At 34.2% G+C, this 144179-nt stretch overlaps 1 long non-coding RNA gene across 1 annotated transcript; it reads right to left on the bottom strand.

Moving 5' to 3' along the window:
* Positions 1–99719: 99719 nt before the first annotated feature.
* On the bottom strand, positions 99720–101723 carry LOC138337157 (uncharacterized). Its single transcript, XR_011210641.1, has 2 exons — positions 101625–101723; positions 99720–99964 (listed from the first exon to the last, which is right to left on the bottom strand). It is a non-coding gene; the product is annotated as an uncharacterized lncRNA (long non-coding RNA).
* Positions 101724–144179: the final 42456 nt, after the last annotated feature.

Below are 144179 nucleotides of genomic sequence, written 5' to 3'. Positions count from 1 at the left end.
GTAGTGATTGTTGAAAGATTATGATATAAGTGTTCTCTATCACCCTGACAAGGCCAATGTGGTTGTGGATTCTTTAAGTCGGATGACCAAGGGTAATATATCTCACATTGAGGAAGCCAAGAAAGACCTACAGAGAGATGTTCAAATGTTGGCTAGATAAGGTGTGAGGTTGGAAGATATTCCAAATGGTGGTTTTATGGTCCATCATAACTCCTGGTCATCCTTGGTGGTTGAGGTTAATTCCAAACAACACCTTGATCAAAATTTGATGATGTTGAAGAAATCGGTTCTTTGTAAACTCAATGAGTAATTATCCTGAGGGAGGATGGTGTCTTAAGGTACCAAGGGAGGTTATGTTTTCCCAATATAGATGGTTTGATGAGTCAGATTCTTGAGAAAGCTCATGGGTCCCATTACTCCATTCAGTCGGGTTCAACAAAGATGTACCATGACCTTAGGGATGTATTTTGGTGGGAAGGTTTGGAGAAGGATATAGTGGAATTTGTCGCTAATTATCCAAATTTCCAACAAGTTAAAGACAAGCATCAAAAAATCTGGCGATTGCTACAAGAAATCAAAGTTCCTACTTGGAAGTGGAAAGACATAAATATGTATTTCGCATTAAGTTTGCCTCGGATTCAAAGGCAATATGACTCTATATGGGTGATTGTGGATAGGTTGACTGATTCCACACATATTATTCCAGTCATGTCTATTTATTCTGTGGAAGATTATGCAAGGATTTTCATAGATGATATAAAGTGTCACCATGGTTTTCCTTATACATCATATCAGATCGGGGTGCACCATTCATATCTAGATTTTGGAGGTCATTCCAAAAAGGGTTGGGTACTAAGGTAAAGTTAAGTACCATTTTTCATCCCCAAATGGATGGTCAAGCGGAGCATACTAATCAAACCCTTGAAGATATGCTTAGGGATTGTATTATTAATTTCAAGGGAAATTGGAACAAGCATTTGCCTTTGGTGTAGTTCGCTTACAATAATAGTTTCCATTTATCCATATCCATGGCTCCTTATGAAGCCTTATATGGTAGGAGGGGTAGGTATCCTATTGGATGGTTTGAATTGGGTGAAACTTCGCTTCTTTGTCCTGATTTGATTTATAAGAGTTTTGAGAAACTCCATTTTATAAGGAATCTTTTGCAAACGGCCTATAGTCGGCAAAAGTCTTATGCCGATCATAAGAGAAGGGATTTAGAGTTTGAAGAAGGTTATTAGGTGTATTTGAAAATTTTGCCTATGAAAGGGGTGGTTAGATTTTGCAAAAAAGGTAAGTTGAGTCCTCATTATGTGGGTCCCTATGAAATGTTACAAAGAGTTGGTAAAGTTGCCTATAAATTGTAGCTTCCTAGTAAATTGGCTTCGGTTCATCCGATTTTCGATATTTCTATTTTTAAGAAGTGTATTGGTGATCCCGATTCTATTCTTACTATTGAGGGTCTTGGTGTGAGGGATAACCTCGCATATGAGGAAGTTCAAGTTCAAATCCTTAATAGAGAAGTAAATAAATTGAGGAATAAAGAAGTGACTTCCGTGAAAGTGTTATGGAATAATCACCGAGTTGAGGGTGTAACATGGGACGCCGAGGCTAACATGAAGTCTCATAACCCTATTCTATTTGATAACTAAGGATAGTAGTTCTTACTATTAACAAAAATAATAACTTAAAATTAAAGTTTCTTGATTATTTCTGAAGTGTGCCAAATGTGCATTTTTGTTATTGTTACAGTAAAGTTATAATGAAACATGCCTAATTAATTTGGAAATTGTCAATTTCGCAATTTTTCTTGTTTTAAATCATGTCGTGCATTTTCATACGGTGAGTCTTTATGAAATGATATGTAGCTTGTTGATATGTTGAACTTGTGCATAATTGACTCATAAATGCAATGTTGAGCTCTTGTTGATTTAAGAAGGATGTTACTCATTATGTAATGTTGATCCTTATATGTGGTAATTGAGGTTTTTAATTGCCTTGAGTAAAGTGATATGATTTATGTTATGACTGATGTTGTTATGTATTCATTGATCGTTGGATTGCTTGTCTTGAGTCTATTCCTTGCTTCAAAATAATTTTTGTGTCATTCGGAGAAGAAAGTTCCTAAGGTTTAAACATTTTATTAAGGTACATTTTAATGAATATAAGTTATTTAGGAGGTCTAAAACCAAAATGTCAAAGAACGTCCAAGACGTCTGGAAACAAGTTCAAGGAGGTAGTGACGTGCCTTATCCCCTTTAACCAGCTTTTATGAGTTGGATATTCATGAAATTGGTGGAAGCGTGTCTAAAACGTATTGTTGTTGATTCATAGTCGAAACGTCCGGGTACGAGTACCAAAGGACCTACCGAAGGACCTTGAGGAGGACTCTTTCATGTTTGAGTCAAACAATGCATATGTATTGTGCACCCACCGAAGGGAATTGACGAAACGTGTGAGGATCGATGGGGCGTCGATGCCAACCATTGACCAAAATATAGGAAAATACTTTAAAGGGATATTTTGCACACTCTCTGAACTAATCTACGATTTTGAAGCACAGAAGGGAGGGTTTGTCCATCGATTGACACACGAGGGGTCAACGGGGTCTCCTAGGTGAGTGATCTGTTTCTACTTCTCATTTGTAGTTGTGTTAATTAATTAAATAGGGGGTTAATAAATTATTTAGGGGATTAGGGATGCAAAATTAGGTTAATTAAAACCCCATATAAAGACCCTAATGCCATTAGACTAATCACAACTCACAAACCCAAACTCTCTTCCATCACTCTAGTTTCTCATTCTAGTAAAGACTCCATTCAATGCCAAGATAGGGGAGGGTTTTAGGGAATCAAATATAAAGGTTTATCCATTAATGTTTACAAATTAACAAGGTATGGGATCTAATTTACCTTTAAGACCTCTTTCCTAAAAGGGTTCCATCAAAATGATTTCTTAAAATTGGATTTTCAAGTGGATTTTCATCAAATAAGAAAATGATGTATGAATTGATTATTTTATTATTTATCTTAGATATTATGAATATATTAACATACATTCTAATCTAATTATGATATATATTTATGGTTTGGTCTAGTTTGTAGAAGATGACCCTTAACCCTTAACCCTAGGTTTTGATCTTGATATCAATTAGATTGTATAGGTTCAGTTGACTTGGTTATTGGTTGAACTACAAGTAGATGATGTTTTTACACTAATTATGAATTAATGAGGGTTAATTGTAGTCTTTCATTCTAGTTCTTTACAAGATGAACAAGGTTATGAAGTATGTTGTGAATCGACCCTAAGTATTTTGTCTTACGCTATGATTTAGTATTAAATTGTAATTTACTAATTCTTCTAGCCTTGTTATCATGTTGATTATTGACTTATGATGAGGTATACCCAAATTGGGTTGAATTGATGGTTTGTGGTAAGACTTTGATGATGAACTATGAAAGAGACTTGGTATGTCTTATAATCCTTATCCTTTACATCAAATTGTAGTTAACTGTGATTAAGTCATGTTGTTGTATTAGAGTATGCGTTGTATTAGGATTGATAGGGTGGTATGATGTTGAATTGAAATTTCTTTATTATTATTGTGAGGTGTTGCTTATGATGTAAATGTTATAAGGATTGTGAATTATTTTCCAATATGCCTTAGCATGATATAAAGCTCTTAATGTGCTAACCTCACCTATATGAACAATAACAAAAGTACAATACTCATACAATTCTCATTGAGCTATGATGATGATAATGTTATACAAGTGTTAGAACCTATGACCTACAATAATTTATGGTAATTAATAAAGACATTCTGGACATTTCAAAAACGCACTTTAGCTTAGCACCGAGTGAACATGACAATGAGAGGTGAAAACTTTCCATAAAGGAAGATCCACCCTATAATTCCACATGCATTGTTGACTGCCCAATGAGGGATACTCATCCAATGGATTCCCATAAGCTGAGGCCCCAATTGCCAAGTTGTATATAGATGGATTATACATATCTCTTAGTTCTAGATTTATGCTACACTCATAGGAAGACTAGCTAGTGGATCCACCTAAAAAGCTACGTTTATGTTTTGTTTTACTTTGGCTTGTAGACCACCTTCCTTCAATGTAAAGTTTACAACATCGTATTCCACACATAGCCCTTGTATTTTATGTCGGTTAAGGTAAGTGTTCCATAAAATAAACTGTAGTAATAAAGTATAAAGTTATTAAGGTGACTTGAGAGGTTGACTTTTCCTAGGTACGGCTATGGGACTCTACCTATACCTGCACTAGTTTTCCTTGAAGGGAACTGCAAAAGGTTGTAACTATGTATGAATATGCTTATAGTAATAAATGATATGTATATGATGAACTAACACATTGTTCACACTAAATGTTTATTTGTTGTCACTTATGAATATGTATTGGTCTATATTGTTAATGTATAATATTATCTACCTTTAATTGTTATGATAACTGAAATAGGAAGTTAGTCATCTTTCTTGTTGGGTTAATTTATTTAGTAAGGTTATAAGGCTTTGATTGTTCATTTCACTTGTTAACATGATAGGGGTGATGGGTAATTGTCTTGATTTTGTTATGTTATAATGAACACTTATTCATGCTTGTTGTGGTTATGACTTTATGGTAGAGTTGCGTTATTTATATTTCTAATTACATGATATGCATGTTGATTTGACTAGTTTTTATGTTGTTAGTATTGTGATGTACATGCCTATGACTTAATTATATGCCTAAGTAATTTGATATAGCCTTATTGAATATGCAATAAAAATTCGAAGTAAATTCATACCTTTATGAAAAGTCCCTTTCCTTAGCATGTTTTCAAAGTATGTGTGGATATGGTCTCATACTTAGCACAAGTGGTGTACCAACCCTATTTCTTCATTTTCCCCAACATTTTAGGTTCTTTCTTTGAAGTGCTTACAAAACGACTTAAAGAAGGCTTGCGTCTCTTATTAATCCATGTAGGGTAGGTCCTCAATTTTCGAGGGTGATGCCCCTATCTAGCTAATGTATTTTTTTTGAGTTTAAGACTTTTATGCGCTTTCCTTTTAATTTAGTATGAAACATTATATAACCCATATGAGGCATTGTTACTTTGATGTATGAGTTATTCACAAGTTCTTACACTTTTATTAGAACGTTATGATATAAAATGACTACTATGACTATGTTATATTTTGAAAAATTTTGTGCAATAAAAGCAGAAGACTACGTAATATTCCTCTACGAAAGGTATAAGTATACTCAATATATATACATATATGTATATATATATATACATATATGTATATATATATACATATATATATATACACACATATATATATATAATATTTGTATGTAGAGGCCTATGTAAACAACAAAATAGATGTAATGAAAAGTTTTAAAGTTTTGTTAAATTTTACCTATGAATGTAATGTTGTAAGCTAAGAGGCTAGTCATACTCCTTTAAGAGGACGACGATGCCGGATACGTCTTGGGGATTTTCTCGGATGTGATATTATTGAACTAATGATCGGGAAGCGATCTATGTGTGATCTGAATGTTGAGGACTAGAACCTACATCATGAGAAGATGTGACACACAATATGTGTTAGTAATTAAAAGGTACCGAGCATGAAGGAAACATAATAATGAACAATAACATTACAGATTCAAAGCATCTAAGCAATAACATGATTTGAACGTACAATAGGATACAAAAAGTATTGTACATGACTAAACTTAATTCAATGACAAAGGTGATAACATGGAGAACCTGAATACTGAACTATACTGATAATATGGTAAATGCAATAGAATATGACTGGACTGTAAGGGAGCTATTGATAACAGACTTAAAGCCAAATGAGCTAAATGTGAAGTCCGATTTATACAGCCCATTGGGAAGACCCTATATACCCTGCCAGAGATATATAGGCATAATGACTTGATGGATAAAATGATGCGCACAAAGGGGACTTATATCCTATAGGGCACGTGGTTCTATTAATTGGGGGTGACATACCCCAGTCCAATTAGAATTAAGCTTCACACATGATTAAGAAATTATCATGTTATGACTGAAATGTTTTAACACTAGATAGCTCAAACTGGACCTCTAAATTGAAAATGAAACATTAATATGCTGAGAATAATGTATTCGAACATGTTCTTATGTAAATCAACTTACTGACCTAACATGTATAATTAAGGAACTAGAAGAACTACATAAAGAGGGTTTTGATTTTGTGCATGAAACTGGGAAAAACAGATAGTGAATTCATGATAATACGATTTGGATCTTTCCTATAGGTAAACCCCATCATTTCTAATGTTTAATAAACCCTAGGTATTGATAATTGTACGATAGTCAATATTTCAAATGAAATTTTGTGCCTAAAAGGAATCCACTAGTGAATCCCACATACCTACTGAAAAATTTTACGATGAAATCTTTTTATTTCGTGGCTGATACTAATGAAACCTTGTCGCTTTCTTCGGAAAGGTTTGGTCACCTTTTTCTCCTCTTTACTTTCGAAGTTTCTATGTTAGGTTGAATGATCTATCTTGGATAAGTTCTAATTATGTTTTTAGGCTAAAACTAAAAAAAACCACATAGTTTAGGGTTGAACGATGTAGTTTAGAGTTCCAACATAAACAGAAGACTAAAACACCCCTTACATAACTCTTTTCGAGGTCCCGAAGCACTGTTGATCGACTGATGGTTCGTGCTTGTCAGTGGTTAGCCATGACTAGAGGCTGGTTCCTACGGATTTGATCCATTGATTCGGATCATACTATATGGTAAAACATAAAGTATATGGGTCCGAACATTTGTCGATCATAGACAAAATTCTAGGACTGAGTTCATGGGTGTTACAAATGTTGATCAAGAACCACCAGAACAGGCCATGGGAAACCCTACATTTTGTGGGTGGAAACTGTGGGTCTTACCTACAACTTCTGAAAAATCTCCATTAAGGTCTGTTTTAGAGTACGGGGTGTTACAAATGGAGAGGGTTTAATCGTTAGTAGTATATCAATCTATAAATAGTTGTTAGACATGCAACTCTAACTTAGATTTTTGGGTTGCTTCAGAATGAGGTTTTCTAACCATGAATTTACATCAATTATTGTAGTTTTTTGTGTAAAGTTGGTTCAGCTCGATAAAGTGAATTCTAAACTCAATTTTACCTATCTAGATTGAGAGAATAGATAAATAAAGGTTCAACGGTGTTCATATTTTTAAGATTGTCGAATTTCGCAAGAACTTTCTTGACTTGTAATAGTTTTTTATGGAAAGCAATTACATCTACACTCTAAATTACCTACTTTCATGTCCTGAGCCTCTACCATGGACGTGGCTGACATTCATTGACCAATGTTGGCCTTGTGCGGACCCTTATCGTGGCTAACTTAACTCAGCAAAAGACGGAACTAAATATAAGAAAATATTCACATAAAATAACTTGAAATAAATAACTTTGCCAAAATGGCATGTAAGTCTAGCAAAACATCTGCGATAAAATATGAGACTCAAAACCAAACTGTCTGACTTTCTTGAACCCACTACAATATTGAGATGAACGTTGGAACAGACACCACAATTCCTATAAATGAATGATTGAAAAATCAAGTAAATGTGTCCTCCAAAATGCAAGAAGAGTCCTCACTTACTCTGAGTTCTCAGCTGGATCAACTAGGCGCTGGATGATGTTGATCCTAGTTACCTACGTCCACATCATGATACGATGCAGGCCAACTTGAATTATTACATTAAAAGTAAGAGTATGCGAGTTGGAATGGTAATCAGAACTTAAGCGTGAATAGAGTAAGAAGTAACACTTACCTTGGTACTACTCAACTCATGAATGACATAATTTATTATAAAAATTTAAGCACATGCAGTACATAAACTTTGAAATCAATGAAAACATTTAGTTTGTTAAAGAAAAAGCAATAACAAACTCAACTTTACTTATATGGAAGTAATATAATTTTTGTGGAAGATTCTCTAATCGACAACCACCACTATGAGCCTTAGTGGTGATAAAACTTTTGCCCATTCTGTCAGGATTGTCCTATATTTTACCATCGTATAGAACTACTTAATTTAGTGGATCTACCGGTTTACATACGTGATCATTTAAAAAATATGACCCGTTAATGCCCATAATGGAGACATGGTTTCTACACACACTTGAGTTAATATGAATTCAAATCCACAAACCAATTCCTCCCATCTAACATTTGTTGTCAACCCATTCAATTCACTTTGATATTTTTGAAAATATTTACCCATACCACCGACTATATTACATTTATAAATTCATAGATGAATTCAAATTTGTACCGTTCCTTCTAGGTTCAACAACAAATCTTCGATGGTTTTATACTAAACTAGTGTTCATCACTCCTCCATTTGTAAGAGATCTTAATTGCTTCCTTTTCTCTTCTTTTCCTCTTCTTTAACTCTCTTGTAAAACCCAAAGATTAATTAAGGATTTGTAAAACTTACCCATGTCAGATATGACCACAAAATATTACTAAATACCTTTTAATCGTATTATGTAAGGAAATGTTTAAAATACCCGTCACTTGTTTTGATAAATTTCTTAACTGCTCATAATAACTTTAAAGGAGCAGATGTTCCTTATTCGAACTTAAAACTTACACAACTCAGTGGCATTGAAAATAGGATTCAAAGCTATTTTATTCGGTATACTATGTGCCAATTAACTCTTCATGTACTGAAAGTTATGATTGTTTGAAGTTGACCAAAAAAGTCACAACTTAAGAATAACTTGATAAATTCTCAATTTAGCGATTTCCAATTTAGAGATTTCTCAATTTAACTATTTCTATGGAAGGATGTTACAATTTCATAATGTATCATATCATATTCCAATATCTAGTTCTTAGATAAACAAGACACAAATTTCATTGTGTGGTTTTAAAAGTTATAATGAAATATAAAATGTAGGAGAATGTTAAAAAACGACTTATATATTTTCAATTACTTTATGATTTAGGCTTTCTTACATTTACAATATTATTTTATTCTTTATGAGTTACGAGTATATTTTACAAGTGTACAAATTCTCTAGAACATGCACAAATAACTAACTTTTTAATTTAAATGCTTAAATTATTTTGTACATGAATATGAGTAAGATTATAAATATTTTTGTATTGTCAATGCTAAAAATGGAAGGTTTGTTACTAGGCATGACTATATTAGGAATTATACATGTTTGAACAAGAGCAAATTTAGAAAATCTATAAATACAATAACAAAAATTTACATAATAAAATTTAATCAATTAAAATTTCAATTTACGAAAATATATGTCACAAAAGAATGAGATAATAAAAACTTCTTACATTATTCAATAACATCAGTCTAATTAGGAAAATATGTAATTTGTAATTACTAATGTTATAGATTGACAATCATACAAATAAACTTAAAAAGAAATTTAACAAATATAATGATCTTGGTCAAAATCCTACCTTATAAGAAAATCATCATAAATATTTTTACATTTTTGTTGTTTGAGTTCATCTTTATCAAAATTATGATGATCTTCTCGCTATAAATAGTTGGTTAGAACAGAAACTCAACATCATATTTCCTATATTTTCAATTTAGAATGTTAGCCATAAAAATAGGTATTGGTCGCAAAAGAATTGTAATTGCAAGGATGCAAAATTCAAAAAATAGACAAGTAACATTCTCAAAAAAACGTATTGGCCTATTTAAAAAGGCAAGTGAATGATGTACTTTATGTGGTGCTTATGTTGTAGTTGTGATATATTGAGCTAGCAACAAAGTATATTCATGTGGACATCCTTACGCCGAGTTAATGTTGGATATATTTCTTGGAGAAAATCGTCAACCCGACTTTGATGCTCTTAACCCCACTATTTTAGGTCATCAAAATGTCAATGTTGATGAGATAAACATTGAACTAAACATGGTGGAGAATTCACTAGAACAACAAAACAACCGTGGAAAATCTCTCCAAGGATTAAGGAAAGAACTTCCATATGAACAACTCATTTTTTCTGACCTTAATAAGATAAGTGATCTCTTGGAAGCTGCAGATGAAGAAGTTGAAAGAGTAGCGAACCAACTTATGGAGTATGATACAAAATTTTCGTATCAAACTAATGGAATGTCCCTTTCTCCTTTAAGAGTTCATGAAAACAATTTGTCCGATTTCAATGAAGCGCCATCTAGATCCAATGAGTAGATATTTTTACCTTTATTTAAAATTCAATGACTTAATTGTGTACATATCGAGTTTTGATTTACATATCTAATATTATGGTTGTTATATTTATGATTTAAATTTTTACCTTTGAATATGTTTATTATTGAATGGGATGGACTTTTATTTAGTACTTCCTTTATTTTAATTTCTTTGTCTTACCTTTTTTAGGTTAGTTTAAAATATATAGTGTATATTCTTTATTTTTGGCCGCTCTTAGTTGATACTTTTCATATGTCATTAAAAAAATAACAATAATAAAGAGCATTTTGTTACATTTCACATATCATTCATTTATCAATTCAAGATTTAAGAGTTAGTTTATTTTCTCAATATTCACGCCAATTCAAACTTATATATTCAAATCAAAATGAAAAGGGTATGGAATAATTGTCATTTTAAATTGATGTATAAGTTTTAAAAGAAAAATGAGTAAGTGAATATTGAATAAGAAAATAAAACTTATGTCAGATATCTTGAACATCAACATATCTTATTTAAAAGAATTAAAATTATTATAGAGTATAACATGTATCTGCTTCTACCTATAAAATTAACATTACTTTATTATCATTGATAAAGCCTTAACAATTCACTTCTACTTATACATATTTATTGTTTATACTTTTTAATGTTATTTAATTGACTATAAAAATAATTTCTGATTTTAGATATTGATAAAATATTAAAAAAATTATTGCTATAATATTTTTTTCACGTGCCATTGTCACGACCCAAAACGAGTCGTGAGTGACACCCACACTTAACCTACAAGGTGAGCGAACCAACAATTATAAACCCCAACATTTAACAATAGTTCAACTATGAATAACAAAAATAATGCGGAAGATCTAAAACTTATTAACGTAACCAATTAAATAAGCTTCTAAAGTTTAACACTTATTACCCACAAAATCTGGAAATCATCACATCAAGAACATCTATCCTCAAATTACAAAGTCTAACAATATTTAAGAAACCAAAATAAGCAAAAAGATGGTCCATGTCCGAATTTCAAAGTCATCAAGACGTGAATGAGAGAATCCAGCACGAGCTAGAAATAATAGCTCACCCTGAACCCTGATGTGCTGGAGACTGACTAGAGCTGAGGGTTACTTGAAGTCGATGGTACACTTGTTGCACTACACAATTGTTGCACTACACAAAGAACAAAGAAGAAAATACAAGTAGTGATCTGTACAAGGAACACGTACTGAGTAGGTATCATCGGTCAACTCAAAATAGAAATCAATATATATTGAATAATAATATAAAATCAACTAGAATACTTAAGAGATGACAAACAATAAACACATGAACCGTTGACAACAACACCATAATAGGCACACCAGCAATAACAACATCAAGCACACCCATGAGGACTCATGCCTCCACACCATACTCATTTGGAAAGCAGATTCATTGAGATTAAGTATATTTTGTTACTTCAAGATTCCTTTCCTTTAATGTTATTGTGTCAGAACGTGAAACTTCGATCCCATATATCGAGTTGGAACGTGACACTTCGATCCCATAATATCGTGTCGGAATGTGAGACTCCGATCCAATTATCTTATTATTTGTTTTATCAAGCCTTCTTTATTCAAGGCGTTATTTTAGTAGAGAGGGTTCAAGATTAGAAATTCAACAGTCTCATAATTTTAGTCCAACCACAAACCACACAATCAAGTACATAGGAGACATTACAATATCACTCAATACATATCAATCGCTATTTAGAGTTTATCTATCACATAGAAATAAATCATAACCTACCTCCACCGAAGAACCGAAATCAAGAAAGCTACCTCTCCAATGCCTTTTATTTCCTCAATGCCTATGAACCTTTTCAATCTATCAAATATATATATATATACATAAGGTATAAGTTCTTTGGCTTCCGTCGATTGGTCCTTGGCCATTATTTGGGTTGAGAACTGCCCAAGATAATTATAAATCTATGAGACCTCACATACGGGCTGTTTGTAAACCAACTGGCCGTCGTTTGGTCAGTCGATTGACAGTGCTAAGGCATTGTCTCGACCAGCCTTGGGTCCTTCTTGTGGGGCCTTTTTTGGGGCCTTTTAGATGTCATACCCGGACGTTTCCAACGTAAATACAATACTTAAAAAGTTTTAGAACTCCCACATAATTTTCACCCAAAAAAAATACACGTAACTCATCCAAACAGGATAGGCCCCATCAAGAGTCACATTAAGCGTCTTAAGGGCTATCTTTCGAACGCCTTGGACGTTCTTGTTTGTTTTGAACTCCAAACTTCTCAAAACTCCATATAACATATTTAAACATTATTATAAACTCATATTAATACTTCATAAGATCATAACATGAAATAAATGTATAAACACTTGTAGATACATAGGTAGTCATCGAACGTTTTGGTCGTCCCTTGACGTCGACATCCAAATCACCTCAAACTTCGCATACTGCCTCTAAAACATATTATAAGTAATTTTAGGACTTTAGAAACTTAAGACGAAATGTTAGGCTCTAGAAACCCTAACTCATTTTGGGGTCATACAATATCCCCGTCCTCAAATGACACTTAGGGCTTTTTAATTACAACATGGATTTCAATGCATCATAGAGAAGTTCATAACAATTTTAACATAACCAAATCATTTAATCACTCAATGCACAAAAGAAAGCAAAACATCCATTCACTCACTCTTTGATGCATCATACACAAAGGATCTTATGATGTTCATAGGAGGAACATCCTTCTCCTAATCATAACATGGTCATTACACTTCAATTCATTAAGAGCTTATCTTGCAACTATTCTTTAAATAAGACTTATACAGATTTTCAACAACAATCAAGAAGAATTTAGGCACTCATACTTTAATGCACATAGACTTGAGTTAATTGAATCAACAAAGATCTTCATTAGTTAGACCTAGTGCCATGAAGGTCATACTCAACCATAGCATGCTTAGTGGTGTTCATGGAGGAATGTTCTTCTCTTCAACACACTTACAGGTATCATGATTCACAACTAAGCAAAGTACAAGGTCAATTTCCTCTAAAAATGAGAAATTCACAACTTTTAAACCAAAGCATGCTCATGTTTCCTTCCTAGTGAAGCCCAAATGGTATATCACACCAAGTACATCACTACAATTAGGAAGTAATTTCAAAAAAATTCGATTTCTAACATAGTACTCACCTTCACAGTAAGCATCATTTGAGAAGAATAACACAAATCATAGACACACACATTAACCCGTAGCTAAACATGCTTTTACTTTTCAAAAGTGTAGCTATTATCATGCTTTCCAAACAATATAAGTCACATAATTTTCAAGAAACTCAACATATTTCATTTTTAAAGAGACTCATTTTTTCATGATAAGGCTAAATATTTCACCTCAGAAGTGACTATTACCATGTTTTTCATCATGTCTCATGAAGTCAAATGCACAACTAGCATATTAAGATGCAAGTTAACATGAGAAAACATGGCTTTCAATAAAAATTTCTTTCATAAACTTAAGAATCTTTACGATATCTCTAAGGTAATGTCAATCAATGCATAACAAACATATAAGGTCATGCATTTCATACTCTATGCAAAACTCTTATTCATGAACAAGCTTAATAAAAATTCAATAGATTCAAGTTCAAGTAAGAATAGAAGGACAAGGTAGACAATTTCTATAACCTTACTACTCAATCACCATCCGCCACTTAGGGTAAACCATATTTAAAGAGTAACTTAACCCAAACTTAAGAGGATTTTAACTAAACAACGTTCAATTTAATCACTAAAAAGTGATTATAACTTTAGATGGATTTACATCAAGTTAACATAGGAACACCAAAATATTATAAACATTATCACCTAGGACACTTATCCCCAACTATCAGGTTAGGTCATTTCATTCAATCACATAAGGTTTGTGTACAATACCATAAACACCAAGGTCATACATCATTAAGGGAAACTATATAGGAGACTTAGACTTAAGGACTCTTTCTTTTCTTTCAACATTAATGTAACATAACTTCTAGGGCAATTAAACCCAAATCAACACCCCTACAAAGATAAAAATGATACCCTCAATTCTAGGGGAAACATCAGTTCCACAACATCAAGGGACTCACAACACAATAAGAAGATAAAACAATTGTACAACTCATCATGCCATAAGACTCTCATTCGTTACTACAAATAGCAAATATCCTTTTTTTACATTCATTATCATGTTCATATGCATCAATTCTATACACATTTCCGCAACTTCCAATCAAAGGATAATTTAGACGACTTCACAAAAATATTACACTAAGTTGACTAGCATTACAGTGAACATGCTTCAACATTCCAAAAACAAAACATTTAGGCAATTGATGGGAAAAACATGACAATATGAGATACAAAACTTTACCAAGACAATCATCCTATCATAACACCTAGGATCAAGTTTGTACAGTGAACTACAATTCATACTAGGCAACTTATCAAGGACCACATATATATTAAGGGAAACATTGAACACTTTTAAGTACATATTCTTAACGTAGCATGCTTCCATAGGTAGTCACTACACATTTCAAGATCAAATCATAATATTAAACTACCAACATATAGAACCATATAATAACACACATTCCAAAAGAACTCATTTCAACCATAATAACTTCTCTTCTAGCATGCTTTATCCCAATAATTACATACATTTTTAAGCATAACATGCTATTTCACATAAATTTCATATATATCAATAATTGGCATCAAATCATCTAAATATGTCAAAATTCACCTTCACACATACTCAATCAACCATAAAACAAAGATAAGAATCTAAACTCACCTTTTTCTCCCTCAAGCATAGAGAACAATATCATCCAACCATTCACATCTAAAGACCACTGGAAAAGAAAACATAATAGAGAGATCTGATATAGTTAAGTTCTATGGCACGATATGAAAATGATAAAGAAGGGAAATTCTATCGTCATATAACCTCTTGTACCATTTGATGTGTCGCGACTAACCACCAATGATACAAGACTCTACTAGACGTGGCAATATGAGATTTCTTGGACACTAAATCACTTTTAAAAATCTCATGCTATGATACCATGTTTGTCACATCCAAGGATTACCCCCTAGAAGTAACATGGCGTACTTGACCTCTCAGAAGTCTTATAAAACCCAATAGTTATCATTCGTTGCATTGAAAGAGTAAATTTAGCAGAAATTTAAAACTTATCATAGCACATCATATGCTAGAAACATAACTTCATATATATATATAAAATCTACGTCATAATACATATTTAGACCCTAAGTTTCTTTGTCATATTAGACTCAACACATTTGGAGTACATTAGGGACACGACACTTTAAACATAACACATAACTATGCAACTTTTCATAAACTTTACATTAAGACATGAGTAGGGAATCCTTGGAACTTAAGCACCCCTTTCCTTGAGCTTGGGAATAACATATCAAGCTACTCCATAATAGACATCCTCTAAGCATCCATAACCTACTCTCTCTGTAAAAAGTAGAGAAGAATGGTATAAGTACAAGATTGCACTAAGTGTGGAAACCATACAAAAACATGCATTTAAAAGGGACATTTTCTTGAAATCATACTTCCTGCCTTTTTGAGTAAATCTTTATAAAACCTTTATATCTTAGCATTTATATCATTCACATACTTCATATACACACATCAAAGGCCAAACATCAGATCAAATCACATATAGAATTTATTGCATTTTTAAGGCACATTACAGTAAGCTCTATTTCCCTTAACAGTGAATTGTCTTCTCTTTTGTTGATTAACTTCCCAAGTAACCCTTTAGAGATTATTGGTGCAATGCATCACCTTAATGCCACATGTAAACATACATATAACCTACATAACCTAACACATATCATCATATAAGTACAATCTATCAAAGACACATTTACGTCAAGGCCTTATGAAAATTACAGTAAGCTACATCAAGTAACACATATATTTACTTCTTTGCATATTCATTATTATTAGACCATGTTCATGACCCCAATCTTTGTCTACTAGTGCAATAAACATATAGAGACCCATAACCTCATACATTCTTAATAAACCCTTCATGAGACCACAAACCTTAACATTCAATTCATACATCAACAAGTAACTGAAGGAAAATTTATTCATGTTAATACAAGGCGTTTATCATATAGTCATTTAGACCAACATAGTTCATATAAGGATAAGACCATATCACATACACTCATACCATGAAAATCTTAATCATAACAAGTAGACCAATACTACAAAGTCATTCATATAGACATAAACATAATCAATCATATTAGGTCACCTTCCTAGGACTTCCTAAGAAGCTACTTGTCCAATGTCTAGATGGTTTCATTACTTCCACCTATACTAAGTAACTTACCTTAAGTCCTCCTAGTTAAAATCCTATTCATTTACTTCCGTTGTCCATTTTACTTTATTGAAACTATAGCCTTAATCGACACTAAGACCATGGGTGCTAAACATGGAATTTGGTGTTGTGGAGCCTTACACCAATGGAATGTGTTCCAACCTAGCCAAGGTAGAATATTAACACATGCTAGCATACTAAGTGATATCACATCATTAGATCCTATGTGGAAAGCATAGTTATGGAACTTGGAGGTACATATGAAAACCCTCTTTATGCTAAGATGGGGCATCTTAGTTATTCACTTATGGAAACCCTATTTATGTCTATTAAAGCATTGTTGTTATCCACCTTATGAGATTTATGGTAGACCTTCCTTTCCACATTGGAAAGCGACGCACACTCATATCAATATCACTCGATTCTAAGCTACGTTTCCTTTATTGAAAAGCCTTAATTAATGTTAATTCATAATATATAGGCTTAGGAGATTCACTCCCTCATATGCTTATTTCATAGGTCAAAGATGAAAGTTTATCAACCTAAATCATGTGAGAAGATCCCTTCACATAGACATAACATATGTATTAGCAGTATCTAGTTTAGGATACACTTGACCACACCATTTAAGGATCCTCTTTTTACAAGATCATCACTTATGTGTGTGTGGGTATGCATATATGTGCGCAAACCTTTCACATAACACCTTAAGTCACCCATATTCATATATTTATATTCATACATATAAAAACCAAAATTAGAATAATCATATCAAGGTATACATGTGCAATGCATAGGCAAAGTCCCATACCCTTGCACATACTAGCAAACCTATAAAGTCATCGTACTTAAAGAAGCACATAAAACATCTTAACATGCATAGTTGTAGATGCTAGTGAATATGAGAACTACCTGTCATTTTGACATCATGACCTATACTACTTGTAACATGCATGTAAGTGAGTATGTGTGTACATTGTTCAACCTGATCACATAATCTCTATCAAAAAAACATTGAGGCATCCCCCTCTTAGACCATAATACTCTTTCAAGCAAAGACCACAAAAAAGAAAATAGCATACGAGACAAGCCAACTTCATTTTGCACTTAAGAATCCTATCTTGTGCTATTCATGCATTCACATAGATGTACATAGATAAGGTATTATTAACCATTTTTAACTCATTAATGGAAGCACCTTTACTTTACCCTATAATGGAAAACACATGCTTATGCAATAGTCATACAACCTAGATCACAACTAAAATAGGAAAGTAGGCATGAGCTTCACATAAACCATCATAAGCACATCTTCATATGTTCGTAAACACATATATAATGACAATAAAGTAAACACATCCACCATAAGTGGACCATACCAATCAATTCCATACAAGGCTTCATTAACTACATTAATATAGAAAAGTAGAGGATATAAGCAGCCTTACCAACTTCTCAACCTTTGGTCATCATTGATCAATACACCTTGTTTATCAACAATTCATATATAGGGAAGTAGATAAATTTACTTTAATCATAGAAGACTCCATTTACAAATCGCTACAAGATCATACTATAACATAATTCAAGGCATCTCATATTTATTGGAGAATAGAGAGTCTTACATCACTCAATAACATGCTTTACTTTCATTACCATGGCTAATATCCATAAAATAGCAATAATACCAATCTAGAGAGGTTTTTTAAAGTCATATAAATCACGATTAAGTCATGCATCATCAAACGTAGAACTTAGATTTCATCATGTACATAACAGTGTCAATCCATACACTAGAACAAATTAGATCAATTAATCTAAGTCTTTATTTAATTTGATAATCAATGATTTATACCCATAATTCATCCATAATATCAACTTAAGCTAGTAGCTACTATCATCAACATCCATTTGAATTCAACATTAAATCATAAACACACAAATGTTATAGTAAATCATGGAAATCTAGATTAATCATGTTCAAATCTTCATACATTGATCCACATGGATTCCTAATCATCAGTCCAACATGAATTAACATATATAAAAAATCTATAACCACTTCAACGTAATAGAATCACAATTAAATTGATAACATGTCAAGATTACAAAGCCCATTCAAGGACTAAATCGGTTTAGGAAAGGAACATGTGTTCATCATGAAATTGAATTAAAATAACATTTAAACCAATACATTAACATCAATTAATAATGATGTAACCACAAAAAATGTTCTTAGAAAAAACCCGATGGAAAAAGAAGAGACTTTATCATGAAACTTTCTTTGAAGACATTGAGATTAACTCTCTAAGTGAAAGGTTACTTAGAGATGAAGGATCAACATACCATTATCTACATGAAAAACTTTAACACTTGATGATTTATCCATGTAAATCCAATATCCAATCTGTTCTTGAGCTTCACCAACAATGGTGGTTTCTAGGAAGAATATTTTGGAGGGAAGGTTTACTTCGTGAAAAGGGATTGGTGATGGGATGTTCATGTTTTTGATCACTTATATACACCCAAAAGTATCTAAATAACCTATTAGAGTCCGGAGGACATTGGGTTAATTTCCCATTAACCACCTAAATAAAACAGATGCAAAGCAAAAGTTATAGCCTACCATCGATGGACCCAATAGACTTGTCGTCCTTTGGAATCCGTCTATTGGTCCTTGGACAATTTTTGGGTTAACACTTACCCAATCTAATTATAAATCGATGAGACCTCACATACGGGCTGTCTGTAAACCAATTGGTCGTCGTTTGGTCAGTCGATTGATAGTGCCAAGGCATTGTCTCGACAGCCTTGGGTCCTTCTTATGGGGCCTTTTTTCAATCCTTTAAAAGTCGTACCCATATGTTTCAAACGTAAATACAAACCTTAACAAGTTTTAGATCTCCCACATGAGTTTCACCCAAAACAAATGCACGTAACTCATCAAAAAAGGCTAGGCACCATCAAAACACACATTGAGCGTCTTAAGGGCTATCTTTCGAACCCTTGGATATTCTTGGTCGTTTGACCTCCAAACTTCTAGAAACTCCATATACAATATTTGAACATCATTAAAAATCATTTTAATACTCATAAGCTCATAAAATGTATATATATATATATGTGTGTGTGTGTGTGTGTGTGTGTGTGTGTATATATATACACATGAGATACATAGGTGACTAGTCGTCGAACGTTTTGATCGTTCATTGACATTCAACTTCCAAATCACCTCAAATATTACATATTCCCCCTAAAACATATTCTAAGTCATTTTCGGACCTTATAGCCTTAAGAAAAACATGTTAGAATCTGGAAACCCTATCTCATTCTAGGGTCTTACAACTAGAACCTACAACACGAGAAGATGTATCACTAAATATGTGTTAGTAATTAAATGGTACCGAGCATTAAGGATATATTAATACTAAACAATAAAATTATGGAATCAAAGAATCTAAGCAATAACATGGTTTGAACATAAAATAGGATACTAAAAGTATTATACATGACTAAACTTAATGCAATGACCAAGTTGATAACATAGGCCAAATGAATACTGAACTATACTAATCACATAGTAAATATATTAGAATATGATTGAACTATAAGGGAGCTACTAATAACTGACTTAAAACAAAAAGATCTATACATGAAGTCCCATGTGCACAGCCCATCGAGAAAACTCAATATACCCTGCCAGAGATATAGGCATAATGACATGATGCCTCAAATTACACACAAAGGGGACTTATGTTCTCTGGGGCTCGTGCTTTCTATTAATCGGGGCTGACTTACCCTAGTCCACTCAATATTAATCTTCACATACGATTAATTAACTAACATATTATAACATAAATATAGTAACACTAGAAAGCTCAAACTTGACATGTAAAATGATAGTGCAACATTAATATGTTGATAATAATACATTCGAAAACTGAGGGATGTTCTTATGTAACTTAATTTACTGGCCTAACATGGATAATTCATGAACTAGAAGAACTACATAAAGAGGGTTTTGATTTTATGCAAGAAACAAGAAAACTAATACTTAATTCATTATAATACGATTTGGATCATTTTAATAGGTAAACCCCAACATTTTCAATGGTCATTAAACTCTAGAATATGATAATCATTAAGGAAATCAAGATTTTGTATTAAATATAGCGACCTAATGGGTAAAATGAACCTACTAGTATAATCCCACATGCCTAGTGAAAAAATTTACAGTGAAAACTTTTTATTTTGAGGCTGGAACTAATGAAACCTTGTTGCATTCATGAGAAGGGTTTGGTATCCTCTTTCTCCTCTTCATTCCTAATTTTCTATCTTTTTGTGAATGATCTTACTTGGGTATGTTCTAAATATGTTTTAATGATAAAACTAACAAAAACAACATCGATTAGGAGCTTAACGACGTATTTAGGGTTCTTACACTTAAATAAAAGCCTAAAAAAAACCTTACATAACTTCTTTCGAGATCACCAAAGGATTGTCGATCAACTGATGATATATTATTGTCAATGCTTAGTTGTGACTCGAGGCTAGTTTCTATGGTTCTAATCCATGGATGCGGATCACAGTACATAGTATAACCTAAAGGGTGTGGATTCGGCCGTTGGTCGACCCTTAGGAATAATACTAGGATTGAGTTTTGGGGGATTGAATATGTGGATCACAAACCACAAGAAAATGTCATGGTAAGCCTTACGGTTTGTGAGTGGACACCATCGGTCTTACCTGCAACTTTTGAAAAATTTTCATTTCGGTTTGTTTTCAAGTACGGGGTTTTACAATTGAAGTGGGTTTAATCGATAGTTGTATATCAATCTATAAATGGTTATCACAAATGCAAGACTAACTTAGGGTTATAGGCTTGCTTCAGGAAGAGGTTTTCTAACCAAGGATTTATATCAATTATTCTAGTATTTGGATTGATGTTGGTTCAGCTCGATAAAGTGAATCCTAAATTCCATTTTACCTATCTATCCTGAGAGAGTAAATAAATAAAGATTCAGTGGTGTTTATGTTGTTAAGATTGTCGATTTTTGCGAGAAATTGCTTCTGTTGTAATAGTTTTTGATGGAAAGATATTGCATCAACACTCTAAATTCCCTACTATCACGCCCAGAGCCTATACCATGGATGTGGCCGACACTCATTGACTATTTTAGGCCTTGTGCGGACCCTTGTCCTTGCTTACTTTACTCCGTGAAAGACTTAACTAAATAAAAGAAAACATTCCAATAAAATAACTTGACATAATTAACTTGGCCAAAATGGCACGTATGTCTCATAGAATGTAACACCCCGTATCCAATAAAGACAAAAAATCATCTTTTATGAAATCTGCGGGTGCAATCGATGTTCACTATCAACAGACCATAGTCTGATCTATGTACCATACTACACATATATTGTTTGTGACTGAAACTCTCCCATGATACAGCCTAGAAAAATTGAATAAGTGTCGATCCACGGACAAATCTACAGTTTGTAAGTCATACTAAGCTCAATAGTCTATGTCCGTCGATCGATAACCCATTTACCCAGTCTTTGACATGAACCACGATTGACCTGTATGGTCCATAGATGGATCTATGAACCATAGATGGACCTACGGACCGAAGGTAGAAATTAGCAGACATTTAGGAGGGAAAGTGTTTTTGGGTCAACTTCAATTGATCATAACTGTTAGCAAAATATAAATTAGGTGCCCCATGACCTATCATGATAGATACTTGAATAAGTTTTCCATAGCCACCGATTTTTCTAAAATAAGACCTCCGAGTAAAAAGTTATACTTGTTTTAGTAAAGGCGTGCGAAACAGACGCAACCTACAGACCCAAAAAATAGATCGTTGATTGAACGACGGCCCGCCAATCCAGGTCGTCATTTGGTCCGACAACAATTAACTCAGGGGTCTTTTGGTCTTGTCCAACATTATTTAAACCCTAATATACGTCGTTTTGACCCTAACTCATCATAATTTAGTCATTTTAAGCGTAGAAACATAACTAAAACTTACCTAAGTCAAATCAATAAATCGAAACATAGCAACTTAGAAGTAAGAAAGTAGAAAAAGCTCAAGAAACCTAGTTCAAGAACGCAAGAACGTACCCTCAAATACAGCCCCAAAATCTAAATATTTCTCAGTAAATTAATTACCAAGTATGAGGGATTTCACTAATACGTTCCTTTAACCCATTAAATCCCTAGTTTTCAGTCAGTTCTTTATTCTCTTATCATGACTAAACCTAGGGTTTCTAGAATTAGTGCAGATCATCATAGATTAGATGAATATATGTTTCAAATAAGATTGTAAGGCTATTATTAAGTTTATCACATAATTTTTAGAACCCTAGCTATGTATTTCTTTAGTTCTTGAATTACGCAATCTAGGTAAGATATCTCAATAACTTCAGGTATACATGCCTCAGTTATTAATGCATCATTATAAGATTTATCGTTGCATTCTTAGTTTGTATGTTCAATTTGGAGCTATTCAGTATTTACAGAAATTCTGTCATAATATTTTAATCACTTAACTCATTGGGAGTCGCATAATATCGAGTTGGATTATGGTTGACCGTACCCAATAGTCCTAGAATTACTAGCCAAGTAGGTTGTAGGTACCCTCTGTGGGCATGAGTTTAGCTATCAAGCCTACATGCCTTTATACCTCTGGCAGGGTATATTGGGTCCTCTTGATTGGGCGTACACATCGGAGCTCATGTGGTTTTCTTATCGGATATTAGTAGCTCCTATAGTTCAGGTAGACTCTCTTTCATAGACAATATTTACATATTAGTTAGCATTCAGTCTAAGAATGTTATAAATTTGGTCATTGCATGAAGTTATCTCAAAATTTAATGTATATCATGCTCTTATTTTTATAATTGCTTTTCTGCTTGTTCAGTTATTTCTTATTTTAGCTTTAATATATCCTACATGCTCAGTACCTTCAAGTACTGACACATACGTGCGCTATGTCTTCTTGTGTTGTAGGTTCAGGTTTTCAGCATCTAGATCGTTCTTTGATCGATTTTTGATTTCCAGTTTATCATATTCAATGGTGAGTCCTCATTCTCCGAGGATAATAGTCATGAGTTTCTTTTCAGTATCTACTCCTTTAGTTTAATTTTTTGCTAGATTTTGTTGGGGCCTATCCTAGCATTTTTAGTTAGTTTAGAGTCTATTTTAAAGCTTAGCATTGAGTTAATAACTTCCTTGTATTAAAATTGTTAGTATTTCAAATATTTCAGTTAGAGAATATGGGTATTCCCCATCCTTTCATTTTTAATGAGGATTTAGTTTCTTTTTTTCTCTAGTATGCTCATTATCGTGCCACCCGGGTTACCTTGGGATCACTTGTAGTCCTAGGCCCGATGTTCGTGCCTCGGTGGTAGCTCGGGGCATGATATAGCAAAGCATCTGCAGTAAAAATAAGAGATTGAAAACTAAATTGTGTTACAAACTTGAAGCCTCTACTATATTAAGATGTATGTTAAGACAGACCCCACAACATCCTATAAAACAAAGACTGAAAAAGAAAGTAAATGTGTCCTCTAGAATGCAAGGAGACTCACCACTTACTCCGGGTGCTCAGTTGGATAAATAAGGGGCTCGATGATGTTCATCCTGGTTAATTGCATCTTCATCATGATAGGATGTAGTCCAACTTCCATCATTACTCTAAAAGTATGAGTATGTGAGTTTGAATGCTAACCAACTAAAGCTTGAATAGAGTAAGAAGTAACACTTACCTTGGCCCTACCAATTCCACGCCCCGAGCCTACACGTTGGGCGGGTTGGCAGTCGGAGACCATTACTGGTTCCCAGGGAACCGTCGACCTAACTTAACAACTTTGCGGAAAAAAAATATTTCATATAATATCATGACAAAAGGGCACTCAAGTCTCAACAAATAATAATAAACTTCAAACTGCAATACTAATTTATGAAGCCTCTAGACTGACTGAAGAGGGATGTTGGGACAAACCCAAACAAAACTAGTAAAGTAATTAAAATATATGTCCTCCGGAATGCAAGGAGGATCACCACTGCCTCTGGACAAAAATTTGGATCAACGAAGTGCCACAGGTTGATGCTGATTACCTGCATTTGCATTAAAAAATGATGTAGGCCAAATGGCATCAATACGTTGAATGTACGAGTATGTGAGTTGAAATTCTAATTACAACTATAAAACTTGAAATTGAGTAAGGATTAACTTACATTGGATCTGCTCAACCCATAAGACAACAACTCAATATAAAACAAAAAATGACATACGCAATACATATCTAAAAACTGATAAAACGGTGTAACTCTTAGTTCATCAGATATATAACAATAATAAACTTAACTTTATTTATATATGAAAGTAATATAGCTTCTGTGGCAGTTTCTGTAGCTAAAAACCACAACTATGAGCCTAAGTGGGAATACAGGGTCTTGCCCACGCTACAAGAATTGTCCTATACTTTTCCGTCGCAAAAAACATCCTCTACCTAGTGAATCCATTGGCTAACCTTATGTGATCATCTAAAGAGTATAACACTAATACCCATGGTGGCTACATGGTTTATATGGGTACTCGAGTAATTTGAACTCTCATCCCCTCATCGTTGCTCAATACAACTCCCAAAACATTAGTTAGCTCATAATTTTAATGAAAATATTGCTTCCTTTGGGTTGAGATAATTTGTTGAATATTTTAGCTTAAAAAGCTTCTTTTTGGAACAAATTTTCCCCTCTTTAGTTCAAAACACTTTTGAAAGTCCTTAGTTTCCTTTAAACATAAATGTAAAACATTTATCAACCATTAGGGAATAATTAGTCCCCTTTTATAACATTAGAGAAAATGAAATCAACTCTTGCTTTTTACTTAACTTGAAACTTTAACTCTTAGGGAATACTTAGTTCCCTTATACCTTTATGATATGTGAATTAAACCTTTACTCTTTTCTTTAACTTGAACTTGATCCTTACATGAAGTTAAAATGTTTATGTAAGACTCTAAAAACATGAAAACTTTACTTTTACTCACTACACAGTTTTGGAGTTGACCTCTTACTTTTTAGACGTTGATCCTAATTTCCCTTGAATTTGGATTATGTATTCAAGGATCGTCATCTAATGTTTATGGATGATTTGATGATGTTTAGATGTACTCTAGAGTGTTGGAATCAACAAGGAACGAAGGGTACATCACTTAGGAACTAAGATGAGAAGATAGGGAAGAACGGAGCCTACAGGGGGTCGGGGTGCTCAAAGAGGCGCGAAGTGCAAGACACAGTCATCACACGCTCTGGCAGGAGGCTCGCTAGATCGTGAAGGAAAGACTCTCCCCTGAGGGTCTTTAGAGGTGCAGCGCCCTGTGCTTATCGTACGGTTTTTTTTGACATTCTTCTTCGTTTTTCATCTCTAAACCTTTCAAAATTCCCATGGATTCAACCCCAAAAGCTTAGGATCCCTAATTAACTCATTAGCCAACAGCTTAGACCCGAAAACAGTCAAAAAACAAGAACCCAAACTACTAGAGATCAACTAAAATTCAACCAACAAGATTTCAAAATGTTTCATCAAAAACTCCATGTTCTTCATTCATTAATCAAAACTTTACTGAACTGAAACACATTTGGTGTGGTTGAAAGAATCCAACACCGAATGATCTCACGAACCTCATTTGGGATTACCCCCGACCAGATCCACGAATGGATTCTTGGCGTTCTTGTGTGTTCTTCTCCCTTCTCCCCTTTTCTCCTTTCTCTCAAAGCCCTAGATTATTTTTTAAATGTGAAAGCTGATTGGAATCAGCTTAGACCCGAACTGATGACCCCTAAAACGAAAATAATAATTAATTTAGGAAAAGACCAAAACACCCTTAACAAATCCAGATTTGGACTTTCCCTGCTCAACAGCCCAATTTTTGAAAGTCATATCTCCCTCATACGACCTGGGAAATTCGCAAACTTGGCATCATTGGAAAAATATTACGACTGGCATTTTATCCATATAAAGAATCATTCAAACACTTCTTGATCTAGGACTTATGATCGTTTGAAATTGATCAAAACTCACTTTTCAAGTCTTCAAATTTTCCAGATTTTCCTTTCTTATTTCCAAATTTGTTCCTTCTTGTTTTTCGTAGCTTAATCTTGAATGAGAATTTCTTCTTTAATATAAGGAAAGTAATATCATTACAGCACTCAACAACAAAGCAAGTAATAACATGATTATGCATAATCTTATAAAGTGTTATGAAGAGAGTTTAGTACCTTGATATGCATTCTCTCCTGATTCAAAAAGATGTTGATATATCTTCTTCACATCCTCCTCTGCTTCCCAAGTCTCTTCTTTAACAAATAACTTCCTCCAAAGGACCTTGAAAGAAGCAATTTCTTTTGTCCTCAACTTACGAATTTGCCGATCCAAAATCTAGAACATAACTTCTTCATAGGATAACATATCCTTAATCCCCACATTCTCTGTTGGTACTACCAATGAAGGATCACCCAAGCAATTCTTTAATATAGATATATTGAATACCAGATGAACCGATTCTAACTCTTAGGGTAGCTCCAACTCATAAGCCACATTGCCCACACTCCTTGAGATTTTATAAGGTCCTCCAATATATCGGGGACTAAGTTTACCCTTCTTACAAAACCTCTTAACTCCTTTCATAGGTGAAGCATTAAGATACACCCAATCACCAACCTCAAACTCTAATGGCCTTCTTCTAACATATGTCTAGGACTTTTGGCAACTGTTTGTTGTACTTAACCTATCTTGAATAACTTTAACCTTCTCCATATCTTGGTGAACTAAATATTGCCCTATCAACCTTGCTTTTCAAACTTTTAACCACCCAATAGGATATCTTCACCTTCTCCCATAAATATCTTCACATGGAGACATTTAGATGCTCAAATGATAACTATTATTGTACGGAAAGTCAATTAGAGGTATATGATCATCCAAATTTACCTTAAAGTCAATCACACAAGCTCTCAACATATCTTCCAAGGTTTGGATAGTACTCTTTGCTTGTCCATTTGTGTGAGTATGAAAAGAAATGCTCAAATTCACCTTGGAACCCAAACCTTTCTAGAAAGATTTCCATAATTATGCAGTAAATTGTGCACCTCTATATAAAATAATGGATATAGGAACTCCATGAAGTCTTACCACTTCTTGAAGGTACAACTTAGAATAATCCTCAGCCAAATAGGTAGTCTTGACTTGGAAGAAATGGTCTAACTTTGTCATTCTGTCGATTATCACCCCAATGGAATCATGTTGCCTTCGCGATCTTCGCACGCTTGTGATGCAGTCCATATTATTTATCTCCCACTTCCATTCTGGAAGCTCTATATTCTGAGCAAAACCTCCAGGACATTGGTGTTCCACTTTCACTTGCTGACTATTGGAACACTTGGAAACAAACTCTCAGCAATATCATTCTTCATGCCTTCCCACCAACATACCTCTGTCAAATCAAGGTACATTCTAGTGCAACCCGGATGAATGTAAAATCTAGAGATATGAGTCTCCTCCAAGATCCTCTCTTGGAGTCCATCCACCTTAGGTACATATAATATTGTTTGATACTTTATCACACAATCTCCCCCTTTTTCAAAGGCCAATACTCTTTAACTATGAACAATGGCATTCAAATCAAGAAAAGTAAGATCATTGTATTTCTTTGCTTTGTCCTGACACTAATGATGATTCATTTCCATTTTGTCACCACTATTCCTCCTCTATGGAATCCATAAGTCCTACTCCCAAATGTGCAAGTCCGTGAAAATCTATTGCTAACTCTCTATTTTCTTCTATGACATGGGAAATACTTCCCATGGACAACCTGCTTAAGGCATTAGCAACCATAATAGCCTTACCTAGGTGTCATAATGCTTGAGTAATTCCAACCACCTTCTCTTTATAAGCTTGAGTTCTTTCTAAGTGAACACATATTGGGTTCTCTTTTGATAGTGTATATATCCACAAGAACACCATAAAAATAATGACTCCATATCTTCAACACGAACACTACTAAAGCCAATTCAAATTTATTTGTTGGACAATTTTCTCATGATCTTTCATCTAACTGAAGCATAATCTATAACCTTACCATTCTTCATTGATACACATCCCTAGCCAACTCTTAATGCATTGCAATACACCACCTAGGCTTTAGGACCCTTTTCTAAAAGGTGTCTTTGGAATATCAAATTCCCTTACGGTCAAGTGATGATAGCCTGATATGAGGTTAATCATGAAAAAAAGCACCCTGAAGTTGATCAAAAAGGTCATCCATCCTTGGAAGAAGATATTTATTATTGATGGTCACGTTATTCAGATGACGGTAATCTATACACATCCAAAGGAACCCATTCTTTTTCATAACAGACAAGATCGGAGCGCCCCAAGGTGAGACACTCGGTCGAATAAATCCTTTATCTAACAGATCATTCAATTGCTCTTTTATCTCTTTTAACTCTGTTGGTGCAATTATGTATGGAGAAATAGAGATAAGATGAATATCTGGATTGACATCTATGTCAAAGTATATCTCTATTTCGGGAGTGACTCTGAGTAGATCATCGCGAAAGAATACTGGAAACTCACTAACAATAGGAACTAGCAGAAGGGAAGGTACCTCAACACTTGAGTAATTAACTCTGACAAAGTGATTGATACATCCCTTAGAAACTAACTCTCACTTCTTAAGTTAAAAAATGAAGCGACCCTTAGGCACTGAACTACTAGCCCACTTAATGACTGGATCATTAGGAATCTAAAACTTGACAACTTAATTTCTGCAATTTATTGATGCATAACAGGCATAGATCCATTGTATACCTAGAATGACATCATAATATACCATGTCAAATTCTACAAGATCATCCATGGTATCCTTGTGATTGATGGAAACATGACAATCAAGATAGACTCTTTCCTATAGAATAGACTCTCCAACAAGTGTAGAAACGCAGAAAAGCTCACAAAGATTTTTAGGGAGAATCTCAAACTGATTTGCAACATAAGGCGTCACAAAGGATAAACTTGCTCCTGGGTCTAACAACACATAAAATAAAAATTAAAAACTTTGATCATACACGTGACAACATTTGGAGAATTCTCTTGCTCTTGGCGACAAATGATTGCATAGAGGCGATTTTCCCCTCCGCCTGTACCAGAAGTGGCTCCTCTAGGTGCAACCTATTTTGTGGAGCAAGTGATTCAGATTGAGCTCTATTGCCCAGATTTTCACCACATTGCTTATCCTTGGGGAACTCTCTCATGAAGTGACCCTCTTAATCATAGTTGTAACAACCTGTCTGTCCGTCACGACAATTTCCTAGGTAGTGTGTACCACATTTAGTACATACATGATCCCTACTTCCTCTTTATGCAACACTACCTTGATACTGAGCCACTATAGCCTTGAAGTGCAGTGAATTCTTGTCACTATACTCACCTCGAATTCAGGGTACAGGTTCACTAGTAGATGATGTTGCAGGCGCCTTGGGTTACTAGAATTTTGGTCGACTTGAACCATCTTTTAATTGGCAAGACTCATTCCTAGTTTTTTCTTTTTTTGTGTAGCTACTCCTGTCTGTCCTTTAGCTTCTCCTATTGAACTTGTTACACATATATGATCAGCCTTGATATGTCCATGTCACGTTTCAACATGGCATCCCTATCTTTCTTACTTGAAAAGTGTACCGATCCTGCAACAAAAAGACTCATTCTGCTCTTGCTGCCTTTCACAATCTGTAGAACATAGCGGCATAGTTGGGTGCACTTCATCCCGTACTCATGTACACTCATGAAGTCCTGTTTCAGAATAAGGAACTCCTTCACCTCATTTACAAGGAAATAACCTCCCCTAGAAGCCTTTTTTGAAGCAGTCCCACTTGGATGTGGTGCATCGTAATCTCTACCATCCTTCCATTGATCAAACCTAGTTCTATCCACAACCTTTTGTTTATCTGAAGCCAATTCTACCCTCTTAACATCCACCATAAACATTACCGCAAAATGCCTTATTTAGTTCCTCCATAATGTTCTTTGGATCCTCAATAGGGTTTGATCTAGTGAAACTAGGAGGATTCGTTCTAAGAAACTCACGAACACTCGAGGTATCAACTACTTCTTCTTGAGCTGCTCTATGTTTCCCAACCTGGTTGGTCATAACATGACTTAACATCTAGATAGCTTCCCAGAATTCGGCATTAGTAACCTCTCCTTGGGGTTGCACCTTTGGTGAATTTGGAACCACTTGGTCCTCAACATTCCATCGTGGTCGATCTCTGAATTCTCTTCTTGGAGGCATGATGATCATAAAAAAATACGTGTAAGAAAAAATAATAGAGAGACTCTAGATATAATGTTTTGGCACAAAAGAAACATGAAGTAAGGAAAACATTCCTAAATGTTGTAGCCTCCTAATCATAGATGTGGATCTCTTCACACCGATGACTAACACACTACAGACACAAATTCATAGACTTCATAGGACTCTTGAAGTCTGGGCTTTGAAACCAAGTTTATCACGCCCCAAGCCTACATCGTGGGTGGAACTATCACTCGGAGACCATTACTGGTTCACAGCGAACCCTTGGTATGGCTTACTAACTAAGTGGAAGACTAAACTCAACTTACTTAACAAAAACAGCATGTTCAAAACTAATATTTTATACAATATCTAGCCAAAATGGCATTCAAGTCTCAACAAGTAACAATAAACTTTAAACTCAAATACGAATTCTCTACGAATCCTATACACTAACTTATGAGGGATGTTGAGTCAAACCCCACAAAATCCTAAAACAAAACTACTAAATTAAATGAAATGGATGTTCTTCGGAATGCAAGGAGGCTCACCACTGACTGTGGAGACTAATCAGGATCAACGAAGCGCCGCGTGCTAATCCTTATTACATGCGTCTACATCATTAAATGATGCAAGCCAACTAGCATCAGTACATTGTATGTATGAGTATGCAAGTTACAATGCTACGTGCAACTATGAATTTTGAAACGGAGTAAGGATGAGCTTACTTTGGCTCTTCTCAACACATAAGACAAAAACTCAATATAAAACCAAAAATTACATAAGCAATATATATGTGAAAAACTGATAAAACAGTGTAACTCTTAGTTCATTAAAGATATAATGATAATAAACTCAACATTACTATATGTGAATGTTATATAGCTTCAATGGGAGTTTCTCTAGCTGACAACAACCACTATGAGTCTAATTAGTGATACAGTATCTTGTTGACACTGCCAGAATTGTCCAATACTTTGTTGTCGCATAGAACATCCCCTACGTTGTGGATCCACTTGCTTACCTTACATTATCATATAAAAAGTAAGACACTTTCATAGCCATGATGGCTACATAGTTTATATGGGGACTTGAGTTATCTGAACTCTCATACCCACATTCATGCTCAATACTACTCCTAAAACTTGCTTTAGCTCACAGTTTTTACTGAAATTTCCTTCCTTTGGGTTGAGATAATTTACTGAAACTTTATCTTAAAAAGCTCCTTTTTGGAATCAATGTTCCTCTCTTTAGTTAAAAACTCTTTTGAAACTCTTTAGTTTCCTTGAAACTTAAATGTAAAACATTTATCAACCTTTAGGGAGTACTTAGTCCCCTTTTATTAAATTAGAGGAATGAACACAATTCTTGCTCTTTACTTAACTTGAAACTTTAATTTCATTCTTAGGGAATACTTAGTTCCCTTATATCTTTTTGATAAATGAACTCAACCTTTACACTCTTTTAAAACTCTTTATTTTCCTTTAAACTTAAATGAAAAACATTTTATCAACCTTTAGGGAATAGTTAGTCCCCTTTTATAAAAAATGAACTCAACTCTTACTCTTTACTTAACTTGAAACTTTAATTCTTAGGAATACTTAGTTCCCTTGTACCTTTTTGAGAAATGTACTCAATCTTTAATCTTTTCTTTAACTCTAACTTTATCCTTAAAGAAAGTTGAAATGTTTAAGTAAGACTCTAAAAACTTGAAAACTTTACTTTTACTCACTTCATAGTTTTAGACTAGACTTCTTACTTTCTTGGCATTGATCCTAACCTCCCTTGAATTTTGATTATGGATTCAAGGATCATGATGTGATGTTTATGGATGATATCATGATTATAAATGTACTCTAGAGTGTTGGAATCCACCAGTGACGAAGGGTACATCACTTAAGAACAACTACAAAAAGATAGGGAAAGAATGGAGTCTCCTGGGGGTCTGGGCGCTCTGAGAGGGGCAGAGCACCAGATCCTGATGGAGAGAGGTTTTCCTCAGACATGGCGCACCAGAGCACGACAAACTGACTCTGTCCTGAGCGGTTTTGGAGGCGCGGTGCTCCATTGCTTATTAAACAAGTTTTCAGACTTTCTTTTTTGTTTTTGTCTCTAATCCTTCCCAAACACTCATGGATTCCAACCCAAACACTAAGGATCCCCGATTAACGCATTACCCAATAGTTTAGACCCGAAAACATTAATCCAAACTACTAGAGATCAGCTAAAATTCAACCAACAAGATTTCACAAAGTTTCTTCAAGAATTTCATGTTCTTAATTCAATATTTCAAAGTTTAAAGAATTAAAACTATTTGGGTGTGGTCGAAAGAACACAAAACCAAATTATCTCATATACCTTGTTAGGGATCACCCTCGACAAAATCAATGAATGAATTCTTGGCTTTCTTGCTTCTTCTTCTCCCTTCTCCTCTTTTCTTCTTTCTCTCAAATCCCTATATTATTTTCTAAATGTGGAAACTAATTTGGATCATCTTACACCCCAATTTATAACTCCTAAAAAAATATAATAATTAATTTAGGAAAATATCAAAACACCCTTAAAAATCCGGATTTCGAACATTCCCGGCTCAACAACCTAACTTCCCAAAGTCATATCTCCCTCATACAGACTCGAAAATTCGCAAACTTGGCGTCAAAACTTCTCCTGAGCTGGGAATTATGGTCGTTTGAAAATGAGCAAAACTCACTTTTAAAAATTTGAAATTTTCCAGATTTTCCTTACTTATTTCAAAATTTGAATCTTCTTGTTTTTCTTAGATTAACCTTAGTGTATCTAGAATATGAGATATTAGACTAAACTCATGAATAACTTGATTTTATATAAAGCAGTTAAAACATGCAGTACATAAACTTTTTAAACAATGAAAACACTTAGTTTGTTAATGTCACGACCGAGGTCAATGACCCTAGCCGAAACTGACATCGTTGACCTCTCAGAGGTCGCAGACAAGCCTACTTACATCGTCATTACATTCGTTAGGTTAATTTTAGAAGTAAATTTGAAACTTTTTGTTTTGTTTGAAGTGTACATAGACATCATAGTTATAACATAAATATATATATATAAATAAGTTCATTGTTCATGCATATAAACCATCTAATAAAGAGTCATTAAATCTTGAAATAAATAGTCTTATAGCATTAGTAACAATTGCCAAAATGGCAGCGTTAGATAAGTCTAAAAAAAATAGGAAAGAAACACTAGTGGAACATGATCCACTAGCCTAAACAATTACTAAGCTAAAAATAGTGGCAGGCATCCTCGAATGCATGGGGACCTACCAAGTCTGGATGAAAATCTCTGATGTCCGAACAGCTGCAATGAATGTCTTCAACACCCTCCTAAACCTGTACCTAAAATACTATAATGTATGGGATTAGTACACACATGTACTAAGTATGGATGTATGCAAGTACACACCAAGGAAATGTATGATTAAGAAGAACTCTCTCCTAACTATATGAATTATGGAAAGCCAAGTCATTTGGTCGTGCCAAATCTGATTAGGAAAGTCATGCTATGCGAGTAGCATCCATCATCAATCTTTTAATCTTTCACCCAACACATCACATATTTCATATAGAACATACATATATCACATACCATTCGTTTTTATACCATCAGACATTGGAATCACAAACTTAACATTAGGACTTCCCAAATGAGAGCTCATCATATGGGACCTCTACTTAGGAGCCTTTTTTATCTAACACAGAGTCTACTTCTTTCATTTATACGTATGTCACATTATTCATTTCATTCATTCGTAGGCCGATATAAATACCATATATACCTAGAATGAATATTAAGACCCTCAACGGGATAATAATATGCAATGACCAAGAATAACCTAATGTCATTACCCGAATTTGATTTCACCTCCTTATTGTCTTGCACATACATCTTCAGTATCATTCATTTCATTATATTTCATACTTTCAGGAATTTTAACTTTAACTAACATAGATTATGTGAGCATCATGAAATCCGGTGTCTTCCCCCACACCGAAAAGAAGTGGAGTTACTGGACAAGGTGAACCAAAAACATCCCTAGATATCTTAGGTGGAAAACCACTGGCTAGTTCCCTATGTTGGAAGCATAGTTGAAAGACTAAGATATTTATGGAGAACCATGGCTACCTTGGTGGACAGTGTAATCTCATGAGAATTACGTGTATCTCCACTGTTCCCGAAAAAAGGCATCACCAATTATACCTAGCGTATTGGTGCTCCATTTGAAGTTCGTATTTACATTCAACTCATATATCATCGAAGCTTGCTTCTAGGATGAGGTAGTCATAGCTTATTATATTATTTATCATCTGTTCTATACGTGTTAAGTTTGAATTTTCCTTACACTTACATATACATTTTGATTGAGAATTGTCTCTTAATATTCAAAACTCTCTTAGGTGAGTACTTTTGGTGACATTATATTGGCGTAGGTACATTTTGTCTCACTTGAACTAGCCTCATATTGTGGTGCCACCCTATTCTTTCTTAACATCTTTTAATTTCTTCTTTACTCGCCTTTCATTATTTGTTCACGGATAACATATACATGCTATTTTGAAATTTACATGGAGGGACATTGATTTTAGGCGTAGATACATCATGTCTCACTTGTACTAGCCCATCCTCATGTAGCAACTCTTTATTTTCTTATTCATCGTCTATCATAAATACACTCACTTAGAAATTTCATTTTAGTGATTTTGATTTTTAGGCGTAGATGAAGCTTGTCTCACTTGCTCTAGCCTACAGTAATGTAGTCACTCTTATTTGCTTATTAACTATGAAATCATTCTTAACACATTTTTTTGGAGTACGCTTGAGATTTGATTCTACATCATTCTATACTCCCATAGGTGAGTACATTTGGTAACATTTTCCTAGGCTTGGTTAAGACTTGCCTCACCATTCATCTTAGCCTCTTATCATGTTATCACTATTTTCATTAGCTTTAGCATATTAGCTCTTCATAATTACTCACCTCATTACGTGAATGTTCATTTTTTTCATATGTCAATGCACTTGTCCTTTTAAGTGTGTATCACACTCTTACTTAACCCCCCCGGAGTCACATCAATTCATCACATATATATTAGGTTCACTTACTTTTAAACATATGTTGGACTTATGAATCCATATGTACAAGCCATGAGGCTTCATTTATAATTCGTCTAAGTGACTCATACTTACCAAGATTATGTGGTACAAGACTTATGCATCTTGTAAGTATGCCAAGGTCTCAAGTTCGATTCCTATGGGAAGCATTCGTTAAAATATTTATTCACGTAAGACTTATGTATCAACACGGATCTTGGCAAGGGAACCCTGTTTCAAATCTTTTTACTTTCATATTAAGTTTTTGATTTGTATTTTCAGCTTGGACACTTGAGGTCGAATCCCAGCACCTACAATTCTTTTTCCTTTTTTTTATTTCCTCTCTTTTTCGATGGAGACCAAGGGGATGTGGTATCGATCCCCCACAACCTCATTTTATTTTTATTTAATTTTTCTCCTAACTTCCTCACCTATCCAAGAGGTTGTGGGTTTGATTCTCACATCCCTCATTTTATTTTTCTTCTATTTTTCTCCTATATCCCTCACCTATCCAAGTGGTTGTGGGTTCTATCCCCACACACCTCATTTTTTATATTTTTTCCTCATTCATTCCTTCACTTGAGACTTATCCCATTCTGAATCCCCCTTACCTCATTTTTATTATTGGATTTTAAATAGCTAGCATATGGTGAGGTCGTGGGTTCAATCCCTAATCACCTCACATATTTAAAAAAAAAATTAGCATCTAACTTGTTGCTTTTCTGGAAATTTTGTCACATTTTTAGTCCATTTTTTATCATCATTTATACGTTAGATTCATAGGTAATTTTCTAGATATTTCGTAGATTATTATGTGCACCTTTTCCATGTATTCATACAAAAAACACAAGGCTTTAACATGCTATATTCATGCTCCAAAACATGCCCAAGAACACGGCTAAACACACATTGCACAAATTTTCATCATCACATAAATCCGAACATACATACATGAACATAATCATAACGAAAACATCATATCCCTAATTTGTACCAGAAAACATACCCAACCTACAACAATCGACGGAAGATAGTGACAGGGACATGCAAAGGGGAACATTTCTAGTTTTCGGATTAGAATTTGACTAAATTTTAGGGGTATCTTGGGAAAGGGACCAAGAGGAAGAAAACCCATACCTTTTTATCTTCGTCTAACACATTTTAAATCTGATCTCATATGCTGCCAACTCCCACGAAAAACAAATGCTTCTCCGACAAAACTCACGTGCAAACCGTTTGAAAAATGCTTTCGCCTTTCCTTTTAAGTTTAGTTTTTCTTTTAAGTTTTTATGTTCAAGTTCTTCAAGTGATGAACTTTGATTTTCTTGTTATTTTTTGCTGATGACGTGAGAATGAGAGTGAGAGACGTGATAATTAGAGGGGAGCGAGTTAAGAGTAAGTTTATGAGTAGGAGTTTTAGTTGAAGACTTAGTCAAACTAGGACTCTTTGTTATTTATTTATTTTATTATTAATTGTTTCTTAAAAATCTGATTTTCCCTTACTTAAATCAGAAATTTAAATACCAATTAATTCAACTCAATCATTAAATACCAATTAATTCAATGTATTCATTGCTTCCACCAAGGATCGAATTCGGGTGAAGCCTAACTTGCGAAAATGGGTCAATTCGGGTAAATCCTACCTGAATTGTCAACTATTTTCAATAATTAATTACTTGATTAAATATTTAGGATAATTACAATACTACCCTTATCCTTGAAAAGACCATTTTACCCTTAGACCCTCAAAACTTAAGATTACCCCTTTCAAGTCTGATTAAGACTCATTTGAGTGAATCTTATTATTCGGGTGCCCTACATGGATGGACCCAACCTTGTCTAGATAAAAAAAACTCACTAAATTTGTTGGATTGGCTGATGCATAGGTTCAGAGGTATAATTCCACGCGCATTAATCCGTGTGAACCCGGTCTAGTCTAGGCATTCTAATTACGTTAAGCATTACTTAGCATAGTCAATATCGAGTTGTTGCAGTTAAAGATTATGCAATAACAAACTCAACTTGACTTATATGTAAGTAATATAATTTCTGTGGGAGATTTTTTAACCGACAATCACCATTATGAGCCTTACTGGTGACACAACATTAACCCACACTGCCAAAACTGTCCGATACTTTAACGTCGCATAGATTTACTTAACTTAAAGGATTCTACAGCTTATGTTACGTGAGCATCTAAAAAGTATAACCCGTTAATACCCATTATGGATACATGGTTTCCATTGACACTTAAGTTAATATGAATTCTCATCCACAAACCTATTCCTCCTATCTAACATTCGTAGTCAACCCCTTCAATTCACTTAAATATTTATGACATTTTTAAGTCCTACGACCGACTAGATTACATCTATAATTTCATAGATGAATATAAACTTGTAACATTCCTTATGGGCTCGACCACTTATCTTTGATGGGTTTTATACTAGATAACGACCGCTACGTCTAGTATTGAATGAGGTGTAATTTAGCGTTCATTACTCCTCAATTTTTAAGATATCTTAATTGTTCTTCTTTTTCTCTAATTTTCTTCTTCTTGAACTCACTCATAAAACGCAAGGCTTTATTAAGGATTTGTAAGACTTACCCACGTCAAATATGTCCAAAAAATATTACTTAATTCGTTTTAATTTAATTGGGTAAGGAAAAGTCTAAAATACCCCTCACTAGCTTAGGTAACTTTCTAAAATGGTCATAATAAGTATTAACTGAGCATATGCCCCTCGTTCAAACTCAAAACATACCCAACTCAGTGGCGTTGGAAAGAGGTTTCCAAGGCCTTCTATTAGGTATACTATGTGCCACTTAACTCTTCATGTTCTGAAAGTTATGATTGTCCGAAGTTGTCCCAAAATGTAACAACTTAAGAATAACTTGATAAATTCTCAATATAGATATTTCCAATTTAGCAATTTCTAAAATTAATTATATCTGTGGAAGGATGCTACAATATCATAATGTATCGTATCATATTTAAATATTTGGTGGTTAGATAAACAAGACACAAATTTCATTAGATTGTTTCAAAAAGTTCTAATGAAATATAAAGAGTAGGAAAATATTCACAATTGGTTTATATATTTTCAATTGCATTATGATTTAGTCTTTCTTAGTGTTACAATATTATTTAATTTTTTATAAGCTACGAGTATATTTTACAAGTCTACAAATACTCTAGAACATGCACAAATAACTTTAAATTTTAAATTGAAGCACTTAAAATATTTTGTACATGAATACTAGTAAGATAATAAATATTTTCAAATTGTCAAAGCTAAAAGTGGAAGGTCTTTTATTAAGCATGACTATATTAGGATATATACATGATTGAACAATTGCAAATTAAGAAAATCTATAAATACCAGAACAAAAAATTTACCTAATAAAATTTAATCAATTTATATATCAATTTACTAAAATATATTTCACAAAAGAATGAGATAATGACAACTTTATAGCTAATTCAATAACATCAATCTAATAAGGAAAATATGTAATTTGTAATTACTATTGTTAGAGATTGACAATGATACAAATCAGCTAAAAAATAAATTTAATAAATATAATGATTTTTGTTAAAATCCTACCTTAAAAAAAATAATCATTAATATTATTACATTTTTGTTATTTGAATTCATTTTTATCAAATAATATGATGATTTTCTAGCTATAAATAGTTGGTTAGGACAGAAACCAAACATCACATGTTCCTATATTTTCAATCCATAAATTTAGCCATGAAGATATGTATTGGTCGCAAAAGAATTTTAATTGAAAGGATACAAAATTAAAAAAAAACAGACAAGTAACATTCTCAAAACGATGCATTGGCCTATTTACAAAGGCAAGTGAGATATGTACTTTATGTAATGCTTATGTTGCTATTGTGATTTTTTCATCTAGCAACAAAGTATATTCATGTGGACATCCTTCCGCTGAGTTAATTGTGGATAAGTTTCTTGGAAAAAATCAACCCGGTTTTGATGCTCCTAATACCACATACCTAGTGAAAAAATTTATGGAGAAATCTTTTTATTTTTGAGCTTGAACTAGTGAAACATTGTTGCATTCTTCGAAAGGGTTTAGTCGCCTCTTTCTCCTCTATAGTTTCTAAGTTTCTCAATGTTTGTGAATGATCTGACTTTGATAAATTCTTATTACGTTTGTACGCTAAAACTAACAAAAAAGACATAGTTTAGGGTTGAACGACGTAGGTTAATAGTCCAACACATAAGGAAGAGTCGCAAACACCCCTGGCATAATCGATTTCGATGTTACCGAATGATTATCGATTAACCGATGGTCTGTGCTTGTCAATCTTCAGTCGTCACTGGACGCTGGTTTCTATGGGTATGATCCGGATGCAGATCACGATACATGATCTAACCTTAGGTATGTGGGTTCGGCTGTTGCTCAACCCTTAGACGGAATTCTAGGAATGAATTCTAGGGGGTTGCAAATGTTGATAATAAAAAAGTGGCACTGGCCGTGTGTCACCATAAAGTTCGTGGGTGTCGATCGTGGTTCTTACCTGCAAGTTCTAAAAAATTTGCATTACGGTCTGTTTTTGGGTACGGGGGTACAATTAGAGTGGGTTTAATGGGTAGTTGTATATCAATCTAAAAATAGTTGTTAAAAATGCATATCTAACTTAGAGTTCCGGTCTTGCTTTAGAAAGAGGTTTTCTAACCAAGGATTTATATCAATTAATATAGTTTTTTTATTAATGTGGGTTCAACTCAAAAGAATGAATGCGAAACTCGATTCTACCTATATAGCTTGATAAAGTAGATAAATAAAGGTTCAGGGTTGTTTATATTGTTAATATTGTTGAGTTGCGCGACGAAATGCTTGACTTGTAATAGTATTGAGATAGAAAGCTATTGCATCTACACTCTAACTTACCTACTGCCACGCCCCCAGCCTACACACATGATGTGGCCGGCACTCACTAACCATTCCTGTCCTTGTGTGAACCCTAGACCTGACTTACTTAAATCAGTGGAACATTTAAATCAATATAAGAAACATTCTCATAAAATAACATAAAATAAATAACTTTTCCAAGATGGCACGTATGTCTCATAGCAAAACTTCTGCAAAAAAAAGAAAGAAAGAGACTCAAAATTAAACTGTCTGACTAACTGTGAAGCCTCTACAATATTAAGATGGATGTTAGGACACAATTCATAACATCCTATAAAACAAAGAATGAAAAAAAGAGTAAATGTATGCGCAAAAATGCAAGGAGACTCACAACTTACTACGAGTGCTTAGCTGGATCAACGAGGCGGATGATGATATTTATCCTTGTTACCTGTGTCTCCACCATGATACGATGTAGGTAAAATTGCATCATTACATTGAAAGTACGAGTATGTGATTTGGTATGCTTACCACAACTTATGCTTGAATAAAGAAAGAAGTAACACCTACCATGGCCCTACTCAACTCATGAATAACTTCGCTTAATATAAAGCAATGAAAACATTTAGTTTGTCCAAGAAAATACAAGAACAAACTCAAATTTAATTATATGTCAGTAATATAATTTTGTGGGAAATTCTCTAACCGACAACCACTACTTTGAGGATTATTGGTGATACATCGTCTTGCCCATGCTGCAAGAAGTGTCTTATACTTTGATGACGCATCGAACTACTTAACTTAGTGGATCTACTAGCTTAACTTACTTGATCATCTAAAAAGTATGAGCCGTAAATACCCATGATGGCTACATGGTTTTCTTGAACACTTGAGTTAAAATGAATTCTCATCCACAAACCAAGTCCTCCCATCTGACAGTCGTTGTCAAACCCTTCAATTCCCTTCAATATTTTTTACAATTATTACTCCTACCACCGACTAGATTACATTTATAACTTCATAGATGAATTCTAATTTGTACCGTTCTCTCTGGGTTGGACAACAAACCATCAATGGGTTTTATACTAGATAATGATGGCTACGTCTAGTATTAAATTAGGTGTAATTTAGCGTTCATCACTCCTCAATTTGTAAGAGATCTTTATTGTTCTTCCTTTTCTCTAATTTGTTATTCTACTTGAACTCTCTAATTATACCCAAAGCTTAAATAAGGATTGTAAGAATTACCCATGTCAGATATGACCAAAAACTATTTCTGAATTCGCTATAATATGATTGGGTAACGGAAAGTCCAAAATACCCCTCACTAGCTTGGTTAACTTTCTTAAATGGTCATAATAACTTAAAAGGAGCATATGTCCCTCATTCAAACTCAAAACATACACAACTCAATGGCGTTGGAAAGAGGATTCCAAGACCTTTTACTCGGTATACTATGTACCACTTAACTCTTCATGTATTGAAAGTTATGATTGGTTGTAGTTGACCCAAAAAGTCACAACTTAAAAATAACTTGATAAATTCACTATTTCCAATTTAGCGATGTCTAAATTAAACTATTTCTATGGCAGGATGTTACAATTTCATAATGTATCGTATCATATTCAAATATTTGTTTATTCGATAGACAAGGCACAAATTTCATTCTATCGTGTTAAAAATGTTACAATGAAATATAAAGTGTAGGAGAATATTAAATATCGGTTTATATATATTCAATTGCGTTATGAGTTAGGCTTCCTTACTTTTAAAATATTATTTCATTTTTCATAAGCTATGAGTATATTTTAAGCCTACAAATGCTCTAGAAATTGCACAAATAACATAAAATTTTAAATTGAAGAGCTTAAATTATTTTGTACATGAATATGAGTAATATTTTCAAAGCTAAAAATTGAAGGTTTTTTTTTAATGAATGACTATATTAGGATATATAGATGATTGAACAAGAGAAAATTTATAAAATCTAGAAATACAATAACAAAAAATTTACCAAATAAAATATAATCAATTGATATATTAATTTGCTAATATATATGTCACAAAAGAATGAGATAATGACAACTTCATAAATAGTTCAACAACATCAATCTAATTAGGAAAATATGTAATTTGTAATTAATAGTGTTAGAGATTGACAATGATACAAATCAACTTAAAAGAAATTTAATAAATATTATGATTTTTTTAAAATCCTACCTTATAAGAAAATCATCATAAATATTTTTACAATTTTTTTATTTGAGTTCATTTTTATCAAATAATATGATGATTTTCTCGCTATAAATAGGTAGTTAGAAGAAATACCAAACATCACATTTTCCTATATTTTCAATCCAGAAATTTAGCCATGAAAATAAATATTGGTCGCAAAAGAATTGTAATTGCCAGGTTAAAAAATTCAAAAAAATAGACAAGTAACATTCTCAAAACGATGTATTGGCCGATTTAAAAAGGAAAGTGAGTTATGTACTTTATGTGGTGCTTATGTTGTTGTTGTGATTTTTTCATCTAGCAACAAAGTATATTCATGTGGACATCCTTCCGCTGAGTTTATTGTGGATAAGTTTCTTGGAGAAAATCAACCTGGCTTTGATGCTCCTAATTCCACTAGTTTATCTCGTCAAAATGTCAATCTTGATGAGATCAACAATGAACTAAACATGTTGGAGAATTCACTCGAACAACAGAAAAAACATGGAAAAGCCCTCCAAGGATTAAGGGAAGAACTTCCATATGAAAGACTCAACTTTTCTGACCTTAAAAAGTTGATTGAGCTCTTGGAAGCGAGCCAACTTATGGAGTATTATATGGAATTTCCGTATCAAACTATTGGAATGTGCCTTTCTCCTCTAAGAGTTGATGCCAACAGTTCGTCCAATTTCAGTGAAGCGTCATCCGGATCCAATGAATAGATATATTTACATTTAATTAAAATTCAGTGACTTAATTGTGTATTATAGATTTTTGATTTTCATATCTATGATTATGTTTCTTATATTTGTGATTTCAATTTTTACCTTCAAATATGTTTGTTATTGAATGGGATGAACTTGTATTTAGTACTTCCTTCATTTTAATTTCTTTGTCTTACCTTTTTTAGGTTAGTTTAAAAAATATAATGTATTTTCTTTATTTTTGGCTGCTCTTAGCTATGTGTTTTCATATGTCATGCATAAATCACAAGAATAAAAAGCATTTTGTTACATTTCACATATCATTAATTTATCAAAACAAGATTTCAAAGTTAGTTTATTTTCTCAATTTTCATGCCAATTTAAAATAATATACTCAAATCAAAATGAAAAGGATATGGAATAATTGCCAATTGAAATTGATGTATAAGTGTTGAAAGACAAAGTACTAAAAGAATATTGAATAAGAAAATGAAACTCATGTCAGATAGCTTGAAGTGCAAAATATCTTATTTTTAAAAAATTAAAATTCTTATAGAGTATAGCATGTATTCTCTAATACCTATAAAATTAACATTACTTATTATCATCGATAAAGCATGTCTTACCACCTCACTTCTACTTATACATATTTATTGTTTATAATATTTAAGGTTATTTAAATGACAATAAAAATAATTTCTCGTTGTCAATATTTATAAATTAATGAAAAAAATTATTGTTATGATACTTTTTTCACGTGTCATAGGTGATCAATAGATTTTATGAATTTTTAAATGCTCTAGAAGATATCCAAATAACATAAAATACTGAATTGAAGATCCATAAACAATTTTGTTCAATAATATAAATTAAACAGTAAATATTTTTCTATTCTGAAAGATAATAGTAGATGGTCTTTTATTAAGAATGGTGTAACACCCCCCTTTTTTGAGTTGAGCCAAGAAGGGAAGGATCACATCGGCAGAGAAATTGTGTCTTGGGCGTGCTGCCGAGTAGTTCCACTAAGAAGTACTATGTCTCTCAATGATCGAAATTACAAAGATATTTTAGGCTAGCAAAATCACTGAATTGATTGGCGGTTCCGACTAACTGTGTTTAGTGATCATTCGCACCAAAACATTCTAATAATATAAATACTCATTATTATTTTTAGCTTAGGATCGAATTCCTTAGTATTGAACAATAATTTTAAGCTTTTATTTTTTGAGTTATAAGTTAGAAGAGGTTTTTGAAGTACTTGAAGATTCAAAGGGTTTCATCTCCAAAATATTGGATCAGACACATGGATTCTTAAACCTACATATCCATTTGAATGAAAACTCATTTTGATAATAAAAATTCTATCTCTTGTATATGTCTAGATAAAACCCCAATTCTAAGGGTGTTATTTTGTGAACATGGGTTAGATTATCTACTGGATCTTGCTTGTTGATGGTTTATTTGTTGTTTAATTGTGATTTCATTTAGTACTTGTGTTTGAATTTTTTTGAAATTATAGTTGCAAACCCCTGGATAACCCTTTTTGCATAATCATAAGCATACTTCAGATAAGCTGAAACAATGAATAATGTGCAGAAGCTAAATCACGTTATAATTGAAATGCTAGAGATTACCTATACGCTAATATGAGAATATAGATAACTGAGAGTTCAAATACAAAAGAAAAGTCAAACAAAACGACTAAAGATGGAACTAGCTATGTCTTAAATACGCTTCTAAATTGACTAGAAATACTTGGACTTGCCCAAGCTAGAACTAGAAAAACTGAAACTAAAGTAAAAACAACACAGACATAGTCATGTCACTAGTCCTCATAGAAATACGACTCACGACTAATGTTATTGAACTAATGATCGGTAATCCATGTATGTCTGATCTGAATGCTGAGGACTAGAACCTACATCACGAAAAGATGTACCCCAGAACATATGTTAGCACTTAAAAGGTACCGAGAATGAAGGATAGAGTGATACTGAAGAATAACATTATTGAATCAAAGCATCTAAGCAATGACATGATTTGAACAGAAATAGAATACTAAAAGTATTGTATATGCTAAACATAAAGCAATGACCAAGTTGATAATATGAAGAAACTGAATATTGAACTATATTGATAACATGCTAAATCCAATAGAATATGAATGAACTATAAAGGAGCTTACTAATTAACAACTTAAAATCAAATGACTTAAATGTGAAGTCCGATGTATGCAACCTATAGAAAAGACCCAATATACCCTACCTTAGATATATAGGCATGCTGATATGATGAATAAGATGATGCGCACAAAGGCGACTTACATCCTATGGGGCACGTAGTTCTCTCAATTGGGTGTGACTTACCCTATTACACTCGGTATTGAGATTCCCAAATGATTAAGCAATTAACATGTTATGGCTTAAATATTGTAACACTAGATAACTCAAACCTGACATGCAAACTAGGAATGCAACATTTATAATATTGATAGTAATGCATTTGAAAGTTGAGGCATATTCTTATGTACCAGATTAACATGTTTAATTCAAGAACTAGAAGAACTACATAACAAGGGTTCAGAGTTTATGCATTAAAATGGAACAAACTGATACTGAATTCGTGATAATACGATTTGGATCATTCTAATAGGTAAAACCCAAAATTTTTAACGTTCAAGAAACCCTAGGTGTTGATAATCATTAATGGAATCAAGATTTTGACTAAAATATAGCTGCCTAATAAGTGAAAGGAATCCTCTAGTCTAATACCACATACCTTGTGAAAAAAAATTTATGGAGAAATCTTTTTATTTTGGAGCTTGAACTAATAAAACCTTTTTGCATTCTTTGGAAGGATTTGGTCGCCTCTTTCTCTTCTATAGTTTTTAAGTTTATGAGTGTCTGTGAATGATTTGACTTTGATAAATTCTTATTATGTTTGTAGGCTAAAACTAACAAAAAAACACATAGTTTAGGGTTGAACGGCGTAGGTTAATAGTCCAACACTTAAGGAAGAGACCAAAACACACCTGGCATAACCGATTTCGAGGTTACCGAATGACTATCGATTAACTGATGGTCTGTGCTTGCCAATCGTCAGTCGACACTTGACGCTAGTTTCTATGGGTATGATCCGGATGTAGATCACCATACATGGTCTAACCTAAGGTATGTGGGTTTTGATGTTGGTCAACCCTTATACGGAATTCTACGACTGAATTCTACAGGGTTGCAAACATTGATAATGAAAAAGTGGCATTGGCCGTGTGTCACCATACGGCTCGTGGGTGTCGATCGTGGGTCGTACCTGCAAGTTCTGAAAAATCTTCATTATGGTTTGTTTTTGGGTACGGGGTGTTACAATTGGAGTGGGTTTAATTGATAGGTTTATATCAATCTATAAATAGTTATTATAAATGCATGTCTAACTTAGAGTTCTGGTCATGCTTTAGAAAGAGGTTTTCTAACCAAGGATTTATATCAATTACTGTAGTTTTTTGATAAATGTGGGTTCAACTCAAAAGAATGAACGGGAAATTTGATTCTACCTATATAGCTTGATAGAGTAGATAAATATAGGTTCTGGGTTGTTTATATTGTTAATATTGTTGAGTTGCGCGAGAAATTGCTTGACTTGTAATATTCTTGAGATAGAAAGCTATTGCATCTAAACTCTAACTTACCTACTATCACGCCCCCAGCCTACACCCAGGATGTGGCCGGCACTCAATAGCCATTCATGTCCTTGTGCGAACCCTTGGCCTGACTTACTTAAATCAGTTGAACATTCTCATAAAATAACATGAAATAAATAACTTGTCCAAAATGGCACGTAAGTCTCATAGCATAACTTCTGCAACAAAAAAAAAGAAAGAGACTCAAAATTAAATTGTCTGACTGTCTATGAAGCTTCTACAATATTAAGATGGATGTTGGGACACACCCCATAACATCCTATCAAATAAAGACTGAAAAAACAAGTAAATGTGTCCTCCAAAATGCAAGGAGACTCACTACTTACTACGAGTGCTTAATTGGATCAACGAGGCGCTTGATGATATTGATCCTTGTTACATGTGTCTCCATCATGATACGATGTAGGTAAACTTGCATCATTACATTGAAAGAACGAGTATACGATTTGGTAAGCTAAACACAACTTAATCTTGAATAAAGAAAGATGTAACACTTACCTAGGCCTACTCGACTCATGAATAACTTCACTTAATATATGCAATGAAAACATTTAGTTCGTTAAAGAAAATAAAAGAACAAACTCAAATTTAATTATACGTAAATAATGTAATTTTTGTGGGAGATTCTCTAACCGACAACCACCACCATGAGCCTTATTGGTGATACATCGTCTAGCCCATGCTGCAAGAAGTGTCTTATACTTTGATGACGCATAGAAATACTTAACTTAGTGGATCTACTAGCTTAACTTACATGATCATCTAAAAAGTATGAGCCGTTAATACCCACGATGGCTACATGGTTTTCTTGGACACTTGAGTTAAAATGAATTCTCATCCACAAACCAAGTCCTCCCATCTGACAGTCGTTGTCAAACCCTTCAATTCCCTTCAATATTTTTGACAATTATTACTCCTATCACCGACTAGATTACATTTATAACTTCATAGATGAATTCTAATTTGTACCGTTCCCTCTAGGATGGACAACAAAACATCAATTAGTTTTATACTAGATAACAATCGCTACGTCTAGTATTAAATTAGGTGTAATTTAGCGTTCATCACTCCTCAATTTGTAAGAGATCTTAATTGTTCTTCCTTTTCTCTAATTTTATTATTCTTGAACTCTTTTATTAAACCCAAAGCTTAATTAAGGGTTGTAAATCTTACCCATGTCAGATATGACCAAAAATAATTTCTAAATTCGTTATAATATGATTGGGTAAAAAAAAAGTCCAAAATACCCCTCACTAGCTTGGGTAACTTTTTTAAATGGTCATAATAACTTAAAAGTAGCATATGTCCCTTATTAAAACTCACAACATACACAAGTCAACGGCGTTGGAAAGAGGAATCCAAGACCTTTTACTTGGTATAATATGTAGCACTTAACTCTTCATTTGCTGAAAGTTATGATTGGTTGAAGTTGACCCAAAAAGTCAAAACTTAAAAATAATTTGATAAATTCGCTAGTCCAATTTAGCAATTTCTAAATTTAACTATTTCTATGGCAGGATGTTACCATTTCATAATGTATCATATCATATTCAAATATTTGGTGATTCGATAGACAAGACACAAATTTCATTCTATCATGTTAAAAATGTTACAATGAAATATAAAGTGTAGGAGAATATTAAATATCGGTTTATATATTTTCAATTGCATTATGATTCAGGCTTCCTTACTGTTACAATATTATTTCATTTTTCATAAGCTACGAGCATATTTTACAAGTCTACAAATGCTCTAGAACTTGCACAAATAACTTTAAATTTTAAATTGAAGAGCTTAAATTATTTTGTACATGAATATGAGTAATATTGTCAAAGATAAAAATGGAAGGTCTTTTATTAAGCATGACTATATTAGGATACATACATGATTGAACAAGATAAAATTTATAAAATCTATAAATACAATAACAAAAAATTTACCGAATAAAACTTAATCAATTGATATATTAATTTACTAATATATATGCCACAAAAGAATGAGATATTGACAACTTCATAAATAGTTCAATAACATCAATCTAATTAGGAAAATATGTAATTTGTAATTAATATTGTTAGAGATTTACAATGATACAAATCAACTTAAAAGAAATTTAATAAATATAATGATTTTTGTTAAAATCCTACCTTATAAGAAAATTATCATAAATATTTTTACATTTTTGTTATTTGAGTTCATTTTTATCAAATAATATGATGATTTTCTCGCTATAAATAGGTGGTTAGAACAAAAACCAAACATCACATTTTCCTATATTTTCAATAAAGAAATTTAGCCATGAAAATATGCATTGGTCGCAAAAGAATTGTAATTACAAGGATACAAAATTCAAAAAATAGATAAGTAGCATTCTCAAAACGACGTATTGGCCTGTTTAAAAAGGCAAGTGAGCTATGTACTTTATGTGGTGCTTATGTTGCTGTTGTGATTTTTTCATCTAGCAACAAAGTATATTCATGTGAACATCCTTCTGCTGAGTTAAATGTGGATAAGTTTCTTGGAGAAAATCAACCCGGTTTTGATGCTCCTAATTCCACTAGTTTATCTCATCAAAATGTAAATGTTGATGAGATCAAAAATGAACTAAACATGTTGGAGATTTCAGTCGAACAACAAAAAAAACATGGAAAAGCTCTCTAAGGATTAAGGAAAGAACTTCCTTATGAACAACTCAACTTTTCTGACCTTAAAAAGTTGATTGAGCTATTGGAAGCTGCAGATGAAGACGTTGAAAGAGTAGCAAGCCAAGTTATGGAGTATGATATGGAATTTCCGTATCAAACTATTTGAATGTGCCTTTCACCTTTAAGATTTGATGGCAACAGTTCGTCCAATTTCAATGAAGCGCCATATGGATCCAATGAATAGATATATTTAACTTTAATTAAAATTCAGTGACTTAATTGTGTATTATAGAGTTCTCATTTTCATATCTATGATTATGTTTATTTTATTTATGAATTTAATTTTTACATTCAAATATGTTTGTTATTGAATAGGATGGACTTGTATTTAATACATCATTTTAATTTCTTTGAATTACCCTTTTTAGGTCAGTTTCAAAAATAAAATGTATTTTCTTTATTTTTGGCTGCTCTTAGTTAATGCTTTCCATATGTCATGCATAAAATCACAAGAATAAAAAGCATTTTGTTACATTTCACATATAATTAATTTATCAAAACAAGATTTAAAAGTAAGTTTTATTTTCTCAATTTTCATGCCAATTCAAAATAATATACTCAAATCAAAATGAAAAGGGTATGGAATAATTGTCAATTGAAATTGATGTATAAGTGTTGAAAAACAAATTAGTTAGAGAATATTGAATAAGAAAATGAAACTTATGTCAGATAGCTTAAAGTGCAACATATCTTATTTAAAAAAAATTAAAATTCTTATAGAGTATATCATGCATCTACTTATAGCTATAAAATTAAAATTACTTTATAATCATCGATAAAGCATGTCTTACCACCTCCCTTCTACTTATACTTATTTATAGTTTATAAGTTTTAATGTTATTTAAATGACAATAAAAATAATTTCTGGTTGTAGATATTTATAAATTTATAAAAAAAATTATTGTTATGATACTTTTTTCACGTGTCATAACTGATCAATAGATTTTATGAATTTAGAAATGCTCTAGAAGATATCCTTATAACATAAAATACTGAATTGAAGTTCCATAAAAATTTTGTAGAATAATGTAAATTAAACAATAAATATTTTTCTATTCTGAAAGATAATAGTAGATGGTCTTTTATTTAGCATGGTGTAACACCCCCTTTTTTGACCTGAGCCAAGAAGGGAAGGTTCACATCAGCAAAGAAATGGTGTCTTGGACGTGTTGCCGAGTAGTTCTGACAAACTTCGTTGAGTGATCATTCGCACCACAACGTTTAAATAATATAAATACACATTATTATTTTTAGCTTAGGATCGAATTCCTTAGTATTGAACAATAATTTTAAGCTTTTATTTTTTGAGTTATAAGTTAGAAGATGGTTTTGAAGTACTTGAAAATTCAAAGAGTTTCATCTCCAAAATTTTGGATCAGACCAATGGATTCTTAAACCTACATACCCATTTGAATGAAAACTCATTTTGGTATAAATTTCTATCTCTTGTATATGTCTTGATAAAACCCCAATTCTAAGGGTTTGATTTTGTGAATAGGGGTTAGATTATCTATTGGATCTTTCTTGTTGAAGGTTTATTTGTTGTTTAATTGTAATTTCGTTTAGTACTTGTGTTTGAATTTTTTTAAATTGCAGTTGCAAACCCCAAGATAACCCTTTTTGAATAATCATAAGCATACTTGAGATAAACTGAAACAATGAATAATGTGCAGCAGCTAAATCATGATATAGGTTAAACGATAGAGATTACCTATACGCTAAAATGAGAATATAGATAATTGAGAGTTTGTATACAAAATAAAAGTCAAACAAAATGACTAAAGATGGAACTAGCTATGTCTTAAATAAGGCTCCAAATTGACTAGAAATACTTGGACTTGCCCCATCTAGAACTAGAAAAATTGAATGTAAAGTTAAAAACAACACAAAGATGGCCATGTCACTAGTCCTCATACAAATACGACTCACGATTAATGTTGTTGAACTAATGATCGATAATCGATCTATGTGTGATCTGAATACTGAGGACTAGAACCTACATCACGAGAAGATGTATCGCAGAACATGTGTTAGCACTTAAAAGGTACCGAGCGTGAAGGATAGAGTGATACTAAACAATAACATTATTGAATCAAAGCATCTAAGCAATGACATGATTTGAACATAAATAGGATACTAAAAGTATTGTAAATGACTAAACATAAAGCAATGACCAAGTTTATAATATGAAGAAACTGAATATTGAACAATATTGATAACATGCTAAATCCAATAGAATATGAATAAACTGTAAGGGAGCTTTCTAATAAACACTTAAAGCCAAATGACATAAATGTGAAGTCCGATGTATACAACCTATAGAGAAGACCCAATATATCCTAACTTAGATATATAGGCATACTGATATGATTCATAAAATGATGCGCACAAAGGGAACATACATCTTATGGGGCACGTAGTTATGTCAATTGGGGGTGACTTACCCTAGTCCACTCAGTATTGAGATTCCCATATGATTAAGCAATTAACATGTTATGTCTTAAATGTTGTAACACTAGATAACTCAAACCATACATGCAAACTAGGAATGCAACATTTATAATATTTATAATAATTCATTCGAAAACTGAGGCATGTTCTTATGTAATAGAATAACATGTGTAATTCAAGAACTAGAAGAACTACGTAACGAGGGTTCTGAGTTTATGCATGAAAATGGGACAAACTGATAAAGAATTCATGATAATACGATTTGGATCATTCTGATAGGTAAAACCCAACATTTTTAACGTTCAAGAAACCCTAGGTATTGATAATCATTAATGGAATCAAGATTTTGACTGAAATATAGCGGCCTAATGAGTGAAAGGAATTCTATAGTGTAATACCACATACCTAATGAAAAAATTTATGGAGAAATCTTTTTATTTTTGAGTTTAACTAATGAAACCTTGTCGCATTGTTCGGAAGGGTTTGGTTGCCTCTTTCTCCTATATAGTTTCTATGTTTCTGAGTGTCTGTGAATGATCTGACTTTGATAAATTCTTATTATGTTTGTAGGCTAAAACAAACAAAAAACACATAGTTTAGGGTTGAACGACGTAGTTTAATGGTCCAACACTTAAAGAAGAGAACAAAACACCCCTAGCATAACCAATTTCGAGGTTACCGAATAATTGTCGATTAACTGATGGTCTATGCTTGTCAATTGTCAGTCGTGATTGGACGCTGGTTTCTATGGGTATGATCCGGAAGCAGATCACGGTACATGGTCTAACCTAAGGTATGTGGGTTTGGCCATAGGTCAACCCTCAGAAGGAATTCTAGGACAGAGTTCTAGGGGGTTGCACATTTTTATAATGAACAAGTAGCACAGGCCGTGTTTCCCCATACGGTTCGTGGATGTCTCCGTCAGTCTTACCTGCAAGTTCTAAAAAATCTGCATTATGGTCTTTTTTTGGGTACGGGGTGTTACAGTTGGAGTGGATTTAATCAATAGTTGTATATCAATCTATAAGTAGTTCATATAAATGCAAGTCTAACTTAGAGTTCTGGGCTTTCTTTAGAAAAAGGTTTCCTAACTAAGGATTTATATCAATTATTGTAATTTTTTTATTAATGTGGGTTCAACTCAAAAGAATGAATACTAAACTCGATTCTACCTATATAGCTTAATAGAGTAGATAAATAAAGGTTCACGGTTGTTTATATTGTTAATATTGTTGAGTTGCGCGAGAAATTGCTTGACTTGTAACAGTCTTGAGATAGAAAGCTATTGCATCTACACTCTAACTTACCTACTGTCACGCCTCGAGCCTACACCCGGGATGTGGCTGGCACTCACTAACCATTCCTGTCCTTGTGTGAACCCTTGGCCTCACTTAGTTAAATCAGTGGAACAGTTAAATCAATATAAGAAAACATTCTCATAAAATAACATGAAATAAATAACTTGTCCAAAATGGCATGTATGTCTCATAGCAAAACTTCTGCAAAAAAAAAAAGAAATGAAAGAGACTCAAAACTAAACTGTCTAACTATCTATAAAGCCTCTACAATATTAAGATGGATGTTGGGACAGACCCCATAACATCCTATAAAATAAATACTGCAAAAACAAGTAAATGTGTCCGTCAAAATTCAAGGAGACTCACCACTTACTACGAGTGCTCAGCTGGATCAACGAGGTGCTTGATGATATTGATCCTTGTTACCTGTGTCTCCATCATGATACGATGTAGGTAAACTTTCATTACTACATTGAAAGTACGAGTATGCGATTTGGTATGCAACCACAACTTAAGCTTGAATATAGAAAGAAATAACACTTACCTTGGCCCTACTCAACACATGAATAACTTCACTTAATATAAAGCAATGAAAACATTTAGTTTGTTAAAAAAAATAAAAGAACAAACTCAAATTTAATTATATGTAATAAATAAAATTTTTGTGGGAGATTTTCTAACCGACAACCATCACTATGAGCCTTATTGGTGATACACCGTCTTGCCCATGCTACAAGAAGTGTCTTATACTTTGATGATGCATAAAACTACTTAACTTAGTGGATATACTAGCTTAACTTACATGATCATCTAAAAAGTATGAACCGTTAGTACCCATGATGGCTACATGGTTTGCTTGGACACTTGAGTTAAAATGATTTCTCATCCACAAACCAATTCCTCCCATCTGACAGTCGTTGTCAAACGCTTCAATTCACTTCAATGTTTTTTACAATTATTACTCCTACCACCGACTAGATTACATTTATAACTTCATATATGAATTCTAATTTGTACCGTTGCCTCTGGGTTTTACAACAAAACATCAATGGGTTTTATACTAGATAACGATCGCTTCATCTAGTATTAAACTAGGTGTAATTTAGCATTCATCACTCCTCAATTTGTAAGAGATGTTAATCGTTCTTCCTTTTCTCTAATTTTATTCTTCTTTAACTCTCTTATTAAACCCAAATCTTAATTAAGGATTGTAAAACTTACCCACGTTAGATATGACCAAAAAATATTTCTAAATTCGTTATAATATGATTGGGTAAGGAAAAGTCCAAAACACCCCTCACTAGCTTGGGTAACTTTCTTAAATGGTCATAATAACTTAGAAGGAGCATATGTCCCTCATTAAAACTCAAAACATACACAACTCAATAGCGTTGGACAGATGATTCCAAGACCTTTTACTCGGTATACTATGTACAACTTAACTCTTCATGTAGTGAAAGATATTATTGGTTGAAGTTGACCAAAAAAGTCATAACTTACAAATAACTTGATAAATTCACTATTTCCAATTTAGCGATTTCTAAATTTAACAATTTCTATGGCAGGATGTTACAATTTCAAAAAGTATCGTATCACATTCAAATATTTGGTGATTAGATAAACAAGACAAATATCATTCAATCGTTTTGAAAATATAAAATGAAATATAAACTGTAGGAGAATATTCAAAATTGGTTTATATATTTCCAATTTCATTATAATTTAGGCTTTCTTACTGTTACAATATTATTTCATTTTTCATAAATTATGAGTATATTTTACAAGTCTACAAATGCTCTAGAAAATGCACAAATAACTTTAAATTTTATAATGAAGTGCTTAAATTATTTTGTACATGAATATGAGTAAGATAATATATATTTTTATATTGTCAAAGTTAAAAGTGGAAGGGTTTTATTAGGAATGACAATATTAGGAAACATACATAATTGAACAAGAGAAAATTTAGAAAATTTATACATACAATAACAAAAAATTTACCCTATATAATTTAATCAATTTATATATTAATTTACGAAAATATATCTCACAAAAGAATGAAATAATGACAACTTCATAAATAATTCAATACCATCAATCTAATTAGGAAAATTAGTAATTTGTAATTACTATTGTTTAAGATTGACAATGATACAAATCAACTTAAAAGAAAATTTAGTAAATAAAATGATTTTCATTAAAATCCTACCTGATAAGAAAATCATCATTAATATTTTACATTTTTGTTATTTGAGTTCATTTTTATCTAATAATACGATGATTTTGTCGCTATAAATAGTTGGTTAGAATAGAAACCCAACATCACATTTTTCAATCCTTAAATTTATCCATGAAAATTTGTATTGGTCGCAAAAGAACTGTAATTGCAAGGATAGAAAATTTAAAAAATAGACAAGTAACATTCTCAAAGTACGTATTGGCCTATTTAAAAAGACAAGGGAGATATGTACTTTATATGGTGCATATGGTGCTGTTGTGATTTTATCATGTAGTAAAAAAGTATATTCATGTGGACATCCTTCCGCCAAGTTAATTGTGGATAAGTTTCTACAAGAAAAACGTCAACCCGACATTGAAGCTCCTAACCCCACTATTTTAGCCAATCAAAATGTCAATGTTGATGACATCAACAATGAACTAAACATGTTGGAGAATTCACTCAAACAACAGAAAAAACAAGGAAAAGATCTCAAAATATTAAAGAAAGAACTTCCATATGAACAACTCAGCTTTTCTGACCTTAAAAAGTTGATTGAGCTCTTGGAAGCAGCAGACGAAGAAGTTGAAAGAGTAGAGAGCCACTTATAGCATATGATACGGAATTTCTGTATCAAACTATTGGAATGTCCCTTTCTCCTTTAAGAGTTGATGAAAATAGTTCGTCCGATTTCAATGGAGCGCAATCTGGATCCAATGAATAGATATTTTTACGTTTCTTTCAAATTCAGTGACTTAATTGTGTACTTAAAGAGCTTTGATTTTCATATCTATGATTATCTTTGTTATATTTTATTATTTCAGTTTTTATCTTCAAAAATGTTTATTATTGAATGAGATGGGCTTTTATTTAGTACTTCATTTTAATTTCTTTGTCTTACCTTTTTTTGGTCAGTTTAAAAAATATAATGTATTTTCTTTATATTTGACCGCTCTTAGTTTATACTATTCACATGTCATGTATAAAATCAAAAAAATAAAAAGCATTTTATTACATTTCATATATCATTAATTTATCAAAAATAGATTTAAAAGTTAGTTTATTTTCTGAATTTTTATGCCAATTCAAAATAATACATTCAAATCAAAATGAAAAGGGTATGGAGTAATTGTCATTTGATATTGATGTATAAGTGTTGAAAGAAAAAGTAGTAAGAGAATATTGAATAAGAAAATGAAACTCATGTCAGATAGATTAAAGTGCAACATATATTACTTTAAAAAATTAAAATTCTTATAGTGTTATTACATGTATCTGCTTCTACCTGTAAAATTACTTTCATTTATTATCGTTGATAAAGCATGCCTTACCACTCACTTCTACTTATACATATTTATTTTTTATAAATTTTAATGTTATGTAAATGACAATAAATAACTTATGGTGATATTGATAAATTATTTTAATAAATTATAGTTATGATACTTTTTTCACGTGTCATAAGTGATCAATATATTTTATGAATTTAGAAATGCTTTAGAAGACATCCAAATAACATAAAATACTGAATTGAAGTGCTATCAATTTTTTGTAAAATAATATAAATTAAACGATAAATATTTTTCTATAGTGAAAGCTAGTAGTATATGGTCTTTCATTAAGCATGATGTAACACCGCCTTTTTTGAGTTGAGCCAACAACGGAAAGATTGTATCGGCAGAGAAATAGTGTCTTGTGCGTGTTGCAGAGTAGTTCCGTCAAGTAGTACTATGTGGCTAAATGATCGAAAATACAAAGATATTATAGGCTAGCAGGATCGCTGAGTTGATTGGTGATAATGACTAACTGCGCTGAGTGGTCCTTTGCAAGACAACATTTTAATAACTATAAATACCAATTATTACTTTTAGCTTAGCATTGAATTCCATATTATTAAACAATAATTTTTTGCTTTTATTTTTGAGTTATAAGTTAGAAGAGGGTTTTGAAGTACCTGAATATTCAAAGGGGTGTCATCTCGAAAATTTGGGATTAGACCTATGGATTCTTAAATCGACATACCTATTTGAATGAAAACTCATTTTGGTATAAATTTCTATCTCTTGTATATGTCAAGATAAAACCCCAATCCCTAGGGTGTGATTTTGTGAATATGGGTTAAGATTATCTATTGGGTTTCGCTTGTTGATGGTTTATTTGTTGTTTAATTGTGATTTCGTTTAGTAGTTATGTAGAAATTAAATGTAATTGTAGGTGCTGATACATTTCACCTTTGTAGCAACGTAGCTAGATAGAGATGCGTAAAACTAAGACTACTACATTGATGACCGACGGGATTGGGTGGACATGAAGTTCAAATCGAAAGAGTTAACACTAGTTCTTCTCCCAAACACTAATTTCAAGAGATATTGGGGGCCTAAGGCGGAGGTTTTTCTTAATACGGCAAGTGGGTGTCTAAAAGGAATCCATTTGATTCGAGGTAAGTTGTTCGCGAGAAATATTTCGCCCACTATAGTCTATCCTAGTAACAAATGTTTAGTCTATCTTGTATACCTTTCACATCACCAAGAATCTCGTTTCCCATAAGTTTCTCTTATTTCTTTTAATGTTTTTAAATATTAATTTCGATGTCATAACCCTCCATTGATATTTTACGCTAGCATCACCCCTATAATTCAATATTTTTTTTAAAAATGTCTTTAGTTGTGAGTATTTAGAACTTCATTTTATTTTTTCTATTAATTCTGACAAGCACTACTTGTGGAAACAACCCTAACCCTTAGTTGGGTTACTATATTATTGTACAATTGTAGACACTTGCATTGGAAGTTGTCTCCTTCATTACACAAACATCAGACCCCAAGCTAACCCTTCTTCCATATTCATAAGCATAGTAGAGATAAACTGAAACAATGAATAATGTCAAGAAGCTAAATCATGATATAATTGAAATGATGGAGAATATTTGTATGCTAAAAATCGGAATATAGATAATTGAAATGTTAAATCCAAAAGAAAAGTCAAACACAATGACTAAAGATGGAACTAACTATGTCTGAAATAAGCCTCTAAATTGACTAGAAATAGTTAGACAAGCCTTAGATAGATCTAGAAAAACTAAATTTAAATTTAAAAACATTAAAGATAGTCATGTCTATAGTCCTCAAAGAAATACGACTCACGACTAATTTTGTTGAACGAATGATCGCGAACCTATCTATATGTGATCTGTATGCTGAGAACTAGAACCTACATCACGAGAAGATATAGCGCAGAATATGTGTTAGTACTTAAAAGGTACTGACCAAGAAGTATAGAGTAATATTGAACAGTTACATTACTGAAGCAAAAAATCTAAGCAATAACATGATTTTAACATAAAATAGGATACGAAAAGTATTGTACATGACTAAACTTAAAGCAATGACCAAGTTGATAACATGGAGGACCTGAATATTGAACTATATTTATACAATGGTAAATCCAATAGAATATGACTGAACTGTAAGTGAGTTAGTAATAACCGACTTAAAACCAAATGAGTTAAATGTGAAATTTGTGTATACACCCCATAGAGAAGACCCAATATACCTTTCCACAGACATATAGGCATGATGATGTGATGAATAAAATGATGCGCACAAAGGGCACTTACATCCTATGGGGCATGTAGTTCTTTCAATTAGGGTGACTTACCCTAATACATATGGTAGTATGATGCACAACCCTAATACATTTGGCATTATGATGCACATATGATTAAGCAATTAAAGTGTTATGACTCAAATGTTGTAACATTAGATAGCTCAAACCTAACATGCAAAGTGAGAATTCAACATTTATATGTTGATAATAATGCATTTTAAAACTGAGGCATGGTCTTATGTAATTGAATTTAGTGACCTGACATGTTTAGTTAAAGAAATAGAAGAACTACATAACGAGGGTTCTGAGTATATGTGTGAAACTGTTACAAACTGATACTGAATTCATGATAATACAATTTGGATCATTCTAATAGGTAAAACACAACATTATTAATGTTCATGAAACCCTAGGTATTGATAATCATTACAGGAACCAAGGTTTTGAATTAAATCTAGCGACCTAATGAGTGAAAGGAACCCACTAGTCTAATCCTAGATGCCTAGTTAAAAATTAAAAGGTGAAATCTTTTTATTTCGGAGCTTCAAATAATGAAACCTTGTTGCATTGTTGGGAAGGATTTGGTCGCCTCTTTCTCCTCTATACATTCTAAGTTATTATGAGTTATTAGACTTGGATAAGTTCGTATTATATTTGTAGGATAAAACTTACAAAAACCACATAATTTTGGGGTTGAACGACGTAGTTTAGGGGTCTAACACATAAGGAATAGACCAAAACACCCCTGACATAACTCCTTTCGAGGTCAACGAAGGACTATCGATTGACTTATGGTCCGTTCTTGTCAATCATCTGTCGTGACTGGACGCTTGTTTCTATGGGTATGATCTACGGATGCAAATGAAGGTACATAGTCTAACCTATGGTATGTGGGTTCGGCCGTTGGTCAACCCTTAGAAGTAATTCTAGGACTGAGTTTTGTGGGGGTTGCAAATAGAGATCACGAACCACTGGCATAGGCCTTGTATCACCCTACGGTTCATGGGTGGCGACCGTGGGTCTTACCTGCAAGTTCTGAAAAATCTGCATTATGGTTTGATTTCAGGTATGGTGTGTTAAAATTAGAGTGGGTTTAATCGAAAGTTGTACATCAATCTATAAATAGTTGTTACAAATGCAAGTCTAACTTAGAATTCTTGGCTTTCTTCTGAAAGAGATTTTCTAACCAAGGATTTATATTAATTATTATAGTTTTTGGATTGATGTGGTTCAACTAAATAGAGTGAATGCTAAACTCGATTCTACCTATATAGCTTGAGAGAGTACATAAATTAAGGTTCAGGGTTGTTTATATTGTTAATATTGTTGAGTTGCGCAAGAAATTGCTTGACTTGATATAGTTTTATGATGGAAAGCTATTGGATTAACACTCTAACTTAACTACTGTCACGCCCCCAGTCTACACCATGGATGTGGTCGGCACTCACTAACCATTTTTGGCCTTATGATAACCCTTTTCCTAACATACTTAAAGCAGTGGAACATTTAACTCAATATTAAAAAACATTCTCATAAAAAATATGAAATAAATAACTTGGCAGAAATGGCACGTAAATCTCATAGCAAAACATCTGCAATAAAAAGAAGAGTCTCAAAACTAAACTGTCTGACTATCTATGAAGCCTCTAGATTATTAAGATGGATGTTTACAACAGACCCCATATCATCCTATAAAAGAAATAATGAAAAAACAAGTAAATGTGTCCTCCAGAATGCAAGGAGACTCACCACTTACTACGAGTGCTCTGCTGGATCAACGAGGCGTTGGATGATTTTGGTCCTGGTCACCTGTGTCTGCATCATGACACGATGTAGGTCAACTTTCATCATCACATTAAAAGTACGAGTATGCCAGTTAGAATGCAATAGAGAAAGAAGTAACACTTACTCTGGCCCTACCCAACTCATGAATAACTTCACTTAATATAAAGAAATTAATACATGCGGTATATGAACTTGTAAATCAATGAAAACACTTAGTTTGTTAAAGAAAATACAAGAACAAACACAACTTTACTTATATGTAAGTAATATAATTTACGTGGGAGATTCTCTAACCGGCGATTACCACTTTGAGCCTTATTGGTGATACATCATCTTGTCCATGTTGACAGAAATGTCCTATACTTTGACAACTCATAGAACTACTTAACTTATTTGATCTACTAGCTTAACTTACGAGATCATCTAAAAAGTATGACTCGTTAATACCCATGATGGTTGCTTGGTTTTCATGGACCCTTGAGTTAAAATGAATTCTCATCCACAGACGAATTCCTCCAATCTGGCAGTCATTGTAAAACCCTTACATTCACTTTAATATTTTTTTCAAAAAATTCTCCTACAACCTACTAGATTACATTTATAACTTCATAGATGAATTTAAATTTTTATCGTTCCCTTTGGGTTCGACAACAGTACTTTGATGGGTTTTATACTAGATAACGACCGCTACGTCTAGTACTGAATGATGTTTACTTTTTCTTTCATCACTCCTCAATTTGTAAGAGATCCTAATCGTTCTTCCTTTTCTATAAGTCTCCTCTTCTTGAACTCTCTTCTAAAACCAAAAGATTTATTAAGGATTTGTAAAACTTACCCACGTAAGATATGACCATAAATTATTTCTAAAGTCGTTTTGATTTGATGTGGTAAGAAAAAGTCCAAAATACTCTTCACTAATTTGGGTAATTTTCTAAAATGGTCATAATAACTTTAATGGAGCATATGTCCCTCATTCAAACTTAAAACATACACAACTTAGTGGCCTTGGAAAGAGGATTCCAAGACCTTTTATTCGGTATACTATGTGCCGCTTAACTCTTCATGTACTGAAAGTTATGATTGTTTGAAGTTGACCCAAAAAGTCACAACTTAAGAATAACTTGGTAAATTCTCAATTGAGCTATTTCCAATTTAGCGATTTCTAAATTTAACTATTTCTGTGGCAGGATGTTATAATTTCATAATGTATCATATCATATTCAAATATTGGTGGTTAGATAAATAAGACACAAATTTTATTCTATCTTTTTGAAAAGTTATAATGAAATATAAAGTGTAGGAGAATATTCAAAATCAGTTTATATATTTTCAATTTCGTTATGATTTACGCTATCTTATTGTTACAATATTTTTTTATTTTTCATAAGTTACAACTATATTTTGCAAGTGTACAAATGTTGTAGAACATGCACAAATAACATTAAATTTTAAATTAAAGCGCTTAAATTATTTTGTACATGAATATGAGTAAGATAATAAATATTTTCATATTATCATATCAAAAAGTGGAAGGTCGTTTATCAAGCATGACTATTTTAGGATATATACATTATTGAACAAGAGAAAATTCAGAAAATCTATAAATACAAAAACAAAAAAAATTACCTAATAAAATTTAATCAATTTATATACCAATTTAAGAAAATATATGTCACAAAAGAATGAGATAATGACTACTTCATATATTATTCAATAACATCAATCTAATTAGGAAAATATATAATTTGTAATTACTATTGTTAGAGATTGACAATGATACAAATAACCTTAAAAAGAAATTTAATAAATATAATGATTTTGGGAAAAATCCTACCTTGTTAGAAAATCATCATAAATATTTTTACATTTTCGTTATTTGAGTTCATTTTTATCAAATAATATGATGATTTTCTCGCTATAAATAGTTGGTTAGAATAGAAACCCAACATCACATTTTCCTATATTTTAAATTCAGAAATTTAGCACGAAAATATGTATTGGTCGCAACAGCATTGTAATTGCAAGGATACAAAATTTAAAAAATGGACAAGTAACATTCTCAAAACGACTTATTGGCCTATTTAAAAAGGCAAGTGAGCTATGTACTTTATGTGGTGCTTATGTAGATGTTGTGCTTTTTTCATCTAGCAACAAAGTATATTCATGTGGACATCCTTCCGCCGAGTTAATTGTGGATAAGTCTCTTGGAGAAAATCTTCAACCCGGCTTTGATTCTCCTATCCCCACTGTTTTAGCTCATCAAAATGTCAATGTTGATGAGATCAACAAAAAAACTAAACATGTTGGAGAATTCACTAGAATAACAGAAAAAACATGGAAGTGCTCCCCAAGGATTAAGGAAAGAACTTCCATATGAACAACTCAGCTTTTTTGACCTTAAAAAGTTGATTGAGCTCTTGGAAGCAGCAGATGAAGAAGTTGAAAGTGTAGCGAGCCAACTTATGGAGTATGATACGGAATTTCCGTATCAAACTATTCGAATGTCCCTTTCTCCTTTAAGAGTTGATGAAAACAGTTCGTCCGATTTCAATGAAGCGCCATCTGGATCCAATGAATAGATATTTTTACATTTAATTAAAATTGAGTGACTTAATTGTGTAGTTATAGAGTTATTATTTTGATATCTATAATTATGTTTGTTATATTTTTTATTTAAATTTTTACCTTCAAATATGTTTATTATTGAATGGGATGGACTTTTATTTAGTACTTCCTTCATTTTAATTTCTTTGTATTACCTTTTATTTTGGTCAGTTTAAAAAATATAATGTATTTTCTTTATTTTTTGCCGCTCTTAGTTTATACTATTCATATTTTATGTATAAAATCACAAGAATAAAAAACACTTTTTTACATTTCACATATCATTAATTTATCAAAACAAGATTAAAAGTTAGTTTATTTTCTCAGTCTTCATGCCAATTAAAAAAAATATATTCAAATCAAAATGAAAAGGTATGGAGTAATTATCATTTGAAATTGATGTATAAGTGTTGAAAGAAAAAGTAGTAAGAAAATATTAAATAAGAAAATGAAATTTATGTCAAATAGCTTGAAGTGCAACATATCTTATTTAAGAATAAATTAAAATTCTTATACAGTATAATATATCTGCTTCTACCTATAAAATTAACATTACATTATAATCATTGATAAAGCATGCCTTACCACTCACTTCTACTTATACATATTTATTGTGTATGATTTTTAATGTTATTTAAATGACAATAAAAATAATTTCTAATTGTAGATATTTATAAATTAATAAAAAAAATATTGTTATGATACTTTTTTCACGTGTCATAAGTGGTCAATAGATTTTATGAATTTAGAAATGCTCTAGAAGATATCCAAATAACAAAAAATACTGGATTGAAGTTCCATAAAAATTTTGTACAATAATATAAATTAAACAATAAATATTTTTATATTCTGAAAGTTAATAGCAGATGGTCTTTTATTAAGAATGGTGTAACATCGCCCTTTTTTGAGCTGAGCCAAGAAGGGAAGGATCATATCGGCAGAGAAATGGATCTTGGGCGTGTTTCGGAGTAGTTCCGATAAGTTGTACTATGTCGTTCAATGATTTAAAATACGAAGATATTATAGGCTAGAAGGATCACTGAGTTTATTGGATATACCGACTAACTTCGTTGAGTGGTCCTTCGCTACACGTCTTAATAACTATAACTTCCAGTTTTACTTTTAGCTTAGGATCGAATTCCTTAGGATTGAACAATAATTTTTCGCTTTTATTTTTGAGTTATTAGTTAGAAGATGGGTTTGAAGTACTTGAAGATTTAAAGGGTTCATCTCCAAAATTTGGGATTAGACCCATGGATTCTTAAATCTACGTACCCATTTGAAAGAAAACTCATTTTGGTATAAATTTCTATCTCTTGTATATGTCAAGTTAAAACCAAAATTCTTAGGGTGTGATTTTGTCAATATGGGTTAGATTATCTATTGGGTCTTGCCTGTTGTAGGCTTATTTGTTGTTTAATTGTGATTTTGTTTAGTAGTTGTGTTGGAATTTAATGAAATTGTAGTTGCTCAAACAATTTCACCTTTGTACCAGCTTAGCTAGATCAAGAGGTATTAAAACTAATACTACTAAATTGTTGCCCGATGGGATTGGCTCGACATGAAGTTCAACTCGAGAGAGTGAACCCTAGTCCTTCTCCCAAACACTCAGCTCAAGAGAGATTGTGGCCTAAGACGGAGGTTCTTCTTTATGTGGCAAGCGGGTGTCTAAAAGGAATCCATCTGATAAGAGGTAAGTTGTTCACCAGAAATTTTTCGCCCACTATAACATATCCTAGTAAAAAATGTTTAAAAACATTATTGTTAAAAGCATGCACCCAATAGTTTAGTCTATCCCGTATACCTTTCACATTTCAAGAATCTCGTTTCCCATTAGTTTCTCTTATTGTTTTTACTGTTTTTCAAACATTAATTTGGATTTTAAAAAACCCCATTGATATTTGACGCTTGCATCACCCCTATAATTCAATATGTTTTTATCGATAATGTCTTTAGTTGTGACTACTTAGAACTTCATTTTATTTTTCTATTATTTCTCACAAGCACTCCCTCTGCGAACGACCCTAACCCTTGATTGGGTTACTATATTATTATACAATTGTAGAATCTTGCATTGGAAGTTGTGTCCTTCATTACACAAACATGAGACCCCAAGCTAACCCTTATTTCATAATCATAAGCATACTAGAGATAAACTGAAACAATGAATAATGTGTAGAAGATAAATCATGATATAATTGAAATAATGGAGAATATCTATTCGCTAAAATCTGAATATAGATAATTGAGAGGTCAAATAGAAAGAAAAGTCAAACAAAGTACTAAAGATGGAACTATGTCTGAAATAAGCCTCTAAAGTTACTAGAAATACTTGGACATGCCCCAGCTAGATCTAGAAAAACTGAAACTAGAGTTAAAAATAATAAAGATAGTCATGTCAGAAGTCCTCACAGAAATACGACTCACGACTAATGTTGTTGAACTAAATAGGGAATCAATTTATGTGTGATCTGAATGGTGAGGACTAGAACCTACATCACGAGAAGATGTAGCGCAGAATATGTGTTAGTACTTAAAAGGTACTGATCATGAAGTATAGAGTAATATTGAACAGTAACATTACTGAATCAAAGCATCTAACCAATAGTATGATTTGAACATAAAATAGGATACTAAAAATATTGTACATGACTAAACTTAAAGCAATGACCAAGTTGATAACATGGAGAAACTGAATATTGAACTATATTGATAACTGTCACGACCCAAAACGGGTCACGAGTGGCACACACACTTATCCTACTATGTGAGCGAACCAACCAATCTAAACCCCAACATTTCAACCATAATTAACATAATATAATGCGGAAGACTTAAACTCATTAATGAAAATCAAAACTTATTATTCCCAAAATCTGGAAGTCATCATCACAAGAACATCTATCCTCAAATTACTAAATCTAAGAATGTCTAGGAAACTAAAACAAATACAAGAGATAGTCCATGTCCGAACTTCAAGGACATAAAGACATGAATGAGAGAGAATCCAGTCCGAGCTAGGAACAATAGCTCACCCTGAAATCTGACGCGGTGAAGACTGGCTAGAGTTGTTGTTGAGTTGAAGACGATGGCACGTTTGCTGCACTCCAGAAATAACAAGAGAAAAACATACAAGTAGGGGTCAGTACAAAACACAAGTACTGAGTAGATATCATCGGCCAACTCAAAATAGAAAACAATATATATCAGATAATATCATAAAATCAACTACAATACTCAACATGCGGCATTTACAATTACCATAACCCTTGGTCGCAACACCAAGCACATCAATGAGGACTCAGGCCTCCCCATCATATTCATTTGGGAATTAGGTTCATTAAATTGAGTATATTAACATATTTCAAGATTCATTCTCTTTACTAATCCTGGTGCCGGAACGTGACACTCCGATCCTCATATACTATCCTGGTGTAAGAATATGACACTCCGATCCTCATCATACTATCCTAGTGTCGAAACGTGACACCCGATCCATATTCTATCCTGGTGTCGGAACGTGACACTTCGATCCTTATATACTATCCTGGTACCGGAACGTACCCGATCCATATACTATCCTAGTGTCGGAACGTGACACTCTGATCCTCATATACTATTCTGGTACCGGAACATGGCACCCGATCCATATACTATCCTGGTGTCGGAACGTGACACTCCGATCCTCATATACTATCCTGGTACCGGAACGTGGCACCCGATCCATATACTATCCTGGTGTCGGAACGTGACCCTCTGATCCTCATATACTATCCTGGTACCGGAACGTGTCACCCGATCCCCTAATCTCACTACTTTTGTTCATCAAGCCTTCTTTTATACAAAGGCATCATCATTAAAAAAGTAGATTAGGTTTTCTTTCAAGGTTTAAGATTCAATAGCTTCATCATGCTTACTTTATCACAATTATATAATCAAATTCATGCAAGCATACAATTAAGCATATAGAAGGGTTTACAACACTACCCAATACATATCATTCGCTATTAAGCGTTTACTACGAATATCATAAAAACCATAACCTAACTCCACCGAGGATTCGTGATCAAGCAACCAATTTCCCCAAAGCTTTGTTATCCTCTTTGTTCCTCTCTCTCTTGATCGATTCTCCCTCTGCTGTTCTTTCTATTTTTCTTATTCAAAATCCTTTTTCTTTTACCCTAATTAGCATATAATTAAGTATAAAAGATGATAAATCAACCCATTAATTAATTCAACGTTATCTTCTTTAACCCTTAAGAAATTGGATTATTAATATTCACCCACTAAATTTATAATTATAGTAGGACTAGTCCAAAATGTCCCTTAAAACATTTAAAGAAATCCGACTCAACCTGGGATTACGCAGTCTTTGACGGGCCATCGTGCCTGCGACGGTCCGTCCTGCTGAGTCGTCATAGAGTTCAGAGGCTAAAATTTACTGAAGGATCTGTGACGGCCTGTCACACCTATGACGGTCCGTCCTGCCATTCCGTCACGAAGTTCAGAGAGTCAATTTCAGTACCAAAATTTCAGAAATCTAAGTGTTTTGGAACGAGACCCCCTCGACGGTCCGTCGTGCCCATGACGGTCCGTCGTGGGATCTATCGTCTCAGCCAGTTTTTCCAGAAATAAAATCTGCAGCTCAAAATGACTAAACAGGTCGTTACAATAGATACCAATTTACCCATCGTTCGTCCTCGAATGATCATAAGAAGAAAGGCAAGGGCGAAAAGGAGTACCTGAATCTGTAAACAGGTGTGGGTATCTTTCTTGCATATCTGCCTCCTTCTCCCAAGTGGCTTCTTCGACTGGTCGATTCTTCCATTGAACTTTGATGGATGCAATCTCTCTTGACCTCAACTTGCGGACTTCCCTATCTAAGATATCAACAGGCTCCTCCTCATAAGACAAATTCTCATCAAGAACAACTGAATCCCAACAAATGATGTAGTTTCCATCACCATGGTATCTTTTCAGCATAGACACATGAAATACCGGGTGCACTCCTGAGAGTGCTGGGGGCAAGGCTAATTCATAAGCCGCCTCCCCTACTCGCTTAAGTACTTCAAATGGTCCAATATACCTCGGGCTTAGCTTACCTCTTTTACCAAACCGCATCACCCCTTTCATGGGCGAAACCTTCAGCAAGACTTGCTCACCCTCCATAAACTCCAAGTCTCTAACCTTTCGATCTGCATATTCCTTTTGCCTAGTTTGCGCCGCTAAAAGCTTTTCTTGAATAGATTTCACTTTCTCTAATGAATCCCTCAAAAGATCAGTACCCCAAGGTCTAACCTCAAATGCATCACACCAACCAATGGGAGACCTACATCTCCTCCCATACAATGCTCCAAAAGGAGCCATATCAATACTTGAGTGATAGCTATTATTGTATGAAAACTTCGCTAAGGGTAAGAAGTTATCCCAATGACCCCCAAATTCTATCACACATGCACGAAGCATATCTTCCAACACCTGAATTGTTCACTCAGACTAACCATCGGTCTGAGGGTAATTTGTTGTACTAAGGTCCAACCTAGTACCTCATTCAGCATGCAATGTTCTCCAAAACATAGAAGTAAACTGCGTACCTCTACCTGATATAATGGAAAGTGGAACTCCATGCAATCGAACCATTTCTGAGATGTAGAGTCTGGCTAACTTCTCTGCATTGTAGGTCACCTTGACTGGGATGAAGTGAGCAGACTTAGTTAATCTGTCCACAATTACCCAAATAGAGTCAAACTTCCCCAATGTCTTTGGAACACCAACCACGAAGTCCATTTCAATTCTCTCCCACTTCCATTCAGGAATGGGCATTCTCTGAAGTGTTCCTCCGGGCCTCTGTTGTTCATACTTTACTTGCTGACAATTTGGACGTTTGGCAACAAAATCAACAATGTCGCGCTTCATTCTACTCCACCAAAAGTGTTGCTTTAGGTCACGGTACATCTTGGTTGCACCAGGATGTATAGAACATCCGGAACTATGAGCCTCTGTAAGGATAGTGGGGATCAAATCATCAACACGGGGCACACATACCCTTCCCTTAATTCACAAAACACCTTCCTCATCCATTATGGCTTCTTTAGCCTCTCCTCGCAACACTATATCCCGAATTCGGCTTAGTTTCTCGTCATCAAACTGTTTTCCCTTGATCTTGTCAAGAAAAGAAGATCTCGCCTCCACACTGACCAAAAAATCCTCCCTTCTCATTTATTTCTAACCTCATAAAGTTGTTAGCCAGAGTCTGAACCTCTCTAGCCAATGGACGTTTAGAAACTTGCAAGTGAGCTAGACTTCCCATGCTCCCTGCCTTTCTACTTAAGGCGTCTTCCACAACATTAGCCCTTCCCGGATGATACAAGATAGTGATATCGTAGTACAGTAGTTCCATCCATCTCCTCTGTCTCAAATTCAAATCTTTTTGAGTAAAGACATACTGTAGGCTACGATGATCCGTGTATACTTCACACTTAACTCCATATAGATAGTGTCTCCATTGCTTTAAGGCAAACACTACCGCATCCAATTCCAAATCATGGGTCAGATAATTACGTTCGTGCACCTTTAATTGCCTTAAGCATAAGCAATTACGTTCTTCTCTTGCATTAGCACTGCACCCAAACCCGAATAGGATGTCTCACAATAGACAATGAAATTCTTACCTTCCACTGGCAAGGTAAGGATTGGTGCGGTAGTCAACAAAGTCTTGAGCTTCTGAAAGCTTTCTTCACACTCGTCCGACCATACAAATGGAACATTCTGTTTAGTCAAGTTCGTCAATTGGGAAGCAATGGAAGAGAATCCCTTGACAAATCGACGGTAATAGCTAGCTAAACCAACAAAGCTCCTTATTTCTGACACATTAGTAGGTCTTGCCCAATTCTTCACTGTCTAAATCTTAGAAGGATCCACCATCACCCCATCCTTAGAAACCACATGCCCCAAGAAGGACACTGCATCTAGCCAAAACTCACACTTGGAGAATTTGGCATAAAACTTTTTCTCCCTCAACATTTCCAATACAATTCTCAAGTGCTCCTCATGATCCTTCTTGCTCTTTGAGTATACCAATATATCATCAATAAATACGATCACAAAGAGATCCAGATATGGCTTAAAAATCCCGTTCATCAAGCTCATGAAAGCAGCAGGGGCATTCGTAAGACCAAAAGACATCACTACAAATTCGTAATGCCCATACCTGGTCCGAAAAGCAGTCTTTGGCACATCCGTTGCCCGTATTTTTAATTGATGATAATTGGATCTCAAGTCAATCTTAGAGAAGACACAAGCACCTTGTAACTGATCGAACATGTCATCAATGCGAGGAATGGGATACTTGTTCTTAATAGTTACCTTGTTCAACTGCCGGTAGTCAATGCACATCCGAAAACTCCTATCCTTCTTCTTCACAAATAACACCGGAGCACCCCAAGGAAATGCACTTGGTCTAATGAAGCCTTTGCTTAACAACTCTTGAAGTTGGGCTTTTAACTCTCTTAACTCAGTGGGAGCCATCCTATAAGGGGGTATAGAAATGGGGTGAGTACCCGGTTCAAGATCAATGCAGAAGTCGATATCTCTATCCGGTGGCATACCAGGAAGGTCTGCTGGAAACACATCTAAAAACTCGCGGACTATCAAAACCGACTCAATTGGAGGTACTTGGGTAGTATCATCCCTGAGATGTGCCAAGAACGCTAAACAACCCTTACTAACCCTTTTCTTAGCACGAAGAAAGGACATGATACGAACCGCATTGGAAGTGTAGTCACCCTCCCACACTAACGGATCTGTCCCAGGCTTGGCTAACGTCACAGTTTTAGCATTACAATCCAAGATCGCAAAATTCGGAGAAAGCCAAGTCATACCCAGAATTACATCAAAATCAACCATTTCTAAGATAACCAAGTCTACATAAGTATTGCTCCCCACAAAAGTCACTAAACAAGACCTACATACTTTTTCAACTATCACAGACTCACCCACCGGAGTAGACACACGAATAGGTATGTCAAGCAATTTACAATGTAAATTAAAACCAGTAGCAAATGAAGAAGATACATATAAAAATGTGGAGCCAGGGTCAAATAATACAGAAGCCATACAATCACAAACCAAAATATTACCTGTGATAACAACATCTGATGTCTCCGCTTCCGACCACCCAGGGAAAGCGTAACAATGGGTCCTATCACCTATTTGCTCGTTGCCCCTACCATGTTGCGCTACAGTATTTCCCATTTGTCCGTCACCCCGTCCATTTTGGTGACCACCATTACCTCGGCCACCACGTCCTACAGAATAACGGCCTCTACCATGACCACCTCTACCTCTAGCTATTGGGGGTCTATAACTCTGTTTTGGAAAATACCTCTTAATGTGTCCAGTCTCCCCACATCCATAACATTCTCTGGAGTCAAGCATAGGTCTCTCAGAGAAGTGTTGACCGGTCTGAGGGGGACCCCCAACTACAATCTGTAGTGAAGACTGAATTGGTCGGACTGAGTAACCTCCTGAACCCTGTCCTCTAGAGTAAGAACCATTAAACTCATCTCCCTTTCAAAACCTTTTTGATGTCGATGCCATGGTGAAGTCATCTGGCTTCACTCCTTCCACCTCTATCATGAAGTCTACCACTTCTTGAAAGGATTTTGCCGTAGCCGCTACCTGTAAGGCTGAAATCCGCAATTCTGACCTCAACCCCTTAACAAAAAGGCGAATCCGCTCTTGTGGACTGAAACAAAGTTGGGTGGCAAACATGGATAATGCACGAAACTTAGCCTCATATGCAGTAACCGAAATCCTACCTTGCTCTAGGCTCAAGAACTCATCTCTTTTCCTATCCCTCAAAGTCCGGGGGATATACTTCTCCATAAACAAGCTAGAGAATAATGCCCAAGTCATAGGTGGTGCCTCTGTTGGTTGACACTCAACATGTGACCGCCACCACATTTTGGCGTTCCCTTGAAAATGATAAGTCACAAACTCAACACCAAACCGTTCTACTATACCCATCTTGTGTAGTAGCTCATGACAGTCAACCAGAAAATCATAAGCATCCTCAGATTCAGAACCCTTGAAGACTGGAGGTTTCAATTTCAAGAAATTACTAAAAAGTTCATGCTGATCATTTGTCATTATAGGCCCTGTAGTCAGACGAGGAAACGTGCCTATTTCCAATGAGGAATCCATGCGAGGAGCCACAGTAGCTGCATGTTGTACCTCCGGAACCTGAGGTGCTGGTGCAGAAAATACTGGAGGTGTCTGGCCCTTATCAGATAACCCTCTAAGATAAGCAAGAACCTGATTGATCATCTCTGGGGTAGGTTGGGGTGGCAATCCCTCATTCTGTACTTTTTCATTCTCCCCTTCCTCACCCTCTCTTACCACTTCCTCAGTCGGTGGAGGAGTCACCGCCCTAGTATCAGATGGGTTAGGTGCTTGTCCTCTTCCTCTAGAGGATGTCCTCCCACGAACTCTTCCACGGCCTCTTGCCACTACTACTCTTCGAGTTATAGCCCTAGTGGCTAGCTTAGACGCTTCTTGTCTTGCAGGTGTTGGTGTTGGCGCAGTCGTTGCTCTAGTTCTAAACATCTGCGAAATAGAGTGAAGATGGTCAGATACCAATTTGTATCACCTAGATACCAATTGGACCCAAGTAATAGCACGAAAGAAAGAAAGAAAGAATGGAATTTTCCTAAAGTCTTATAGCCTCTCAAAGAAAAGTAAAGGCGTCCCCCTACCGTTCCTAAAGACTCTACTAGACTCGTTCTTGTGTGATGAGACCAACGAATCTAATGCTCTGATACCAAGTTTGTCACGACCCAAAACGGGTCGCGAGTGGCACCCACACTTATCCTACTATGTGAGCGAACCAACCAATCTAAACCCCAACATTTCAACTATAATTAACATAATATAATGCGGAAGACTTAAACTCATTAATGAAAATCAAAACTTATTATTCCCAAAATCTAGAAGCCATCATCACAAGAACATCTATCGTCAAATTACTAAATCTAAGAATGTCTATGAAACTAAAACAAATACAAGAGATAGTCCATGTCCGAACTTCAAGGACATCAAGACATGAATGAGAGAGAATCCAGTCCGAGCTAGGAACAATAGCTCACCCTGAAATCTGATGCGGTGAAGACTGGCTAGAGTTGCTGTTGAGTTGATGACAATGGCACGTTTGCTGCACTCCACAAATAACAAGAGAAAAACATACAAGTAGAGGTCAGTACAAAACACAGGTACTGAGTAGATATCATCGGCCAACTCAAAATAGAAAACAGTATATATCAAGTAATATCATAAAATCAACTACAATACTCAACATGCGGCATTTACAATTACCATAACCCTTAATCGCAACACCAACCACATCAATGAGGACTCACGCCTCCCCATCATGCTCATTTGGGAATTAGGTTCATTAAATTGAGTATATTAACATATTTCAAGATTCTTTCTCTTTACTAATCCTTGTGCCGGAACGTGACACTCCGATCCTCATATACTATCCTGGTGTCATAACGTGACACTCCGATCCTCATCATACTATCCTGGTGTCGGAACGTGGCACCCGATCCATATACTGTCCTTGTACCGGAACGTGACACTCCGATCCTCATATACTATCGTGGTACTGGAACGTGGCACCCGATCCATATACTATCCTGGTGTTGGAATGTGACACTCCGATCCTTATATACTATCCTAGTACCGAAACGTGGCATCCGATCCATATACTATCCTGGTGTCGGAACGTGACCCTCCGATCCTCATATACTATCCTGGTACCGAAACATGGCACCCGATCCCCTAATCTCACTACTTTCGTTCATCAAGCCTTCTTTTATACCAAGGCATCATCATTAACAAAGTAGATTAGGTTTTCTTTCAAGATTTAAGATTCAATAACTTCATCATGCTTACTTTATCACAATTATATAATCACATTCATGCAAGCATACAATTAAGCATATAGAAGAGGTTTACAACACTACCCAATACATATCATTCGCTATTAAGAGTTTACTACGAATAATATAAAAACCATAACCTACCTCCACCGAACATTCGTGATCAAGCAAGCAATTTCCCCAAAGCTTTGTTATCCTCTTCGTTCCTCTCTCTCTTGATCGATTCTCCCTCTCTTGTTCTTTCTATTTTTCTTATTCAAACCCCTTTTTCTTTTACCCTAATAAGGATATAATTAAGTATAAAAGATGATAAATCAACCCATTAATTAATTCAAGGTTATCTTCTTTAACCCTCAAGAAATTGGATTATTAATATTCACCCACTAAATTTATAATTATAGCAGGAATAGTCCAAAACGTCCCTTAAAACATGTAAAGAAATCTGACCCAGCCTGGGATTACGCAGTCTGTGACGGGCCATCGTGCCTGCGACGGTCCGTCCTGTTGAGTAGTCGCAGAGTTCAGAGGCTGAAATTTACTGAAGGATCTGTGACGGCCCGTCACGCCTGTGGCGGTCCGTCCTGCCATTCCGTCACGAAGTTCAGAGACTCGATTTCAGTACCCAAATTTTAGAAATCTAAGTGTTTTGGAATGAGACCCCCTCGACGGTTCGTCGTGCCCATGACTGTCCGTCGTGGGATCCGTCGTCTCAGCCAGTTTTTCCAGAAAAAAAATCTGCTGCTCAAAACGACTAAACAGGTCGTTACAATAACATGGTAAATGCAATAGAATATGACAAATTGTAAGGGAGCTACTATTGACCGACTTAAGACCAAATGAGTTAAATGTGAAGTCTGATGTATACACCTTATTGAGGAGACCCATATTACCCTGCCACAGATATATTGGAAAATTGATGTGATGAATAAGATTATGCACCCAAAGGGGACTCACATCCTATGTCGCACATAGTTCTGTCAATTGGGGGTGACTTACCCTAGTTTACTCGGTATTGAGATTACCATATGATTAAGCAATTAACTTGTTATAACTGAAATATCGTTACAATAGATATCTCAAACCTGATATGCAAAGTGAGAATGCAACATTTGTATGTTGATATGACGCATTCGAAAACTGAGGTATGTTTTTATGTAACTGGATTTAGTGACCTAATTTGTGTGATTTAAGAACTTGAAGAACTACATAATGACGAATTTTAATTTATGCGTGAAATTGGGTCAAACTGATACTGAATTCCTGATAATATGATATGGATAATTCTAATAGATAAAACACAACATTTTTGACATTCAAGAAACCCTAGGTATTGATAATCATTAAGGGAATCAAGATTTTGAATGAAATGTGGAGACCTAATGAGTGAAAGGAATCCACTAGTATAATCCCACATACCTAGTGAAAATATTTATGGTGAAACCTTTTTATTTTGGACCTTGAACTAATGAAACCTTGTTGCATTATTGGGAGGGGTTTGGTTGCCTTTTTCTCCTCTATTCTTTCTAAGTTTCTACGTTATGTGAATGATTTGACTTGTATAAGTTTGTATTATGTTTGTAGGCTAAAACTAACAAAAACCACAAAATTTAGGGGTTGAACGATGTAGTTTAGGGGTCCAAAACTTAAGGAAGAGACCAAAAAACCCATGACATAATTGTTTTCAAGGTCATCGAAGGACTATCGATTGACTGATGGTCCATGCTTGTCAATCCTCAGTTGTGACTGGACACTGGTTTCGATGGATATGTTCCACGGATATAGATCATGGTACATGGTCTAGTCTAAGGTATGTGGGTTCGGCCATTGGTCAACCCTTAGAAGGAATTCTACGACTGAGTTATGGGGGTTACAAATGTTGATCACGAATCACCGGCACAAGTCGTGTGTCACGCTACGGTTTGTGGGTGGCGACCGTGGCTCTTACCTGTAAGATCTGAAAAATCTGCATTCTGGCCTTTTTTCAGGTAGGAGGTGTTACTATTGGACTGGGTTTAATCGATAGTTGTATATCAATCTATCAATAGTTGTTACAAATAAAAGTCAAACTTAGAGTTCTAGGCTCGCTTCAGAAAGAGGTTTCCTAACCAAGGATTTATATCAATTATTGTAGTATTGGAGAAATGTGGAGTCTAAATGATATACTTGATTCTACCTATATAGCTTGAGAGACTAGATAAATAAAGGTTCAGGGTTGTTTATATTGTTAATATTGTTGAGTTACACAAGAAATTTCTTGACTTGTAATAACTCTATGAAGGAAAGCTATTGAATCTACACTCTAAGTTACCTAGTATCACGCCCAAGCCTACACCCTTGATGTGGCAGACACTCACTAACTATTGTAGGCCTTATGTGAACCCTTGGCCTGACTTACATAAATCAGTGGAACAATTAATTTAATATAAGAAAACAATTCTCATAAAATAACATTAAATAAATAACTTAGACAAAATGGCATAAACATCTCATTGCAAAACATCTGCAATAAAAAAAAAAGACTCAAAACTAAACCGTCTGACTATCTATGAAGCTTGTACAATATTTAGATAGATGTTAAAAAGACCCTATAACATCGTATAAAATTAAGACTAAAAAAACAAGTAAATGTGTCCTCAAGAATGCAAAGAGACTCACCACTTACTACGAGTGCTCAGCTGGATCAACGAGGCGCGGGATGATGTTGATCCTGGTTACGTGCATATCCATCATGATACAATGTAGGTCAACTTGCATCATTACATTGAAGTACGAGTATGCGAGTTGGAATGCTAACCACAACTTAAGATTGAATAGAGTAAGAAGTAACACTTACCTTGGCCCTACTCAACTCATGAATAATGTCACTTAATATAAAGCAATTAAACACATGCAGTATATAATCTTGTAAAACAATGAAAACAATTAGTCTATTAATGAAAATACAAGAACAAACTCAACTTTACTCATATGCAAGTAATATAATTTCTGAGGGAGATTCTCTAACTGACAACCACCACTATGAGCCTTATTGGTGATACATCGTCTTGCCCATTCTGCAAGAACTGTCCTATACTTTGACGATGCATAGAACTACTTAACGTAGTGGATCTACTAGCTTAACTTACGTGATCATCTGAAAAATTATGACACGTTGATACCCATGATGGATACATGGTTTTTCATGGACACTTAAGATTATATGAACTCTCATCCACAAACCAATTCCTCCCATCTGACAAACGTTCTCAAACCTTTCACTTTAATATTTTTTGCAAATTTTACTCCTGCCACCGACTAGATTACATTTGCAACTTCATAGATGAATTCAAATTTGCACCGTTCCCTCTGGGTTTGACATAAACTCTTCGATGGGTTTTCTACTAGATAATGTCCGCCTACATCTAGTATTGAATGAGGTGTAGTTTAGCGTTCATTACTCCTCAATTTGTAAGAGAACTTAATCGTTCTTCCTTTTCTCTACTTTTCCTCTTCTTGAACTCTTTTATAAAACCCAAAGCTTAATGAAGGATTTGTAAAACTTACCCACGTTAGATATGACCACAACATATTACTAAATTCGTTTTAATCTGATTGTGTAAGGAAAAGTCCAAAATACCCCCCACTAGTTTGGATAAATTTCTTAAATGGTCATAATAACTTTAGACGAGCATATGTCCCTCATTCGAACTCGAGACTTTTACAACTCAGTGGTGTTGGAAAGAGGATTCCAAGACCTTTTATTTTGTATAATATGTGCCACTTAACTCTTCATGTACTTTAGGTTATGATTGTTTGAAGTTGACCCAAAAAGTCACAACTCAAGAATAACTTAATAAATTCTCAATTAAGCTGTTTCTAATTTAGCGATTTCTAAATTTAACTATTTCTAAGGTAGGATGTTACAACTTTTCATAATGTATCATATCATATTCAAATATTTGGTGGTTAGATAAACAAAACACAAATTTCATTCTATCGTTTTGAAAAGTTATAATGCAATATAAAGTGTAGAAGAATATCTAAAATCGGTTTATATTTTCATTGCGTTATGATTTAGGCTTTCTTACTATTACAATATTCATTTTTCATAAGTTACAAGTATATTTTACAAGTATAAAAATTATCTAGAAAATGCACAAAAAACTTTATATTTTAAATTGAAGGGCTTAAATTATTTTTTACATGAATATGAGTTTGACAGTAAATATTTTCATATTGTCAAAGCTAAACGTGGAAGGTCTTTTATAAAGCATGACTAAATTAGGAAATATACATAATTGAACAAGCAAAAATTTAGAAAATCTATAAATACAATAACAAAAATTAACCTAATAAAATTTAGTCAATTTAAATATCAATTTACTAAAATATATGTCACAAAAGAATGAAATAATAACAACTTCTTAAATAATTCAATAACATTAGTTTAATTAGGAAAATATGTTATTTTTAATTACTATTGTTAAAGATTGACAATGATACAACTAAACGTAGAAAGAAATTTAATAAATATAATGATTTTTTTCAAATCCTACCTTATAAGAAAATCAATATAAATATTTTTAAATTTTTGTTATTTGAGTTCATCTTATCAAATAATATGATGATTTTCTCGCTATAAATACATGGTTAGAACATAAACCCAACATCACATTTTCCTATATTTTCAAAGGCAACTTTCGCAGATAGCAAACATAAAATTCATATTTGTATGTTATAGCAAATTTGCATATTTGTGTTCCATAGCAAACATATATATGTATAATTCGCTATACATATACAATTGAAACAAATTGTTTAAAAGGGAGTGTATAAAACCAGAAAGAGAAAAAGACTTAGGCAGCGATTTGTATAAAACAAAGTATATAAATCGAATTGTATAATTATAAGTGTATAGGACCATTATATACAATTTGAATTTGTATAAAACGAGAATTGGAGAAAGGCAAAAGATACTTGGGCAGGGAAAATACAATTGAATCGAATTGTATAAAAAGAGAAAGAGAGAAACTATATACAATTTGAATTTGTGTAAAACGAGAAAAAGAGAAAGACAAAAGAGACTCAGTGAAGTACTTTTATAGTATAACTAAATGTATAAGACGGAGATATATGTATTTGCATGTGTATATGAAATTTTCTCTCGCTTTATACAATTAGAAACACAATTTATACAATTATATTCATTAAAGCTAGAGAGGCGAGCAAAGGAAGTGCGCGAGCGATGAAGAGTGGCGAGCGAGAATATGAGGGACAGAGGGAATGACAAATAGTTTGCTATCGAACACAAATAAATCAAACATTAGCTACTATATTTATTTTATATCATTAGTTTGGCATTCTATAAAATTATCCCTATTTTCAATTAAGAAATTTAGCCATGAGAATATGTATTGGTCGTAAAAGAATTGTAATTGCAAGGATACAAAATTCAAGAAACAGACAAGAAACATTCTTAAAACGATGTATAGCCAATTTAAAAAGGAAGGTGAGTTATGTACTTTATGTGGTGCTTTTGTTGCTATTATGATTTTTTCATCTAGCAACAAAGTATATTCATGTGGACATCCTTCCACCGATTTAATTATGGATAACTTTCTTGGAGAAAATCGGCGACACAACTCTGATGCTCCTAACCCCACTGTTTCAGCTCATCAAAATGTCAATGTTAATGAGATCAACAATGAACTCATGTTGGAGAATTCACTAGAACAACAGAAAAAATATGAAAAATCTCTTCAAGGATTAAGGAAAGAATTTCCATATGAACAACTACATTTTATGACCTTAAAAAGTTGAGTGAGCTTATGGAAGCTGCAGATGAAGAAGTTGAAAGAGTAACGGGCCAACTTATGGAGTATGATACGAAATTTTTGTATCAAGCTATTTGAAGTGCTCTTTCTCCTTTATGAGTTGATGAAAACAGTTTGTCCTTCAATGAAGCGCCATCTAGATCTAATGAACAAATATTTTTACCTTTATTTAAAATTCAATGACTTATTGTGTTCTTATAAAGTTTTAATTTTCATATCTATGATTATATTTCTTATATTTATGATTTCAAATTTTACCTTCAAGTATGTTTATCATTGAATGGGATGGACTTTTATTTAGTACGTCCTTTATTCTAATTTCTTTGTCTTACCTTTTTAGGTCAATTTCAAAAAATATAATGTATTTTAGTTATTTTTGGCCTCTCTTAATTTATACTTTTGATATGTCATGTATTAAATCACAAGAACAAAGAGCATTTTGTTAGACTTCACATATCATTATTTTATCACAATAAGATTTAAAAGTTAGTTTATTTTCTCAATTTTCATGTCAATTCAAAATAATATATTTAAATCTAAATGAAAAGGGTATGGAGTAATTGTTATTTGAAAATTGATGTATAAGTGTTGAAAGAAAAAGTAGTAAAAAAATTGAATAACAAAATGAAACTCATGTCAAATATATTGAAGTGAAACATATCTCATTTTAAAAAAATCAAATTCTTAAAGAGTATCACATGTATGTGCTTTTCTACCTATAAATTATTTATGGTTGTTGATATTTATAAATTAATAAAAATTTGTATTGTTATGATATTTTTTCACGTGTCATAGGTGATGAATATATTTTATGAATTTTAAAATGCTCTAGAAGACATCCAAATAACATAAAATAGTGAATTGAAGTGCCATAAGTTTTTTGTACAAAAATATAAATGAAACAATAAATATTTTGATTCTGTGAAAGCGAATAGTAGATGGTTTTTTTTTTAAGAATGGTGTAACACCCCATTTTTTTATCTGAGCCAAGAAATAAAGGATCTTATCAGCACAGAAATGGTATCTTGGGCGTGTTGCCGAGTAGCTCTCCTAAGCAGTACTATGTCGCTCAATGAACGAAAACACAAAGATATTATAGGCAAGCATATGACAGTGATGAACATACCAAAGGGTGGATCGCCGAGTTGATTGTTGATTCTGACTAACTGCGTTGAGTGGTCCTTCGCAGCACAATGTTTTGATAACTATAAATACAAGCTATTACTTTTAGATTAGGATCAAATTCCTTAGTATTGAATAATAACTTTTAGCTTTTATTTTTGAGTTATAAGTTAGAAGAGGGTTTTGAATTACTTGAAGATTCAAAGGGTTTCATCTCCAAAATTTGGGATTAGATCCATGGATTCTTAAATTATCATACCCATTGAATGAAAACTCATTCTAGTATAAATTTCAGTCTCTTGTATATATCTAGCAAAAACACCAATTCTTGGGGTATGATTTTGTGAATATGAGTTAGATTATGTATTGGGTCTTGCTTGTTGATGGTTTATTTGTTGTTTAATTTTCATTTAGTTTAGTAGTTGTGTTGGAAATTAATGAAATTGTAGTTGCCGATACAATTTTACCTTTGTAGCCGCCTAGCAAGATCGAGAGGTCGTAAAACTAAGGATACTAAATTGATAGCCAATGGGATTGGGTCGACATGAAGTTCAGCTCGAGAGAATGAATCCTAGTCCTTCTACAATACATTCAGCTTAAGAGAGTGAGTGGTCTAAGGCTGAGGTTTTTCTTCATACGACAAGTGGGTATCTAAATGAATCCATTTGATTCGAGGTAAGTTGTTCGCGAGAAATATTTCCCCCTCTATAGTCTATCCTAGTAACAAATGTTGAAAAAAATATCGTTAAAAGCATGTACCCAATAGTTTAGTCTATCTCTTATGCCTTTCACATCTCAAAAATCTTGTTTCCCATTTGACTCTTTCATCACCCCTCTAATTTAACATGTTTTTTTATAATGTTTTTAGTTGTGACTAGTTAGAACTTTATATTATTTTTCTATTAATTATCACAACCACTCCCTGTGGAATCGACCCTAGCCCTTGGTTGGGTTACTATAGTATTGTGAGATTATAGACACTTGTATTGAAAGTTGTATCCTTGATTACACAAACATCAGACCCCAAGCTAACCCATCATGCATAATCATAAGTATACTAGAGATAAACTGAAACATTAAATAATGTGAAGAAGCCAAATCATGCTAAAATTGAAATGATGGAGAATTCCTATACGCTAAAATCTGAATATAGATAATTGATAGTTTGAATACAAAAGAAAAAAATAACTCAATGAATAAATCTAGAAGTAACTAAGTCTAAAATAAGCTTCTAAATTGACTAGAAATACTTGGACATGCCCCAGCTAGATCTACCAAAGCAGATACTAAAGCTAAAAACAATAAAGATAGTCATGTAACTGCTCCTCGAATAAATACAAATCACTTCTAATGTTGTTGAACTGATAATCGGGAACCAATCTATGCGTGATATGAATTCTAAGGGCTAGAACCTACATCACGAGAATATGTAGCGCAGAATATGTGTTAGTACTTGAAAGCTACTGAACATGAAGGATAGAGTAATACCGAACAATAATATTACTTAATCAAAATATCTAAGCAATAACATTATTCTAACATAAAAAAGGATACTAAAAGTATTGTACATGACTAAGCTTATGGCAGTGACCAAGTTGATAACATGGAGAAAATGAATACTGAACTATACTGATAACATGGTAACTGAATAGAATCTGACCGAACTGTAAGAGAGCTACTAATAACCGACTTAAAACCACGGAAGCTAAATGTAAAATCCGATGTAAACACCCCATCGAGAAGACCCAATGTAACCTGCCGTAGATATATAGGCATGTTGATGTGATAACTAAAATGATGTGCAGAAACGGGACTTACATCCTATCTGGCACGTAGTTTTGTCGATTGGGGGTGACTTAACCAAGTCCACTCGCTATTAAGCTTCACATATGATTAAGCAATTAACATGTTATGACTGAAATGTTGTAACATTTGATAGATCAAACCTAACATGCAATCCAACATCAATATGCTGATAATAATGCATTCGAAAACTAAGGCATGTTCTTATGCAACTGAATTTACTGACCTAACATGTGTAATTCAGGAACTAAAAGAACTACATAACACGAGTTCTGTTTTTATGCATGAAAATTAGACAAATTGATACTCAATTCATGATAGTACGATTTGGATCCTTCTAATAGGTAAAACTCAACATGTGTAACGTTCAAGAAGCCCTAGGTATAAATAATCGTTAAAGGAATTATGATTTTCACTAAAATCTAGCGACCTGATGGGTGAAATAAACCCTCTAGTTAAATCCCACATACCTACTGAAAAACTTTACGGTGAAATCTTTTTATTTTGGGGATGGAACTGATGAAACCTTGATGAATTCTTGGAAAGGGTTTGGTCGCCTTTTTCTCTTTTTTACTTTCAAAGTTTCTATGTTTTGGTGAATGATCTTAATTGGGTGAGTTCTAATTATATTTGTAGGCTAAAACTAACAAAAAACACATAGTTTACGGATTGAACAACGTAGTTTAGGGGTCCAACACATAAGGAAAAGACTAAAGCATCCCTGACATAACTGCTTTGGAGGTCATCGAAGGACTTTCTATCGACTGATGGGCTGTGCTTGTCAATCGTCATGAATGACTGGAGGCTGGATTCTATGGTTCTAATCCAAGGATTTGGATCACGGTACATGGTCTAACCTCAGGTATGTGGGTCCGACCATTGGTGTATCCTTAGATGGAATTCTAGGAATGGAGTTCTGGGGTGTTCCACATGTGGACAAACCACGAGCACAGGTCGTGGGTCACCTTATGGTTCGTGGGTGGAGACCATGGGTCTTACATGAAACTTTTGAAAAATCTGCATAAAGTTTGTTTTTGGGTACGGGGTGGTACAATTGAAGTGGGTTTAATTGATATTTGTGTATCAATCTATAAATAGTTGTTACAAATCCAAGTCTAACTTAGAGTTCTGGCTTGCTTGAGAAAGAGCTTATCTAACCAAGGATATAATCAATTATTGTAGTTTTTGGATTTATATGGGTTCATCTCGAGACAGTGAATCTTAAACTCAATTCTACCTATCTAGGTTGAGAGAATAGATAAATAAAAGTTCAGGGTTGTTTGAATTCTTAAGATTGTCGAGTTTCATGAGAACTTGCTTGACTTTGGAAAGCTATTGCATCTACACTCTAACTTACGTACTTTCACTCCCCCAAGCCTACATTATGGACGTGTTCATCACTCTCTAACCATTGATGGCTTGGATTACTTAGCTTAGTGGAAGAGTTAACTCAATATAAGAAAATATTCTCATAAAATAACTTGAAATAAATAATGGCCAAAATGGAACAAAAATCTCATTGCAAAACATCTGCAATATAAAGAAAAGAATCACCACTAAATTGTCTGACTGTCTATGAAGCCTCTAAAATATTAATAGAGATGTTTGGAGAGACCACACAGCATCCTATAAAAAAACACTAAAAAAGAAATTAATGTGTCCTCTATAATGCAAGGAGACTCACCACTTACTTCGAGTCTCAGTTAGATCAATCAGGCGTTGGATGATGTTTATCCTGGTAACCTGTCCTGCATTATTATATGATGTGGGCAAACTTGTATCATTACATTGAAATTATGAGTATGCGAGTTGGAATGCTAACCACAACTTAAACTTGAATAGATTAACAAGTAACACTTACCTTGGCCATTCTCAACTCATGAATAACTTGACTTAATATAAATCAATTAAACATATGTTGTATATAAACTTGTAAAACAATGAAAACACTTAGTTTGTTATGTTAAATGCAATAACAAGCTCAACTTTACTTATATATAAGTAATATAATTTATGTGGGAGATTCACTAACTGATAACCACCACTATGAGTCTTAGTGGTAATACAATGTTTTGCCCTCGCTGCCAGAACTATCCTATACTTTGACGTGTCATAGAACTACTTAACTTAGTTCATCCACTAGCTTAACTTACGTGATCATCTATAAAGTAAGACTCGTTGATACCCTTGATGGCTACGCCGTTTATATTGACACTTGAGTTAATATGAATGCTCATGCCCGCATTGGTGCTCAATACTTCTCCCACAATATACTTTACCTCACACTGTTAAAAAACAACTATCTTTTTTTTGGATTGAGATAATTGCTCAACACTTAGCTTTAGAAAGTACTTTTGGAATCATTGTTCCCTTTTCTTGCTCAAAATTCTTTTGGAAATATTAGTTTCCTCTTAACTTAAATGTGAAAATATTTGTAAACCCTTACGGAATACTCAGTTCCCTTTTAGATTTTGAGACATCAACTCAACTCTTAGGGAATACTTAGTTCCCTTATATTTCGTTGAAGGAAGAACTTCAAAAATATTTACTCTTTACTTAACTTGAAACTTGAGCCTTAAAACGAAGTTAAGAAATTTAGCATAGACTCTTGAAATTTAAATAAACTTTGTTTTGACTTACTTCTTAACTTCTAGAATTAACTTTTAATTTCTTTGACTTTGATCTTAGCTTTCCTTGAATGAGATTATGAATTCAAGTTTATGATTCGTGTTTTTTGTGATTCCTAGGTGTTAAGAAATCATTTGAATTAATTAGAATTATTGGAGAGTGTTAGTACACCTTAGAAGGACTTAAATAGGCTAAACTACGAAAAGTGGGTGAAAAACACAGATTTGGGCACATCCAAGAAGCGCTGCACCAGGCCTCGAGTTAAGAGGCATCATCCTGGTGTAGTCCTGGTGTGGCTGACAACCTTCTTCTCTCATTTTTTTGAACACTTAACTCCATAAACCTCCATAGTTGTTTTGACAAACCCTTAAGATCATTAGTACCTTCAATACCCAATAAATCAATCTCAAAAAAGAACTCAAAATTTACGAATCAAACAACAATGGGCATTGAAACACCTCAACTAACATGAAACTGAATAGAAACAACAGTTGTGTGCGGATGAACTAACCAAAATAAAAGATCTCACATACCTTTATTGGGATCACCCTTAACTAATTTCCAGTCGCAAACCTAAGCGTTATTTTGATTTTCTAATCTAAACTAAAATTTGTTCTTACCCCCAAAAAAATCCTAAAACGAAATAAGAAATTAATTGGTGAAAATACTAGTTTGCCCTTCATAATATCCGGATTGGGATTTTCCTTACTTCAATAGCCCAATATTCCATAGGCATATTTCCCTCATATGATATCGAAAATGCGCAAACTCATCGGCATTGGAAAGGCCATTCAACCATATCAAGAACTACCTCTAACTAATCTTGAGTTAGGAGTTATGGCCTTTTAAAAATGAACAAAACTCACTTTTTTAACTTAGGCAATTTTCCTGATTTGTCCTTTTCTTTCCAAAAATAAATATTTTTGTTTCGTAGCTTCTTCCTAGCTAATTCAAATTTGTGAAATGTTAAATTATATCCCCATTGGGAAAATCATCCTCAAATGATATTTTTTCACTAAGCTAAAAATAGTAACATTAGTTCAACACTCAACAAACAAAAGCAAGGAACCACATGCTAACTCATAGTTTATGAAGTACCAAGAAGAGAACTAGAATGTTGATCTGCATTCTCTCCTGATTCCAAGAGATGTGGATATCTCTTCTTTATATCCTTTTAATCTTCCCAAGTTGCTTTTTCAACAAATTGGTTTATTTAAAGGACCTTGACTAATGCAAGCTCTTTTTTTCTCAACTTTCAAACTTGATGATCTAAAATCTGAACCGAAATCTCTTCATAAGTTAAGGTATCCTTAATCCCAATATTTTCAATTGGTAAAATCAATAAAGGATCACTCATGCGCTTTTTTAACATAGAGATGTGAAACACTAGATGAACTGCTACCAACTCTTATGGAAGCTCTAACTCATATGCTAGGTTGTTAATCCTTTTGGCTATGTGATAAGATCCAATATGCCAGGGACTAAGTTTTCCTTTCTTACTATACCTCATAACACCCTTCATGGGTGAAACCTTTAACTACACCCAATCATCCACTTCGAACTCCAACGACCTTCTCTTCACATCTCTATAGAATTATTTTTGATGACTCTGTGCCATTTTCTATCTCTCTTTAACAACATTTCTTCATGGATTGGTGAACTAAATCTAGTCCTATCAACCCTTCTTCACAAACCTCAAACCACCCAGTAGGAGATGCGCATCTTCTTCCATAAAGTGATTCATCTGGAGCCATTTGGATGATTGAATGGTAATTGTTATTGTAAGTGAACTCATTGAGAGGGAGGTGATATTCCCGATTCCCCTTGAAATTAATCACACAAGAACTCAACATATCTTATAAGGTCTGTATAGTGTGCTCTTCTTTCCCATCCATCTAAGGATGGAAAGTAGTGTTTAAGTTGAACCCAAACCTTTCTAGAAAGATTTCTAGAAATGAGCAGTAAATTGGGCACCTCTATCTGAAATAATTAAAACTAGGACTCCATAAAGTCTCACCACATCTTGAATGTATAACTTTGCATAATCCTTTGCCAAATGAGTTTTCTTTATTGGCAAAAAGTAGGCTAATTTTGTCATTCTACAATCACCCAAATTGAAGCATGTTGGTTGCAAGACCTTGGCAATCCTCTGATGAAGTCCATATTAATCACCTTTCACTTCCATTCTTGAAGTTCTAAATTTTGAGCCAACCCTCCAGGCCTTTGGTGTTCTAGTTTCACTTAATGCAATTCAGGCACTTGGAAACAAACTTAGTAACTTCCTTCTTCATACCTTCCAACCAATATATCTCTCTCAAATCACAATACATCTTTATGGAACCTAGATGAATAGATATCTTGAGCTATGAGTTTCCTCCATGATTCTCTCTTGGAGTCTATCCAACCTAGGTATGCACCACCTACCTTGATACTTCAGGACACCATATCCCCCTTTTTCAAAAGTTAATACTTTTTGCTTATGAACATTTTCCTTCAAATCAAATGAAATGAGGTCTTAGTCTTGTTTTTCTCACCTCTGACACTAGTGATGATTCAGCCCTATTTGTCACCAATATTCCTCCTTTTGTGGAATCCATAAATCTAACTCCCAGGCATGAAAGTTTTTGCACATCTTTATCTAACTCCCTATTATCTTCCTCAACATGGGCGCTACTCCCCATGGATAACCTTTTTAAAGTATCAGCAACCACATTAACCTTACCTCGGTGGTAAAGAATACTCATGTCATAATCCTTAAGTAATTCTAACCATCTCCTTTGTGTGAGACTGAGCTCTTTATGGGTTAACACATATTGTATGATTTTTTTATCAGTTAATATATGGACATGAAAATCATACAAATAGTGACGCCATACTTTCAAGGCAAAAGTTACCGCTGCCAACTCCTAAGTCATGAGTTAGATAATTCTTCTCATTAACATTCAACTGTCTAGAATAATATGTTATAACTTTTCCATTCTGCATTAATACACATCCCAAACCAACCCTAAAATGCATCACACTACACCACGAAACCTTGAGTACCATCTGGTAAAGTTAAAACCAGGGTAGTAGTCAACCTCTTCTTTAACTCCTAAAAGTTTTTCTTATAAGCTTCAGCCATAAAAACATAATTATCTTTTGAGTCAACTTTGTCAAAGAAGACGATATAGATAAAAACCCCTCAACAAACCATCTATAGTAACCAGCTAAACCTAAGAAACTCCTTATATCTACGGGATACATGGGTCTCAACAAACTTTGAACTGTTTCTATCTTTTGGGTATCGACTATAATCCCATCACCGAACACTATGTGGCCTGAGAATGCCACAAACTTAAGCGAAAACTCACACTTTGAGAACTTGGCATATAACTCTTTATCTTTCAAAGTCTGAAGGACTATCTTAAGATAACTAGCATGTTCTTCTTCATTTATTAAATAGATTAGTACGTCAGACGAAAACAAAAATATCCAAATAAGGATTGAAGACTATGTTAATAAGCTCTATGAATGTTGCTGGCGATTTAGTTAAGCCAATGACATGACCAAAAACTCATAGTACCCATATCTGGTTCTAAAAGATGTCTTTGGAATATCACATTCCCTAACTTTCAACTGATGGTAGACAAATGTTGGTTGATTTTTGGAAAACAGGTGGCACCCTGAAGTTGATCGAAAAGATCATTTATCCTTGGAAGATGATACTTATATTTGACGGTAACCTTGATAGTAGTCTATGCACAACTTAAGGGAACCATCTTCCTGTCTTATAAACAAGACTAGAGCATCCTAAGATGAGACACTTGGTCAAAAATAAAACGTTTATATAATAAATCTTTAAATTTTTCTTTCAGTTCTTTTAAATTTACTGGTGTCATTCTAGATGGCATAATAGAGATAGGACAAGTCTATTTCTCTCCCAGGATTGACTCCTGGTAGATCATCAGGAAAAACATCTTGAAACACCTATACTATAGAAACTAATTGAAGGAAAGGTACCTCATCACTTAACTCATTAACCTGGACAAAGTGATAGATGCACCCTTTTGAAACTAACTTTCTCGCCTTAAGGTACGAAATGAAACGACCCTTAGGCACTACTAAACTACTACTCCACTCTATAACTGGCTTATTAGGAACTTGAAACATGACGACTCGAGTTCTACAATCTATTGATGCATAACATGGAATGAAGTCAGTCCGTACCTAGAATGAAATTAGAATCTACCATGTCTAACTCTACTAGATCAGCCACGATGTTCTTGAGATCGATGAAAAATGGACAATCAAGATAGACTCTTTCCGCTAGATTAGACTCTCCAACGGGTGTATAAATACAGAAGGGTTCACAAAGTTTCTTAGGAAGAATCTCAAACTTATTTGCAACGTAAAGAGTTACAAAAGAAAAACTTGACCCTAGGTCTAGCAAAGCATAAACATAAAAATTAAAGACTGTGATCATATCAGTGACAAACAAGTTCATTCTGCTTCTCATATCCTTAACCATTTCAAGAGCATAGAGAAATAGCTGGGTGAAATTCAATCCATACTAATTTAGACTCAAAGATTCCTCTTTAGTGTAAGGAACTCTCCCCCCTTAGACTCTTTCAATTCTCGAGGAAAGAAACGCCCTATGAAAGCTTCTTCAAAATAGGCCCAACTCAAATATGGTGCGTCCCCATCTCTGCCCCCTTTCCACTGATCGAACCAAATCCTAGCCACATTTTTCAACTGATATTCAGCTAGATTAGATAATTAAGGCTTTTGTTTGTTTATAGTGTTAGTTAAACCTGTCAAAGTTCTAGAGAACCCGCTTGAATTGTAATAGTTGTACGAGAGAAAGCTATTGCATTTATGGTCTAACCCATTGTTGGTGTGATATTTTATTACTAATAAAAAGTTATATTGCAGGTCACATTTTATATCATATTATGTCTATTAATGTACATTACATTTGCTCCTCTTTATTCTCATCAATTGTGAAGGAAGTGGTCATTAGTTTTTAGTAACTTAAGTATTTACCAACTCTTCATTTAAACCATTATTATATCTTTATCTCTTGTAACTTATATAACATTTGAGTGATTTATTTGAGATTAGAGTTATAGTGAATGAGAGAGCTAAGACAAAGAATAATATTCTAAGTCTTTAACTATATTCACTATATGCAAAAGAGAAAAGTTATATTTTGAAGTAAGGTCTTTTTTTATGGAGCTTGGGATTTTTCAACTAATCCAAAGTTTCTTGAGTTGTACAACGTTTTAGGGATGTTGTATCCTAGAGGGGACAAGTCAAGAGAGATACTGCTTGATCGGTGCAGATTATGCCGAAGTGGGCTTGGATCGCCTTGAAGAGAGCGAGATATCCATAGCACAACCTAAACAATTTTTTATTCATTTTGGTCATTTTATTTTCAACTTTAATATTTTGTATTTATTGTATATTACACTAACAATTTTAAGGTGATTCATGTTTTTGTTACAGTTTTAAAAAGTGTAGATATCAAGATAGGGATCTCAATGTAAATCCTCTCATCGTCGCTCTCTTCAAGAGATTGAAGAGAAGAGATGTACGGTAAAGTGTTTTTCTACTTGCTCAATTCAAGAAGGGAAAAGATAAAGAAAAACAACGTTTTGCCTAATCTTTCATGCAAAAATGTGATACTACTTTTCAGGGAAAAACTTATATTTAAATTCCTTAAATAATGGGGCTCATGAAATGAGAAAAAAATTCATTGTAAAAAAATAATTTTTCCATCTTTGAGAAAATCACACATTGTAGTTTGAAAATAATGACATGATTTATTGATCTAACATGAGAGTTATAAAAAAGTTATGAAAAATATCTTGAGTATCCATTTAACATAAAATATTTTGGGTGAGAAAAATTTCATTCCTAAAATGAAAATACCATAAAACACCTTCAATCCAAGAAACATAGAAACTACATGTTCACGCTAAGATCAGTTTCGGGAGTTCTACTCACCCGAATTCAATTTTGAAAAGTTGTACGGGTTTCTTAATTTGTTAGCTATTTATTCATGTTATCATAATCATAATTTTAATATTAGTAACCAATTGTTACTTGGTTTTTCTGGAATGACTCCGATTTTTTCCAAATCTGGACTAGATTGGGAAATTCACAAGTTCCTATGAAAAACTTTTCCGGCCCAATATTTTATCCCATTGGATTTTCTATATTGACGAGAACGGGTCGCTATATTAAAGAGTCCAAAGATCCACAAAAACTACTTTCCTTCAATATATAAATATTCTCATTTGTATATACTAAATATAGTCGAAGACTTAGAATATTATTCTTTCTCTCAACTCTCTCATTCACAACAACACTAATCTCAATATAAACACAGTAAAATTCTAATAAAATTTTTCACTCTATATTTTCTTGTACTTATCTTATTTTTTCTTATATAACAATACAAAGGAAGACCACATTATTTGTAAATGATGAATTCTTCCTTGCAATGAATCAGAAGATACTGGGTATTAAATTTGCCAAATGAGTGCTCAAATATTACATAAGTTAGAATACATAATGACATAATAATGGATGAAATGATGAGTTGGTGATTACTTAAGTTACAAAAAACTAATGATCCCTTTCTACCACAATTGATGATAGCAAGTAGGCACAAATATAATGTTTGTCGATACACATAACATGATATATAATGTTACATATAATATATTTTTATTAATTTTAATATGTCACATAAACAATCTTCCACTTATTTTAATATGTCACACAAACAATCCTCCACTCACATAGGTGAAATATGTCAAGGATGCTCCTATAGTTTGACACCATACTCATACGAGATACAAACCTTTCATTAAGAGTTCAAAGATTCAACCTCCACAAATCATTATAGGATAAATGCACTAACATCATAGGGATTGAATAAAATTAATATTAGTACATTTCCCAACAATTCATTTTATGATTTATTCTTCCCATTGAACCTAGTTATAGGATCTCTAGTCTCAAAGTTGAGTTTCCTCATATATAACTTATAATTTTTTAGTTTCACTTTGATCTCCCTCGATGTGCTTCAGGATCTTTATCTTACTAAGGCCTTATTTTATAAATCTATAATATTATCACATAATTTAGCACAATTAATATTGATTGTATACGAGTGATCAATATGATCTCACAATATTGTGTTTTCTTCTAATGACTCTGAACTTACCATAATAATTATCATTTTGTATTCAACCATTATATTGATGCTATATGGTACTACAGTGAACCATTGTACTTGTAAGTTAAACATAGGATCAAAGGATATTATTGAATTTACAGAACAACAAGAAGAAAAAGACTGAGAAAAAAACTAAGTATCAAAAAGGGAGCTCTCGGGTTAGGGAGTATCAAATTTCAAAATTTTCGCTCGAGTTGTTCTGAAATTATGTTCATGATTCTAAGGTCTTGTGTTCATATATAAAATGACTTGTGTGTTTTTAATGCATCAAAATACGTCATATTCATACCACAATTAACAAATAACAAATTAGGAAAGTCTAGTGATGTCACTTTCCAGAAATGACATGTTGTTATAGGAAGAGTTTTCCTTAATCATGCATAGTCCTTATGTGTATGTGTGCATAAACCCATAATTATTACAAGTATGTAATAAACCTATAATATTATTATCTTTATAGGTGCAGGTCAGCGAGAAGGTTGAAAAATCATCAAAGTTGTTTGGATTGTCGATCTCCAGACTTTGGTAGGTCCTCTTGATGTTCGAGGATGCTACATTTATATATCTAGATTAGTACTTTAGACATACCTAGTGGATGTTGTCCCTAGCATTTATTTTCAGTTGTTTATTTCAAAGCTTTGTATTAACGCCATTTTGGCTAACTATTACACTATATATTGATCTTTGATTTGAATTGATTCATCAATTGTAGATGGTTGGTTTAATTTGAGCTTAGTAGAATATTAATCTATGAAAGACATTATTCTTAATATTCGAAGAGATATGGTCGTTTAAAGTTTACCCAAGTTGAATATTACATCAAAACTTAATGAAACTTCAAGAACACTAATCAAGAACTCATCAAAAACTTAAATTTAAATTTCAAGAATGGAATTACGCTGAATAAATCAAGATTGGCGTGTGGGTGAAATAACCCAACACTATGGAAGCTTACATACCTCTTAGGTATTAAACACATGGAGATAGTTTCCAACTAAACTCAAGAACATTGACGAACACCTTCATTCTATCCTCTTTTCTCCTCTTTTCTGTTCTTGCCTCTTCTGGATCTCTCAACTAAAACCATAGGCATATATTAGAGTTATAAAACTGAACTTACAAAATTAGAAACCTAACATATTACTAAACACGAATTAAATGTTATTAGGTAAGGAAAGGATTAAAATATCCCTCATATTTTTGGCTAACTTTCGTTATCTGGACAGCCTAACTTCAAATGGTCATATCTCATTCATCCAAACTTGTAATTTAGAAAAATCGAAGGCGTTCAAAGATAACTCAAAGATATTTCCTATGGTATCTCGAAGAACACCTAATCATCCTGTCTTAGGAGTTATGGTTATTTTAAGTTGACCAAAAACTCATACTTAGCTTAACTTGCAAAATTTTGAATTTTGCTATTTCCAATTTAATTCTTTTGTTGGAACTCAAGGTGCTAAATCTAGTATGCTGAACTTAATACTTACGAAGTTTTAAATTCTTTGGTAAATCTCACTCACTACGATGAAGGGTTCAAATCTTAGCTCAAAAATTTTATGGCGTGTTACAATTGGCACCCACACTAACATTCCAGTTGTAGAACCATTAATGCTCATTATCTAATCAAAGAACTACACAACTTAATCAAACTAAGACATTTAAAGTTAAGGAAGCAAGTTTAAATGCTAACAAAAAGAGAGAGTTCCTATAAACTTTAATGCTAAGAAAAAGAAATAGAGTTCCCATAATCAAATAATGCTATAACCTTAAAGTCAATGTACCAAAACACTAAATAAACAAGAAGGGATGCACCCTTAAACTCAAGCATAGGAAATCTAAGGAACTAGTGTAAGTCCTAAATTATGGACATAAACAAAAAGAGAACTCAAGTCAACTGAGAAGAACTTAATCACCCTAGAATTCAATTGTTCATTGATCTTCTGAGCGATGTTTTTCAATAGCCCCCTAAAGATGCTCTGTACCCAACAAAGTAAGAGCAAGTGTAATATTAGTACACAACCACACTGTACTGGTATGATCACGCGGCTATCCCATTAATTACAACACACACAAGCCACTACAACACAATAATAACATGTATACACTGAACATATACCATATCAAAATCATTTTATGACAATTACAATGAATCAAGTAAGTAATCCAAACGACTAAGGAAATGATTTAACTATCCTTACAACAAGTAAGTCTTTCGATTCTTGTTAGATTTGGCATAAAATCTTTATAAGCCAATCTTTATTGGCTAGGCCATTTATTTCATCATTTTCATATTATGGAGATTATGGGGCATTGATTTTCCATTACATTTTACTCCCCTTTATTGGTATAATATAAGAAGTCATTATAAGCCAATTTTATTTGGCTATGCCGATTTTCATGATAAAGAAGTCATTATTGGCTATACACATTATTTGCTGAAAACTTCATTCTTTACAAACACTAACCATTAATATTCTTAGGCTCTTACTTTCTTAGATAACTTTGAACATACATCTCTTCTTATTACTTTCTTGCTTTCTTAAGGACATATTTAGATAAAGATCAGCGAGCTAACATGAAATCTTGTGTCAGCCCCACACCGAAAAGAGATTATTCACCGATAAAAGTGAATCTAGATCATGTGAGCTAACATGAAATCCAGTGTCTGCCCCACACCGAAAATGGGTGGTTCACCGGCTAAAGTGAAACCAAGTTCAGTATTCTCCCCACACTGAAAAGAGGTGGTTCACAGCTAAAGCGAACCGATTACTTTCTTTGAGAATTTAACCGACATAGATCATGTGAGCTAAACCTTAAATCCAATGTCTCGCACAAACCGAAAAGAGGTAGAATCATTGGTAAAAGTTAAACCGCATCATACCTAGCTCGCTTAGGTGGAATCCACTAGCTAGTTCCTATGCTGGCAACATAGTTCGAAGACTAGGAGACATACGGAGACTACTTATCCACCTTGGTGGTAGACTCGTCTCATGAGGCTTACATGTGATAGCACAAGCTCATTGCTAGTTTATCGGTGCTTTGCTCAACTTCTTTTTCTTTACATCCTTGAGAGTTGACTCAAACATTATGGAAGCTTGCTTATAGTTATGAGGTTTACTTAACTCTTCGGCTAACGGGTCATCCCTTTCTTTACTTGATAAAATGTGAAATTTAACCTTAAATTATCATCTTGATGTTAATGAGACTAGTCTCATATTTATTAACACCATCTTTTGTGAGTATCTTTACATAGCTGTCTTAGGTGTAAGTGAGACTTGTCTCACTTCCTTTAACACCCCATTCTGGTCACTTTCGTAATTTAAAGACTTTTAATTATGTTATTACTCACCTTAACTCGTTTCATTTCTTTTGGTAGCTTTACACCATTCTTTATAAAAGTTAAGAACTTTGTTCAATGTAGTACTACGTTCATAGTTCATTTGGAAAGGGTATGTTTGGACTTGTCCTAATGATTGACATACCCTTGGTTATGAATTCAAAGTTACATTAGTCATGCTTAATTGGGTTTACGTTAACCATTAGCCAATCTTCCCATCATACTTTGAAAGCAATATTGTAAACCAATTTTATTCAACTTTTTGTGCAAGACGTTGTTAGCAATTTTATTGGCATAAACCAAACTTTCACTTAAACAACTTTCATTGTGTTATCACTAGCCACATCAATTATTCCCATAAATTTATTATAATGATCCCCTCAATAGGCATCAAGTCGAATTCAACAGTACCTAACTTGATAATCAGCTATTAACACACCTCATATTCTTGAATACAATTAAAAGCATTACATCATTCTTTATTTCATATAACTAATACCCTAATCATATGAATCAAGTATATATATGCATCATTAGTCATTAACTAATCAAGAACCTATACTTAATGATCAGTTATCACCACATACCAACAACATATTCAAGATTACATATATACTTAAAGATTTGAAAACAAGGATAACTAGGGTGATGGACGTTCAACAATATCATTGGGGAACAACCCTAGTTTCGAAATTCATGAATGCAAATGTTTGAAAAGTCTCTTGGATAAAGAATTCCATGAGAGAAAACCCATACCTTATATAAAATTAAATCTATGAAGATCATCTTGCTGGAAACCTTAAAGAAAACCTTGAAATCGCCTAAGAGAAATCGAGAGAAACTATTTATGTTTTCTTTCGATCATTTACTGTTTTTCATTGTGAATTTCTTAGTTTTTGAACGTGAGTCTAAGTCTTATGAACTGATCTTGGCGCATTCAACTTAGGCTATTTAATTAAAGTAAATAAATAAATTAGTTAATTACTAAAAAAACCTCCTAGATTGACTAAAAAGGGGAAAACACTTGATTTAACAAAAAATCTGGAAATTGGCTAGGGTCTCAGCCAAATTTGGAAATTTTTATTAATTAATTAAAATTTTAATTTAATTAATTAAGGGACCTAGGGTAATTACTAAACCACTGCTTCATATACATGTCCATTTTAATTGATCATGTGCTATGGTGCCTAGGCTTGACACATGGATGCCTCATATCTATTATGCAAATACTATGAAACATATGTTTCTATCTTAGGGTCTTTATTGAAGGTACATTTCTTAAACAAGCTCATTAATGTTAGAACGTTGGCTAAGACCCTTTAAGCCAATATTTTCTAATATGCCCAATATTTTTCTTATTTGTGTATAATATGGGAATTGGCTAATACATCTTAGCCAGTTTTTATACAATGCCCAATATCTCAATATTGGGAATTGGGATGCCTATGTACCTCCATTACACACTCTTAAAGACCTATTGGGCTCTTCACTAGACATGTAATTTTTCCGGAATGTTACATTATCCCCCCCCTTAGGAACATTATTCCCCGAATGACACTACACATCATTTTTAAAATAAAGAGGGTGATTTTCGAAAACACTTTAGCATACTTGAAACTTTACTCTTTGTTAATTTCTGATTCATATTACTCAAGCTTATCTGAAGCTTCATATTTGAGATTGAGGAACTTCATTCTCAATCACACTTAACTTAATGCACATAAAAACTCGTGCAACACAAAAATAATGTCACGCTATACAAAACAACAACATTAATGCAAGCATGAACTCATTTTAACTCAGACAGTCAAGTGTAAGACACACAGTTATGGACTTAGAACACCAAAACCGCCTGATGCACTAAGATTTAGAGTTTCATTAACAAAATCTCACTAAAAAAGAGTATATCTACCCTCAAGAACAGAACAAGTGAGGGTAACGGGATCTCATATCGGCCTCAGCCTCCCATGTTTCTCCCTCAATAAGGTGGTTCCTCCATAACACCTTTATGGTGGCAACCTCCTTGTTTCTCAACTGTTTCACTTGGCGATCTAATATTTCAACGAACACCTATTTGTAAGAAAAGTTCTCATCATCTCTTAACCCCTTAGATAACATCTTGGTGGCTTTAAGATTAGAAACTATTTGGCTTGTTGGATTTGAACCACGCCCTTCCCATTTCAACTCTAACTCCTTTGGTAACTGAAACCTTACTACCATGTTTCGATGGTCTATGGCACACAGTATTTATGAAGCCAATCCATACCCAAGATTATATCAAAATCAAGCATGGTTAATTCTGTTAGGTCCGCATGGGTGACTTTATCAAGAACATTAATTGGGAATTATTTATATACTCTTTCAACTCTAATGTCATTTCCTATGGGAGTACTAACTAGAAAAGGCTCATATATGTCACGACCCAAAATGGACGTGATGACACCCACCAAGACAAGTCAGCCTAAAACTCAATCATTACAATACAGTGCGGAAATAAAATATAAGTAACTTTATAAAAACCCCAAAACCTGGTAGTCACGTGTACAAGCCTCTAAAGTATTACAATTGATTCAAAAGAAAAATTCAAGTCTCAAATGAACTTGTTTCTAGAATAGAACAAGATCATAATCAAGGAGAAGAAAGTGTTATGCGATGGAAACAGCTACCTGACAAATCTCCAAGAAGCCTCAGAAAAGAAGAGAATGACAAGTACAACAAAAATCCAGGCACATAACCTACAAAAAATTGTAGAAGCAAGGGGTGAGTACCAAACCACACGGAAGTCAGCAAGTAAACCTCTAAACACAAGCTAAGGCGATGAAATACGGGTACTCCTACCACCCCCAGCCGAACCTCCACAACTACAACCTGCATTAAAAATCAACCCAACCTAACAACTCACAGTTTACATAGCACATAGCTCAACAACAATACTTAGACAAATTGCATATCCTCAACAACAACACTTCAACAAATTACACATCCTCAACAACAATACTCCAACAAATTACATATCCACAATAACAAGCTCAATATTGATCAATCCCAAATTCCACAGAAAGGTAATCACAAGATCAGCAAAATACGATCTCAAGTTCACTAATGATAAATATGTGCAATGCAATGGAATACAATGTCAAGTATAATGATGCATGTCTGACCTAGTGATACACACCCGCTGTCTCTCAGTCCGGGAACCATGGGGGACATATTTGTCCATGCATTTGTCACAGCGCACGACACAACCCTCGATATTAGTAACCATCACGGCACGCGATACGTCCCTCGAAATATAGTATCCATCGCTGCACACGACATGTCCCTCGAAATGCTACATCCTCTTTATGTTCTCATTCTTTCTCAATGCACATAACACTTGTCACAACCATGTCTTAAAATAATGCAAATGACATGTTCACATAAATAAAGATGATATGAACATTTTAATAACACTGCACAATTCACAACAACACCAACAATGATTCAACAAACTTTTCAAACCATTCTTTATTATCAACACATCACACACAAACACTTATTCACATTGCCTTTTATTACCCTTTGTTTTAATCATTAAAATTATTCAATGTGGACAAGTCAACCCATCACCAAGTCCCATTACTCCTACACATATATCACAAGGAAATACACGCATTTCATACACTTAACAAGAGTTTAGAAATCCACTTGCCTCAATTTATCGAAAAATCACTTCCTGACTTTTACCTTCCTCCTTCGTTGTACTTTCAAATCAATACAATCTACTTCAATCAATAACCACAATAAGACTTCAAAACTTACAACACTCATATTACTATCTTTTTACGTTTGACCCAAAAATTTATCCAAATTTGTAATAAAGTTTCTCAATATTGATTCTAACCAATAAGTCAAATTTCATATTTCTTAAATATTATGTCAAGAGTAAAGTCGCAGTTTCTCCAAACACTACAAACCTAATAGTTTTCATATAATATAATGTCGTCAATATTTAATTACTTATATCAATATACCAAATTCGAATCTATATAATAACCTCAAAAATAATTCTTAAACCATAAATTAATAAAAGAACCAATGACCTTTTATGATGAACAACAGTACTATTCACGTCTTCCATGAAATATACAAAATATAAAATAACTCCTTAAAACATAAATTTTTCCTATGATTCAATCATCATGACTTCTCATTCCCTATTCAATTTTTCCATCATTATTTAATTGTTGACCATTAATAATCTTATAATAATTATAGAAAAATCACGTTAAATTATCTTTAATGTTCAACCCAATTCCCTTATGCTCTGTCCAGCATTAATGATATCAACAATTTCCCCTAATCTTTCAATATCTATAATTCATTATATTTAATAATAAGAAGAATGATTTGTACCTTTTTTGCGCCGCATCAAAAATTTTCATCGACTTTTCCATCTTCTTGTTACATATTTTTTTATTATTGATTTGTTTGTGTGTAATGCTGCTGCTGCGAACAATGGGTACAACCTTTAACCTATATTTTTTTAATTATTATTATCATTATTATTTTGGGCTTGACCCATTTATTTTCTTTTCCGTTATTATTAACAACAAATTAATCATTATTAAGTTTATAAATTATATCACTCATTCTTACAAGTCATAAATCATTTATAAAAGCTATTAAAACAATTAAATTTAGATAAATGGGTGAAATTCATACAACGACTAAGGTGATCGTTACATTATCCACCACTAAAATCATGTTCATCCTCGAACATAAAGTAGGTGAAAGAAGGACAACCGATGTTATAAAAAGCTTGAGTTATGAACTACTATTATGTGTTCAAGTGATTTCCCTTAAGACCATTCCATAAAGATCAACTTCTAAGAACTGAACTTTCAAATTGCACTTTGACATAATTACGAATCAAATTTACCAAGCAATAAACTAACCCATGAATCAAATTTAAACCAAGACACAGAAGCCCATACCATAATCTTCATGACGAATATTTTCATAAGTAACCACAAGAAAATTTTGAATAAATATCGGCTAAAATCAGAAGCGAACCATCACAATTTTTTTTTTCAAAATTTCATTCTCACAACACAATCTTTTCATGGACATAAGTTATGAAAATTTGATCTTTAAACATCAAGTACTAATCAAGGGAGAATCAAACTTATCTAACCCAAACAATAACAAGATCAAGTAAACACCCAACAAGTGATACACTCTAGAATGCATAACTTTTAACTACATTGTCGGATAACTATAAGTATTCACGAAAGTTCTTCTACAAGTTATCATAAGCAAGGTGGTGCAGGTAGTGGTATACTTTAACTATCCCAAACAACATCAAATCTATCATGACTGAAATAACCACGTCTACCTAAAGATCCTATCCTATCAAGAAGACATAAGAGGATCGATATATTTGATCCACCACTATGGATTCACCCATTGGTGTAGATACACACGTGGATTTACGCAATGAAACACACTCAGATACACACGTGGATTTACGCAATGAAACACACTCTGAATCATGTCTGAAATGAAGTAGGTAGTCAACATAAAAATGTTCTTAACAAAATTGAATAACACAATATATTTTCTCTACAGCGCCCATATCAAACATTCAATTCAAATGACTTCTCTCTTTGATTTTTGGTCACCCACAATCAATCCGTCAAATCCATATAACAATATAACAAATACTTGATTCATCAAATTCATACTTCTCACAATACTCCATTAAAGTCATTACTCTTGATACTGACAAACATCATTACCATATCAGCCATTTACCATACTCTAGAACTGTCATTAATATAAAAAAAAAATATTCTTAGCTAACCATTGTAGTCTTTAAAATTTTTTAACTATGGCTCTTTTTTTTTTCATTTAACCTTTTCATGATAAATACGAGTCACACACAAAAATGACACTAATTTCAAATATAAAAATACTTTTCCATCTCGGTACGATAATTGAATCACACTCATTGTCACCATCACACAACCCCTCACATACCAAGCTTTAACTATCCTTCAAACCATCATATACCTCATGCCAAAATTCAAAGACACTCATATTACTATCTTTTTAACTTTGACCCAAAATTTTATCCAAATATATAATAAAGTTTCTCAATATTGATTCTAACCAATAAGTCAAATTTCATATTTCTTAAATATTAAGTCAAGAGTAAAGTCGCAGTTTCGCCAAACACTACAAACCTAATAGTTTTCATATAATATAATGTAGTCAATATTTAATTACTTATATCCATATACCAAATTCGAATCTATATGATAACCTCAAAAATAATTCTTAAACCATAAATTAATAAAAGAACCAATGACATTTTATGATGAACAACAGTCTATTCACGTCTTCCATGAAATATACAAAATATAAAATAACTCCTTAAAACATAAATTTTTCCTATGATTCAATCATCATGACTTCTCATTCCCTATTCAATTTTTCCATCATTATTTAATTGTTGACCATTAATAATCTTATAATAATTACAGAAAAATCACGTTAAATTATCTTTAATGTTCAACCCAATTCCCTTATGCTCTGTCCAGCATTAATGATATCAACCATTGCCCCTAATCTTTCAATATCTATAATTCATTATATTTAATAATAAGAAGAATGATTTGTACCTTTTTTGCGCCGCTTCAAAAATTTTCATCGACTTTTCCATCTTCTTGTTACATATTTTTTTTATTATTGATTGGTTTGTGTGTAATGCTACTGCTGCGAACAGTGGGTACAACCTTTAACCTATATTTTTTTTAATTATTATTATCATTATTATTTTGGGCTTGACCCATTTATTTTCTTTTCCTTTATAATTAACAACAAATTAATCATTATCAAATTTATAAATTATATCACTCATTCTTACAAGTCATAAATCATTTATAAAAGCTATTAAAACAATTAAATTTAGATAAATGGGTGAAATTTATAAAACAACTAAGGGGGTCGTTACATTATCCACCACTAAAATCATGTTCGTCCTCGAACATAAAGTAGGTGAAGGAAGAACAACTGATGTTATCAAAAGCTTGAGTTATGAACTACTATTATGTGTTCAAGTGATCTCCTTTAAGACCATTCCATAAAGATCAACTTCTAAGAAATGATCTTTCAAATTGCACTTTGACATACTTACGAATCAAATTTACCAAGCAACAAACTAACCCATGAATCAAATTTAAACCAAGACACAGAAGCCCATACCATAATCTTCATGACGAATCTTTTCATAATTAACCACAAGACAATTTTGAATCAATATCGGCTAAAATCAGAAGTGAACCATCACAATTTTTTTTTTCAAAATTCCATTCTCACAACACAATCTTTTCATGGACTTAAGTTATGAAAATTTGATCTTTAAACATCAAGTACTAATCAAGGGAGAATCAAGCTTCTCTAACCCAAACAATAACAAGATCAAGTAAACACCCAACAAGTGATACACTCTAGAATGCATAACCTTTAACAATATTGTCGGATAACTATAAGTATTCACGAAAGTTCTTCTACAAGTTATCATAAGCAAGGTGGTGCAGGTAGTGGTATACTTTAACTATCTCAAACAACATCAAATCTATCATGACTGAAATAACCACGTCTGCCTAAAGATCCTGTCCTATCCAGAAGACATAAGAGGATCGATTCATTCGATCCACCACTATGGATTCACCCATTGGTGTAGACACACGTGGATTTACGCAATGAATCACACTCTAAATCATGTCTGAAATGAAGTAGGTAGTCGACATAAAAATATTCTTAACAAAATTGAATAACACAATATATTTTCTCTATAGCGCCCATATCAAACATTCCATTCAAATGACTCCTCTCTTTGATTTTTGGTCACCCACAATCAATCCGTCAAATCCATATAACAATATAACAAATACTTGATTCATCAAATTCATACTTCTCACAATACTCCATTAAAGTCATTACTCTTGATACTGAAAAATATCATTACCATATCAGCCATTTACCATACTCTAGAACTGTCATTAATATAAAAAAGATATTCTTAGCTAACACATTATAGTCTTTAAAAAATTTTAACTATGGCTCTCTTTATTTAACCTTTTCATGATAAATACGAGTCACACTCAAAAATGACACTAATTTCAAATATAAAAATACTTTTCCATCTCGGTACGATAATTGAATCACACTCATTGTCAACATCACACAACCACTCCCATACCAAGCTTTAACTATCCTTCAAACCATCATATTCCCCATGCCAAAACTCAAAGACACTATTGGTCATTCCCGTACTTATGTATAATATAAGCTCAAAATTTTTACTCACCATCAAATGCCTATATAAAATATCATAATGGTCTATATCATCCCATCAACAAATTAGATTCAATCCCCTCAAAACTCTAATTAACCATGTAGAACTCTAGGTACACACTGTTGAACTTCAACAAGTTACCAATCATAATTTGAACAATCTAACTTGACATAACCACATATAATCTTTCCCACTCATTACTAGTCACCCAAACAAAACTCAATCTTTAGAAAAGTTGATGAGGATTTCTAGTAAGTCTGTACTACTTCATATCTCACAATCATATGTAAACTCATAATTAAAAATTAATAAATTTTTCAACTACAAATCAAGGGCTTATACGAGAGGTCTTTATTCCTTCACTTTTCTTACATTCTTCTCATGACAGAAATTTTAAATACCTTGAACTCTTCAATACACCTAAACTTTTTTTTTCTAATTCACTTACAAGTCTTATTCTTTGTCCAACAACCCATGATAATTTTTACCTTATCCTTTAAACCATAACATTATGTGAAACTCCCCTTGGGTATAACAATCAAATGTAACGAAATTTTACGAAATTTGTTAGTCCTTCCAAATGCTTCATACTCAATGCTATTGATCATTTCTCACTTTACGAATTCATACATTGACAAAACACACTACCACAAACTTAAACTCACCAGGAAAAACTTGAAATTAAATCTAGTTGTGTAACTCAATATCCATCACTATTAGCTCATACCTTTAAGATTTATATGAATTCACGTATCTTAGCTTATCATTGATCGCCTCTCCATTTATCTTATCATATCTTTCACTAAAAATTCAATCATACTTATTAAGAAACTCAAAACCCCAAAAACATATAATCACACTCGAGTTAAACATCTATATACACTCTGTTCTCAAGTTTTATCTAATAATCTTTAATCAATATGATGAACCCATAAAACTATCAAAATAATATAGGCAAAACAGATGAAACGAGATGTCTATGAATTCTATTATTCACTCTTTTTGAAGATACATCTTTGACCCTTACAATCTGAGTAAATATTCATGTTCTTGCCTCCTTTCAAAGGCTAAACTATATCCTACTATTTCTTTCCATTTATGACTCCAACTCCTTCAATTCTATTCAAGGAGTGTTTCAATACCTCCTATAACTTTCTATGCCGCAAAGTTAATCATCAAATAGTAGCAAACCACAATCTTAGGTACTCACAAGTGTTACTTGCAATACAAAAAATCATTGAACCATCAATTCTTACTATATAGTTCCTTCTCAATCACAATCCATCACGAACTCTTATTACCATCATTCTCAGTTACCTCTTGTCATTACACGAAGTTAACCTTATTATCGACATGACACCTTGAACCCCACTATATCAACCAAAATAAAAGGACTAACCCAATCTTATATGCATCTTTTTTCTAAAATCTACAATTACCTTCACACAAATATACTTTTTGGGACTTTCTTTACCCTAAACTTGTTATTTGGGGTATCTATCCATTCCCTTAGACCTTAAGATGAAATCACTGGTCCTCCTTTAGAACCATCGAGGTACACATCATAACTTAACACATTAATACCATATTCATAATCCACCACTAAAATCTTTCTTATACACGCTGCTTAATCTCAATATTTGCAATAATAACCTAGTTGGTTTCTAAAATGTGAATGCAACATTGAATCTCATTATACGAGCATGTGATACAATTAATAACTCTTTAACTAGTTAGTATTCACACTTTACAATCAACATATTTGTTTCAATATACCACTAATATCACACCGTAAGAAAAATATAAGATCCACCACCAGAACATATCATAACTACCGAGAAGATCATATCCAAACAGGTCACACATTTCTACCCATCAAATAGCGGTAAAATACTACCAAATTAGTTATGCATCTAGCCCAAGCTATATGATTTCTTTCATAGAGAAGGTCAATATCAAAAGTAGCCCACTGCATAACTCTAACCATGTAAGCATTGATACTATTATAGTAGAAATTCTAACCTTAATTGATGCATCATTATTCTCATCTTTTACTAAGCAACAATTCATGTTATGGTAACTTTACTAATTGTAGTTTCCAAAGTAACATGTACACTATCCAACTATCTCTTTAATCATTTCACTTTCAATTATTAACCACTCTGATTATCGTATATATCACACAAGTACTATTCATTATACTAGGATAACTAAACATACACGACCCTTTCAAACTGTTGAACATTCTAAATCTAACCAAACGTTTTGTTTTCATTAGTATATTACTTCCATATTAATATCATATTCACCATTCAAATCATTCAAGACATCAACTATTCACATGAGGAATCACATACGACTCATCAAATAATACCGAGAGACAGTAATGAAACGATAAGAATCAAAATTGGATCAATTACGCACGATATAGATCCAAAAAGTGAAGATTTTTCCTAAAAGTCATTATAGCCTCTCGAAGATAAGTACAGACGTCTCCGTACCGATCTTTAAGAATCTACTTAGACTCGACTTGAACACACGTGAGACCTATGAAGCTGGGGCACTTATACTATTTTGTCACGCCCCAAAATGGACGTGATGTCACTCGTCTTATCCCACCAAGACAAGTCAGCCTAAAACTCAATCATTACAATACAGTGCGGAAATAAAATATAAGTAACTTTATAAAACCCCCAAAACCTGGTAATCACGTGTACAAGCCCCTATAGTATTACAATTGATTCTAAAGAAAAACTCAAGTCTCAAATAAAATGAACTTGTTTCCAGAATAGAACAATATCATAATTAAGGAGAAGAAAGTCTAATGCGATGGAAACAGCTATCTGACAAATCTCCAAGAAGCCTCGGAAAAGAAGAGAATGACAAGTACAACAATAATCCAGGCACATAACCTACAAAAATTTGTAGAAGCAAGGGGTGAGTACCAAACCACACGGTACTCAGCAAGTAAACCACTAAACACAAGCTAAGGGGATGAAATACGGGTACTCCTACCACCCCCAACCGAACCTCCACAAATACAACCTGCATTAAAAATCAACCCAACCTAAAAACTCACAGTTTACATAGCACATAGCTCAACAATAACACTAAGACAAATTACATATCCTCAACAACAACACTTTAACAAATTACATATCCTCAACAACAATACTTCAACAAATTACATATCCACAATAACAAGCTCAATATTGATAATTCACAAGTTCCATAGAAAGGTAATCAGAAGATCAGCAAAATACGACATCAAGTTCACTAATGATAAATATGTGCAATGGAATGGAATACAATGTCAAGTATAGTGATGCATGTCTGACCTAGTGATACACACCCTCTATCTCTCAGTCAGGGACCCAGGGGATATATCTGTCCATGCATCTGTCGCGGCGCACGACACAACCCTCGATATTAGTAACCATCGCGGCGCGCAATACGTCCCTCGAAATATAGTATCCATCGCGGCACGCGATACGTCCCTCGAAATTATACATCCTTTTTAAGTTCTCTTTCTTTCTCAATGCATATAACACTTGTCACAACCATGTCTTAAAATAAGGCAAATGACATGTTCATACAAATAAAGAGGATATAAACATTTTCATAACACTGCAGAATTCACAACAACACCAACAATGATTCAACAAACTTTTCAAACCATTCTTTATTATCAACAAATCACACACAAGCACTTATACACATTGCCTTTTATTTTCCTTTGTTTTCATCATTAAAATAATTTAATGTGGACAAGTCAACCCATCACCAAGTCCCATTACTCATACACATATACCATATGGAAATACACGGATTTCATACACTTAACAAGAGTTTAGAAATCCACTTGCCTCAATTTATCGAAAAATCACTTCGGGACATTAGCCTTCCTCCTTCGTTGTACTTTCAGATCAATACAATCTATTCCAATCAATAACCACAATAAGACTTCAAAACTTACAACACTCATATTACTATCTGTTTAGCTTTCACCCAAAAATTTATCCAAATTTATAATAAAGTTTCTCAATATTGATTCTAACAATTAAGTCAAATTTCATATTTCTTAAATATCAAGTCAAGAGTTAAGTCATAGTTTCTCCAAACACTACAAACCTAATAGTTTTCATATAATATAATGTAGTCTATATTTAATTACTTATATCAATATACCAAATTCGAATCTATATGATAACCTCAAAAATAATTCTTAAACCATAAATTAATAAAATAACCAATGACCTTTTACGATGAACAACAGCACTATTCTCGTATACCATGAAATATACAAAATATAAAATAACTCCTTAAGACATACATTTTTCCTATGATTCAATCATCATGACTTCTCATTCCCTATTCAATTTTTCCATCATTATTTAATTTTTGACCATTAATAATCTTATAATAATTACAGAAAAATCATGTTAAATTATCTTTAAAGTTCAACCCGATTCCCTTATGCTCTGTCCAGCATTAATGATATCAACAATTGCCCCTGATCTTTCAATATTTATAATTCATTATATTTAATAATAAGAAGAATGATTTGTACCTTTTTTGCGCCGCATAAGAAATTTTCATCGACTTTTCCATCTACTTGTTATATATTTTTTTTATTATTAATTTGTTAGTGTGTAAGGATGCTGCTGTGAACAGTGGGTACAACCTTTAACCTATATTTTTTTTATTTATTATTATCATTATTATTTTGGGCTTGACCCATTTATTTTCTTTTACTTTATTATTAACAACAAATTAATCATTATTAAATTTATAAATTATATCACTCATTCTTACAAGTCATAAAGCATTTATAAAAGCTATTAAAATAATTAAATTTAGATAAATGGGTGAAATTCATAAAACCACTAAGGGGGTCATTACAATATAAAATCTCAAGAAGCAAGTCAAACTTACTAGCGACTAAAGGAGTAACAAATGACAAAGTTGATCCTGGATCTAACAATGAATACATAGGAAAAGAGAAGACATGCAACGTACCAGTGACCACATCAGCGACTTCTCTTGATCCTCTCTACCTTTTAAAGCATAGAATCGGTTCCTCTTAGGGGGGGTTCGGCTACAGTAGTAGGATTAGGTCGAGGCTGAGCATCTGTCCTGTCTTAATTTCTCATCTGTGGGTAGTCCCTGACCATATTCCACCTCTTGCCGCACCCATAGTAGCTATTAGTACCTACCAGGCACTCACCTCTATGCATACGGCCACATTCACCACATAGCTTGCTGCTACGCTGGGCATTATTATCATTTCCCTTCTTAGGGCCAGACTTGTCCACTTTTTGCATTCGAGTTCCTAGAAGTAGTAGGATTACCTGAGTGCTGGTGCCCCTTATTAAACTTGAGCCTTTCCTAAACTCAAAATGAAATTCTACCAGAGCTACAACCAGCCTGATCTGAGGGTTTAGGCTTCTTGTCTTCTCTACCTCTCTTTCTCCGATGACTCTCCTCAACCTGCTGTGCATGAACCATAAACCTGCAAAGGTCCATGTTATCATGCAACACGAATGTCTGACATTCCTCCTCTAGATCCTATGACACACCAGTCATAAACCTTCTCATTCATCCCTGCTATTGGACACCAGAGAAGAAGCATATTTTGAGAGCTTAAAAATTTCAAGGAATACTCCTTGACTGATATACCTCCTTATCATAGGTTGATGATCTCCTTAAACTTATCCTCTCTCTGCTCTCTGGGAAATAACCTCTCCAGGAATACAGTCTTGAGAATGTCCCAAGTGATGGGAACTTATCCTGGTGCTCAGCCATCTCGCCACATCCTGTTCCACACCGGAGCCACATCTTTGAGTTGGTAAGCAGCCAACTCAGCCTTTTCCTATTCATTAACACCCATAGCACATAGAATCTTATGAACCTCATCCACAAACTCTTGGGGATCCTTATTGATATTGGACCCATAGTAGACTGGAGGATTCATTCTAGTGAAGTCCCTCAGTCTGCTAGCCATGGTGCTAGCATGTGAGTTCTCCCTTGGAGCACCCTCTCTAGTGGCCTGGGCTGTGATAGCATGTGGGTGAATGGTGATGGCTTGGGCAATCTAAACTAGTGCTTCTTTTACTTCTCCATCCGTCAACGTACCTGGGTTGATAGGCACTTACACTCCAATAGTTGGGGCTTGAGGAGGAGCTTAGTTGCCTCCAGCAGCTGCTTCTTCGACTCTTCTACCTGCGTTTCTCCTTGTGTTCACTTTCTATACGAATACACAAGAAGGAAATTAGATGCTAGAATGAAACAAAATATCAAATCTCTACACGGCACAATAAAGAGTAGAAGAAGGGAGGATTCTTAACATCACCTAGTCTTTAAGTCATGATTGTGGCGCACTTCACAACCTTAAGTTAGAAACCACGTAACATGTTGTTTTGAGCTTTAGGTCCTAGGTAATTTAACCTCATGCTCTGATACCAAGTCTGCCACACTGGATTCAGAAATCTGAATGCAACTAGCGTCGTTAATCTCTCAGAGGTCGCAAACAAGCCTCGTCTTAGCTTTCATCATATACATATAATTAAATTTGCAGAAAATTTAAAACTTTTAATAACATAATGAAGTATACATATACTTCATATGTTTTTTACATATATTAGTAATCTACTAAGCTCAAATTAAAACAACCATCTACAATTGATGAATTAATTCAAATCAAAGATCAATATATAGAGTTTGCAAAAACGGCCTTACTACAAAGCTTCAAAATAAACGTCTGAAAAGAAATGCTAGGGACAACATCTACTATCTCTGTCTAAAGTACTAATCTAGATAGATAAATGTAGCATCCTCGAATATCAGAGGACCTACCAAAGTCTAGAGATCGACAATCCAAGTAGCTTCGATGAGTCTTTAACCTTCTCTCTAACCTACACCTATAAAGATAATAATAGTATAGGGTTAGAATAAACTTGTACTATGTATGGGTGTATGAACACATACAAATAAGGACTATGCATGATCAAGGAAAGTTCTTCCTATAACAATATGTCATTTCTAGAAAGTGACATCACTAGACTTTCCTAATTCATTATTTGTGAATTGTGGAATGAATATGACGTATTTTAATGCATTCAAAGCATGAAACTCATTTTCTATATGAACAAAAGACCTTAGAATCATGAAAAAAATTTAGAACAACTCGACCGAAAATTTTGAAATTTGATACTCCCTAACCCGAGAGCTCCCTTTTTGATACTTAGTTTTTTTCTCAGTCTTTTTTTCTTGTTGTTGTGTAATTGTCATGACCCAAAAATAGCCGCGAGTGACACCCACACTTATCCTATTATGTGAGTGAACCGACCAATCTAAACCCCAACATTTCAACCATAATAAACAGAATATAAGTAAAAGAGATGGTCCATGTCCGAACTTCAAGACATCAAGACGCGAAGGAAAGAATCGAGTCCAAGCTAGGAACAATAGCTCACCCTGAAGTCTGATTATGCTGAAGTCTGGCTAGAGTTGCGATTGAGTCGAAGTCGATGGAACGTTTGTTGCACTCCGCAAATAACAAAGAAAGAAACATACAAGTAGGGGGTCAGTACAAGGCACAAGTACTGAGTAGATATCATCGGCCAACTCAAAATAGAAAGCAATATATATCAGATAATAACATAAAATCGACTACCATACTCAACAGATAACAACAACAAGTACCATAACCATTGGCCACAACTCAAGCACATCTATGAGGACTCACGCCTCCACACTACACTCGTTTGGGAAATAGGTTCTTTAAATTGAGTATATTAACATAATTCAAGATTCATTCTTTTTACTATCCTGGTGTCGGAACGTGACACTCCGATCCTCCTCATACTATCGTGGTGTCAGAACGTGACACTCCGATCCTCTACTATCCTGGTGTCGGAACGTGACACCCAATCCACTACTACTATCCTGGTGTCGGAACGTGACACCTGATCCACTACTACTATCCTGGTGTCAGAACGTGACACCCGATCCACTAATACTATCCTAGTGTCGGAACGTGACACCCGATCCACTACTACTATCCTGGTGTCGGAACGTGACACCCGATCCATTAACCTCATTCTTTTAGTTCATCAAGCCTTCTTTTATACCAAGGCATCATCATTAACAGAGAGGGTTTTGGGTTTAAGCTTCACAACCTCATCTTTCCAACCCATTACAATTACATAGTCACATCATGCAAGCATACAATTAAGCATATAGAAGACTTTACAATACTACCAATACATATCATTCGCTATTAAGAGTTTTCTATGAAATAGCATAAATCATAACCTACCTCCACCGAAGAATAGTGATCAAGAAATCGACTTCTCCAATGCTTTGCTTTCCTCTTCGTTTCTCCCCTCTTCTCGTTCGTTCTCCCCTCTTTTCTCTGTTCTTTCTATTTTTCCTTATTCAAACTCTTTTTCTTTTACCCTAATTACCATATAATTAAGTATATAAGATGGTAAAAGTAACCCACTATTTATTCCAAGGTTGTCTACTTTAACCCCCAAGTAATTGAATTATTAACATTAAACCACTAACTTTATAATTATAAAATAGAATAGTCCAAAACGCCCCTTAAAACATATAACAGAAATCCGACCCAGTCAGGGTTACGCAGCCTGTGACGGCCCGTCGTGCCTGCGACGGTCCGTCCTACTTCTTCCATCACAAAGTTCAGAGACTCAATTCATTAAAGAGTCTGTAACGGTCAGTCGTGCCTACGACTGTCCTTCCTGCTCTTTTCCGTCGCGAAGTTCAGAGAGTTGTTCTCAGTACCCAATTTTTCCAGAGTCTAAGTGTTTTGGAACGAGTCACCCTCGACGGTCAATCGTGCCCATGATGGTTTGTCGTGCCCATGACGGTCCGTCGTAGGATCCGTCGACTCAGACAGTTATTACAAGAAATAAACTCTACTTCTCAAAACGGCTAAATAGGTTGTTACAATAGATACAAATTTACCCATCGTTCGTCCCCTAACGATCACAAGAAGAAAAACAAGGACGAAAAAGGAGTACCTGAATCTGTAAACAGATGTGGGTATCTTTCTTGCATATCGGCCTCCTTCTCCCAAGTGGACTCTTCAACTGGTTGATTCTTCCATTGAAACTTGATGGATGCAATCTCCCTTGATCTCAACTTGTGGACTTCTCTATCTAAAATGGCAACAGGCTCCTCCTCATAAGACAAATTCTCATCTAGAAGAACTGAATCCCAACGAATGATGTAGTTTCCATCCCCATGGTATCTTTTCAACATAGACACATGAAATACCAGGTGCACTCCTGACAGTCTTGGGGGTAAGGCTAATTCATAAGCTACCTCCCCCAAGCGCTTCAGAACTTCAAATGGACCAATGTACCTCGGACTAAGCTTACCTCGCTTACCGAACCGCATCACCCCTTTCATGGGCGACACCTTCAGCAAGACTTGCTCACCCTCCAAAAACTCTAAGTCCCTAACCTTTCGATCTTCATATTCTTTCTGTCTACTTTGAGCCGCTAAAAGCTTTTCTTGAATGCATTTCACTTTATCTAACGATTCCCTCAGAAGGTCAGTACCCCAAGGTCTAACCTCAAATGCATCAAACCACCCAATAGGAGACCTACATCTTCTACCATACAGTGCCTCAAATGGGGCCATATCAATACTTGAGTGATAGCTATTGTTGTATAAGAACTCTGCTAAGGGTAAGAATTTATCCCAATGACCACCAAATTCTATCACACATGCACGAAGCATATCCTCCAAAACCTGAATCGTTCGCTCAGACTGACCATCGGTATGAGGGTGAAATGCGGTACTAAGATCCAACCTAGTACCTAATTTGGCATGCAATGTTCTCCAAAACATAGAAGTAAATTGCGTACCCCTATCTGATATGATGGAGAGTGGAACTCCATGCAATCGAACATTTTTTGAGATATAAAGTTTGGCTAACTTCTCTGCATTGTAAGTCACCTTGACCGGAATGAAATGAGCAGACTTAGTTAATCTGTCAACAATTACCCAAATGGAGTCATACTTACCCATTGTCTTTGGAAGACCAACCACGAAGTCCATTGCAATTCTCTCCCACTTCCATTCAGTAATGGGATTTCTCTGAAGTATCCCTCCAGGCCTCTGGTGTTCATACTTTACCTGCTGACAATTCGGGCATTGAGCATGTCACGCTTCATCCTACTCCACCAAACATGTTGCTTTAGGTCACGGTACATCTTGGTTGCACCAGGATGTATAGAATACCTTGAACTGTGAGCCTCTGTAAGAATAGTGTGAATCAAATCATCGACGCGGGGTACACATACCCTTCCCTTAATCCTCAACACACCTTCCTCATCGATTTTTGCTTCTTTAGACTCTCCTCGCAATACCTTATCTCGAATCCGGATCGGTTTCTCATCAGTAAACTGTTTTCCCTTAATCTTGTCAAGAAAGGAAGATCTTGCCTCCACACAGGCCAAAAATCCTCCCTTCTCATTTACTTCTAGCCTCATGACGTCATTAGCCAGACTCTGAACCTCTCTAGCCAATGGGCGTCTGGAAACCTGTAAGTGAGCTAGGCTTCCCATGCTCCCTGCTTTTCTACTTAACGCATCTGATACAACGTTAGCTTTTCTCGGATGATACAAAATAGTGATATCATAGTTGCACACAAGCCAGAATAGGATGCATCACAATAAACAATGAAGTTCTTACCTTCCACTGGCAGGGTAAGAATTGGTGCAGTAGTCAACAAGGTCTTGAGTTTCTGAAATCTTTCTTCACACTCGTCTGACCATACAAATGGAACACCCTGCTTAGTCAAATTTGTCAACTGGGAAGCAACGGAGGAAAATCCCTTGACAAATCGACGGTAGTAGCTAGCTAAACCAACAAAGTTCCTTACCTCTGTAACATTAGTAGGTCTTACCCAACTCTTCACTTCTTCGATCTTAGAAGGTTCCACCATCACTCTATCCTTAGAAACCACATGCCCCAAGAAGGACACTGAATCTAGCCAAAACTCACACTTGGAGAATTTGGCATAAAGCTTTTTCTCCCTCAACATTTCCAATACAATTCTCAAGTGCTCCTCATGTTCTCTCCTGCTCTTTGAGTATACCAGTATATCATCGATGAATACAATGACAAAGAGGTCCAGATATGGCTTAAAAATCCCGTTCATCAAGCTCAGGAAAGCAGCAGGGGCATTCGTAGGTCCAAAAGACATTACTAAGAACTCATAATGTCCATACCTGGTCCGAAAAGAAGTCTTTGGCACATCCATTGCCCGTATTTTCAATTGATGATAACCAGATCTCAAATTGATTTTTGAGAAGGTACAAGCACCTTGTAACTGATCGAACAAATCATCGATGCGAGGAAGAGGATACCTGTTCTTAATAGTTACCTTATTCAGTTGTCTGTAGTCTATGCACATCCGAAAACTTCCATCCTTCTTCTTCACAAACAAAACAGGAGCACCCCAAGGGGATGCACTTGGTCTAATAAAGCCTTTGCTTAACAACTCTTGAAGTTGGGCCTTTAACTCTCTTAACTCAGCGGGAGCCATCCTATAAGGGGGTATGGAAATGGGGCGAGTACCCGGCTCCAGATCAATACAGAAATCAATATCTCTATCCGGTGGCATACCAGGAAGGTCTGCAGGAAACACATCCAGAAACTCACAGACTATCGAAACCGACTCAATTGAAGGTACATGAGTAGTATCATCCATGAGGTGTGCCAAGAAAGCTAAAAACCCCTTACTAACCATTCTCTTAGCACGAAGAAAGGAGATAATACGAACTGAAGTGGAAGTGTAGTCACCCTCCCACACTAACGGATCTGTTCTAGGCTTGGCCAACGTTACAGTTTTAGCATTACAATCTAAGATTGCAAAATTTGGAGAAAGCCAAGTCATACCTAGAATTACATCGAAGTCAACCATTTATAGGATAACCAATTCTACATGAGTATTGCTCCCCACAAAAGTCACAAGACAAGACCTATACACCTTTTCAACAATCACAGACTCACCCACCGGAGTAGAAACACGAATAGGCATGTCAAGCAAATAACAATGTAAATCAAAACCAGTATCAAATGAGGAAGATACATAAGAAAATGTGGATCCAGGATCAAATAATACAGAAGCAATGCAATCACAAACCAAAAGATTACCTTTGATAACAGCATTAGATGTCTCCGTTTCAGACCTCCCAGGGAAAGCATAAAAATGGGCCCTATCACTTGTCTGCCTGTTGCCCCTACCATGTTGCGCTGCAGTAGTTCAAGTTTTCCCGTCACCCCGGCCGTTTTAGTGACCACCATTACCTCAGCCACCACGTCCTCCAGAATAACGGCCTCTTCCACGACCACCTCTACCTCTGACTATTGGTGGTATGTAACTCTGTTTTGGACAATACCTCCTAATATGTCCAGTCTCCCCACATCCATAATACCCTCTGGATTCAAGCATAGGTCTCTATGAGAACGACGGAGTCTGGGGATAACCTCTAAACTCAAAGAAATGTTGACCGGTCTGCGGTGGACCCCCAGCTACAGCGTGCAGTGAAGACTGAATAGGTCGGGCTGGGTAACCTCCTGCACTCTGTCCTCTGGAGTAAGAACCATTAAACTCACCTCCTTTACGAAACTTCTTAGTTGCTGATGCCATGGTGAAGTCATCTGGCTTCACTCCCTCCACCTCTATCATAAAGTCTACCACTTTCTGAAAGGATTTTGCTGCAGTAGATACCTGTAAGGCTGGAATTTGCAAATCTGACCTTAATCCCTTCACAAAATGGCGAATCCGCTCTTGTGGACTGAAGCAAAGCTGGGTGGAATACCTAGATAATGCACGAAACTTAGCCTCATATGCAGTAACTGACATCCTGCCTTGCTCTAGGCTCAGGAACTCATCTCTCCTCCTATCCCTCAAAGTCTGGGGTATATACTTCTAAATAAACAAGCTAGAGAATGATGCCCAAGTCATAGGTGGTGCTTGTGCTGGTTGACACTCAACATACGATCGCCACCACATTTTGGCGTTCCCTTGAAATTGATAGGTCACAAACTCGACGCTAAATCATTCTACTATATCCATCTTGTGTAGTAGCTCATGAAAATCAACCAGAAAATCATAGGCATCCTCAGATTCAGCACCCTTGACGACTGGAGGTTTCAATTTCAAGAACTTACTGAAAAGTTCGTGCTAATCATTTGTCATTATAGGCCCTGTAGTCAATCGAGGAAATGTGCCTATTTCCAATGAGGTATCCATGCGGGGAGCCACAGCAGCTGCATGTTGTACTCCCGGAACCTAAGGTGCTGGTGCAGAAAACACTGGAGGTGTCTTGCCTTGATCAGATAACCTGCTAAGATAAGCAAGAACCTGATTAATCATCTCTTGGGTAGGTTGGGGTGGTAATTCCTCATTCAGCACTTGTTCATTTTCCCCTCCCTCACCCTCTCTTACTACTTCCTCAGTTGGTGGAGGAGTCACCGCCCTAGTACTAGCTGGGCCAGGTGCTTGTCCTCTTCCTCTAGAGGATGTCGTCCCACGACCTCTACCACGGCCTCTTGCCACTGCTCCTCTTCGAGCTAAAGCCTCAGTGGCTGGTTCAGACGCATCTTGTGTTGCCGGTGTTGGTGTTGACGCAGTTGTTGCTCTAGTTCTAACCATCTGCAAAATAGAGTGAAGATGGTCATATACCAATTTGTATCACCTAGATACCAATTGAACCCAAGTAATAGCACGAAAGAAAGAAAGAATGGAATTTTCCTAAAGTCTTATAGCCTATCAAAGAAAAGTGAAGGCATCCTCCTACCGTTCCTCAAGACTCTACTAGACTCGTTCTTATGTGATGAGACCAACGCACCTAATACTCTGATACCACATTTGTCACGACCAAAAACGATCCGCGAGTGGCACCCACACTTATCCTACTATGTGAGTGAAACAACCAATCTAAACCCCAACATTTCAACCATAATAAACAGAATATAATGTGGAAGACTTAAAACTCAATAATATAACCAATAAATAACTTCTAAAATTCAAAACTTATTATTATCCCCAAAATCTGGAAGTAATCATCACAAGAACATCTATCCTCAAATTACTAAATCTAAGAGTATCTAAGAAGCTAAAATAAGTAAAAGAGATGGTCCATGTCCGAACTTCAAGACATCAAGACGCGAAGGAAAGAATCAAGTCCGAGCTAGGAATAATAGCTCACCCTGAAGTCTGATTATGCTGAAGTCTGGCTAGAGTTGCGGTTGAGTCGAAGTCGATGGCACGTTTGCTTCACTCCGCAAATAACAAAGAAAGAAACATACAAGTAGGGGGTCAGTAAGAGGCACAAGTACTGAGTAGATATCATCGGCCAACTCAAAATAGAAAGCAATATATATCAGATAATAACATCAAATCGACTACCATACTCAACAGATAACAACAAGTACCATAACCATTAGCCACAACTCAAGAACATCTATGAGGACTCATGCCTCCACACTATACTCATTTGGGAAATAGGTTTTTTAAATTGAGTATATTAACATAATTCAAGATTCATTCTTTTTACTATCTTGGTGTCGGAACGTGACACTCCGATCCTCTACTATCCTGGTGTCGGAACGTGACACCCGATCCACTACTACTATCCTGGTGTCGGAACGTGACACCCGATCCACTAATACTATCCTGGTGTCGGAACGTGACACCCGATCCACTACTACTATCCTCATGTCAGAACGTGACACCCGATCCATTAACCTCATTCTTTTAGTTCATCAAGCCTTCTTTTATACCAAGGCATCATCATTAAAAGAGAGGGTTTTAGGTTTAAGCTTCACAACCTCATCTTTCCAACCCATTACAATTACATAGTCACATCATGCAAGCATACAATTAAGCATACAGAAGACTTTACAATACTACCAATACATATCATTCGCTAATAAGAGTTTTCTATGAAATAGCATAAATCATAACCTACCTCCACCGAAGAATCGTGATCAAGAAATCTACTTCTCCAATGCTTTGCTTTCCTCTTCGTTTCTCCCCTCTTCGCGTTCGTTCTCCCCTCTTTTCTCTGTTCTTTCTATTTTTCCTTATTCAAACTCTTTTTCTTTTACCCTAATTACCATATAATTAAGTATATAAGATGGTAAAAGTAACCCACTATTTATTCCAAGGTTGTCTCCTTTAACCCCCAAGTAATTGAATTATTAACATTAAACCACTAACTTTATAATTATAAGCAGGAATAGTCCAAAACGCCCCTTAAAAAATTTAACAAAAATCAGACCCAATCAGGGTTACGCAGCCTGTGACGGCCCGTCGTGCCTGTGACGGCCCGTCGTGCCTGCGACGGTCCGTCCTGCTTCTTCTGTCACAAAGTTCAGAGACTCAATTCTTTAAAGAGTCTGTGACGGTCCGTCGTGCCTTCGACGGTCCGTCCTGCTCTTCCGTCGCGAAGTTCAGAGAGTTGTTCTCAGTACCCAATTTTTCCAGAGTCTAAGTGTTTTGGAACGAGACACCCTCGACGGTCCATCGTTCCCATGACGGTCCGTCGTGCCCATGACGGTCCATCGTGGGATCCGTCGACTCAAACAGTTATTACCAGAAATAAACTCTACTGCTCAAAACAACTAAACAGGTCGTTACAGTAATTCAATAATATCCTTTGATCCTATGTTTAACGTACAAGTACAATGATTCATTGTAGTCCCATACCTACAATTAATCAAGTAAGTAATCGAAAAGACTAAGGAAATTATTTTGCTATCCTTACAACAAGTTATTCTTTCCATTCTTGTTAGATTGGGTATAGAATCTTTATAAGCCGTTTTTATTTGCTAGGCCACTTATTTCATCACTTTCTTATTATAGAGATTATGGGGCATTGATTCGCGATTACATTTTACTCCTCTTTATTGTCATAATATAAGAAGTCATTATAAGCCAATTTTACTTGGCTATTCCCATTTCATGATAAAAGAAGTCATTGTTGGCTATACCCATTATTTGCTAAAAAATTATTTTTATCTAACACTGAAGATTGATATTATTAGGCTCTTACTTTCTTAGCTCACTTTAAACATACATCTCTTCTTATATCTTTATTGCTTTTTTAAGGACATCTTTAGAATTAAGATCATGCGAGCTAACATGAAATCCAGTGTATGCCCCACACCGAAAAGGGGTGATTCACCGATCAAACTTAATCTCGATCATGTGAACTAACATGAATACAGTGTCTTCCCCAAACTAAAAAGGGGTGGTTCACCGGCTAAAGCGAAACCAAGTTCAGTATTCTCCCCACACCGAAAAGCGGTGGTTCATAGTTAAAGTGAACCAAATACTTTCTATGAGCATTTAACCGACATAGATCATGTGAGCTAAACATTAAATCTGGTGTCTTCCAGAAACCAAAAAGGGGTGGAATTACCGACCAAAGTGAAACCACATCATACCTAGCTCGCTTAGGTGGAATCCACTAGCTAGTTCCTATGTTGGCGACATAGTTCGAAGACTAGGAGACATACGGAGACTTCTTATCCACAATGATGGTAGCCCTCATATCATGAGACTTACATGTGCTGGTACAAGCTCATTGCTAGTCTATCGGTGATTTGCTCAACTTCTTTTTCTTTAATTATATTAGAGTTGACTCAAACATTATCGAAGATTGCTTCTTATGAGGTTCACTTAACTCTTTGGATAAACGGTCATCCCTTTCTTTACTTAGTGAAATGTGAAACTTAACCTTACATTATCATCTTGGTGTTAATGAGACTTGTCTCACGATTATTAACACCATCTTTTGTGAGTGTCTCTAACATAGTTGTCTTAGGTGTAAGTGAGACTTGAATCACTTCCTTTAACACCCCATTCTGGTCACATTCATAATTTAAAGACTTTTAATTATGTTATTATTATCTTAACTCGTTTCATATATTTTGGTAGCTTTATACCATTCTTTATAAACGTTAAGAACTTTGTTCAATGTAGTTACTATGTTCATAGTTCATTTGAAAAGGGTATGTTGGGACTTGACCCAATGATTGGCATACCTTTGGTTATGAACTCAAAGTTACATTATTCATGCTTAATTGGGTTTACATTAACCATTATCCAATCTTCCCATCATACTTTGAAAGCAATATTGTAATCCAATTTCATTCAACTTTTTGGGCAAAACATTGTTAGCCATTTTATTGGCATAAACCAAACTTTCACTTAGACAATTTTAATTGTGATATCACTAAGCAGATCAATTAATCCCATAAATGTATATTAATGATCCTCTTTATAGGCATCAAGTTGAATTCAACAATATATAACTGATACCTTAATCATATTAATCAATTATATGTATGACTCATTAGTCATTAACTAATCAAGAACCTATGCATAATGATCAGTTAGCACCACATACCAACAAAATATTAAAGATTACATCTATATACTTAAAAAATCGAAAACAAGGATAACTAGGGAGATGGACGTTCAACAATATCATTGGGGAACAACCCTAGCTTCAAAATTCATGAATTCAAACATTTGAAAAGTCTTCTAGAGAAAGAATTCCATGAGATAAAACCCATAAATTATGTAGAATTAAATCTATGAAGATCATCTTGCACAAAACCTTGAACAAAACCTTGAAATTTCCTAAGAGAAATCGAGAAAAACTTTTCTGTGTTTCTTTCATTCGCTTACTGTTTTGCATTGTGAATTTCGTAGTGTTTGAATGTGAGTCTAAATATTAGGAACTTATATTGACTCATTCAACTTAGTTTAATTAAGTAAATTAAATAAATTAATTAGTTAATTACTATAAATCCCCTCCTAGATTGACTAAAAATGGGAAAACACTTGACTTACCCAAAAATCTGGAAATTGGCTAGGGTCTCGACCAAATTTGGAAATTTTTATTAATTAATTAAATTGTTAATTTAATTAATTAAGGAACCTACGGTAATTACTAAAGTACCCCTAAGCCTTTGGGACCATAACTAACCCTTTTGGACCATCCTAGGTTAGGTACTACGTTGTCTCTTTAACTAGTTATTAGGTTAGTGTTACCCAATTAAGTCGTAGGTTGTCGGGTGCACTAGATGATTTATTTTTGTTTGTCCTAGGTTAGTTAGATATTTAGGTCAGTTAGTTAGAGTCTAGAGTTGGCTAGAGAGTTAGGACCCACATTGTGGGACCCTTGCAGACGCCTGCCCCCTAACTACCCTAACCGAATTCGATTAGGGTGGTCCCCTCCATCGGTTATTCCTTCACATGTGCTTGCACATGTGTTGCTTGTACTTTCCTAACTAACTATTCATGATGGTTCATTTGGAATGTTTATTTATTGTCCCAAGGATCCTCACTATGTCCTTGGGCACTGCTTAATCTACATGCCCATTTTAATTGGTCATGTGCTATGGTGCCTCGTCTTGATAGATGGATGCCTCATATCTATTATGCAAATACTATGAAACATATGTTTCTAGATTAGGGTCTTTATTGCAGTTTTATTTATTAAACAAGATCATTAATGTTAGAAAATTGGCAAACACCTTTTAAGCCAATATTTTCTAATATGCCCAATTTTTGCTTATTTGGGTATTATATAGAAATAGGTTAATACACCTTAGCCAATTTTCCATACTATGCCAAATATTTATCAATATTGGGCATTGGGATTCCTATATACCTCCAATACATATTCTTAAAGACCTATTGGACTCTTCACTAGACATGTAATTTTTCCGGAATGTTACACTTGATCATTTACCTTCAAGCTAGGGTTTCAAGGTTTCTATTCAAGTTCTAATACAAGATTCTTCAAGAAAATTGTTCTTGATATCTAAAATAATTCCTAAAATGTCCATAATCTTGAATTCATAATTCAAATTCAAGGCAGAGTTGAGAGTTAAATATTGAGAATTCTTTCGAACATTCTAAGAAATTCCTTTTGAGTCCAGTTGATGAGTCTTCTACAACTTTTAGTGATTTGTTCCGAGGCTTGAGTAAGTAAGTAAGAGTATGAGGAAAAAGTCTTCATGAATCTACTTTTCCGTTATGATATCCTTAATATCATGAACCATAACTCTTGAATTCATAATTCACATTCAAGAGATAGAGTTAAGAGTAGAGTTCAAGAAAGCTCTTAAGTTCAATTGTGAATTCTTTAAGATCCATCATTGGTTTGAACTAAGATTTGAGGAAGTAAGTAAGAGAATGAGAAGATTTGTATACATGAGTTCCATGCAGTTAGGTAGACCTTCGAGTTGAGTCGTTCATGCCCATAAATTTTTGCATGAATTCCATAAATTGACTATCATTGAGTGGAGTAGTATCTCCAAGTTCTAAGTCTTGAGTATTGATTTACTTATTCCTTTTGATATTATACTTGTAATCATGGGGCTATTACAAGTTGCCCATGAAGTCCTTGAGTTGAATTGTTCATGCTCATAATTCCGCATGAACCCTCCAAGTTGAAAATTATGAAATCATCCATAAGCATGAGATCATGAGCCTTAAATCTGTACTTCAATTCAAGGAAAATTAAGTTTCAAGTCTAGAAGTTAAGAGTAAGACACAGTTTAGTTTATAAAGTTCTCAAAAGTCTTTCACAAATGTCTTCACTTTGTTTAAAGACTTAAAGTTCAAGTTGAGTAAAGAGTAAAGATTGAAATCAGTTCCACAAAGAAGCATAGTATTCACAAAGAGATTTTAAAATGTTTTCACATTTAAATAAGAACGGAAATTAAGATATCATAAGAGCTTTCAGGCTAGTTTTTAGAAAAGAGTAATCGCTTTCTAAATAAAGCAAGAAGGAAAATGAGATTTCCAAGATAGCCTTTGAGCTAAGATTTTGAGCACTAATCTTAAATCATAGAAGAAGTATGTTATTAAAACATAAGAGCTAGTGTATTTAATTAGTATTGACCACTGATATGTGGAAGATTTCAGACAATTCACAGCCCCTATAAACCATGTAGCCACCATGGGTAGAAAAGGGTCATACTTTTTAGATGAACTTTTTTCACATTAGACTACTTGATCCATTAGGTAGTTCAAGTCTTATACCTTTGGCCGGGTATAGGATGTGCTGGCAATGTGAGGTATATCGATGTATCATCACTATAGATCTTAAGTGATGGTTGTCGGTTAGAGGAACTTCCACAGAAGTATAGTATTTTTATCTATATCATTTAATTGTATTTTCAGATACATTCCAGAGTTATGTTGTATCCTTATTATACGCAGAAAGTTGACATCACGTTTGTAAATAGCTTTTCTTTATTTTCACTTGTTTTTACGAGCTTTATATTGTAACAAGTTTAGTGGAGTATCAAGAGTTGAGTATCTTTAGTCAATATGCGCTTCATTGAGTCGAGTATTATATCTTTAAAGTTTAGTATCTAATCCTTGAGTTGAGTATGTTATTCTTAAGTTGAGTTGAGTGAGTTTTAAAAGAGGTAAGTATGTTTCCTTTTTATTCAAGTTTCAAGTTATGTTATACTTTAGAATTCCTCTTACATGCTCATACATTCCACGTATTGAGACATTTTTCTGCATCTTTTGATGATGCTAACACAAGTATTCAAGATCATCAATAGGAGCTTCGTTGATACATCTCAGAGTTCGAGTTAGCGATGTTAAGCCTCCTTGTTTTCGGAAGATTTAAGTTACTCTTTAGTTTAGTCAGGATGTTGTGGGTCTTGTTCTGACTTCCATATTTATAAGTTAGAGGCTTCATAGATAGTCAATTTAGTTAAGAAATCTGTATTATTGATTTATTTTATTAAATGTTTTAAAGACTTAAGGTGCCTATATTATGGCTAGTTGAATATATTATTTCTATTAAAGTTGTTGATTTGAGTTAAAGCTTTGTAAACTTGAGTTTATTGAAATACTTTTTAGTTTTAAGCTTTTGTATGCTTAAGTTAGTTTGTTGCTTATAGTCAGCCAGGATGAGGGTTCGCTTGGGCGCCAGCAATGATCTTCAAGTGCCAACCACGTCTATGGTGTAGACTCGGGTCGTGACACCATCAGATATAGTTTGGATAGTGATAAAGTTTTTATTAGAGCCTAGGTTTGTTGATCTCGATGTACCAAAATGATTCTAATAGATTCTTACATATCACTATGGAGATGTATGTACTTTTTGAATTCTCTCTACTTTCCTTTGTCTCCTTTTGTGCTATAACTTAATTCTAATTGGTATCTAACCTACTTCACTCTTAGGTCCGCATATGGTTAACACAAGATTAAATGGGTCAAGCCTATATCTCGCGTCAACGCTTCAACTGAGGAATCTGCATCAAGAGGTCACACTCGAGGCAAAGGTAGAGGAAGAGCTAGGGGTAGAGGCCGATAAAGGATGGCGCCTACTAGGGATGGAGCACCAGTTGAAAATGCTCCAAAGAATGAGTCTCATCTTGTGCATCATAAAGAGGTGGATGAGAATATACAGGATGAGAATGAGAAAAATGTTGGACAAAAGAAAGTGATGTAGAATGATGCTACATCAATAAATCCCTTAGACCTATTGTTAGCTCAGAAAATTATGTCCTTCTTGAAAGGGTTGGTTGGTCCTAGAGTGCTTCCCTCTATTTAACCAACTCAAGCTCCAACCAATCCCCCAATTTCTATCACTGCCCCCGAGGTGGGTTGAAATGTAGGCAATGATTCTTTCTTCCGTCCTTTGTTGGATCAAGTTAAGACTGGTAATGAGCATGAGATGTTGACTAAGTTATTAAAATTAAAACAATATGTGTTCCATCGTTTTGAGAGTGTAGCATCTATGAGATCATCCTACATTTCTATGAGAGGCTTGATATGTTGGGAATTGTCCATGAGCTTATATGGAATGCAGATCTTCAATTTTACCCCCACTTACTTGGACCCAGTTTCATGCAATGTTTTTAGAGAAGTATGCGCCTCAGACTTTCAATGATCGCAAGAAGGATTAGTTCATGGATTTGGAGCAAGGTGGTATGTTTGTTGCTGCTTATGAGGCAAATTTCCATTCATTGTATAGATATAATACAGAATTGGTGACTACTAAGGAATAGAGGATCTGTCTATTTGTTAAGAGGCTAAATTATAAGTTGCATGTATTATCCGTTTATATGATCTCTACTGTAAAAAGCTACAACGAGGTAATAAATTTTGTGAATAAATTTGAGGGAATGAGGCCAGACGCTCAGGCTGAGGCATTGGACAAGAAAGCCAAAAGTTGAGGCAACTTTTAGGGATCTTACTCTAGAGTTTCATGGAGGCCAACACTTGGAGCCCGACCAATTAAGTAAGTTATTTCCGCTTCTACTGGTAATTACTCGGGAACTCCACCTCGAAATTTCTTAAGGAAAGCCAGAGAGCCTCACCTTCAATGGGAACCAGACCATCTTTTGATCTTACTTGCTATAAGTGTGGGAAACCTTGGCATATGAGGAGATATTGTCCCCACATGTGCATGAAGAGAGATATAATGCAAAGATTTAAATTCGAGAATTTAAATTGTAAATCAATTCATTTACAACAATTAAAATAGAAGGGTGGATAATTGCACTAAATTTATGAAATAAGTTTTGATATCAAGTGTCACAATTCAACTAAAATTTCAGAGATTCTATTAATAGGAAATAATCTAGGGGTGCGGGTATTGGAATTGATGTTGCATAGGGATACTTGTGTTGATCAATAGTGCTAAACATTCAAGGATAGTCTAGGTCATCTTTAATGAAACTAATCTTATTTCGATATCATCATACCAATTCATAGAATATTATTTATGTCTCATCTATGTAAATTACAAATCAACGCATTATCTTACATAATCTCTCTATTGAGAAGATTTAAGCATATAGATCTGAGTTATAACATCTTTTTGAGAAAATCATAGACATCAAACCTAAATTGTATGTATTAAACTAATTACCCACTTCAATTGATCTCTTTCGAGTGGCTTACTCGTGGTTTATGTCTCTTCCATGCTTCATAAGGAGTTCGATCCAAAACAGATTTTATTGGAGAAATATTCAAGAGGTAGACAATTGCAACCAGTGCTTCTCCCCTAAAGTGAACAGGAAATCCCCTTTCATTAAGTAGGCTTCTCTCTAATTCAACCACTGTGCAATTTTTCCGCTCGGCAACTCCATTTTGTTGGCAAGTACGGTGCTTTAAGACCCCTACCAATTCAATTCTCATCAATAAAAAATAGATTAAAATTATTAGATAAAAAATTACCACTACGATTTGTATGAAGAGCTCTTATGTTGCAGCCTGTTTGCTTCTCTACAAGAGCCATGAATTTCCTGAAATTCTCAAACTCTTCAGATTTCAGTTTAAAAAGTAAGCCTAATCATGCGACTCTAATAATCAGTAAAGAGAAGAAAATCATTGGTCCACAAAAGTCAGCATGTACATGCTCAAGACAACTCGTAGACCTCCAAGACTTTTCTATAGGGATAGATCTCCTACTTTGTTTTCCAAATATGCACCCTTCACATGACTCAAGCTAGTCCACTTTTGATAAGACAACCATCATGTTCTTTCTGCTCAGTAGTTTCATCTCATTGATGTTCAAATGACCATAGAGAAAATGCCAAAGTTGAGTTTTATTTAACACCTTTAGCAACTAACACATTCGTAATAATATCTAAAACATTAGGGGAAACATATTAATGTTCTAAGTCATATGCACAATTGCAATAGTTTGACCAGATTTTTCATCACTAACAATACAGGAGTCATTATCAAACAAAATAGAATAACCATTAACCATCAATTTTCCAATTCTTGGCAAGTTGTAATTCAAATTAGGAATGAATTGTACGTCACGTATAATCTTAGAATCACCCTCGTTGTTTTGATGTCTATGGCACCTCTTCCTTCAACTCGTACTTGTTTGTCATCACTGAGTCGAAATTTATGTGCTTTTTCTTATCTTTTTGCTTGGTCCAACAATATGCTTCATTGTGTTCTGACTTCTTATTGTACCAATATCTTAAGTTACTCTTGGGATGACTTGATTCACTAAATTTTCATGTGCGTCTGCCTCTGCCTCAATTCCTTGAAATAAGATGGCTTCTTCTTCGCCCGGAATATCTTTTCTTCAACCTTCTCATGATACCTGTTTAGCCTATATTTATGAGCTAACAAAGAATTCATTAATTCATCAAATGTATAATTAGATAAATCCTTGGATTCTTCAATAGCATCAACCACTTGCTCAAACTTATTGGTTAAAGACCTCAAAATCTTACGACAGTTTCATCATTAATTTTCTCTCCATTAGACTTCATGGGATTAACAATTGAAGAGACTCTAGGCATATAGTGTTGCACTGATTCACCATTTTTCATACTCAAAGTTTCAAAATCACGACGCAAAGTTCACAATTTAACTACAATTACCTTTTTATCTCCCACATACTCCTGCTCCAAAATTTCCATAGCTTCGTAGGATGTCTCAACTACTGAAATTCTAGGGAATTTATCATCATGATGGCATTATGTGAATCAAGAACAACACATTTGAATCCATCCTATGATTTTTGTTTTTCAATTCCTCTTGTATTCCTAAGATACTTAGAATAAAACTTTGAAGAACTCTTTAAGTTACAACAAAGTTTAAAAACATTTTCACAACTACAAAATTAAAACTAGTAGAGAAACTAGAATCAGAAACAGGTTAGAAAAAATATATGAATTTTTTTCTTGAAGAAGAACTGTTGTCGATCTGTGTTTACAAAATCTTACTGATTCCAACAAACTTTGTAGAAACACGAAATTACCAAAGTTTAATGAACCAGTAAAGTACAGAAGAACAGAAAGAAGATCAAGCCCAGTCATTGCATAGTGTCCCGTTAAGGAAACTATTTGTCACAACCCAAATCAAGGCCGCGACTGGCACCCACACTTACCCTCCTATAAATAGTGTCTCCATTGCTTTAATGCAAACACTACCGCGGCCAATTCCAAATCATGAGTGGGATAGTTACGTTCATGCACTTTTAATTGTCTTGAAGCATAAGCAATCACATTCTTCTCTTGCATTAGTACTGCACCCAAACCAGAATAGGATGCATCACAATAAACAATGAAGTTCTTACCCTCTACTGGCAAGGTAAGGATAGGTGCGGTAGTTAACAAAGTCTTGAGCTTCTGAAAGTTTTCCTCACATTCATCCGACCATACAAATGGAACATTCTGCTTAGTCAAGTTCGTCAATTGGGAAGCAATAGAAGAGAATCCCTTGACAAATCGGCGGTAGTAGCTAGCTAACCCAACAAAGCTCCTTATTTCTGACACATTAGTAGGTCTTACCCAATTCTTCACTGTTTCAATCTTAGAAGGATCCACCATCACTCCTTCCTTAGAAACCACATGCCCCAAGAAGGACACTGCATCTAGCCAAAACTCATACTTAGAGAACTTGGCATAAAGCTTTTTCTCCCTCAACATTTCCAATACCATTCTCAAATGTTCTTCATGTTCCTTCTTGCTCTTTGAGTATACCAATATATCATCAATAAATACGATCACGAAGAGGTCCAAATATGGCTTAAAATACCATTCATCAAGCTCATGAACGCAGCAGGGGCATTCGTAAGACCAAAAGACATCACTACAAATTCGTAATGCCCATACCTCGTTCGAAAAGCAGTCTTTGGCACATCTGTTGCCCGTATTTTCAATTGATGATAACCGGATCTCAAGTCAATAATAGAGAAGACACAAGCACCTTGTAACTGATCGAACAAGTCATCAATGCGGGGAAGAGGATACTTGTTCTTTATGGTTACCTTGTTTAGTTGTCTGTAGTCTATACACATTCGAAAACTCCCATCCTTCTTCTTTACAAACAAAACCGGAGCACCCCAAAGGAAATGCACTTGGTCTAATGAAGCCTTTGTTCAATAACTCTTGAAGTTGTGCCTTTAACTCTCTTAACTCCGCGGGAGCCATTCTATAAGGGGGTATAGAAATGGGGCGAGTACCGGGTTCAAGATCAATACAGAAGTCAATATCCCTATCCGGTGGCATACCAGGAAGATCTGCAGGGAACACATCCAGAAACTCACGAACTACTGAAACCGACTCAATCGAAGGTACTTGGGTAGTGTCATCCTTGAGATGTGCAAAGAAAGCTAAACACCCTTTACTAATCATTTTCTTAGCACGAAGAAAGGAGACAATATGGACCGGATTGGAAGTGTAGTCACCCTCCCACACTAACGGGTCTATCCCAGGCTTGGCTAACGTCACCGTTTTAGCATTACAATCCAAGATTGCAAATTGCGGAGAAAGCCAAGTCATACCCAGAATCACATCAAAATCATCCATTGCCAATATAACCAAATCTACATAAGTGTTGCTCCCCACAAAGTTTACCACACAAGACCTATATACCTTTTCAACTACCATAGACTCACCCACCGGAGTAGAAACACGAATAGGAATATCAAGAAATTCACAATGCAAATTTAGACCATTAGCAAATGAGGAAAATACATAAGAAAACGTGGATCCAGGATCAAACAATACAGAAACCATGCAATCACAAACCAGAAGATTACCTGTGATGACAGCATCAGATGCCTCCGCTTCAGACCGCCTAGGGAAAGCGTAACAATGGGCCCTATCGTTCGTCTGTCCGTTTCCCCTACCATGTTGTGATGTAGTGGCCCCAGTTTGCCCATTACCTCTGCCGTTTTGGTGACCACCATTACCTCGACCACCACGTCCTCCAGAATAACGGCCTCTACCATGACCACCTCTACCTTTAGCTATTGGGGGTCTGTAACTTTGTCTGGGATAATTTTTCCTAATATGTCCAATCTCCCCACATCCATAACACTCTCTGGAGTCAAGCATAGGCCTCTCGGAGAAGTGTTGACCGGTCTGACGTGGTCCCCCAACTACAGTCTGTAGTGAAGACTGAATTGGTCGGACTGAGTAACTTCCCGAACCCTGTCCTCTAGTGTAAGAACCATTAAACTCACCTCCCTTTCGAAGCCTTTTTGATGTCGATGTTGTGGTGAATTCATCTGGCTTCACTCCTTCCACCTCTACCACGAAATCTACAACTTCTTGGAAGGATTTTGCCGTAGCCGCTACCTGTAAGGCTGAAATCCACAACTCTGACCTCAACCCCTTCACAAAACGACGAATCCACTCTTGTGGACTGAAACAAAGTTGGGTGGCATATCTAGATAGTGCAAGAAACTTAGCCTCATATGCATTGACCGACATCCTACCTTGCTCTAGGCTCAAGAACTCATCTCTTTTCCTATCCCTCAAAGTTCGGGGGATATACTTCTCCATAAACAAGCTAGAGAATGAGGCCCAAGTCATAGGTGGTGCCTCTGTTGGTTGACACTCAATATGTGACCGCCACCACATTTTGGCGTTCCCTTGAAACTGATAACTCACGAACTCAACACCAAACCGTTCTACTATACCCATCTTGTGTAGTAGCTCATGATAGTCAACCAGAAAATCGTAAGCATCCTCAGATTCAGTACCCTTGAAGACTGAAGGTTTCAATTTCAAGAACTTACTGAAAAGTTCATGCTGATCATTTGTCATTATAGGCCCAGTAGTCAGACGTGGAAACGTGCCTATATCTAATGAGGCATCCATACGAGGAGCCATAGTGGTTGCATGTTGTACCTCTGAAACCAGAGGTGTTGGTGCAGAAAACACTGGAGGTGTCTGACCTTGATCAGACAACCCACTGAGATAGGCGAGAACCTGATTGATCATCTCTGGGGTAGGTTGGGGTGGCAATCCCTCATTCTGCACTTGTTCAGTTTCCCCATCCTCCCCTTCTCTTATTACTTCCTCAGTCGGTGGAGGAGTCACTACCCTAGTATCAGATGGGCTAGGTGCTCGTCCTCTTCCCCTAGAGGACGTCCTCCCACGGCCTCTTGCCGCTGCTCTTCCTCGAGCTACAGCCCCAGTGGCTGGCTCAGACGCACCCTATCCCGCCGGTGCTGGTGTTGGTGTTGGCGTAGTCGTTGCTCTAGTTCTAACCATCTGCGAAAGAGAGTGAAGATGGTCAGATACCAATTCGTATCGCCTAGATACCAATTGGACTCAAGTAGTAGCACGAAAGAAAGAATGAAAGAGTGAAATTTTCCTAAAGTCTTATAGCCTCTCAAGGAAAAGTAAAGGTGTCCCCCTACCGTTCCTTAAGACTCTACTAGACCTGTTCTTGTGTGATGAGACCAACGAACCTAATGCTCTGATACCAAGTTCGTCACGATCCAAATTCGGGCCGCGACTGGCACCCACACTTACCCTCCCATGTGAGCGAACCAACCAATCTAAACCTTAACATTTCAATATAATATAAACAGAAAGTAATGCGGAAGACTTAAACTCATAAGTAAAAATAAATAATCAACTTCTATAACTCAAAAACTTATCATTATCCCCAGAATCTGGAAGTCATCATCACAAGAACATCTACTTTAAACTACTAATTCTAAGAGTTTCTAAGAAGCTAAAAATACATAAGAAGCTAGTCCATGCCGGAAGTTCAAGGCATCAAGACATGAAGGAGAAGATCCAGTCCAAGCTAGAAGCGTTAGCTCACCCTGACGATCCGGTGTGACGAAGACTGGCTTGAGTTACTGTTGAGTCGAAGATGACGGCACGTTTGCTACACTCCATAAATAACAAGAAGAAAAAAATAAAAGTAGGGGTCAGTACAAAACACGGGTACTGAGTAGATATCATCGGCCAACTCAAAATAGGGAACAGTATATATCAATATTATTATCGTAAATCAACTATAAAACTCACATGTAGCAACAACAAGTATTATAATCATCAATAAGTACCATCAAGTTCATCCATGAGGGCTCAAGCCTCAACACCATACTCATTTGGGAATTAAGTATATTAAGTTGAGTATATTATCATCTTTCAAGATTCATTATCTTTCCTCTTCTTGTGTCGGTACGTGACACTCCGATCCCCTACTACTATGTGTCGGTACGTGACACTCCGATCCCCTAATTCTATGTGTCGGAACGTGACACTCCGATCCCCTAATTCTATGTATCGGAACGTGACACTCCGATCCCTTACATGTGTTGGAACGTGACACTCCGATCCCCTACATGTGTCGGAACGTGACACTCTGATCCCCTACATGTGTCGGAACGTGACACTTCGATCCCCTACATGTGTCGGTACGTGACACTCCGATCCCCTAATTCTATGTGTCGGAACGTGACACTCCGATCCACTAATACTATGTGTCGGAACGTGACACTCCGATCCACTAATATCAGTCTGTAAATCATCAAGCCTTCTCTCTACCAAGGCATCATCAATCCCATTACTTTAATTCATCAAGCCTTCTTCTATACCAAGGCCTCATCATTAATAATGTATATTAAAGTTTCTTTTCAAGATTTGGGATTCAATATTTTCATCATGCTTATCTTATCACAATCACATAATCATATTCATGCAAACATACCATTAAGCATATAGTAGGGTTTACTATACTACCAATACATATCATTCACTATTAAGAGTTTACTTATGAAAGCATGATACCATAACCTACCTCCACCGAAGAATTGGAATCAACAAGCAATTTCCCAAGCTTTGATATTCCCTCTGCCTCTTGATCGATCAATTTCTCTCTCTCCTTGTTCTCTCTATTTTCTTTATTCAAACCCTCTTTCTTTTACCCTAGTTAACATATAATTAAGTGTTAAAGATGGCAATAATACCCCACTAATTAACTTAGGGTTACCTCTTTTAACCCCCAAGAATTTGAGTTATTAATATAAACCCTCAAAATTTATAATTAAGGAAGGAATAGTCCAAAAACGTCCCTTAAAACGTGTAAGGAAATCCGATTCTGCCTGGGATTTGTGCAACCTGTGACGGGTCGTCGTGCCTGCGACGGTCCGTCCTGCAGGTCGTTGCAAGAGTCAGAGAGTCAATTTCCACTGAACAATCTATGACGGTCCGTCACGCCTGTGACGGTCCGTCCTGCCATTCCGTCACGAAGTTCAGAGAGTCGATTTTTAGTACCCAATTTCAGATTTTCTAAGTGTTTTGAAATGAGACCCTGCGACGGTCCGTCGTGCCCATGACGGATCGTCGTTTGGTCCGTGGCCTCAGCCTGTTTTTCCAGAATTGAAGTTTGTTGCTCAAAACGACTAAACAAGTCGTTACACTATTCCCCTCTAATATCTGAGGTTTGATTTGGAATATGTCCTCCCAAGATAGAATGATATCAATCACTAGTGTATTGATACCCAAAACACAGGTGTCAGCGAGCCACTCAACAGCAGAAAAGTACACTTAGAATACTAGATTTAGTAGTAGTAGAAGAAGAAATCCAATAATTCAATATTTAAAATGAGAGGAAATCCCTCAACTTATAGAAAACAAAGGGTAGTGCGAAAAAGTTTTTAGTGTGCATTACCGGAAATGTCACAAACCTTTGCGAAAGTCACAATCTTTCAGAAAGGTCTCCACTTTTCATAAAAGTCACAACTTTTCATAAAATTCACAACTTTTCATAAAAGTTACAACTTTTCATAAAAGTCACAACCTTTCATAAAAGTCCAAACTCTACATAAAAGTCGCAACTCTTCATTTTCCATTCACAACGTTTAAAACCCGAATCCCCCGCATGAATGAATAATGACTCCAAGACAAAGGAACAGAAAAGTATGTCTACTTTACAAGCAAAAATTAATTACATCTTGATAAGTAGGTTTTCCTTTGGATTTTCCGTAGTGAACATATGTCAGATATAGTCAGTCAACCAGTAGATGCGATATCTTTGAACCGTTGAGCTTTAGCGTATACCTAGACAACCATATATCACATAATTAACACTTTACCATTTATGGTTCTTATTGTCGTGTTCATTTCATCCATGATCACCTCCTGGTTTCATGAGTGTATAGAGAATAGGCTTTTGATAATAATTCTCTTTGAAGCGGCTTATACTTCACACTCACATAGATGATTTCTAACTGTGCTATCGCTTTGATACACTATTTGGTCAACTCTGCCAAACTTAGAAAATAATTAAAATCATTAAGATTATTAACTTATTAGCAAGCCATAATGTTGTATTCTTGTTCCTGAGCATTTTATTCATCATGAGAATGGATTTTGTTGGTTGACAATGTCAAATCGTCATTCACAACTTTATTTTTCTCCTTGAATCTTGCTCTTGGGATCTCCATTCTGCTAGATAGAGTTACCGCCATGATGACTTGTCATAAGCCGTAAACTCATTCCCTTAGATGATCTTTAAAATTTCTCTCCAGTTAGGCCTTTTTGTAAGTGGATCCAACACATTATCCTTTAACTTTACATAGTCAATTATGATAATTCCACTAGAGAGTAGTTTTCTAAGGTATCATGTCTATGTCCTTTATGATGAGACTTTCTGTTATGCATCATGATCCATGCCCTCCTATTGCATCTTGACTATCTAAGTGTATGCATACTAATGTCAATGGTTTGGGACAAAAATGAATATCTATCAATAAATTCTAAAGTCTTTCAACTTATTCATCGATCTTATCTTGAGCACCTAGCTCAAAGATCATTGTACAACTAGCGATACATGTACCTTTTGAAATATTTCCAAGCGACTGCTACTCTACCAAAATTTAATATATATCCACTTGTAGATTTTACATCATTTGTCCGGTGATCAAATTTGAATCATTATAACCTTTCAATATTGTTGGTTATTTTTATAATGCAAGGTATAGTTTTAATTATTTTTTAAATACTCCAAAACTATATTTATTTCCATCTGATGAGTTTGATTGGGATCACTTGTAAACAAACTCAGTTTATAAATAAAAAATTCTATATCTGATCGCGCACTCTTCATGATATACATCATACTTCCCAATACTCTAGCGCAATTCAATCGTGAGTCACTTTCACTTTCACTTTTTTGAAATGCAAAACTCACATTTATTGGAGATGTTACAATATTGACTTCAAAATATTTGAACTAGTCAAGTACCTTTTCAATGCAATGAGACAGCGAAAATGCTAAACATTATGGAGTTCTAAGGATTCTTATACCTAAGATCGCATCATCAACTCTAAGATTTTTCATTTCAAACTTTCTTTCTAACACATTGTTTAGTAGCATTTATATCATTAGTGTCACTATTAATGATCAATGTATCATCAATATACAAACAAACAATGACCTTGTGATTTCAATATGAACGCATTTATCACTTCCATCATTCTTAAATCCATTTGTCAACATGGTTTAGTCAAACTACTTATGTCATTGTTTGGTGCTTCTTTTAGTCCATAATGTGACTTAACAAGTTCGCACACTTTCTTTTATTTACAAGGAACCACAAAACCCTCCGGCTGTTCCATATAAATTTCTTTCTCCAATTCTTCATTTAAGAGAGTTGTTTTGACATTTTTATTTGATGAATTTGGAGGTCATATACCACAGCTAACACAATTAACATTCAAATAAATGTAATTCTAGTTATTGACGAGTATGTATCGAAAAGATCAAGACCTTTTGTTTTTGTCTAAAATCTTCGACAAAAAGTCTTGTTTAGTATGTAAACAGTTCCGTTGACTTTCATTTTCCTTTTGAGGATTCACTTTGAACCCAACGATTTATTTCCGGGAGAAAGATCAACCAACTTCAAATAGGATTACTCATGATTGAACCAATCTTACTATTGACACCATCGGTCCAAAAGGATGAGTCTACAAAAGACAAAAGAAATGTTACAAAATCATATGCAAAGGAAGTACATATCCTTTGACATTTACTATGCCTCTGATTCTCTTTATTAAGTACATTCTCCTTTTGTCCTTCCCAAGGTCGTTTGAACCTTCCACTAGACTATTCAAGTCTAAGTTTACAGTCCATAGTAGTAGGACCTATTTTAATCATTTTAGGAATAGTAGCTTGGACTTTGGATAGACACCCCCACACTTCGAAATATTTCAAGTTCGATTTCCTTCCTTTCCATTTCTCATATGGAATATATTGTGTCCTGAACAAACAATAATGCTTTCTTTATGAAAACACAACACATTTTGTTGTTCCCTTTTGCAGTAAGGATAGTTCCTCCACAAAAGTGTTGTAATAACCCCGAACTTATATAATGCATCCATTATTTCTTTCAACGTTCAGTTTTTCATTAGAATAAGGTGAATAGGGCAGCAGTTTGATGTATAATTTCACTTTTCAAACACATTTCTGCAAAATAAGATTTATTCTATCCATCCCTATCACTTCTTAACTTTTTTCCAACTGATTTTCAAAGTCAATATTATATTGTCTAAAAGTTTCTATTGCTTCATCCTTACCATTCAGCAAATAGATATAGTCGTTTCTAATGCAATTGTCAACCAATTCTAAGGGATTAGAATTCTTTATAACGGATTTACAAGAATGCTCATCATACTTAGATTCCACATAAACTTGACATTTTTATTTATTGCACTCAAAGTTAGACAAAATTTCTAAGTTGATCAGTTTCCCTTATAAGGTTTTTCTAATTGACATGCCCCAAGTGCCCATGTCACAAACTTCGACTCGAGCAAGTAAGAACAAATAAAAATATTGAGTTTGTAAAGCTCTTCGCGAGATAGGTTTTTTCTCAAATATTTTGTTCCAGCTTCTTACAATTTTGTGCTACACAAATATTGTTTAGAGTCAACACCTTGTCAAATGTCCTTCTCATAAGGACCTTTCCATAACTTTCAATTTGATTTTTATAGAAGTACTCATGAACAATGTTTCATCGGGTCCAATAAAGGCAATATAGTTCAAATGTTTCCTTTACAAATAATGACAAATGACTATTCACCAATATTCATGTCTATATAAATAATTATATATACAAATATCTTTACATGAAAAATCACAAAATTTTAAGTGACACATTTTCATAAAAGAATTCAATCATTTTGAACAAGTAAACATATTATTTGGTAGTTTTATACTAGTAACAACATATACTAGTAATAGAGAAACTCAACAACCACAATACCAAATATACTCCAAGAATTTGTAGGTATAACATAATACAAAAGTATCACTGAATTTCATATATTTTGCTCCAAAATTAAATTAGACACCAAATCTAATTTTATTATTATTATAAGCAAAGAACCCCCACAATTTAAATGTGATCTCAAAAATATTTTCCAACTATTTGAAAATAGTTTTTTCACATATTTTCCCATACTATCATAATGTCATTGGCAGTATGAAACCTCTTTTGAAATATTATTCTATGAAAAAATTATAGAGTTTCAATTATCTTTGATAAATTTTACATAGTGTCAAAGTTCATTCCACAAATTCACCAACTCTAAGTTACTGGTCTTTTTCCTCTATCATAAATAGACATACCACTTAGTATTTAGAATGTTTCTATATAACAATGAAATTTATAGAAAATCAAAAGTACAACACATACTTAGTAGGTGAAGTTTTCATATTCTTCAAGTCAATTGCACAATCTAATTAATTCAGAGTAGAAAACCACAAAAAAATTTAATCTATAACAATCAGACATAATTAAATTGACAAGGAGTTCAAAACTACAAAAAAATTTAGTCTCCAAATGGAATCAAACATATTCTTTATGACATAGAAATGTTTTTCTTTTCAAATATCCGTCCAACTATAACATTTTGACATACTATTTTATGAAACAAAATTGTGCATCTCTCATATTGCAAACTAAAGAATTTTAAAGGCAACTATTTGCCAAGCAAAAATCACTCCACAACATATAGTTTGCAGATTTTTTTCCAAAGATACACATGATAAAAAATCAAAAATATTAACTCTTAGAAACTTTTTTCCTCCCTAGATAAACAATAAGAAGGTTACCTAGTGTAGTTTTTAATCGGAATACCACAAATTTTTTTGTTACATTCTCACTTCGTCCTTATTAAGCAAAGCAATGAATTATAGAGAAGTAAGCATTTATCTTCTACTTCCATGACTAGATTCTCAGAATCAATAGAACACAAAAAATATTAATAGTATAATAATTTTCTTAAGATTGTTATTCATCTTGTATTTTTGAGATACTTAGAATAAAATTTTGAAGAACTTGTTAAGACACAACAAAGTTTAAGAACATTTTCACAACTAAAAAATTAAAACTAGTAGAGAAATTAGAATCAGAAACAGATTAGAAAAAATATACAAATTTTTTTTCTTAAAGAAGAATTGTTGTCAATCTTTGTTTAAAGAATCCTACTTATTTCAACAAACCTTGCAAAAACATGAAGTTACCAAAGGTTAATGAACCAATGAAGTACAGAAGAGCAGAAATTAATTCACAAATTTAAAATATGTAACACATACCACGATATGGAAAACAAAAAGAAGATCAATCTCACTGAATACACAGTGTCTCCTTAAAAAAATTATTTGATACCCTCTAGTATTCGAGGCTTGATTTGGAATTTGTCCTCACATGATAGGATGATCTCAATCACCAGTGCATTGATACCCAAAACGCTACTGGCAGCGAGTCATTCAACAGCAGTAATGTACACTTAGAATATTTAGATTTAGTAGTAGTAGAAGAAGGCCAAAAATTCTATATTTAAAATGATAAGAAACCCCTCAATTTATAGAAAACAAAGGATAGTGTGAAAAGATTCTTATTGTGCCTTACCGAAAAGGTCACAAACCTTTGGAAAAGTTACCTTCTTTCAGAAAGGTCGTTACATTTCATAAAAAGTCACAACTTTTCATAAAAGTCGCAATCTTTCATAAAAGTCGCAACCTTTCATAAAAGTAGCAACTTTTCATAAAAGTCGCAACTGTTCATTTTCCATTCACACCTTTTAAAACCCAACAAATTTTCTGTAGTTGTTGTGCTTGTCCATCATCTGGGTCTACAAATCTATTCTCAAACAAGTTCCATAACTGTTGAGACATAAAAAGAATCTTCATCTTAAGACTCAAAAAATGATATTTCGCCCCTTTAAAAATTGGGAGAGGTTGAGAGTTTGAATTGGTGTTCACTGTCATTTTTTATGGATTTCTCTCATGTTTTTACAATCTCTTTTCCTCGCTCTCTCTTTGACTCCCAAATGAACAAATGTGGCTGCTCTGATACAAAAATTATCAGGAAAAAAGAAGAGGAAAAGAAGTAGAGAGATTTATGAGACAGAAAGATTTGTTACTGCTCAATTCCACACTGCAAACAACCAGACATAGTACCCTTTATAGGTTTACAACATAACAAATAAAGCTAAAAAACAGGAACTATCAAGTAGTGGTTAAACATGGATAAAACGCTAAAGATGTGTCCTACTAATATAACTAAAGCAGTAAGCTAAAAATAAAGAAATTGACTGAGTAAACCCTAATTTCACTAATACTAAAAAGTAGGGCCATAATAAGATTCTGCATTGGGTATATTCTTGAAGAATTAGTCAACAAGCAATAGTTATTGAAGTCTTCTCCTTCGGGTAAAACAACGGATCTTACTTCAGAGTCCTAATTAGGTAAGACCAATTTATGCGAGTAATGTAAAACGTCGATTTTAATAGCAAGCTAACATAGTCCTTTAATATGGTATCCTTGATTGGTAAATATTGTATGTCAGCATGCCTATGTTTCATCGTCCCTTTAAATAACATTGTTTGGGCATTCACCTCCTCATATTTTAGATATCCGGTAATTCATATTTATGAGAACTTCCCAACCACAACATATTGAAGATTCTCATCGACGATCATCTGCTCTGCTTCAGTTTGCTCCAATATGATGAATCTAGGCTCTCCATGCAAATACGTGATAGGTTTTACGGCATTGACCTCACTCCCGCTATCATAGGTTTAATCATTCTAGCATATGTATTTGTGGTGACTGACCTGCCTCCACCATGGGTTGTCCTCTTACCGTTGCGGCAAGTGTAATCGAGATCTCTATTTACTTTTGTTTGACGGTAGTAGGTTTAGGTTAAGAGAGTGTTTTCGCTTTTAAACTTTGGCACCTAGAAACATAATTCCAATATCCTATTCATGAATAGTAACCATGAATAGTAAGAGTCAAGTTACTGTGTAAATAGTAAGAGTCAAGTAACTGTGTAAATAGTAAAGGCCAATCGTCCTTTAACAAGGATGAAAGGTCATTATGTATGTCTATATAAGGGGCATTTGCCTTCATAAATAAAATATCCTTCTTCCAACAATCTTCTCTCTACTCTAAAATAACAAAACCGCTTCCACCCCTCCATTGGTATCAGAGCTAGATAATTAAATAATCATGGAAAACAAATCAACTATGACAGATGATCTACAAAAACAGGTATACCATTTTATATTTATGAGTAGCTAAATTAATTTATTCCTGAAAATCTCTTGTTAAGTATAATTGTTTATCATGTTTGAATAATGTTATAATAACCATCTTTAGAAAGTTTGCTACAGAAATATTCTTCGAATAAGTATGCCCAGACTATGCCATCCTAAGGTTGAAACCGGTAGGCAGAGAAGGCCGTTTAGGGGAGTAAATAAAGTTGAGGCGCTGTTAGGGTAACTAATCAAAGGAGAAAGTTGTAGTAGTGAGACGAGATGATTATTAAATTATTATTTTTGCATAATAAGCAAGTATAATTTATTAAGAGGTTGGAAGGAATAAAGTTTTAGTGAAAAATGAAAATAATAAAAATGGAAACATACCTATTAGACGATAATGTTGATTATAAGATATTACTACTCTATATACTAAAAAATTTGAATACTGATATAAAAAAAGAAATTTATAATAAATTATTAACATATGAGATAATAGAAATAACAACCCAAGGTTGGACTGAGTTAACCATACAAAGTATACAAGATGAGCTTTATTATGATATGTATGATTTATATGATGATTTAGATATTGGAGATTAAATATGACTGAATATTGGCTAAGGCGATATGGTAGGAATTACAGGTTAAAAAAGATTAGATATCCAGATAAATTAAGTAAGCTTTTTAAAATATTATATAAAAAGTTATGATGAATAAAAATAAAAATACTAAAATAAAAAGAACTAAGATAGATAAAAAGGTAAGAAAAATATGGAAAAAATTAAGATCTTTATATATAGAATATGAACTATCACAACTAGTCAAAACAGATAATGATAGAAAAGATCAATTGATAAACATAATTTCAAAAATAGAATATAAATATGTCTGCTATTTGAAAAAACAGTATGAACAGAGAAATCTATAAACAACATTTAATAGAAGAAATAATGGAAATAATGGTTCAAAAAGAACAAGAATTACAACATAGAAAAAGAAGATTAGAAGAAAACATATTAGCAGGAGTATGTAATAAATCACTACTAGCACAAAGAAAAGATATATCCATGTTAAAATTAGAATTAGATTGTCTTGAATATGAGTTACAGCATAATATAATGCATAGATTATAATGAATAAAGAAGAAATTGCAGTAGATGAAAAAACATACGAAAATCAAGACGGAATGATAATAAAAATAATATTTTCAAATCTAGGAAGAAGATATAAAAAAAATA

Source organism: Solanum lycopersicum, chromosome 7 (assembly GCF_036512215.1).
Source record: "Solanum lycopersicum chromosome 7, SLM_r2.1".
Classification (NCBI taxonomy): domain Eukaryota; kingdom Viridiplantae; phylum Streptophyta; class Magnoliopsida; order Solanales; family Solanaceae; genus Solanum; species Solanum lycopersicum.
Note: the sequence above shows the minus strand (reverse complement) of the source record. Positions and strands in the feature narration are given on the sequence as shown.